The sequence below is a fragment of the Oryzias latipes genome, chromosome 10, assembly GCF_002234675.1.
Source record: "Oryzias latipes chromosome 10, ASM223467v1".
NCBI classification, from domain to species: domain Eukaryota; kingdom Metazoa; phylum Chordata; class Actinopteri; order Beloniformes; family Adrianichthyidae; genus Oryzias; species Oryzias latipes.
Window position 1 is genome coordinate 26,969,304 of NC_019868.2, and position 134,769 is coordinate 27,104,072.

At 42.6% G+C, this 134,769-nt stretch overlaps 7 protein-coding genes and 1 long non-coding RNA gene across 14 annotated transcripts; 5 read left to right on the top strand and 3 right to left on the bottom strand.

Annotated features, from left to right (window-relative positions):
* The first annotated feature begins 8,286 nt into the window (after nucleotides 1-8,286).
* Nucleotides 8,287-31,872, top strand: lpar4 (lysophosphatidic acid receptor 4). 4 transcript variants are annotated; one of them, XR_002873931.1, is made up of 6 exons: nucleotides 8,287-8,605; nucleotides 14,656-15,421; nucleotides 15,503-20,622; nucleotides 20,722-20,874; nucleotides 20,965-21,063; nucleotides 30,203-30,231. XR_002873931.1 is itself a non-coding variant. In XM_011480535.3 (6 exons), the coding sequence occupies exons 4-6, from the start codon at nucleotides 30,243-30,245 to the stop codon at nucleotides 31,720-31,722; spliced, it is 1,254 nt and encodes a 417-aa protein (XP_011478837.1). In that variant the 5' UTR covers nucleotides 18,831-20,622; nucleotides 20,705-20,874; nucleotides 20,965-21,063; nucleotides 30,203-30,242; the 3' UTR covers nucleotides 31,723-31,872.
* Nucleotides 31,873-32,396: 524 nt separating this feature from the next.
* Nucleotides 32,397-39,539, top strand: LOC110015816 (probable G-protein coupled receptor 174). 2 transcript variants are annotated; one of them, XM_020706859.2, is made up of 3 exons: nucleotides 32,397-32,583; nucleotides 36,539-36,942; nucleotides 38,440-39,539. In XM_020706859.2, the coding sequence occupies exons 2-3, from the start codon at nucleotides 36,751-36,753 to the stop codon at nucleotides 39,280-39,282; spliced, it is 1,035 nt and encodes a 344-aa protein (XP_020562518.2). In that variant the 5' UTR covers nucleotides 32,397-32,583; nucleotides 36,539-36,750; the 3' UTR covers nucleotides 39,283-39,539. The 2 variants fall into 2 exon arrangements, with proteins under 2 accessions (XP_020562518.2, XP_023815143.1); XM_023959375.1 differs by lacking the exon at nucleotides 32,397-32,583 and adding an exon at nucleotides 32,798-33,215.
* A 1,880-nt stretch (nucleotides 39,540-41,419) lies between these two features.
* Nucleotides 41,420-49,690, bottom strand: LOC101166640 (integral membrane protein 2A). Its single transcript, XM_004073586.4, has 6 exons — nucleotides 49,468-49,690; nucleotides 49,114-49,251; nucleotides 44,525-44,704; nucleotides 44,346-44,456; nucleotides 43,391-43,535; nucleotides 41,420-42,715 (listed from the first exon to the last, which is right to left on the bottom strand). The coding sequence occupies exons 1-6, from the start codon at nucleotides 49,537-49,539 to the stop codon at nucleotides 42,621-42,623; spliced, it is 741 nt and encodes a 246-aa protein (XP_004073634.1). The 5' UTR covers nucleotides 49,540-49,690; the 3' UTR covers nucleotides 41,420-42,620.
* A 20,945-nt stretch (nucleotides 49,691-70,635) lies between these two features.
* LOC101163668 (T-box transcription factor TBX22) lies at nucleotides 70,636-75,743 on the top strand. The gene is made up of 8 exons (XM_004073654.4): nucleotides 70,636-71,098; nucleotides 71,350-71,584; nucleotides 72,167-72,268; nucleotides 72,356-72,530; nucleotides 74,031-74,195; nucleotides 74,559-74,623; nucleotides 74,827-74,912; nucleotides 74,984-75,743. Exons 1-8 carry the CDS (start codon nucleotides 70,783-70,785, stop codon nucleotides 75,454-75,456), a joined length of 1,617 nt encoding a protein of 538 aa, XP_004073702.2. The 5' UTR covers nucleotides 70,636-70,782; the 3' UTR covers nucleotides 75,457-75,743.
* Nucleotides 75,744-86,239: 10,496 nt separating this feature from the next.
* LOC105354976 lies at nucleotides 86,240-90,897 on the bottom strand. Of its 2 annotated transcripts, none has more exons than XR_002291051.2 (3): nucleotides 90,760-90,897; nucleotides 88,757-89,063; nucleotides 86,240-87,640 (listed from the first exon to the last, which is right to left on the bottom strand). It is a non-coding gene; the product is annotated as an uncharacterized LOC105354976 (long non-coding RNA). The 2 variants fall into 2 exon arrangements; XR_002291052.2 differs by having other exon boundaries at nucleotides 86,393-86,709; nucleotides 90,760-90,885.
* Nucleotides 90,898-91,553: 656 nt separating this feature from the next.
* On the top strand, nucleotides 91,554-99,496 carry LOC101163909 (histone-lysine N-methyltransferase SETD1B). The gene is made up of 3 exons (XM_023959376.1): nucleotides 91,554-91,885; nucleotides 93,376-93,690; nucleotides 94,881-99,496. Exons 1-3 carry the CDS (start codon nucleotides 91,871-91,873, stop codon nucleotides 98,055-98,057), a joined length of 3,507 nt encoding a protein of 1,168 aa, XP_023815144.1. The 5' UTR covers nucleotides 91,554-91,870; the 3' UTR covers nucleotides 98,058-99,496.
* Nucleotides 99,497-115,669: 16,173 nt separating this feature from the next.
* On the bottom strand, nucleotides 115,670-118,492 carry LOC101167129 (non-histone chromosomal protein HMG-14A). Its single transcript, XM_004073587.4, has 6 exons — nucleotides 118,346-118,492; nucleotides 117,353-117,385; nucleotides 117,176-117,205; nucleotides 116,870-116,917; nucleotides 116,679-116,798; nucleotides 115,670-116,596 (listed from the first exon to the last, which is right to left on the bottom strand). The coding sequence occupies exons 1-6, from the start codon at nucleotides 118,358-118,360 to the stop codon at nucleotides 116,549-116,551; spliced, it is 294 nt and encodes a 97-aa protein (XP_004073635.1). The 5' UTR covers nucleotides 118,361-118,492; the 3' UTR covers nucleotides 115,670-116,548.
* Nucleotides 117,703-132,550, top strand: sh3bgrl (SH3 domain binding glutamate rich protein like). 2 transcript variants are annotated; one of them, XM_004073588.4, is made up of 5 exons: nucleotides 117,703-117,999; nucleotides 119,495-119,584; nucleotides 126,619-126,804; nucleotides 129,132-129,212; nucleotides 131,936-132,550. In XM_004073588.4, exons 2-5 carry the CDS (start codon nucleotides 119,540-119,542, stop codon nucleotides 131,969-131,971), a joined length of 348 nt encoding a protein of 115 aa, XP_004073636.1. In that variant the 5' UTR covers nucleotides 117,703-117,999; nucleotides 119,495-119,539; the 3' UTR covers nucleotides 131,972-132,550. The 2 variants fall into 2 exon arrangements, with proteins under 2 accessions (XP_004073636.1, XP_023815145.1); XM_023959377.1 differs by lacking the exon at nucleotides 117,703-117,999 and having other exon boundaries at nucleotides 119,302-119,584.
* The last annotated feature ends 2,219 nt before the right edge of the window (nucleotides 132,551-134,769 follow it).

Genomic DNA, 134,769 nt, shown 5'->3' on the forward strand with positions numbered 1-134,769 from the left:
TCAATTATGCATCAGGGTCGTGATGCATTGTAGATTCATACATTTTTATTTTGTTTCTACATGTTTGATATTTTGTTATAAAATATAAAAACAGCTTTGATACAATTTTCTGTGATTATTACAGTAAAAATTTACCCCACAGAATTGGGTTTTTGAGACAGTTTGGGGTTGATTATTGTGTAACATAATAAATAACATACAGTATCTTTTTTTAAAAAGAAGCTGGGCTCGTGCTAAAGTGATGGATGTCAAGCATTGCAGTTAAAAGCAGATTAATACGTTAATCGAGTAAATTGCAAAGTGCAAATGAAAAAACACTCTGGACTGCTAAGGTTATGATTATGGGAGGAGTTTACATCTTTTGTAATTTTCCACCTGTTAAAAATACAGTTTTGTAAAGGATTTTTATTGGGGGTGGACCACAGAAGAGGCCCGCTTGAGGCACACAAATTGTTTCGACAATAGTAGAACTGTTTGCATTTTAACTCACATTTGTGCTTTTAAGAATTGTACACATTTTTTTTACTAAATTTTTAGGCGGAGGTCATTGTTGATAAAATCTCACAAAGTGTTTTTCGTCGTTTTCTTCTTGTTTTGGAAAATTCGTCATGAGTGGAGACAGCTACAATCCGGTCCATATTGTGTCTGTGGTTAGATGGGCTGTACTCTGACTCAGACCTTTTGTTTTATATGAAGTCTTTCTATCTGAAATACATGAGACATGCGTCTAGCGTTATAAATATGAGGATTAAAAGGAAGACTCATCTGGGGCATACACCAGTGCTTGAGCACTCGCCAACCAGGGTCCCCTGTCAGCTCAATCGTGCCAGGAAAGCAGATTAGAAGTGAACTAAATGAAATTATCCCTCTGTGTTTGCCAATTTACCCCTCAAGAGGCCACACTAGCAAAAGGAATTGATGAAATCTTTGACAGTTGGCTTAAGGGGCAGCCTGAGACGAGGGAAATCGTCTCATTATATCACAGAGACCGACAGCTCTGTCTGCACAGGCCGAGGTCAGTCTGGTCAGCTCGTCTGCCTCGCCTCTCAGTCTGCAGGGCGAGCACTCACGCATGCCGGCCTCACGCTGAACCTCTTGGGGTTGGGTTCAAACGGCCTCCGCTCCGTCTCCGGTTATTCCTGCAGAGCTTCTCCCGGCGTGCTCCATTTCTACCAAGGCTAGGGGATGAACGCTGCTTCCAAAGGGCAAAGGTCAGATCCAGACTTCCACATTAAAAACACCCGTCTGCACTCGTGTTAATATCAGGCCGCAAAGCCTGAAAAGCCCAAGACTCCCGTGTTCCTTTGCCGCCTTTGTCCGGCGCTGTTGTCAGGGCAGAGGTATGTATGGCACGACGGGGCGGCCCTTAAAAACCCTCTGGAGCTGGCAAATGTGAGGATGGACCGACGCGAGCAGAGGACGGCAAGGAAATACAGTCATCATCGCATCAAAGGGAAGGAGGCCGGGTGAGGAGAAGAGAGGAGGTTAAAGGAAGGAGGAGGTCGGTGCAGTAACGGCGTCTTTGTTCTGGTTGGCGGGACTCTCAGAGCTTTAGCCGGGGCATCTGGGCTCGGGCCTGTTACCAAACTCTTGGAAAGAGGTGGGAGGAGTGGGAGGATGCTTCTGCACGGCAGCCTAACCTTCAACGTGTTTGGGCTGATCCAATTATTAAATGCCAGCAGACGCTTGGATGGGCCGCCTTAGATGTTTGCAATATATTTTTTTATTTTTTTGTGTGTGTGTGTGGGGGGGGGGAGTCGTTTTGTCAAACTTTGCTTCCACAAAATGACTAAAAACTATCCGCAGAAGTTTCATCTTCTCAACCAAACCAAAGCAGCTTGGATCTTTAAAGACAAAATACCTAGTTAGTTAAAAAATAACATGCATATTTCTAATTGGTACATTCACATCTGGATTTTAATTTAGCAAACAAGTGAAGCAGCTGGCGTTTCTAGATGAAAGCTCACTTGTTTTGGAGCTGGCCGCAAACATCTGAAAATTGTGGTTTTTAACAAATTCTTGTGCCGTTTTTCAGACGATGGAGAACATGTATTAAGAAAATTAAGCTTAAATTTGCATTTCTGAACACTACTTTACTGAAATCATTGTGAATCTGAAAACAAAAAGTTTGTATTTGTGATGTAAAAAATACGCTAACTCCCTTCACCAAGCTCTCAGCACCGGGGAGGGGCAAGGGGGCAGTTTCGCCCACAACTCAGGGGCGAATTTCTAAAGAGCTGCCGCTCTGCAGGAACTATAACCTAGAAAACGACACAGCTTTATTGATTTTGGCTGAAATCAGGAAAATAATAATTAAAAGACCACTGGGACGCTTTGGAAATACATTAAAAGATGATCAGAGTGGGACGTCAAGAGAAGACCTTCTTCTGTACTAGATTCTATTTGGAAAACAAATTAAAAACATACCTATAGCTTTGTTCTATGTAGAAGAGTAATACTAAAGAATCAAAATCTGAACTTTATTGGCACTGATAAGCTTCCTTGTCTCCTTCACAGCAGCTTGAAAATCTTGAAAATGTATAAAAATCTCACTTTGTGTTGATAATCTGAACTAAATTTGTTTTGGCCTGGATGCATTTTCTGCAGTTTTGACTTCTGCATCTACCTGATAAAAATGGACGACCTATTAAGGATTTTGCTATTTAAATCCCTTTGCAGAAAACAACGTTGATTCAGATTTGATTAGGATTTTTTTGAGGCTGCTATAAATCCAGAAGAGAACAAACTTCATACTTTTCTAGTTAGTAAAGAGCCGCATGTTGCACTGCATGAGTCAGTTTTACAAATCATTAGATGTGTGGTGTACGGTGGCCCTGATGTGCAAAAACATATCAGAGATCACAACAATAATTAAAAAAAAGCAAAACAAATTTGAAAAAAAACAGTCAAAAGTAAAAACAATGTTCCAGAAACCAAAATATATTAAAAAACAAACAGAAACGAGAACCTAATTCTAAAAACAATGGTGTTTTCAAAAAGCAGTGAAAAAGAGAACATCAGTCAGAAATCCTGGAACCAATTCGGTTAAATGAGATAAGATAAAAATGACAGCCAGATAAATTAAATTGGTGAGTCTTTTTTTTATTTTATTTTTTTAGAAAAAAAAAAAGATGTATAGTACATTCTAAAATGAAAAGAGACCTTGGTTGGGTCCAAATGTACGGAGCCCGTGTCCTGACATTAAGATATAAAAATATATCTTGTTCCCACAGATTAATATCTTGTTCCCACAGGTTATTATGTCGTTCGCACGAAATACTATTCCGTTCCCACAAGATACTATTCCGTTCCCACAAGATACTATTCCGTTCCCACAAGATACTATTGCGTTCCCTCAAAATACTATTCCGTTCCCTTCCGTTGCCAATCACTGGCCAATTATTGGTCTTGTTGTTAGACCTTGGTCACAGGGACACGGTGATTGGCTAGTGATTGGCAGCAAAGCACTCTGGGAAACGGGACGTACTGCTATTGTTGTTATGCTACAAGCTAAAGGTAAGTGCTTTAGGCGAAGCATCCAGCTTAATATGATATTTTTCAGATTTTCATCGAGAAAATAACAGATCGACTATTCTTGCTTTTATTTTTACCCCTATTGAATGCTCACAGAGACACGGAAGTAGCGGCAGGAAGCGGCTTTTGCAGCAAGATGACTGAGGGCGTACCAGATGATGTGAACGTGAATACGATGGATGCTTTTGTGCTTTTTGAAATAAATAAATCTGTTTTCTAAACATCCTCCGTGTCTTCAATGCAATGTAATGAGACACACACAGACAGAAATGTGAAGGTATCTGCTGTAAATCTATGACGTAAATTAATAACAGGAAATGATCGGCTAGTCAGTTAGCATGTAGCCTAATAGCCTTCGAATGTAAAGATACTGACTGCTAAAGTTAATAAAAGACAAGTCCTGAATATTATTATTCCTATTCGACCCTAAACTACAATATCAGCTGTCTGACAACAGACCAGCCAGTTGCCCAAATGCCGGCATATATGATCAGAGAGCTCTGCGGCGGAGCTAGTAGTAGCCTAGCAGGAGCTATCGTATGACAAAACAGCCTAGTTATCATAAATCTTTTGATATTTTTCTTATATTCATTGAGACGGTAATAAAGTGATCATTTTTGTTTTTCATGTTCCTTTTTTGAACGAATATGGGTCACAGAGACACGGAAGTTACCGCTGAAAGCGGCTTTTGCCGGCATACAGAGAGCATATCCGCGTGAATGACTTATGACGTGAATAATTATTGCGTTCGAACGGATTAATTATTGCGTTCGAACGACATAATTATTGCGTTCGCACGAGTTAATCATTTCGAGGGAACGGAATAGTATTTTGAGGGAACGCAATAGTATCTTGTGGGAACGGAATAGTATCTTGTGGGAACGGAATAGTATTTTGTGCGAACGACATAATAACCTGTGGGAACAAGATATATTTTTATATCTTAATGTCAGGACACGGGCTCCGTACAAATGTGTTCACTACTCACTACTTAGAGCAAAATATGTGTGCTTGACCTTTTGTAGGGCCGTTTGAATCTACATTTCCAAAATCCAGAACGCTGGAAATTTCCCAGAAGTCTCTGCGAAAAGTCAGTGTGAATTGAATCTCTCTAGATTTTTTCTATGTAAAAAAAATGTAATTTCATTTTTTTCATAAAACCATCATAATTTTACTCACACACACACAAAGTGGATTCATAAATACATTTTGTAAAAATTAAGTTTTGACTTTGGAAAATCAGTGATGTCACATTTGCTGTTAAAAAACAAAAACAATGCGGGGCACTAGATAGTCCCGCACTCTATTTTTTTAGTAGTTAGGGGGTAGTTGGGGAGTTTGGACGTAGCCTGTGTATCTGATGGTTTGAGGGGGGCATTAGTGTCTGAACCATCAGGTTGCACACCTGGAAATGGAGCAGATATTTTGCAGCAACAAATCTTACACACTTTTTTTTTCATGAAAATTCCTCTTGAAATCTGTTCCAAAATACTTTTTTTCTGTTGTTATCAGAACTGCAGGGAGGGTGGGGGGTGTTTGTGCTCATCCAGCTGTGCAAAGCTGAACATCCACTGGACAAGCCTCCAAGGATTCTGTTATGAAACGTCATGAGGGAAACATGCTTGTTTTTCTGCAGTGTGTGTGCGCTCACACAGCCGACGTTCCTCAACGCCGACACTGATGGCGCTTGAGCACATCTACTGGTGTTCGCGGCGTTGTGTTTCTCTCCAGCAGCAAGCAGGATGTCCTGTCCTCGCTGCGGCTATTGTGAGGTGGTCAGCCTGCCAGACGCTACTCGCAAACACTTCCCCTCTGTCAAGTGCCTGGATCTCTCAGTCTGACTCACTTACACACACACACAAAAACACAGTGATAGCTCAATGCCAGCCTGAAAACAATGGGAACCTGTCCAACACCGCCCCGTCACCTGCTTAAAAATAACCCATCCAGTGCCCTCAGACGTGGTGATTGTCCTGCAACAATGGTGGGGCAGCGCTTTGATCAGCTAAAATAGAACTCTGCTGTTATTCTGAGATCTCATCACATCACTTAATGGTTTATTTGACCTGTGAGAAAATTAAAAGGTTTTACTCCCCCCTCTGGGATTAATAATGCATTGTTGAATTCAAGAGCACTCCACTGACTTTGGAGCTGTAAATACTCCCTTTTCCCTGCAGGCTTGTTTGCCAATTTGAAGGTTGCCACTTGCAAGGACACTTCTCGTCTGGGACAGGCGATAAACAACTCAAGTTCTTTGTGCTCCTTCTGAAAAAATGTTGTCTTTTTTGTGTGTTTCTTTTAGTTCTTGTTAAAGACAAACACGTTTGCACAAATACACTTTTATATTATTAATAAATTAGCATTAGTATTATTATTATTCAGTAGCCAATACCATTTTTCTTTGAGTTGTTAGTTTGGAACAGGCCTGCACCACATTTAAAGGGGGTTTCTATCCACCCGCCACTTATTCTTGGTTCAGCTCCTTTCACTTTGTCTCACATGCACACACTATCATGCATACTCTTTGCTTTGCTCCTGATAGATGGGTGGTTATTTTGTTGAACCACCGACTCCTCCTGCTCTCTGTGGAGTGAGGTTGTCATCACCCACAAGTCTGATCACAATGGAAACTAAAAGCCTTATTGTTTAGTCTCAAGGATTTCTTTTTATTTATATATATATATATATATATATATATATATATATATATATATATATATATATATATATATATATATATATATATATATATATATATATATATATATATATATATGTTTTCCATTGACAGTGAAACAAAAAAAAGTACAGAATGTAATCAGATGTTTAACTTCCTGTCATGTTGTTTTTATAGCTGTGATACCTACAAATTTAAGCAAAACGAACATTAAAAAGTCACTTTTGCTTCATTTAAAGTCCCACTCTGATAACATTTGTGGTTTTTTTGTGGTTTAACATGTTTTTGTAGTATTTTTTTCCTCACAGAGGACATCTATAAAGAAATTTAAGAATAAACTTGCATTTTTGAGCATTTCTTTGTTCAAATTGTGGTGGACAAAAGGTGTCTCTCGAAAAAGCCTGTAGTTGTTACGGACAAACTACAATCGGTGGGCTACAAGCTCCCTGCGCCACTCCATTCTGATGCATCCACTTGCAGACAAATAGATCCATATTTGTCTTTGTTTTTCTCGTCTGACTTGGCGCCTGACTCAAAACTGTAAGGCTGGATATCGCCATTATTGCTCGCCATTTTGATTGCACCATCAATGTTAGGTTGAAGTTGTGAGGGGCTGTAAGCTAGAAGGAGAGAGTTTAAGCAAGGGGCTGATGGGAAATGAGCGCAGGCTTACTCTTTGCCAATGCTCCAACCCAAAACTAATAGGCGAGCTTTTAGCCATCTCCTGCTGCTATGCAGAAACTATGTCCAAGAAAAAGACACAGGTTTTTTTTTTTTTTCATTTAGGATAAACATAACTAAAAGACCACTGGGAATGCTTTTACAATAGATCAAACGATGATTGAAGTGGGGCTTTACATTTATTCTCAGTGGCCTTGCTGCATTTCTCTCAATATATTAAACTTTGCACAACAGTTTGCCCAACCTCCACAACACGGTTGGGCACTGTCGCTTTCGTGGAAGCAACTGAATTGGAGAGTAAGCCACCTTTGATGTCCCGGGCCAACAGGAGGGAATATTACGGTACAATGTGTGATGCAATCTCAAAGAATTGCATTCACCCACATATTGCCCATGTTGGTCCAAACAAAACACAAGACCTTTGTGTGTTGACTTTTTTAGATTGTCTTTACAGGGACATAATCCCTGAGAATGAAAGGGATTAGCCTGTCGACAATCTGACAAAATGTGTAGTAGTTCGGGATAATGCAAGCTTCCACCACTCTGCTCTGAAGGTGGTTGGCAGAATAAGACAGGTTACTTGTGGAGCCTTTTCCTTCAAATGCACCATTCCTAAATCCAATTTAAGGAGTTTTTCTCTTCCTGGAGGAGGAAGGTATATCACTAATGTCCACATTCACAAATAACCCTATGGCAGCCATGGATGCAAGCTCTGTGATGACATCACAGACAAGAGCTTGGATTTGAACACTCAAGAATGTAGTTCAATGTAGTTGCAAAAACATGCGGCCAGGGAGACGAGAGCACGATCCATGATTGATTTGCAGCACAGAGTTTATTAGTTCAAAAACTACTGCCGTACGGTTTACTGAGCCAAAGGAAGATTATAGTTGTTGTAAATGTGTGTTTTCCCCCCAGGTACACAATGCTGTGAACAGTTGCAATGTACAGTTTAAAGTGCGTGTTCCGTGTCTGGATTTTTCTTTGATTAATTTTCAAAATGTCGTGCATGGTGTATAATGCTGTCACTTTACACACCATTGGGAAGCACTTCATTTGTCACATTCAAAAGATGCTGCAGTCACAACTTGTCATTTTGACGACACTGACACTTTCATAGACATAAAAATGCCAATGAAGATCAAACGATAGATAGATAGATAGATAGATAGATAGATAGATAGATAGATAGATAGATAGATAGATAGATAGATAGATAGATAGATAGATAGATAGATAGATAGATAGATAGATAGATAGATAGATAGATAGATAGATAGATAGATAGATAGATAGATAGATAGATGTGTTTTTCCAGCCTTCCCTCTCGTAAGAGGTATTCCCGCCCCCGTCGTGATGCTTTTGTCTCGTTTCCTTTCCATGCACGCGCGCTCTGCGCGCACTAACCCCCTGCGCAATGACCAACACTCCGTCCGGCTGAGCACTGCAGGCGCGGACTGTGATGCGGTCAGCCTGGAGGAGCGAGTCTCTGTGATTAACGGGAAAAGTCGGCGTAGCTTAGTAGAACCGGGTCGTTCTTCAGTAGGTAGTTTGGCTCGTGGGGTGGGGGTGGGGGGAGCTCGGGACTCCAGATGGTCCCGTTTGGAGGCTGAGGAGCTGCGACGCGTTCAGGTGAAGCGGTCTGGAGTTAGTTTCTTGACAGCTGCGCCTCGGGCAAACATCAGCGGGCTGTCACCATCCGTTCAGCTGCCCGTGAGTGTCCTTTCTATTTCGAATTGATGCTTTAAGCACGCATGAGATCAGCGAAAGTTATTTGTGGCTCTCAAGATGTTATTATACAAACTTTAGCAATATCTACAGAACCCCAACAGCATTTAGTTACTTTCTGATTCTATAAAAGAGCTAAATGTAAAACTTTTTAAATGAAAATAAAAAATAGATCAGTATGGGGACAACAAATAGGTTGGTTAAAGTAAATTATTATTGTGGCAAATTACATTTACAAATCCATTCTATTAGTGGTATTTCTCTACAGTGTGGTGTTAAAACAGTCAATTTTGTATTTATACAAAATGAATTGGTTTTTTAAATAATTCATCAACCTCTACTGTGACATTAAAGAATAATGATTCTTTAATGCCAATGATTTTAAAGCTTTTGACACATTTTTTAAGAACATGAATGAAGTCAATGCTTTGGGGAAAACAGCTACATACATTTAAAACATTTCCTAAAGGGAAAAAAGCAGGTGAAATGTTTTCAATCTTCAAAATATTGTTGCACAAATAGAATTTTTTTTTTTTTTTGCAGGTTTGAGATTTCCTTAAAGTGCTTTTGTTTCTGAGCAAAGTGTCACATTCCAGACAAACGTTCCTGTTTGTTTGCCCGTTTCCTCTCTAATAACAGTTTGGTAGACGCTCTTTGAAGAGCGTCCATGTGCTTTCCATCCTCACCGTCTCTCCGTCTTCCTCCTCCTGACGCTTGAGAGAAAGGAACAGCTGGATGGGAGCTCAGCTCGGGTTTGATCTGTTCATATCAGCGGGTCCTGGAGGCCCCCTTCTGTCACTGCCAGTGGGTGGGTGGGGAGGGACCCTGTAACTTTGCAGCTGTCCGCAGCACAGCCGAAATCCACACACACAGACAGACACACTGAGGGCTAAAACCCCTCTGCGGGACTCCTGGTAATCCACGAAGTGCTTACCTCTGCTCCAGATCTGCAGCAGAGGGTGACGCTCCTCTTAGTTTGGGACAAAGACCCCGAACCCGTCTGTGGTTTTTGGAGCCCAGGCTCCATGAGCAGAAGATAAAGCTGGTGCTTCGGCAGGACTGACAAACTTTAATGTCACATTTTAAAGTAAAACAAAGAGTTTATGATGTTTTTCTTTTACAAAAAGAACACTTTGGGCTGTTATTTTAAGAAAGTGACAGCAAGTGTGCCTTTGGCCCAGATGGGTACAGTGAGGGCATTGTGAGAGCTGGGAAAAGCCTCGCAGGAGGCGTGTGAAATCGCAGTAAAGATGTCACATTGCAGCTGGCACCGGACGAGACCATTGCTTTTGAGCTCCAGTGTGCACAACGTGGAGTGCATGTGCCAGAGAGGGACCACCTCGCCGCTGGGTGAGCTCTGTTGCGTAACAAAGATAAGGCCACTTTAGCTTATTAAACGGGGGGGTTCTGCTGTAATTTAGACTTGCTCTCCCATGAAGCTGGAGGACTTTAGATGAAAATCAGAAAAGTTTTTATTCAATTAATTCTGAATTAAAGTTTTGGAGAAAAAAACATGACAAATCAGCTTCATGCCACACTCCCGTGTTTAACCCGATGGATCACCGTGGCAATGCTCCAGAAGCCAAATTTGACAGGAAAACTCCTTAAAAAGTCATTTAAATGTTCTACGCTTAAGCTGAATGCTATTTTTTAGGTCAGTGTGTGCTCGTGGTTAGGAGTTTATTTGCTGATAAGACTTCAGAAGACTACAGTTTGTCACTAAATTGAAAAATTTGCCTTTTTCTGCTGTTGTGGCACCGCTAGATAACTTCTGAGCTAAAAGCAAACATATTGGGTTTCTCTTTCTGATTGCATCACTAACTCCAAGTCAAGAGCTTTTATTTGTCTTTTTTTTTTAACTATTATTAATAGGTTAAAAAATAGATAAACAATAAGCAGTTGCTTCAGTCTTGGGATATATATATATATATATATATATATATATATATATATATATATATATATATATATATATATATATATATATATATAAAATAATAAAAAATAAGGTAAATACTTATAAACTTTAGGCTTTTTTGGCTATATTTGCTTGCTTTTCATGCTAGTTACATAACATACTACGTAACATACTAGTTAGAAATAACCCAAGAAATAACCCAAATTAGGTTGTTTTTTCACCAACTCTGAGGTTAAAGAGGGAATAATATTTTGCTGGGTTATTTTAACTATAAGGGGAAAAAAACTCAGGAAAAACAACTACAAATAGGTTAAAATGAAATCCCTATAACTGCCAAAAAAAAAAATAGTATTTTTTCAGAAAGTAACCCAAAATATGAACATGAATAACCTAAGAATTGGATAAAAAAATTATATTCTAAGTGTTTTAAGACTGTGTTTGGCCTTTTTTTGATTTGTTTTGTTTAAGTTAAATGTAAATAATCCACATTTGTTTGAGGTGAAATACTAAAACTGTTCATGTACAATGAGAAACTCCCTTAAAAGAGTATCTACACAATGATTAGCATGAACAACACTCCAAGTTCTGAGAAAAACAGGATGTGTTTGTAAGCAGACTGATTCTAATCAAACTATCAGACTCTTCAATAATAAGTCACTTAGTGAAATTGAATTAGTCGTAATAGAAACAGTGATAACGCGAAGAGAGACGAGTTAAGTGGTTTCCCTCCTAAAGCAGCGCGTCAGCGAAGAAGCTGAGCTGTCCAAGCTCCTCACATTCCTCACACATTTCTAGTTCCTGCTCTGACATCACACGTTCAAGTTCAGCTTTAGGTAAACAAGCTGTGAGTGCATTGTCTTTCCCCGCCTTGTTTGTTTATGCAATAAGAGCTATTGTGTTTTGTAATAATGAGAGCTGCTCCTCGCTGGACTTCCTCCATGCAGAGTTATTTTGTTTTGTGCTTCTGTGGTGGGAAGTGAAATTTCGGCCAAGAACTTTAACACTGGATTGTGAAGGAAAGTAGATCTGCAGCCGTGGAAACTTCTGCTGGAGTGCAATGAGTTTCACTGTCATGTGGGCTAAAGCGAGACTTGCACCGTGTTGTGTGTTGATTCCAAATATGTGTGCTTCTTGTGTTAGTGTTGTAGTTGGTTCAAGTTCAGCTTGGAGAGCTTATGTCGTGTTGTTTTTCCACTTGGTAATCTTTAAAACCCACTCAAAGGCTACGTTCACACTGCAGGCTGAAACCACCCAATTCCGATTTTTTTTGCCCCTATCCGACCTGTATCTGATCTTTTTGTGACAGTCTGAACGACACAGATCCGATCTTTTCAAATGCGACCCAGGCCACTTGGGTATGTGGTCCTGAAACCGATACGTATCCCATCTTTTGAAATGCGACCTCCGTCTGAACGGCCAGGCCACATGTATCCGACCCATACGTCATCGACACGCTACAAACGTCATAATTCTGCGTTGAAATAGGCGAACGAGAACATAAACATCAACCACGGTGCTGCTGAGACCAGTCAGTGGAAGGGAAGCGAGGTCACCGATTGGATTAATATTCAGGCCAAACTCAAGGGCTCTCATCGCACCCGGGCGGTTTTTGAAAAGATTTCCGGCGAAATGGCCGAGCGTGGTGTTGAACCTTTCCGGGATGACTTTTTTTTCCCCCTTTCAGACCGTGGTCAGAAGCGCGGGGGACCCAAGGCGGATCCTCCTCCGGGGTTCACTTCCCCGTTCGGACCCTCAGATTCTCCATGATTCTCCAGAACGGGTTAAAAAAGAGTCCATAGCATTTATTCTGGGGGAAACCTTTTATTACCGTTCTCCTACCTCCGTAACACACAACATGAATGCGCGCCCCCACTGCCCCTCAGAAAGGAGACAGAGCGTGCAGCGCAGAAGAGCGCTGCACGCTCTCTCTCCTCTCTCTTATACACACACGCGCGCGCGCGTTGCCCCAGCACACACACATCCCCATTTCCCAACAGATCCCGGCTCCAATGCCTTCTTAAAATGAAAAGATTGTAATTGTGCTGCTCCTTTGGGAAAATAAATGTAATAACACAAAAAGAGCTCCGCTGTTGACAACACTGTTGTTGACATCCATTGTTAACGTTGGCTACTTCAACAGACAACGCGTGACGTCGTTCACAGTTGCGTACTCTTTTTCAAAAAATCGGAATTGAGCATTAAGCCCTGCAGTGTGAACGTAGCCTTTGTGGTCCCACTCATCTTTTAATGATGATTATGCAGTTTTTTTAGCCCCCTCCCAAAAAGAAAACAAACGTTTTTTTGTTTTCTAAGACATAGTCTCTGCAGAGCGACGGAATTTACAGGAATTTACCTCCAAGTTGTGGGTGGAACTGTTGGTGCGGAACTCATTTCCCATCACCCATCACAACCCCAACCTATCATTACCGGTGCAACATAAATGGCGAACAGCATTGGAGCTTTCCAGCCGTGGAGTTTTGAGCCAGATGCCAGCTCGGGCGAGGAAGTCAAAGACTTATACTGTATAGATCTTTTAGTCTGCATCAGAAAGGAGTGGAGCAGGGAGGTTTTAGCCTGTTAAGTGTAGCTTCTATGTAACAGCTACATGCTTTTTCAAACAGCCTTTTCCCCGTCTGCTCCTTACTCGCCACAATTTTAATCAAGAAATAATCAGAAACGCAAATTTAATCTTAATTTTCTTTATAAATGTCCTCCGATATCAGAAAAATGCCACCAGGACATTTTAAAACCGCCATTTTCATCTGAGCGGGTCTTTAAAACAAGCAATTTCCAGTAATGCCCTGCCTGCATTGAGGCAAGGCCTCTCTTGATTAATTATAAGCAGAATTGCTGAACTCTCTTTAAAGCCAGTGTTTTCATACATAAAGACAGATCAAACACAACTGGTCCAGTGAATTTATCACACTCTCTATTCCCAAAACCGTCTCCGTCTTTGGCCGTGATGCTTTCTGCTGCAAACACATCTCCAACTGTATTCAGACTTTCATTATAAACACGCATGTCTTTGTTAAGAGACTCCATCAGGCCATTGTTGAAACTTGCTCCAGCTACAGAAGATAACAGTGCTGTGAATGTATTTCTGTAGAACCGTTATGTGAATGCACTGGGATTCATGCTTTCAATAATACGAGCACTTGGTCAGGTCATGTTTGGAAATAAGAACTTGTTCTTAAAGACCCACTCTAATGAAAATTGTGTTTTTGATGTTTTTTTTAACAGGGTCTTGTAGCATTTTACTGATGATGGAAGACATATAGTAAGAAAACTAATCTTAAAGTCTCAGTTTTTTTTTTTAAATCAGAATGGAAAAAAAGAATCTGACCACAGCACAAACAACAGAGAGCTACAAGTTACAGAACTGAAAAGAAACTCAAAACTAAAACAGAGACACTTAAGTACTGTTCAAACAAATTGATGTAAAGTGCAGGCAGCTGTGTCCATGGAGAAGCACAGGTGTGTGGGCGGGGCCACAGCTAACCTGCACAAAAACCATATGAGTGATGGCTAAACATTACGAAAACTGATAGACTGTGTCATTGCTTGGAATATTTATTTAGTTTTATGTTTTTTGGGGGGGAATGTAAAACCAGTCTGCTGCCTTTATGCACCAAAATGTAGAGTCTTTTAATACATCCAATTGGTGGTTGTAATTATGACTTCGTCTGCGCATATATATATATATATATATATGTGTGTGTGCTAAATAAAAAAAATATTGGTAAAAATTTCCACCTGATATTTGGCTGCCTGTCAAAGTGAACTGACAGAATTCTGGGTGCTGAAACACAGAACAGACTGGTTAGCATGGATCAACAATTCCACATTAGCATGTTGAAACACTCCTCTGAGGCTCCTCATACAGTGTCCCTCTGTCTCCGCGCCCACATCTTCGTGTTGTCAGAATTGCAGATATAGAATTACGCTTTGAGGAATATTTATGAAAGCAGCACAGAATTCCTTTTTGTCATCAGTTGCATTGAAATGTGTTGTGTTAAGTTTGTTCAGTGCTCTGCATTCACAAGCTTTGTCCTGGAGGCCTGAAATGTTTTGTTGCTTACAGTGAGGAAGTCACTCTTTTTTTCTTTTCTCTCTGCAGGAGGACGAAGCAGCTGCACAGGCTTTTATCCTGACTGGCCTCATTTTAGTGTCCGATGGTGCAGGATGACTTGGAGGGGGCTTGACTTCACAGGTCCCCAATAAACCTTGGTTTCCAAGATATTGTCCCTCCTTTCAGACGGCTTGTGCTTTTGTTCTGTGGAGACTCACCCTTCGTTAGAGCTGCCGCCATGGCTAGCCTGGTGATCAATGAGACTGGAATGGAGAACTGTGGGATTGATGATTCCTTTAAGTATGACCTGTACTCTGCGGTGTACAGTGTCGTTTTCATTCTAGGTCTGATAACCAACTGCGCCGCCCTTTTTGTCTTCTGCTTCCGAATGAACATCCGCAACGAAACCACCCTGTTCATGACAAACTTGGCGTTTTCGGATTTAGTGTTTGTTTTCACGCTGCCCTTCAAGGTCTACTACAATGTCAACCGCAACTGGCCTTTTGGAGATGGCTTGTGCAAGGTTTCAGGGACCGCCTTCATCACCAACATCTACGGCAGCATGCTTTTCCTCACCTGCATCAGCGTGGACCGCTTCTTGGCTATAGTGTACCCGTTCCGTTCCCGCTCCATCCGGACGCGCAGGAATGCGGCGCTCATGTGTGCGGCCGTGTGGTTGACTATCGTAGGTGGAGGAATCTCTGTGACATTCTTCTCCACCATAAACAGCAAACACTCAGCTACCACATGCTTCGAGGGCTTCTCCAAGAACACCTGGAAGACCTACCTGTCTAAAATTACTATCTTCATTGAGGTGAATAGACGCACGCTGTGTTCCTATAAATGCACACCAGTTAGACTCAATATTTTTTTCGTGTTTTTGTTGTTCTTACAGATTGTTGGCTTCCTCTTACCACTCTTGGCCAATTTGGTGTGTTCCTCGATGGTCCTGCGAACGCTCCGCCGCCCAGTGACCGTCGCTCATGGCTGTGACAGCAAGAAACGTGTCCTGAGAATGATCGTGGTCCATCTTGGCATCTTCATCATCTGCTTCGTTCCTTATAACTCCATCCTTTTTGTGTATGCGCTGGTGCGGACCCAAGCGCTAGCGAACTGCACGGTGGAGCGCTTTGCGCGGACACTCTACCCCATTACCCTGTGCCTGGCCAGTCTCAACTGCTGTCTGGATCCTGTGGTCTATTACTTCACCTCAGAGAGCTTCCAGAAGAGCTTCGTTTTGGGAAGCAAAGGAAGCGGCTCTCGCCCCGGGAGCATTCCCCGCAGTGACGCCGAGGCTAAAGACATGCCCCACAGTCTCCCCACGGACACGCACACTGTGGCCAGCAACGGAAAAGAGACAGTGATGTCTGACAGTCAGTTGTGACTCAACGTTTCTTTCTTTTTTTTTTTTTTGCTTACTAGAAACTGCAATTAGCTGTTTGATTCTGGAAGTGGCAAACAAATAGCTTAGCAGATTAGTTAAATCCTGAGGGTAAGTCCTGAGGTATGGCCTGGGATTTTCGGATTAATCCATAACTGTTGATCTGAGGAACACTTTTTCTTTCTTGGGAGGGAACACTCAACGGAACTCAGTTCCAGCCATACGGAGAAAAACTGTTTGTTCAGGGACCCTCCAGCTCATCATCACTCAGGCTTATCGCACACTCAGTCCCGAAGATGCACTGGATTGTGCATAAGGTGTAAACTTCGGAGTAAAACATAATAAGTACTTTTGTAACACAGGTTATTTGAAAGTAAGGACTTTCTCATGGTTTTATGTCATGTTAAGGCCATGTCAGACAGCCACTACATGCACTTTGCACATTTTCCTCATATAAAACACTCTTTTGTGATACATACCATCTGTCAAGGGTTTTGGCCGACGGGTCTTCACGTGAATCTGGTTTTGAGCTGTTAAAAATTTTTGGTCGGTTAAGAATTACGGAGTTTGTGCATATTTTAAGTGTTTTATATTCAATTATTGAGTAAATCTTACGCAAGTGTGCGTGATTTTTGAGAGATGTGTACTCAAACTCATGACTGTCCACGACCGTTCTACGTACACGTATACGGAGATCATATCACGTTAAAATTACACAACTGACGCACAAATCACTAATGAATTGCAAACAGCAATAATCACACATGTTCTACGTTGATTTACGTGTTCTTTGTGTGGTTTATTTGTCTTCTTTGGTGGATTTCAGAATCAGCTTTATTGGCCAAATACGCTGCATGTACAAGGAATTTGGCTTCGGTGTCTTTAATGTGGTTCATTCATGAAACATCTGTGAAAATTATACATAGACCACAACTTTTCTTACTTTTTTCACGTATGTTCATGTATGACCAATTGTGTGCAATATGCGCAAAATGTGCGTGTTGGCTGTGTGACATGGGCTCTAGACATGAGCGCCTGAATGGTGTGTTGATAATGCTGGTATGTCCCGGCCTTGAACTGACAAAGTTTCATGTTGTTAAAAGTTTTATTTCCCTCATCAAAGCTCCTCTGTCAGCTTGAACCCAAACATGAACTTGCAGAGGAGTTTGTCTTTCTCTTGTGTTTCTGTTGTGCAAGTCTTCCTCACTGAGCAGGGCAGCCCTGATTCAGTGGAGGACCTTGGTCTGCATGCCGTGTCGCAGGCCAAATGCTTATTATGGCTGAACCAATGGACCATTGTTTTCCCCTGAATGAGTGCTCTCTGTCTTAATCTGGCCTTAGACTGCAGATCTGCTCACAGTCTTTTACAGGCAACAAACATGTTCACATTCCAAAGTACGGTTGAACAGTCGTGACTGTTTATCCACAAAGTTGCCTTCTTACACAACGCAGTAATGAGTGAAGAGATCCTCAAGTGTGAGAACTGCTGAATTTGCATGCAGGTTTTTTTTTAATACGTCTGTCAGAAATGTCTTCAGTCTGATGCCTTTATAATGCAGTCCTAACAGGATGTAAGACCTGCCAAAATAAACATTTTCAGAGGATAATTTTGTTAAACATGTTGTGCATTGAGGTTCAGACTAAAGACTAAAATTTCACCTCCGACTATAAAACTGGGTTTTATCATTTGTAACCATTGAAATGTTTGCCTTTCTGAAAATGGATATGTAGCTATTAAAGTCAAACTCTGATCATCTTTTAACTATTTTCAAAGTGTTCCCAGAGGTCTTTTAATCCCGATAATGACATTTTTAGAATTCACCTCTGATTTGTAGGCTGGATTGTTGGTGTGGGGTAAGCCCACCCCCACATCCCATCATCCATTTGTTTACCTGCTTTTACACTAGCTTACAACCCCTCAAAACCCCAACTAAACATTATCAGTGCAACAAAAATGGTGAGGAATATCAGAGCCATATAGTTTTTAACCAGATGCCAGCTCGGAGAGGAAAACAAAAAAATGTACATGGATCTAATCGTTTATAAGTGGATGCCGCTTAGCAGGAAGCTTCTGGCTTGGCGTTGAAGGTCCCACGTCCCAACTACGAGCATTTTCCAACCGCATTTTGTGTCTGCTCCTGATTTACAACAATTTGAATAAAGAAACATTCAGAAATGCAATTTGAAGCTTACCTTTCTCTATAGATGTCTTCCATCACCAGCTAAATGCGACAAGAACATGTTGGAGTGGTTCTTTAATAACAAACATTTGAACACATCCTAAAGCTGAAAATATGATGGCAAAATAAATTCCATTTCCGATTTAAACATCTGTGTCAACAGCAAGGGACGTCTGATCTCTGAAAATGACAAAGCATGTTTAATCCCTAAATGAAGTAATGAAGACCCAAATCGTTGCTAACACTTCTGCTAATTTCTTCCTCCTTTGTTATTTTGGGAGGTTGACCATGGCCTAAGAGCTGAGGAAAGCTTGATATTGCAAAAGGACGACATTAAATGCAAAGACTGGTGCAGAAAAAAAAGCTAAATTGTGAATCATGGAAACAACTTGCAGTGTAAAGTAGCGGGAGAAAATCTTGATATGATTAAAAATGACAGAAAAGGCCAAAAAGTATCTAGTTGCTAAAGGCGTAATACTGAATTCTAATGTGAACCAACTGTGAAATGTTGTGTTGAAGAACCAATGACTGTATAGGAGAACTGGACTGAGTGACTTCTCCCCCCTGGTGTTTCAAACAGGAAGTACCCGCTGGACCCGCAGTGATTATATTTGTCAAAAAAACATTCTTGCTTTGTTACCTTTTTAACATGTTCTCGATCATTTTATTTTCATTATATTATTCCTTTAGTCCAAGAAATTAAAGTTATAAACTGGCCAATCGGATGCCCCAATAAAAGTAGGTGGTCTCCCCTCAAACATTCAAATGTTGGCACAGACCAATTTGGACCAATCGCTACTTACTAATGATTTCTGGTTCCAATATGGCGGCGACCTTATTGCAAAATACTGGCGACTGAATTGAGTTCTTGTTGTTGGAACTGGAAGCAAGTCATTTTTCTATGGGCGACGTCACACTCACTGAGTCCATTTCTCATATGCAATAATTGGTACGTAGTAATTCGCTACCAGCTGTTCCCTAATTCATGCAAACCAGGAAGTACTGAAGGTTGCAGTTCCTCAAAAGACCATAGGAGGCCGCTGTCAGAAAAGAGCAATTTTCCACTGAATCCCATGTTAAAAGGCAGATTTTAAACCAAAAGTGAATGCATGTGTACAGCTTGTTGTCAAACACTTTTATTTTTGTTCATTTCTCTGTTTCCATATTTTAGAATCAATTGTTGTGATTATGTTAGAAGTTAAATGTGTGTATATTTTAAAGCCTGTTTTTTTAATGGCAGCTGCTCGGTTCAATGTGCACCTCCCACCTCTTACAGAATTTTTTACAGTGCAGAAACCTGTGGCTGACATTGAAAATTATCCACCCAGAGTAGCTATCTCTATTGTAGTAGTCAATTGGGAAATATTAAAGGAAATTCCAGTGCAAGATGGAAGTCTACAGAGTGTAGTTTGGCTAAAACTCAAGGTTCAGTGAGTCTGTCCGCTCTTCAGATTGTTATCCTGATAAACCGCTGTGGAAGAGTCAGAAAGCTGCAGATATTCTCCACTAAAAGTCTTTTTTTTTGTGCAACTTGTTCTTTTGTAGTGACGTTTTAAAGGCCCATTCCCAGGCCTTAACCTGTAGAAACTGCATTTTAAACAGATAGGTGAAGCTCCAGTAACCGCACTAAGCCTCTTTTTTGTCCAGGAATATTGCAGTGTGTTATTCAGAGTCACTGATAACAGTCAATGGACTCTGGAATTTGAGGTCAAGAGTAGCAGAGAGGAGGATGACAGTGCTGCAGAGGAACAAAGGGGTAGGAAATAGGAGGAGTGTAAAAGCAGGCTGGAGCTCCTCTCAGTGCTTTATTGTCGAGATCATTGTTCCAGCTCTTCAAGAGAAACAGCTCGAGTGTTTACAGGCGACCTGTTTTTGTTATGGCAGCAGGAGAACAGGAGGAACTCAGTGTTGGCTGACTCTGACACCTAGTGGACACAAGTAGGAACAGTTAAAAACTGCTATATGAACTCCAAGAACCGCTGATGTGTAGACACTGATCTGAGAAGATCCCTAAATAGCATCGCTGTGAGATTTGTGTGTGTGTGTGTGTGTGTGTGTGTGTGTGTGTGTGTGTGTGTGTGTTAATCGAAGCACAGGCATGTTTGCTTTTTTCTGAGTTCTGCATTCTTGTTCATGTTAGGTCATAGGGGTTTGTGGAGACGCGCTTAAACATGTTTGAAACTACACCATGGCTGCAGATTTTCAAGTTTAGGTTTATAAAAAAAAAAAAAAAGATTTAGAAGAAGTAAAAACTCTTCTGGCAACACTTTCCGAAATGATTGTTACGATAAACTGTAATTTAAATAACAAGGAAGTAAATTTTCTGATTGAGGAAGCAGATAAAACAGTTCAGAGTGCTTCTAAACTTCGCTCAGATGTTCCCTTAACCATTTTTGAGGGTCTGGGTTTCTCCTCCGTGGGCATCTACTGGAAGAATCTTCCGTCTTTTTAAGGGTGAGGACCACAGTTTCTTTAAATCCACCCCTTCTTGCTTGTCTTTTACCAAACGTGTGCCCAACCAGGTGTGTTTTTATAGTTCTGCTGTGTTGCTAGGGAGTCTGTGACGCATCAAACGGCAGGAAAAGGTCCTTCTGCAGACTGAGAGGGCAGAGCTTCCCCTTCGTGCACACGAATCTGAAAATCAGCTTGACAGCAGACGACAGCAGGCTTCGGCTCATCATGCAACTAAACCGCAACTGTGGCACGGTAAAGCTCACATCACATGCACCCCCCAGCTATTCGTTTGCAGAAGTTTGTCGTGGGAGCTCGATGTTGACATTGTTTCCATCCGTGCAGCTTCTGGACGAGCCTGCGTTTGTGAAACTGCTGCAGCATGTGGTCATCTCTGGATCTGGGCTCTTTGTTTTCAGACTGACAGTGACGGAAGTGGCTACGGTACTGAAACGTTTAATTTATCTCAACGCTTTCAACGGTTTTTATTTCATAATTGACCTTTTGCTAAATGTGCATGATTGAAAACAGTGCAAGTTTGAAGTGAAAGAATAGAAGTGAAACCTTTGAGCAAATTGATATAATTTACGCCTTAACTGTGAAGTTTTTTATTATTATTTTTTTATTTTTTTAATGGATCCGTGTATTTTTAAAGTCACACATTATCCTTAAATATTTAACCTCTGTGGTCTAAAGTCAAGTGTGAGTATTGCAAAATGTTTCAGGTTGTGTTGCTGCCTGTGGTGAAACTGCTCCACCAACTGCCCATAAGGCTGCAGCGTAAATCATGTCGTGGTACCAACTGAAAAAACAGCTTTTTGTTCCTCTTGTAAGGTTTCCATAGGAAGGGCGAGGACCTTTCTTGATGGTAGAAGGAAGAGAGATCTTTCTATGATAATCAGAGTTAACGCTCAGCTGTGCTTCTATTTCCTGATGAAACCGTTAGCATTTTTCGTATGTGCCTCAGTTTCTGGTGGCACGGTAAGTCCCTGCTTGATCTGTCGCTCGTATGTTCTATCTATGCAGAGCCTATCATGTGAAAAAGAGGGCTTTCGCTTTTATGAAACGTGACATTTCAATGGATGTGGTTTCTGCCAAATTTATGAGCCTAGGTCAATAAATTAGCAGAAAAAAATATACAAAAAATAAGGACCTTCCTCCACTGTGGAGGTATTTAAGAAAAAAAAAATCATCTTTTTAGTAAAGCCTTTATGCAGTTTTTACTTGTCCACATGTCTGTGACAGACTGGCGACCTGTCTAGGGTGTTCCCTGCCTTCGCCCACAAGTGGCCAGGATAGGCTCCAGCAGCCCCGTGACCCCGAAAGGGAAAAACGGACTAAAGATGAATTAATGAATGTTTTAATTTAATTTTGTTCCATTTAACTTAAAAGTACTTGTGGGATGTGTATGTGTTAGGTTTTTACACGTCTTTATTTATTTAATGTTAGTTTATTATTATTATTTTCTATGTTTACTATTTTTTTACTTTCAATTATCTATTTTATTATGGGAAGCACTTTGAGATGCTTTGTAGCAGGAAAAGTTCCATACAAATAAAGTTGAATTTGAATTTATTGTTTAGGGAAAGAAATCTGTTTAATATATTGTGGTTTAAAACATAAAACTTGATGCATTCTTGTTTTTAGCTCGTTTTTTCCAGTTATGAGCAGCTTTGAACGGGAATTTTTTGTCAATAGGTATCAAGATCTGCTTCATTAAAGGCCTGAACATCAAAGGAGAATTGAAATCAGAGTTCTTCTTGTTCATTTGTTTGTTTGTTTTTTTAATTATGAGCATGCAAATAAAATCGGATACGAGTTGCGGAAAATAAAAATATGTATTTTTGCATTGAATCATAACATTCTGTTTTAATTGAAATAGTTTGGCTGAAATTATCGTAAATCAATGAACACCGATTATTTTAGCCACAAAGCCTGACTCAAAATGAAATAGGCACAAAAAGTAGGAAGATATATTAACACAAAAGGTTGTATTTACTCCTTAAAGTACAAAATAAATAAATAAGTGATATGTATGTTTGTTTTCTAAATATTGGTTGCATGGAGGTTTATCGGTTAGCACCTTTGCCTCACAGTGTGAACATTCTGGTTTAAGCCTTTCTGTGTGGGGTTTGCATGTTCTCCTGAATATGTTTGTGCAGCATTTAATAGTCTATGCAGGAAAAAAAAAGTTCTGTTATCAGAAACGTTTACTATCATATCATCTGCAACATCTCATTTTTGGATTCTCCTAGAAAAGTTCAATTTTTTTTCATTTTCTCTAGGTAATGGGAAAGTATGTTGATTGTCCCGAAATAAACGGTATACAATTTTAAACATTTTTTTTAGCAAAACGTTTACCACTTAATGTTCTCTGAGACCTTGGTTTGAATGAGTCATGTTAGAAAAACTGTGTTCTTAACATGTTCTTGTGGCATTTTTCCAATGAAAGATGATAATATGTTGAGAAAATGTAGCTCAAAATGATTATTTCTTTATTCAAATCGTAAATCAGGAGCAGACGAAAAAACGCCATTGGAAAAAGAGATTATTTGTGACGTCGAAAATACACCAGGCGTGCCACAAGTTCCTGGCTCCGCCCTTTTTTTGATGCATCCGCTTGTAGACGGCCAGATCCACGTACGTCTTTGTTTTCCTCATCTGAGCTGGAATCTGGATCTAAACTGTACGGCTGGAAGGTTCCAATGTTGCTAGCCGTTTTTGCAGGAGAGCGTGTAAACAGAGAGCTCTCAGCAACGAGGAGGGGGAGGGGGACCGGGGCTGCTCTGTATCAACGGAAAACGATCTTCAGAAAAAGATCTTCATCAACCTCAAGTGCTACAGGAAGATTGTTTCTTTGCAACCCTTTCAAGTTAAACCTACGTGTTTAGGTTTTATTTTAGGATTTTATTTTATTTTTTACTTTATTTACCATGTTGTTTTTAGGAAGAAAAGAGGAGAAGGGGCAAACACTTTTCTACCTATTTTGGACGTTTGTCACACGTTGAAATGTTGTAGATGGTCAAATTGTGATATTACACAAAGATTGCTTCAGCGAGTTAAAACAATTTTTCAACATATCAGTTTTCTAGGGGGAAATGACCACTCGGCTAAAAATAAAGTGTCATTTTCTCCTAATTTAGTTTCCTTCCTTTTTTTATATTTTCAATTGAGTGGCACTCCTGGTCTATAAATAGGAAGTCAAGTCACAAAACCCATAGCTAAGAATTAAATCTATTCATAACACAAGATAATGCACAATAATTATATTACTGTTATTGCACAGCTGGGATCTTAAGCCTGAACCTTCATGGTTTTCTAGAACCAAAGTTAGCAATTATGCCTAAGTTTTTTTTATGAAGAATTAATGCTGATCCCTTGTTTTAATGTTTAATGTATAAAGATTTCACCTGAAATCTACTATTTTCTTCTCCTCGTGTGTTTATTGAAGCTTATGGATTCAAACATTATCCAACATGACAAACAAGAAAAAATGAGAGAGGTGGATTCCCAGGCCAAAGCGTTCACTTCATAGATTATTGTAAAAAAAATAACAATAAAAGGTAACCCTGAAGGACAGCAAAGAGTCTTATTTTTGCCAACTCAGCTGAAATTACACAAGTTGAGGCCCAGCAGGGAACTTGTTTCTTCTCACACAGCAAGTTGGGGTGTAACTCCGTTTGACTCACCGTGGTGAAAAGGTGATAATCTGAGAGGTATTTTCTCCTTCACCAGATTCACCTCAGTGAAAGCAGCTGGACAAAGTTCAGCAAGTATAAAAAAAAAAAAAATCTATTTATTTGGAGCGATAGTGAAACTCGGCAGGACTGAGTTGCTGACTCATCCAGGAAGTTATCAAAAAAAAAAAAATAGTATGTAAAGAACTGCAGGCCTCACTATTGACTTTTTTGTCAATAAATTTTACCAATTAAAAAATAAATAAATAAGTAAAAACAATGATCAACAAGATGAAGAAGCAATGACTCTGCCGATTAAAAGGATCACAAAATCTAGATTATTCCTGAGGTTGCAGGACACAATAGTTTGTGAATGTTGTTCTGTGGATGAGGTAGAAGTTAAAAAAATAAATAAAAAAAATGAAGTCAACTTTTGCTGTTTGCATTAAGCGTCTCATTAATTCCCAGGAGGAAATCGCAGTCACAGTCGCTCACAGGGGACGCGTTCAGGGACGCTTTCTACCTGAAATTTCCAAAGACGAACTTCACCGTCAATTAGTCATGCTGGAATGCAGTTGCCTTAAACCAGGGATTTTTAACATTTTTTCGAGCCACAGAGCGGTTCAATGATTTATATTTATGAGGCCGAAGAGGGGGTGCGATTTTTTATTTAAACTTCCAGTTTCGTCTTAACTCTTGAGGGTAAAGTTTGTCTTCATCCTCTGTAAAAAAATCTCTGTAGCTGCTTTAAACCTCACCTGTACACTAGATTTTGTGTAGGAACCGTCAACATTTTACCGTCAAAGTGGAAGCCAATAAATAAATAAATAAATGAAACCTCGTCTGACTTCCCACTAGACAAAGGTAAGCAATTGACTGGGCCCCTGACACCTGAACACTTGAAAAATTATTTCCATGCCCATCATTATTTGACTCTGTCAAAAAATAAAATAAAATGAAAACTACAATGTGAAAGTGTTTTGTCTCTCCCCGTCTGCCTCCAGAAATGGAATATTCCAAAAATAGAATAACAGCAAGTGAGCGAACAGAAAGAGACTCATTAAAGGGATTTTTTTTTAAACATGGTAAGATGAGGCATGGGTGAAAATGATCACTTTAGTGTTGATGCCATAAAAGAAAACAATCTCACTCAAAAGACTAACAATGTAAGTTAAACAGCAACAAAACTGATGTGCAGGAAGAAAGACAGAACAGGAAAAAGAAGAAGAGAACAGGGAAAGATTAAAAAAAATGATGCATTCAACCTATGTGGAAGGCCCCCATGCCAATGTCCACCTGGGGCCCACCGATCTGTTAAGTCCGGCCCTGCTTTTAAGCTGTGTCAGATACATAGAAGAAGAAAAAACTGTGACTAAAACTGGAATTTTCTAAATATTAAACATGAATAACCAGTTTGAGCAGCATTATTAGATACGTCTTTTTAACATTAATCACATGCTTGACTATTATGGTGTGTGGGAACAACTGTGGCAATAAATCTAAATTTGGGGTAAAGACTCCTGTCTGTTAAATGCACTTTACTTTTATTTACTTCTTATTAAGTCAAAGGCTCTTCTGTTTCCTCACTGGCTCTTTTATTGTGAAAAGAAACTTTCCGAATGTGTTTTTTTTTTTTCTGTTAACTTTGTTACCTTGGGGGTTTCATCGTAAGGGTTGGCGCAGTCGCTTTGAGAAAGTAGAAGCTGTATTTTCGACACGTGACAAGCCACTTGATGTGTGTCAAGAATGACTTGGATGTTGGAGAGAAAATCCAGTCGTTTTTTTTTTTTAAATAAAACCGAATCCGATTATACATAAAATGGAAAAAATATAGGTTGTGTTTTAATTCTCCCCCTCCAATTACAGACACAATAATCAATAATCTTATCTCTTCTTTTAATCTTGATTTTATGTTTTTAACTGAAACATGGCTTGACAAAAACACAGGAAACATAGTTCTAGTCGAATCAACTCCCCCCAACTACAAACATGAATCGGAAATACGAGAAAATAAAAAGGGTGGAGGCGTTTCTGCACTGTTTAGAGATAATATTGCAACCCGCAGACTATCATTTGGTGTGTTTTCATCATTTGAGTATGTGTCCTTTAAGATTGAGTTAAAACAAACTCCTCCCTTACTCTGCATAGTTATGTACAAACCTCCTCAGCACAGCCAAAGTTTTATTGATGATTTCACTGAAATGCTCTCAGTTGTGTGCACAGACTTTGATGGTCTAGTCATTACAGGTGATTTTAATGTTCATGTTGATAATGTCAATGACAGAAATGCAAAAGAGCTCAATGCTGTCCTTGAAACCTTTGGTCTAATTCAGCATGTGAGTTGCCCCACCCACAGCAGAGGGCACACTCTGGACCTGCTCATCACAAGGGGGATTACTATTTACAATGTCAGTGTGGTTGATGTCGCCCTCTCTGATCATTTCTGTGTATTCTTTGACCTGTCTGTTGCTCCCAAACCACCGCCTGGCCCTGCAGTTGTCCAAAGGAGACAAATAAATGAGAGCACTAGGGCACAGTTTGTAGAAATGATAAACCCTGAAAACGTCTCTGGTGCCAATGTTGATGAAATGCTGAATTCTGTTACTTCTAGCATCTTGAATGTTCTGGATGCCATTGCCCCTATGAAAGTTCAATTGAGAAAACATAGACAGAAAGCTCCCTGGAGGAATGATGATCTAGTCAGGGCACAGAAACAACAGTGCCGCAGAGCCGAGCGAAAGTGGCGCAAGTCAAAACTCCAGGTTCATTATGGAATATATAAGGCGGAGTTGTACGCTTATAACCAGATCTTATGCAGAACAAGGGAAAGGTACTTCTCTGAAATAATTGGAAGTTGCAGCAGCAACTCTCGTATCCTGTTCACAACAGTTAACAGATTAACTAACCCTCCAACCCAGCTACCAATAGAATTGGTTTGTACACCTAAATGTAATGAGTTTGCTGTATTTTTCAATGACAAGGTTCAGGGCATTAAAAAAGCCATCAACTCCACAACACATATAACTATCGAACGGCCACCTACTCACTCTAAGCTGACTCACTTTATACCTGTCACTGACCAAACTGTCCAAGAGACCATCACCCGTCTGAACTCGTCTACATGCTGCCTTGATGTGTTACCCACTAGATTTCTAAAGTCTGTCTTGAACAGTGTGTTGCCATCAATTACTCAAATAGTTAACATGTCTCTTCAATCTGGAATATTTCCAGAGGCCTTAAAAACTGCAGTCATTAAACCCCTCCTGAAAAAGAGCGGTCTTGATCCCACTTTACTGAATAATTACAGACCTATCTCTAATCTGCCATTTTTAGGAAAAGTCCTTGAAAAAGTTGTCTACCAACAGCTCACTGACTTTCTCTTATTAAACAATTCGTTTGATGTTTTCCAGTCAGGTTTTAGACCCCATCATAGCACAGAAAGTGCTCTTATCAAGGTAACCAACGACATCCGCCTGAACACTGATGATGGCAAAGTCACTGTCTTAATCCTGCTAGACCTGAGCGCTGCCTTTGATACTGTTGACCATGGGATCCTTTTGCACAGACTCCAAGACTGGGTTGGCATCTCTGGATCTGCCCTAAGTTGGCTCAAGTCTTATCTAGAAGACAGGAAATATTTTGTTGAAATTGGGAGTTGTGTCTCAGACTACATGGGCTTGAATTGTGGTGTGCCCCAGGGATCGATCCTGGGACCCCTTCTGTTCAACCTCTACATGCTGCCACTAGGGCAGTTAATACGCAGTAATAACATATCTTATCACAACTATGCAGATGATACTCAGATCTATGTGTCACTGACAACAGGTGAATATGGGCCGGTGGATTCTCTCAACCACTGCCTCCAACAGATCAGTGCGTGGATGCAGAACAACTTTCTCCAGCTAAACTCAGACAAGACCGAAGTTATTGTTTTTGGCCCACAGAAACAAAGAGAAATTGTCAGCAGCTACCTTCATTCTCTGTCTCTCAAACCCTCAAATCAAGTCAGAAATCTAGGGGTAATCATGGACTCTGACCTGAACTTTAACAGCCATATCAAGTCAGTAACATCAGCGGCATTTTACCACCTGAAAAACATTGCCAAAATCAAAAACATAATCTCAAAGCGAGACCTGGAGATACTTATCCATGCATTTGTCTCCAGTAGGTTAGACTACTGTAACGGCCTGCTCACCGGCCTGTCCAAACGAGCTGTAAAACAGCTTCAGTACATCCAGAATGCTGCTGCTCGAGTCCTGACCAAAACCAGGAAGTATGATCACATTAGTCCTGTGCTCAGGTCTTTGCACTGGCTCCCTGTACCTCAAAGAATAGACTTCAAAGCAGCTCTGCTTGTGTACAAGTCTCTCCATGGCCACGCACCAAAGTACATCTCTGACATGTTAGTGCCATATGAACCATCTCGTACTCTGAGGACCTCAGGGACCGGCCTCCTGTTGATTCCCAGAGTCAGAACTAAACGAGGGGAATCAGCGTTTCAATATTCTGCAGCTAAAATCTGGAACAGCCTCCCTGAAGGCGTAAGACAGGCCTCTTCTGTGTTCATGTTCAAATCTAGACTTAAAACATTTCTGTTTAGCCGTGTATATGACTGAAAGGTCCTATCTGCACCTTTCTTTCCTTCCTTTCTTTTTAAATCTTTTTTTTTTTTTTTTTTTTTTTTCTTCCTTTTCTTTTAAAATAAATTTTATGTTGATTATTTCTATGATGTATTGTGATTTTAATGCACTTTTCTGTTTTGTGAAGCACCTTGAATTACTTTGTGTACGAATTGTGCTATACAAATAAACTTGCCTTGCCTTGCCCTTGCCAGAGGCTGGTCAGTTACGGCACTTTCTAGTTTAGGAAGCAGCCTCCTTGAAGCAGTGATAACAAATTAAACCATCATAGATGCATGTCTGTCCATGACAAACTGCATCCACTGCGGACCGGTGCAAATATCCTTTTAGAATCAGGAACGATGAACAACTCTGCCGTCTTTTGTAGCTTAAAAAAGACACAGCTCTGACGTCTTCTTTTTTAACCAGAACATCTTTCAAAATAAACCAGATTAATGCTGAGACAGCAGACCAACCCTCATCACATTCCGGAATTTCCTGACATAAATTTCCTTTAAAATAAACATCGTTTCAGGGAGGGAGCAAAACAGAATCAACTAAGATCTGACCTAAACTTTTGTAAATATGTGACATCAGGGTAAAAGCTCTAAGTATACTTTTACTGGGAGATCCTCCATCGTGGTACAGCTGAGGTTTTTCCTCATTTTTAAACAAATTGACAAAAACATGCTGAGTAGAACTATAATAAGCGGTTGATGAATTAGTCACTTAAATTCACATGGATGCTCTTTGTCCTTATGATGTTTACATCATGTCACACTTGATTTGTCGAGTTCTTCTTGTCATGCACTGCATAAAAACATCCTTCTTAAAATACGGGTTTAGAAAAAATAGATGTTTTTATCTTTTTATAGGTGAAAAAATCTGCCAATAGATCTAGAATTTGTCTGGGTTAGATTTAATCAAAAAAAATGTTAAGTGCCCTTTTAAGACTAAATTTAATCTTGAAATTGGCTACAAACATTTATCTTTTAGTATATTGCTCTGATAATTGAAAATATTATGTCCTAATGTAAGCATTCATTGATAAAAAAAAGGTTTATATCTTCAATGTACAGGTAAATTTACATACATGCTAATACTTTTCCCCCAGAATGTCTTATTTTGTACACTACAACACTCCAACGTTCCCAATTTCCAGACCAAATAAAAGAAGACAAGAACTGCACATTTTATTTAAAATCTTGTTTTTTTATAGAAACAAATGACATTTTTTTTACATTTGGAAGAGTTGAACTCAACTATTCTGTGCTCTATTTCTTTCAGAAATGAACGAACAGGAGAAGCAACCAGCATAAAAGAAAAAATGACCTTGAACACGAGTGGATTTCTGAACGACTCCGCCTTATGCAACGACAACCTGACCAGCTTCAACCAGATGATGGACAGGATGTACACCTATTTCTACCTGCTGCTCTTCATCCCCGGCCTGATCCTCAACACCATTGCCCTGTGGGTCCTCTGCAGACATATCAGGTGCCCGACCGCACAGACGCTGAACGTTTTAGCTTCCACCTTGCAGGACTGAACTCTACTTTGCTTTGCTCCGACAGCAAAAGGACGAAGGCGGTGATCTTCATGATAAACCTGGCTTTGGCGGACCTGGTGCACGTCCTCTCCCTGCCTCTCAGGATTTATTATTACTTCACGCACACATGGCCTTTCGGACGCAGCATCTGCTTGTTCTGCTTCTACTTGAAGTTCTTCAACATGTACGCCTCCATCATTTTCCTGGTAAGAGGGCCAAACATTTGGATGAAACTAATTGGAGGAACAAGGAAATTCAAATAGGATTATGGGAGCGCAGGTGGCTAAAATAGCACAGAGAGCTGAACAGGAGGTCTGTCTTTCATGAAGAGCTTTTTGTTGCCTGACTCTTTCAGGTCTGCATTAGCATGCAAAGGTGCGCCTTCTTGCTCAACCCGTTCAGCGCTCGTCGCTGGAGGCGCCGTTACGACCTGGTCATCGCTGTAACCACGTGGGTCGTGGTTGGCGTGGCGTGTTCCCCCTTCATCCTGATGAGAAACGACAGCAACCCGTCGACATCAGAAGTCGCCTCCACCCAAAAACCTTCAGGATCCACGCCGTTTGCAGCCCAAAACCAGAGTACGCCTTTCATCCAAGAGTCCAGCTGTTTTAAAGACCTACCCATACGGCAGGTGTCCCAGTCTGTGGGAATCACCATGATCACTTTGTGCGAGCTGTTCGGCTTTCTGATCCCCCTCGCCCTCATCGGCTACAGCTCCTTCCGTACTGTGATGTCCCTCAGGCACAAGGAGACGCGTGATCAGAAGAGCTCGACAGTGAGTTCCTTAGCACGCAACCGCCTCCAGTCTGTCACCTCCAACTCAGACAAATATCGCGAAAAGCAGATCCGCGGTGAGAAGCAGCGCGCTCTGCAGATGGTGCTGGGTTGTTCGGCCCTCTTTCTGCTCTGCTTCGCCCCTTATCACATCAACTTCCTGCTCTACTTACTGGTTTCTCAAAACCTTATGACCCACTGTGCCACCAGGCTGGCGGTGAAGCAGTTTCACCCCATCTCCCTGTGCATGGCGAGCCTGAGCTGCTGCCTCAACCCGCTCCTTTATTACTTTCTCACCGCTGAGTTCAGGATGCACCTGGCCAGACGCACCTCTTCCTTCTCCTCGTCCATCCTGTCCTCACCGGTCACCTCCCCGACAGAGGGTCCAGCGCAGAGCAGGTTACTGAGGGGGGAGAGCACCTCCTCAAAGTGGGAGAAGCAGGAACCAGATACTTTTCTGGGAAAAAACGGATCTGGACATTAAAAGACTGTGGTCAATTTAGATTTGACTCAGAAGTTAAACTTTCCTTCACCAGAATTGATCCATCCTGAAAGCACCAAATGTTTGGTTTGGTTTCGCTTCATCTCAGAGACTGTAGTTTATTGTAAATAAAAGGCTGAACTTTGTAACCTCTCCGTTTCGCTCGTTTTTTCCTCTGCGTCTCTCGGCTCACACCGAGGTTTCCTCTTAACAAAGGGTGTTGCACACAAAATACAGGCGTGTGACGTGTTTTCGCTGCACTTTCTAAATCAACAAGTAAAGATGGTTGGCAGCTGTTTTTGCACCTCTGAGAATCAAATCTATGTCAGGGTCTGCAGTTGGTGACCTTAAAAAAAGACAACAGACATCTGCCAAACCCAGCTCCAACAGCAATTTTCAAATAAAATGACCCCCTTTTTTGTCATTTCTTCTTTACAAAACCTCCCATATGAGCTCTTATTTTTATTTTTATGCACGCCACAGAACCTAGTGGGAGATAAACCCATCTGCGTTTGCATTTCTGCTTTTTTTAACTTTATGTGGTTTTTTTTTGTCGTGCGGTTTCAGCTTACACTAAAAGAAAAATGTGTAAGAGGAATAGCAGAAGTATAGGTAAAGTCTTGAAAACCACACCCCCTTCCTTTTCACAGGAAGCCCTGTGTGTGTGAGTCAAAACCTCCAGTACAGCTCAGTTTCACACTAGGAGTGGGACAACAGACTTAAGACACATTTTAGGAGACAAACTGCATGGAAACATAGATCAATTCCTGACACTAAAAGGGATTTTAAAAGAGTGGATGAAGAGGAGGAAACAAGAGTCTCAAGGTTCTGCTTTTGTGAAGCCGAAACCCTCAAAACACAGAGGTGAGAGTTTATGACCCCGGCTGATTCGAATGGAAACATGTTTTGGTTTTCTGTCACTGTGGAGCCTCATTTTCATGGAGGATCTGAGATGTTCCATCGGTGTGAGGAATGTGTGTCATGCTGAGGGTGTGTGTCTTAGTTTCTCCTTCGTGCCTCCATGTGGATTGTGCTTGTTTCTGAGCAACTCACAAGTGGAGGGACCAGGGCCGTCACTGGTTAGACGTCCCGTCAGAGCAGAAAAACCCCAAACCCTGCACTTAAGCGGAAGAACTTTAGACGTTAGGCTAAGGTTAAGGGCTATAGACCACACATGTGTTGTGAAGAGTTTATCACTGACAGCATATGGGAGGAAAAGAGAACTACAAGCTGGTAAGTCAGCGTCAGAGTCAGTAGTCTGTTCACGTTGCAGAGAAAGGCTGGAAGTCCTTATCGGACGGTCCATGCTGGGATTGATAAATGGAGAATCAGTAACAGGGTTCAGGGGTCGGTGCGGAGGAACAAAGTTTACCGGAGAAGCTCCGTTGAGGTTCCGCGTACACAATCTCTTCAAGACCCACCATCAGGACTTTTTATGGTCTGCTTAGGTGCATTTTAAAATGAAGCTCTACATTTTTCTGCTGGGCTGCATTTAGGTAAGTTCCTGCAAAAAACTACATGTTCAATAAAAGAATCAGGCTCATAAATGCTTCATTGGCTTGTAAAGACACATTTGATCCTCTTACCTCCTTGATTCTCAGAGTAAAAGTTGGGTTTATTTGTGTGCAATATTGAATTAAAAGACTCAGAAGTATAGAGATAAAGGATGAGTTTCACTCAGTGCAACTGGTATTAGTGTAAATTCAAAACCAGGCTGTTTGTTTAGACGTAGTGTTAAAAATATACTACTACTACGACTACTGATAATTATGATAGTGAGAATTCACTTCATGACATAACGCCTTTTCAGTCTCTCAGAGCAACTTTCCAAACTGGTTGAAAAAACTGTGACAGTGACTAAGACATGTAGGCAGATTTAGAACACGTGGGCTTTGAGTCAAAGTGAATGTGAAAAGTCCCTCTTATGAATGGCTTTTTGGTTAAACATTTAATGGCTTTAATGAGTTTTGTTTTCAAACAAGCTTTAATTCACAAGTCAAAGGCTAAATCTTTGGGGCGAAAGGCTACGGAAACGAATAAGTCCTTACATTTTTGGTGGTTAGGCTCTAGGTCAAAGTCGTCTTGTGTGCTGGCCAACTCTGGTCCTCAAGAGCCACATCCCTGCCTGATTTCCAGCTTTCTGTTGTTGAGCTGTCTGAAGTGATTCCACATCCTGACTGACTGAACACCTGATTTGAGGTCGTCAGCTTCCAACAGTCCAGGGAGAGCTGGAAAACAGGCAGGGAAGCAGGTTGGCCAACCCTGGCAGACCGAAGGTGAATACATTCCAGAGCTGAGATGCTGCTGGTGGTGGTTTAGTACCATCCCAAAGCATCATTCCAGGTGGAAAACGGGGGCCAGCGAAGCCGTCTGGAATGCGGAGAGTTCAACATCCATGAATTTAAAGGCCAATACAGTGTTCCCTCACTATATCACGTTCCATCTTTTGCTGTCTCAACGTTTGCAGATTTCTTTCTGTGAAATTTTGCGTGCTTTTTAACAGCACACTGTGTACTGATTAATCTCCTCAATGCTGTGTCTGTTATTCAGAGTGCATTCAATTTGCCAGATCTACATAAACATTTGATCGCAATCAGATCCTTGTTTTCATTCTATACTTATTTTTCTGCAAATATTTCGACTTTGAAAAAGTGTGAACATTTTCAGGTCTCTCTGAAGTTTTACAACCTTAAAACTTATATCATGCTTCTAATGCTGCTTATTCGTAGACCGTAACTCCTGCAATAAACAAGAGGACATTGTATATGACTGTGATTGGCTAGGAGGAAAGACGGGCGATTCGCCTATCGGTTCAGAATGAAGACATAAAGATGTACTGACAGAGAAGTAACACCAGCCCCAAGTTCCTGGAAGTGACCTCCTTTTTTCGTTTTGAAATTGCGCCAAAGCCACTGAGGCGGAAAAAAATGTCCTGTTACATGTTGCGTTCATCATACCTTTAAAAAAGACACTCACTTCCTTGATCTTTCTTTCAGTAATCAAATGTGAGCATTCTAACTTTGCATTTTGAACACGTTTGTTCATTTAAAACAGTATTTTCTTGGTTTCATGGCTGGTATCTTTTACTTCCTTTTGTTTTTACATGTTACCCTGCAGAAGTAACCCAAAGGCTGATCAGTCAAGGCTGAAAAAAATAGAATAATTCCTGACCTAAAAACAATAAGTTCTGTGTTTATTCTTACAGAGCCTGTCTCCCTTATTAGTGCTTAACTGATAAAATTGTGGTTATAATGAAAGAATAGGGCAAAAGGTTGGAATTGAGACCATTTGTGCTGTATAAGTTGAGGAATTCCTAACCCAACTCGGACACCCAGCAGTTGTCAAACTGGCCCTGGTCTGTAAGACGACCCAACAAACTAAAGAAAAGCTTCTTCTCCTTTGCACGCATTTCGCCTAATCAAACGTCAGCCCCTGTCAACTCCTACAAGGAAAGATGAAACTTTAAATGAAGAAGATAAAGAAGACTTAATTCTTTACATTCTTTTAACATATTTCATGGTGATGGAAACTCAAACCAGCTGTGCAGTCCAGCTGTGGAGCATGCGGGTTAAGCACACGTAGCGGTAGTTATTACTCCTTCATTGCTCACGTTTTGCACAAATCTTTGAGAACTTTGCAAAAATCGTGGGGCAAAGGTAAAGCGGTCAATCTCTGGAGGATCACGGGTTTGGTTCCCGCTTTGCCTGCTTATGCACATTGCTCCTGGTGGTTGTAGGTTGCAGCCGGTGTCAGACAGCTGCGCTACCATCAGTGTGTGCATGGGGGATTGTGACTGTAACGCGCTTTGGGCCTTCATCAAGGTAGAAGCACATGTTCTGCAACTCATGTTCACTAAATGCCAGAACAGTAAGTTTTCAGTCTAAACTGAAGCGCGCAAACATCCCAAACAGGTCGCACTCTGCCATTGGTTACTGATTTCAGAGCCATGAAAAATCATTTTCTATGCATTAGCCAGATAAAAAGGTTAAAAAAAGTCCTAAAGCTAATGAATGAGTGTTGTGAACCACCTTTCTCTATGCTTTTGGCACTCCCCTTTCAGTGATCCTAATCAGAAAAAGCAAAAGAGGTATACTGTTACAGGCATGATATGTAAAACATTCAGATGTTTTTTTAAACATCCCAATTTCCTGTTTGCACGCTTGAAAAATATCATTGCACAGTGATGGCTTGTAGTGAGCTCTAGGTAGAAAAAAGGGACTTCTAAGGATGACTAATTCCAGCTCTTTGCTGCTTGAACGCCCACTGATGTTTACAGTTGTGGGTGAAGCAGAGTTTCCATCAGATTTTAAACACCAGTATCTGTAGAAGATTTATTGTGTAGGACATACCAAGAGTCGCAAGCTGCTCTGTGAGTTTCCTGTTTTAGAAAGTCTCCATACAGTACGCTTACTGAGATATAATGCTTCTTTGGCATTGTTGACATGGTCCAATTTGCCTAATGGGACCATCAAGGCTAGTTTCACCCACGGTTGTTGGCAATGTGAGAGAATACAGCCATGTGTGGCAAACAGGGAAACAATGTGATCAGTGTTACACAGCAGGTAAGTGTCTTTTATTAAAACATGATGTGTATCTGCCCATGCAACAAGCAAATGATGTGGATGCTCATGTGGAGCTATCCAAGTTTCCCCTATCCCAGCATGCACCTGGGAAGAGGTTGATCCAGTTTGTTCTGGGCAGAAGAGCAGCTGTGTTTCCTCTTCAGCATTTAAACGAGGAAGCTCAGGCAGAGAGGAAACAGGTTCCTGCACATAGTTGTGATCATTCTCCTGAGATGCACGTTATTTTCTTTCTGCAGAGCCTAAACCCTGACCGCTTGTCAGTGCGAAACAACCGCCTGCACCTCCAAAAGACTACCCAGAGAGACAGCAGGATGAACCCCTCCTCGCCATGATGGACAGCGCAGAAGCTCCTACCTGAACGCCAGCGAGCTTCAAACAACTTCCTCTTCTACTTCTTTTCTGCGAATTGGCTAGAGAACCTTTCGACATTTGAAGTTCTTGGCTTAAGATGAATGAAACCTGCGATGATTCGAGTTTGAAGGATTACCAGCACAAAGTGTATGCAGTGGTCTACAGCGTGATCTTAGCGCCCGGTCTGATCTTCAACATCCTGGCACTCTGGGTGTTCAAGATCTACATCAAGGAGACCAAGAAGGCTGTTTTGTTCATGATGAACCTGGCTTTGTCTGACCTGCTGCAGGTACTTCAACAATCTCCACAAGACTTTTGTTTTTTCTGCCATCTTCTATAATCAGTACAAGAAGAAAAATGTTAGTCAGAAATGAGATGGAGAAAAATGCAGTTCATTTTATTAACTCAGGAAATTATTTTTAAAAGATCGTGTTATCTGTAGCAAACCCAGAAATGTTGTGAGAAAAGGTTGAAAAAATGTTATAAATATGATTCATCTGTCTGAAGCATGGAAGTGGAGCTGTCATGCTATGGGCTTGCAGTTAGAGTTTTTAAAGGCAACTGTTTTAACTTCCATCAAATACCAGCAATGTTGGGGAAGTTTTTAAAACATCCCCAAAATAGCAATTACTCATAATGAAGTATTTTAGTCCTGCCTAAGTATAGTTTGACTTTCCCAACGTAAAAACTTGAATTGAAAGTTGGAGGTTTTCCATTAATCTAACAGTTTTCTTACATGATAATGCAATTTTTTTTAAATCTTTTTTTTTTACGGTGGGCAAAAAATAAATCATAAAAACCAGACATTTATATTGCTATCAATATGAGAGCAAGGGGCTGAAGGAGACAGGAGAAGAGCTAAGGTTCTAGGCCACTCAGTAATTGAAGAATAAATCTAGAAAAGAAGAGGCATGTTTCAGTTTGCACTTTGGTTCTGGACGATGCACTTTCTCAACTTAGCAGAGATAATAGTAGAAAGCCTCGCTGGCAGCAGCATAAAATGCATAACAAGACCAGCCATAAAGCTATAAAACAAAGGAGCCCTTTTTCAAGGTGATAAAGAATAATGAAACGGCTTTGACTTAAAAGAAAAAGTCTCAGATAAAAGAAGATTTGAATGCTCCTGAAGTGCTCTTACATAAGCAAAAAGTGGCACAAACTCTTTTATATAGTATAGTAAATAATACCATAATACTAGTAAAACAGAGTTCATAAACCTCTCTTTGCTCTTAGTAAAATGTAAATAATCATAGCCTACCTTTGGCTACGTATCAATGTAATGTTTACATCAGTGATAGAAAAAGCTGAGTGTCATCAGCATAGCAGTGAAACTTGATCACGTTTCCTTTACTGGCAACATGTGCAGGAAGAACAAAATGGGACCAGGAAAAGAGGCTTGTGGAATGCCAAAGTTAACTGATGAAGAAGAGAAAAAGAGCGGAGATACTGAACATTAAACACATGTTTTAAAGTTGTGAGACTGATTTTTTTCCTCCAAAACTCTCAAGATAGTAAAATACTCAAAGTTGTATGTGATATTTGCAGCCTTTCAGAATTACAAGGGAAACATTTTTAAACAAAAACCTACATTGATAAATGGAGCAAAGCATTTTTGCCTTTTTTTTGGGGGGGGGAGTCTACAACACCCCCCACAACACAACAAAACATGTATAAATGATACACAAAAGCCATTTAAGATCATCTTAAACATGTCCAATTATGCTGATTAACCTGTGGTTTTTCTTGTTTGAACATCTTAATGAGACACTTGTGCACCTCTCCCCAGGTTCTATCCTTGCCTCTACGGATCTACTACTACCTGAACAGGACCTGGCCTTTTGGACATTTTCTCTGCATGGCCTGTTTCTATGTCAAGTACGTCAACATGTACGCGTCCATCTTCTTCCTGACGTGCATCAGCGTTCGCCGCTGCCAGCTGATCAAATGCCCACTGATTTATAACTCATCCAAGAAGAAGGGAGATCTTCTCGTTTGTGGACTTGGCTGGTTGGTCATCTCACTTTTCTGCCTGGCTTTCCCTTTGCTGAGGTACCCCAGCTCGGATTCTGGCAGCAATCAGTCCATGAGTTGCTTTTCAGAGCTTCCCATGAAGAACATCAGTGCCCCGACAGTTGGGGTTCTACTAGTCCTGGCAGAATTAGGGGGTTTTATTATCCCTTTGATTGTGGTGCTGGTTTGTGCATGTTACACTGCCGGGAGCCTCCGGGAGACGACAGCGGAAGCGATTCGTGACAAAGGGGAAAAGAAAAGGGCCTTAAGAATGGTGCTGAGCTGTACCATTGTTTTCTTGGTGTGCTTTGCCCCTTATCACGTGACCTTGCCCCTCGATTTCCTGGCCAAATCCAACAGCCTGGGCAACTGCTCTGTCATGAACTTCATTAAGCGTTGTCACACACTGACCCTCTGCCTGGCCAGCTTGAACTGTAGCCTGGATCCACTCATGTACTATTTCACCACTTATGAATTCTGGAGACGACTAAGGACTACTAACGTTTCAGAGAGCAATACTTTACACCGGCAAACGTCCTGCATAAGTGGAGGAGATTTTGAAAGTATAAATGTAGATCTTCTGTTATCCCCAATGCAGACAGTGACTCCCTCACCCTGAGAAGAGGGATACAAATTTACCAAAGTATGTGAAAATCTGTAGATTAGTTTGTGTTGTGACATGTTATTTTTGTCATTAAAAACCTGTTTTTCTATCTTTTTTTTGCACCATTGTCCTATTAAACGAGAATTTAACAAACCAGTCATGATCACAGAGTACACAAAAAGTAGAACATTTTTGTATTCTCATCTTATCCGTTGGATAGCTTGTTCGAAATTCTGATTAACTGTCAGACAAATAAACCACTCAATTGCCAATTGGTCTCCTGTATTTAAATACATATTTACAACCAGAACAAGCTTTAAACAAGATTTAAAACTCTAAAGATTTAAACCTATAAACTCAGCTCTTCAATCAATCCTAACGTGTGTTTCTTGTCAATAGGCCACTAAATAAAATAGTAAAATGAAGGTCTATGGTCACCAGAACAGAGAGGAAAAGGGTTGCTGGATAGGCTCCAGCAACCCTTTTCCTCTGAAAGGGATTCAGTCAGAAAAGTGTATAGATTGGTGTAGGATTTTGGTCAGAAACCTAATATTTTACGACGCAGTCATGCAAAAGGTAATTTTTAAATTTCTTTATTTAATACGCAAAGCGAACAATTACAACATAATCGACAGTAGGACAACTCACTTTAGTTCTTCGTAGACACTCCCTTTGCAGTTTTCAATTCAGAAAATCCTTTCAGCTTTGAACTGATGAGCTTCGTCAACTTGTTTTTAATTCTCTTCAAACCGCAAAGCTTCTTTTTTGAAGGCCCAGATCAACAGGGGCAAGAATCTGTTGATTCTTTTCTCTCTTTCTTTGAATTGTACTATAATTCTCTTAACAGTGGAATTTGAAGATCTTCTGCAATTTTTCACTAAGACCAGACTCATTACCCAACAACGTGACCTTTGAAAATCTGATATTCAGCTGAATTACCTGAGCGTGGAATAGTTGCTTTTCACAAATTAACCTGAAATCAAAATCATGAGTTCTATCTATCCATCTTCTTCCACTCATCCAGGACCAGGTCAGAGAGGCAGCAGTCTAAGCAAAGATACCCAGACTTCCCTCGCCCCGGCCACTTCCTCCAGCTCCTCCAGGGGGACCCGGAGAAGTTCCTAGGTCAGCTGAGAGACGTAGTCTGTCCAGCGTGTCCTGGGTCTTAACGGGGCCTCCGCCCAGCGGGACATGCCTGGAATACCTCCACAGGGAGGCATCCAAGAGGCATCCAGGCTAAGCCACCTCAACTGGCTCCTCTGGATGTTCTAATCTGAGCTCTCTGCTGATGACTGAGCTTCTCGCCGTATCTCTAAGGGAGCGCCCAGCCACCCTACGGAGGAAGCTCATCTCGGTCGCTTGTATGCGGGACCTGGTTCTTTCGGTCATGACCCGGAGCTCATGTACATAAGTGAGAATTGTAACGCAGATCGACTGGTAAAGTGAGAGCTTTGCTTTCTGGCTAAGCTCTCTCTTCACCACGACGGACCGATACAGCGACCGCAAAACTACGGACGCTGCCCCGATCCGCCTGTCAATCTCACGCTCTGGTCTTCCCTCCCTTCCCTCATTTAAACTCCTCCACCTGGGACAAGGACACTCCACCCACAGAGAGATGGCAAACTACCTTTCTCCGGTTTAGACCCATGGCCTCAGATTTAACAGTGCCGGCCCTCGTCATCTCTCTGCTCCGCTACATTCTGGTGCGTCCACCTGCAGACAGATAGATCCATGTACAGCTGGATAGCCCCAATTCTGCTCGCTATTTTAGCTGCACTTGTAATGTTAGGTTGGGGGTATGAGGGGCTGTAAGCTTACTGTAAAGAGTGTAAACAGAGAGCTCTCAGTACTCATGACTAGAGGTGAATTTCTAATGAACTACTGCAGCTCTACAGAAATGTCATAGAAAACAGGTGTTTTGATTTTCGCTAAAGACAGCATAACCATAGTTAAAAGACCACAGGGAACACTTTAAAATACCAAAAAGGAGCATCGGAGTGGGTCTTTCAATGAAAAACATCAGTTTGTTGCAAAAAAGAAGCCAAAAAGAGGTTTATAGTTATTTTCTGTGGTTTTTGTTTTTTCCCTGGAACAGCTTTTAGAGAAAGAAAAAGTGTATTTTAATGCACGACAAAGACAAACAAGGCAACGCTTTCGGTAGGTAAAGAAAAGAAACTTTATTCAACAACCAGGTTCAGCTCGGTTTAGTAGTGTACACACATTTCATTCAAATCTTGAAGCGTTCTTTTACAAAAGTAGTCCAAAGCCAACTTTAACTTCTCACTGATTGTCTCCCAGAACCAACTAAAATGACTCAAGTTATTCAACACAAGGTTTTTTTCTTTTTCTAATTTAATAACATTTTTATTGCTCACACTTTTATTAAATTGTATCTATCAATTATTTTTCTGCAAAGCACTTTGAATTGCTTTACAAACAAACCGACGTAAAAGTTAATCACTTCAAACAAATCCAAGCAGCTAAGCTGTTCTGGTAAAACTAAAACAAAAATTCTTACAGCAGTCTCCAAGAACAATAAATCAGGAACTCTCAAATTTTAAAATCAGACTTCAAATTAGAAAAATGATGCTTTCGGCTTGTGAAATTTCCCTTTTTCCTCATCCGGTCTTCAAACTGGAATCTTTCGGTTTCAGTGTGCAATTTCTTTCATTTTTCAAACACAATACCTGCATGTCGACGGTGCCAGAGTGCTTACGATTGGTTACGCTAATACACAACACAAACAGAAGAGGTCTGGGGTAATAGAAGTATCTACAGAACCGGTCGTGTGCATCTCGGATCGTCGATAAAAAGGAATGAAAAGGACTCCTACGTGTGTAATGTACTTGCGCTTGCCCGGAAACATCAATGCTATTACTCCTATAGTAGTATATACGGACACATCTGTTTTTAGGTTACTGGCATGAGTAGGATCACACAAGACATGTCTGACATGAAGGATTTCACTTTTCAGCAGAACGACTAACAATTCCAATCATAAGGTGTTAGAACACAGTAACAGCAATAAAATGTGTTTGCAGAAAGCTACAGCAACAAAACCATCGTCAACGGAAACTCAACTTGGGTTAATTGCAACACATAAGCTAGAGAATATTGAGCAAAACAGCTAAGACGTCTGCATGTTTGGGGCAGAGGAGAGGCTTATAGGTTCAAATGCGGGAACTTAAATCGACTCGACACTAGCTGAAAAAGCAAGAGGCAAACACCGGAGTTTTTGTACAAAAGTAGCTCTCTTCTGCAGTCGGTTTCATCACCTCCCACCAACTCTTTTCCGTTCCCTCTGTGACTCACACTCTGCCGCTCAACCACCCTTTTTTGCTTGTGCTTTCCCATCAGGCCTTGCAGATCCGGGTCTCCGTCACAAACTTGTTCTCAAAGTGATGGATGGTGAAGCAGTCCTCGGCCGAACGCTTCTCGATGCCTCCGCCTAGAAATACACACAATGTTGTTTTTTTCTCTACGTTAATTGTCGGCCTAGACTTTGATTGTGACTTTTTATGGAAAAAAAAAGATTTGTGTGTAACTTTGGATTTGTGTGTGCCTAACTCTTGATTGCTAACTTGTGTCTGCCTGTGTGTGTGTGTGTGTGTAATTTTGGATTTGTGTGTGTGTCTTTAGATTGGTAACTTGTGTCTGCCTGTGTGTGTGTAATATTGGATTTGTGTGTAACTTTTGATTGGTAACTTGTGTCTGCCTGTGTGTGTGTAACATTGGATGTGCGTAACTCTTGATTTTTAACTGATACATTTTGTGTGTAACTGTGTTCACTTGTAAAAACAGTTTCTTGTGTGTGTGTGTGTATATGAGGCGATTGCTGCGTACCATTTAAAGATCTGCATGAGTAGGAGTCGTTTTGAATTCGTAGTAAGTTTTAAGCTGCTGTAATTTTAAGTTGTGCGTGTGTAAATTGTATTTTTTTAAGTATTTTCAGGCGATCACATTGGGGGTGGGTCCATCCCCTTTTCCCGTCAATGTCCGGCCTTGCACATTATGTTCGTGTTTCTACATCACTGCTTCATGAAAAGCTGCTCGTCCGCTGAGCGCAGAAGTAACATTAAAGACACAAAAGCTGCGACACATTCATTGCGTGACTCGCCCGAACCTGGCAGGCTGGAACGGCGTTGCATCCTGTAGGTTTCCTTTCCGTCACACAGTCGGCGAATGTAGAAGCCCAGAGGCTTGACGTCGTCGATGCGCTCAGTCACCACCAGGTCCTCGTGCACCAGATAGCTGCGGTACGAGTCGGACTGAAGGCCGAAACAAAACGAAATCTGTATTACATCTAAACATGACCATAATGATTCTAAACAACTAGTTGCTTTATGCTGCTTCATATTTTTACCCCCCCCCCCCCCCCTTCACTGACATCCATCTCTCTCTTCTTCCCTCCTTTCCTTTTCTCCAACAAAAAACTGTTACAAATATGATTAAGATGAATAAAGTTTAGGCTAAATTACAAAAGGGGTTTATTCAAATATACCTCTGGTTTGTCAGAAGATCCATAAACCCCTGTTGTAACAGTAAAATATGTCCAACACAAGAGGCCTTCAGCTCTCATCTGTTTGCTCAGCTGTTGGACAGGACAGGTTAAAAAACAGCAGTAGGGCGGTCGACCTCAAAAGGTTGCAGGTTTGATTCCCGCCCTTGCGTGGAAGTGTCCTTGGGCAAGACGCTGAGCCCCACCTTGCCTCTGGTGGAAGGTTGGCACCAGTGTTTGGCAGATCACATAAAAAAATGTGCTTTTTTTATGTTGGGGCAAAAAAAAAACGCCTCTAGGGAAGAGAGCATGTCCACTCATGCCTTATTGGTGATTGGAGATGGAAAAATTATGTTTTAATTCTGCCAAAGCACGCAAGTTTCACCACAGAGAAAGGCGTACTAATATTTACTCTATTTTTCTTATTAATGAAATATTTTGTGATAGCGACTGAAGCTTTTCACCTCACTTTTTTTATCTTTGTGAAATGAGAAAATGTTATCAGTGAAACCTTTTATTTTGAAAATAACTTTTTGGTGGAGGGAAATACACAGCAGGAAACCAAAAAGAAAGGCCTCACCATCAGCTGCGAGAAGAGGTCAATGAGGTCCTGAGGGGGGAGCACCACCGAGGTGTTGAGGGGGATCACGAAGCAGGTCCTCAGAGTCAGGTCCAGGTACGCCGTCAGCTTCTGCTCACAGAGATCAAAGGCGTCAAGGCCCCGCCTCCTCCTGAGAACCGAATACTGCCCAACTTTACCCTGTGGAAGTCATGCAGGATGTACGCGGGGTCTCCTGGCCTAAAGCGAGGCGGGGGCACGCTGATGACCGCCATGTTGTCGGAGATTTCCACCTCCTCCTCCACCCGTGGCAGGTAGTACGGCTGGCTCTCCTCGGGGGTTAACACGTCGCTGAACTGCATGGCGCCGTGGTACAGCCTCTGATGGGAGAGCGAGATGCAACAACAGGAAGTGAAAACACAACTTGAACTAAATCACCAAAAAGAAAAACAGAACTTTCGGAACCCGAGACTGCCAGGTTAAACCGTTTTAGTTGAAAAAGTCAGACAATATTTTTTCCAGAGACGGGAGGAAGAGGAGGCCGATACTTTTTTAAGCTTCCGGTGTCTTGAATATTTATCTTTCAAATTAAAATGCTAATAGATGAAATTTAGTTTGAGAAAGGTAATGTGTAGATATTTCATAGATGATGAAGATTCAATGAAACAAAGTTGTTTCTTATTTGTACAAATGTAATAAAAGGCAAGATTTCAGCTCGTTTTCCATGAACACGGATATCTCAATTCAAGCATTTCTCTTTGACAGAGGAGTATTTTCTGCCTAATTTAGCTTTGCTGTAGGAAAAATCTTAAATGTCCCTTTTACACGTTTCCATGACTCAGCAATTTTATTTGATTCAATTGTAGCAATGAATTCATATTTTAAAGAAAAACTCCTGGTTTTGTCTGTTAAATGCAGCTTTTCTTTTTTCTGTGAAGTTGGTAGGCTCTTTTGTTTCCTCACTGGCTCTTTTCTCCCCGAAGAAACTTTCAAAATTCTTTTTTTTTTTATTTAAATTTGTTACCTTGGGGCTTTTATTTTGGTAGTTGGAGCAGCCGCTTTAAACAAGGTAGTAAGGAGACGAGGCAAAAAACTACCGCTAGATGTACATGGTGGACAGAATATGTTAGTTTTTCAAAATAAAACTTCCTTCAATTAAAAAACAAAAAACATAAATATTGTAAGTTACAGAATGTTTTTTTGGTCAAGTAAAAATAATCCTACTTTTATGTTGCACAAAACAGATAAAAATAACAGTTTTTCTGCCCAAAATTCAGCTTCTAGCCACAGAGGTTCAACACAAAGCAGCTCTCAAGCTGCTCCTGGTTGGATGCAGAAATGTCCAACACTATGCAAAGTTTTCAAAATACATTTAAAAACTTTGAGGCATCAGTTTCGCATCAGAGATAAGGGTTTGTTCTCCAGATCACAGGCAAAACCAATCCAACAAAGACACAGTTTTCATGATTTTAGAATTTGCATGGAAGCCATCCATCCGCACAGGTGTTTACCATCAGCTCCACCTGCTGAACAGACGGTTATTAAGCAGAATAGTGACTTGCTTCTCTTACATAAACCTCGTTCTGATCGCCTGCTCTCACGAGAACCCTTTAATTAAAGTGGTTGCTAGGCAACAAATGTTCTGCTGTCCTGTTAATGGCCTTCAGAGGAGGCCTTGTTTTTTTTTTTTTTATTCCCCTTATGGCAATTCTTTTTAATAAAATAGTTCTCCATGGTGTTTTAATTATGATTATGAGGTTTTGAACCAAAATCCCACAACCTAAATGTCCTTAAAAAAAAGAAATATTTAATGTTTATCTGAAGCCTCTGGTTGTTGGTGCTGAGTTCAGAGGCCCCGCCCTCAACCCCCCCCCCTTTCGGCAAGCTGCTTCATGCATGAGTGAAGAGCTTAACACAGGGGGGGGGGCACAAACGACACCGACTGACAGTCTCTATTCTCAAAAGTTTATGTTAAAGAATAAAGAAACGGGGAAAAGTGACCTATTTTTGGTTCCAAATCCACACTTATTGGACAATGTGTCAAGTCTTACATTTTCTTCAAAATGCACGGAGCGCCCTATGCTGCGGTGCGCCTAATGGGTTTTTGCGTGACTTCGGTAAAGAGTGGAGGAAGCTGGAAAACAAACCACGACAAGTCAAGAAGACCCGCGCGGCTGAGTTTCCGCGGAAACAAGGCGAGGCGCCCCGAGTTGGAAGACCGACTCGACATCTCACAGCCGCTGTCGTTCCAGGAGGCTTGACGAAGGAGCTCCAACCGCTGGACATCGGTGTGAACAGGGCGTCCAAAGTTAGGTTGGGAACGGCGTGGGAGCGGTGGATGACGCATGGCGAACACTGTTTTACTAAGACTGGGAGGCGGCGCCGGGCGAGTTACGCCACAGTCTGTGAATGGACTGTAAGACGCTTGGGGGGGCATGAGGAGCCGCACGGCAACAAGATAGTCTCTGACGATGACGAAAGGGAAAAACCTGCCGTGTTTGAAAGAAATTTAGCCCAGCTGTTCATTTCAGATGAGGACTTTGATGGATTTTTGGATGCTGACTGAAAAAATAAAGAACCAAGTTTTGCTCCTGCTGCCTTTTTATTTTTTTTTATTTTTTTTAAACACACGTGCATGCATGTTTCACCGGTTTGTGTTAACATGCCCCCATCTTAAAACCCAGTGTGCCTTTTGTATGCGTTAAATACAGAAAAAGCCCTCATAAACCCTATAATCCAGTGTGCCCTATGGCGTCCTGAACATACGGTAGATCGCACTGACCCAGAAGAAGGGTTAAATTTAGGATTTCAGGTAACGGTTAACGCCATCCGCCAGCAGAGGCAGCCAGTTTCAATGTTATATCAATGCTACAAACGCGATCTGAGGTCCTCCGGCGCAATTCTCTAAACCAGGGTGTGCCCGCCTTTGCCCAAAAGCAGCTGCTTTTGGGCAAAGGCGGGCACACCCTGGACAGTCTGGCACAGGACTGATGGAGCTGGAGTGATCCCGATATGTCGGCTTCCGGGAGGCGAGCTGGCGAACCAAACACTGACCCGCTGGTCCCCTGACTCTATTCTTGTTTTTATTTTTACCGTCGCTGGTTAATGCAGGACAGCAAGCCTTCAAATGAAGTCAGAGAGAGAGAGAACACAAATGTTGGAACTTTATTTTTTGAATATAAATTTTTAATTTTAAAAATAAAATCCATTCTTGGACGCACTTAAATGTGGGCAGATCACATGCGCTCCTGGGCCGCTGTGACATCACAACGGCTTATTAATTTAGTTTGATTGACAGGAGATAAGGAGAAATACTCAGAAATGCAAAAACGAAATGACTTTTTTATTACATTAAATTAAAAAATTGCCATGTCAAAAACTCAAAACAAAATCCAGATTTTCATCAGAGGGGGACTTTAAAGATAATCTGTCCCAAAAATAAAAACAACGGATTGAGATGCAGGGATGCTTCCTGATGTTACATAACCCTCCACTTCCTCCTGAGACTGCAGTTTTTTCCCTTAATAATTAGTTTCACTTTATTTAAAAGTAGCAGGACAGTTTTTTTTTACTGTTTTCTATGAGTCTGATGACAGATAATCTGGATGGAGACTATCTGATTTTTTCATTTTTAGGGAGGTGTCTATGCGCAGCACTTCCGGCGGATATTCCTCCCACAACAGCGCCGATTTGACCTGCGCGCGCGCGGCAGCGACGAGTCTCTCTTCTAACAAAAATTGCTTTCTCGGTAAGTTGCGTAAAGTCGGGCAAATCTGGTAAAAACATAGTCGATATACTTGTCTTTGACCTGTTTCTCTCTTTTTTTTTTAATCCGTGCATATAACTAACTAACTAAGTTATAACTAACTCACAAAACCGCTTGCAAAAAATTTAACGTGATTAGGTAGTTGTCTAATTATTTAAAGGGCTCAAAATACTCTTTCGTAATTCTGTTATTATCTATAATCATCATGTAAAATCAGCTCGAAATGACTTTTAAGACTTATTTTTATGAATCAATAACAGTTAAATGTTATTTGATCATCGGACTACTGAGAATTATGGGGCACATGTAACTGAGTATATGCTTATTGGACGTTGTATTCTTATGTATTTGTTTTTCATAAAATTAAAAAGAATCAAGAACTTTAACAAATATTTAATTGTATTTTACCCATTATCTTTACATTTCTTCAGACTGTAAACACTATTTATTTAGTTTTTACTCAATTTTTCATGTGTCACGTTTGATTTCTGTTTAAATTGGATCTGCCACTTGGTTATTCATATTTTATATTTATATATATATATCTATTCCTCTTGATTCAAGATACTGTGATCCTCACTGAACTTGATTTAGGTCAAGCTGAAGCTTTACTGAGCCCCGAAACATCTGTTTAATTCTGTCTCGATTCTGGTCATAAGTCATGTTTATTTGATCATATGGAAATAAATATAGATTTTCCTGTAGTTCTTTTCACTAGCTTTGTAATGATGCCTTTCTTTCCTGAATCGGACAAAGAATAAGAAGGTTATGATGTCCTTGTTTTGGGTCTCAGAAATTGTACAACTTTGCTTTTTATTTGTGGAAGAAGAATCTGACAGAAATTTATGACTAAAAGTGGCCCAACTTTCTCATTCTTTGAGCTATCTGGATGATCTTTATGTAATTGGAAAGCTCTTTAAGCCCTTTCCAATGACATAAGGGTTTGAAATTTTAGGTACGTCCCCATTTCTTCTCTGCTGACATGCAGATGAGTTGGAAATAGAAAATGAGTTTGAAATTTACCTTTGGGGTGAAATACCGGTACAGACATGCCGCCCCCACGATGAGCCCACTCAGGATGAAGGCTATGCCCAGCAGGGTGAGCAGGCAGCGACCCGTTGATCCCTCTGCAACCACGGGGACAGAGGCCGCTTCAGGATCCTGAACGCAACACAACAGATGGGGGACACCAGGAATGTCGGTGGTGCAAATAACGTGCAGCCTCGTTTGAGTGATGTGCAGATCAGCTGTGCGGCCAAACAAAACGTCTGCAGGAATTGTGCAAATCCCACGGCCCGAGCAGGATGCACTCAGACTCAGAGCGTCCGGCGCGGGCCTGCTGCTTACGGTCACGCGCGGGCCCCCGTGTCAGCTCACCTTGGCAGCGGCCGCAGCCTCTTTGCTGAGCGGCTTGTGCGCCAGAGCCGAGTTGAAGGCGATCTTCACCATGATGCTGCCGCGCGGACGGAGGCTCGGGTTTCTGCGACGCGGGGCGTGCTGTTCGGCGATGCAGCCGCGGGTTGAGGTTCTCTGCTGTCTTCCTCTGCGGCTCAGCTGTGTGACGCACTTTGCTTCCACCGCTCTGCCGAGCGCTTCCGGTGGGGAGGGGGAGGGGGGGTGGGAAATGCATTGATGACGCGTCAGACGTCCTCGCGCTCTTGCAACGGGATCTGCTGGGGGGAATGTAAGACATTTTTAAAGTCCGACTTTCCAAGCGCATCCAGATGTTTTTGAATAACGGTTAACGGAAAACAACAAGGTTTTTTGCGCCCCGAGGTTCTTCTCACTCAATGCGGCAACTCTGTCGCCATCTAGTGGCCACTCATTGAAACTACATATATTATGATTACATCTAAATATGAATTGTTATCGCATTTTATGTTATAGTTGTATAATATTGTATTATAATAGGGGTGTAGCAATCAATTAATTATTCATTTAATCTATTTCTATTCATACAATCCAACCAGATCAATCTGCCTGAGGCAAGCTCCTAATCCAATTGACCTATGCCATTATACATTGTTTCAAAATGAGATAAATCTATTTTAGTTTATTTTACTATGAAGTATCATCACACACGTGACAGCAGCAAAAAAAACGATCCACCATCATTACAGTCCAGTGTGTGTCTGGATTGAACATAAAGGTGAATGAATTAGCCGTTAATTCTTGTTTACTTGTTTGTACAAATTAAATCTATACTTGATTGCCTTTCTAGAATTACAAGGAATCTGGAAAACTTGACTGTTCAGTGCCAGATATTTATGTCTGAGTCACACTGGTTGATGTTTTGGCTATATAGCCCAATATTAAAACAAAGTTGTCACAACGGGCTTCACTAATTGTACAAAACATAAAATCAGTTATAAAAATATAATAGCTGGTTGCTAAACTAAACTAAACTGGGCGTCCCTGCCCTCAGACCCTCCTCAATGAGGCAAAACCCATAAGAAAAAACAAAGAAGAAACGTCAGATACGTCCACATAAAGGAGGGATCCTCTCCCAGGACGGACAAGTGATGTACCAGAACTGTTAAAGAAGAATTAGCTTATCGAACTGTACAACTCTCCCCCGTGAACCGCCACCTTAACGTGGTGGGGGAGTTTGAGAGCTCGGGTGATCCCAGGAGCTAAGCTGTCTGGGGCTTAAGCCCCTGGTAGGGTCTCCCATGGCAGACAGGTCCTGGGTGACGAGCCAGACAAAGAGCGGTTCAGAAACCCCTGATGAAAAGAAACAACGAGGACCCGATTACGTCGCCCGGATTGGCGTCACCGGGGCCCCACTCTGGAGCCAGGCCCAGGGTCGGGGCTCGGAGGCGAGCGCCTGGTGGCCGGGGCTCTTCCCACGGGTCCCGGTCGGGCACAGCCCGAAGGAGCGACGTGGGACCACTCTCCCATGGGCCCACCACCCGTAGGAGACCTCAAAAGGGGCCGGTGCAATGTGGTTTGGGTGGCAGTCGAGGGCGGGTGCCTCGGCGGCCCAAACCCCGATCATGGAACCTGGCTTTTGGGACATGGAATGTCACCTCTCTGGGAGGGAAGGAGCCTGAGCTGGTGCGAGAGGTTGAGAGATACCGTCTAGATATAGTCGGGCTCATCTCCACACATAGCCTGGGCTCTGAAACTCAGTCCTTAGAGAGGGGTTGGACTCTCTACCACTCTGGAGTTGCCCAAGGTGAGAGACGGCGGGCTGGCGTAGGCTTACTCGTGAGCCCCCAGCTCAGCCGCCAAGTGTTGGAGTTCACCCCGGTGGACGAGAGGGTCATGTCCCTCCGCCTCCGGGTGGGGGACAGGTCTCTAACTGTGGTTTCGGCTTACGGGCCGAACAGCAGTTCGGAGTACCAGGCCTTCTTGGTGTCTCTCGAAGGGGTACTGGAAAGTGCCCCAACGGGGGACTCCATTGTCTTCCTGGGGGACTTCAATGCCCACGTGGGCAATGACAGTGGCACCTGGAGGGGTGTGATTGGTAGGAACGCCCCCCCTGATCTGAACCCGAGTGGTGTTTTGTTATTGGACTTCTGTGCTCGTCATAGTTTGTCCATAACGAACACCATGTTCGAGCACAAGGGTGTCCATCAGTACACCTGGCATCAGGACGCCCTAGGCAGGAGGTCAATGATCGACTTTGTAGTTGTTTCAGGTGACCTTCGGCCCTGTGTCTTGGACACTCGGGTGAAGAGAGGGGCGGAGCTGTCCACCGATCACTACCTGGTGGTGAGTTGGATTCGCTGGCGGGGAAGGAGGCCGGAAAGACTTGGAAGACCCAAACGTACTGTGAGGGTCTGCTGGGAACGTCTGGCTGAGCCCTCCGTCAGGGAAGTCTTTAACTCCCACATCCGGGAGAACTTCAAACAGGTACCGGGGGAGGTTGGGGACATTGAGTCCGAGTGGACCATGTTTTCCACCTCCATTGTCTCTGCTGCTGCTCGGAGCTGTGGTCGCAAGGTCTCTGGTGCCTGTCGCGGCGGTAACCCCAGAACCCGGTGGTGGACACCGGAAGTAAGGGATGCCGTCAAGCTGAAGAAGGAGTCCTACCAGGCCTGGCTGGCCTGCGGGACTCCAGAGGCAGCTGACAGGTACCGGCAGTCTAAGCGAGCTGCGGCCCGGACTGTTGCGGAGGCGAAAACTCGGTCCTGGGAGGAGTTCGGTGAGGCCATGGAGAAGGACTATCGGTTGGCCTCGAAGAAATTCTGGCAAACCATCCAACGACTCAGGAGGGGAAAGCAGTTCTCCACAGGCACCGTTTTCAGTGCAGGTGGGGAGCTGTTGACTTCGACTGGGGACATTGTCGGGCGGTGGAAGGAGTACTTCGAGGATCTCCTCAATCCCACTGACACGCCTTCTTTTGAAGAAGTGGAGAATGAGGATTTTGGGGTGGGGCTGTCCATTACCCGGGCTGAAGTCACTGAGGTAGTCAACTAGCTCCTCGGTGGCAAGGCCCCGGGGGTGGATGAAGTCCGCCCTGAGCACCTCAAGTCTCTGGATGCTGTGGGAGTGTCTTGGCTGACACGTCTCTGCAGCATCGCGTGGCGGTCGGGAACTGTACCACTGGACTGTCAGACAGGGGTGGTGGTTCCCCTCTTTAAGAAGGGGGACCGGAGGGTGTGTTCCAACCATAGGGGAATTACACTCCTCAGCCTCCCTGGGAAAGTCTATGCCAGGGTACTGGAGAGGAGAGTCCGTCCGATAGTCGAACCTCGGATTCAGGAACAACAGTGCGGTTTCCGTCCTGGTCGTGGAACAGTGGACCAGCTCTACACCCTATCTAGGGTGCTGGAGGGTTTGTGGGAGTTCGCCCATCCAGTCCATATGTGTTTTGTGGATTTGGAGAAGGCGTTCGACCGCGTCCCCCGTGGCATCCTGTGGGGGGTGCTCTGGGAGTATGGGGTCCGGGGAGCCTTACTGAGGGCTGTCCGGTCTCTGTATGACCGGAGTAGGAGCTTGGTCCGCATAGCCGGCAGTAAGTCAGACCTGTTCCCGGTCCACGTTGGACTCCGGCAGGGCTGCCCTCTATCACCGGTTCTGTTCATAGTTTTTATGGACAGAATTTCTAGGCGCAGCCAGGGGCCGGAAGGGATCTGGTTTGGGGACCACAGGATTTCCTCTCTGCTTTTTGCAGATGATGTTGTCCTGTTGGCTTCATCGAACCGGGACCTCCAGCGTGCATTGGGGCGGTTTGCGGCCAATGTGAAGCGGCTGGGATGAGGGTCAGCACCGCTAAATCTGAGGCCATGGTCCTTGACCGGAGAAAGGTAGTTTGCCATCTCTCGGTCGGTGGAGTGTCCTTGCCCCAGGTGGAGGAGTTTAAATATCTTGGGGTCTTGTTCACGAGTGAGGGAAAATCGGAGCGTGAGATTGACAGGCGGATCGGAGCAGCGTCCGTAGTTATGCGGTCGCTCTATCGGTCCGTCGTGGTGAAGAAAGAGCTGAGCCGAAAAGCAAAGCTCTCAATTTACCGGTCGATCTACGTTCCAGTACTCACCTATGGTCATGAGCTATGGGTCATGACCGAAAGAACGAGGTCCCGAATACAAGCGGCTGAAATGAGCTTCCTCCGCAGGGTGGCTGGGCGCTCCCTTAGAGATAGGGTGAGAAGCTCGGTCACCCGCGGAGAGCTCGGAGTAGAACCGCTTCTCCTCCACATCGAAAGGAGCCAGTTGAGGTGGCTCGGGCATCTAGTTCGGATGCCTCCTGGACGCCTCCCTGGAGAGGTGTTCCGGGCATGTCCCACTGGGCGGAGGCCCCGGGGAAGACCCAGGACACGCTGGAGAGACTACGTCTCTCGGCTGGCCTGGGAACGTCTCGAGGTCCCCCCAGAGGAGCTGGAGGAAGTGGCTGGGGTGAGGGAAGTCTGGGCATCTCTGCTCAGTCTGCTGCCCCCGCAACCCGGTCCCGGATAAGCGGAGGAAGATGGATGGATGGATGGAACTGTACAACTACGTTTGAATAGTCCAGCAGATGGGCTTCATCCAGATGGAACTGGGGGTGCGAGACGAGGGTCCACAGCCAGAGGAGAGTGAGAAAGAGGGACAACAAGTGTTGCTCTGCAGCAAACAGAGGCATGGAGGACTGAAGGATAAATAAATTATCATGAATAGAGGAGAGCAGAAGTAAATGAGATTAGGGCACATAACCCCAGTGAACCATACTTTCCCCAGCTTCTAACTTCTAGCAGCCTACTAGCAACTAATTGTTATTACTATTGAAATTTAATTCAAACATGTTAATAGTAAGTTGCATGGTGGATGGTAATAATAAAAACAATAATAGAAAGTCTAGATTTTAAAAAATAAATATTGATAATATATAGTAGTAATCCTGGCAATTTATGAAACAATCTTCCCTCTGCTTACATCTAAAACAAATCAGTAAATGTTAATATTTTATTGAAAAATGTAAAAGAAAATTTGGGAACAATCGACAATTTTTATGGTGGCTGTGGTGCAGAGGTATATCCTCCTGGAGGATTGCAGGTTTGGTTCCCCGTCTTGCTCACCCTCGTGTCAAAAGTGTCCTTGGGCGGGACACAGAACCCCTCATAGGTCCTGGTGGTTTGGGATGCGCAGAAGACTTGGTTGCCAAGGAGACCGCCAATTGCTGAAGCAACTTTTGTAGAACCAGTAGCAAGGCAGACACTAACAATTGAGTCAAAATAAGCACTTTATGGACACTCTAAAAGCCTAATCGAAGGCCTTCAACAATTTGACTGAATTTGAGAACTGGACTGAGTGACTCCTCCCCCCTGGTAATCCAAACAGGAAGTACCCGCTGGTTCCAAGAAGTCTAAATCCTGTAGACTTCTATTGAGAAATAAACAGCTATTACTAAGTCATTCTATTTGCCAGAATAACCATTCTAAACTGGCCAATCAGAAGCCTCAATAAAGTACAGGGTGTCATGCCCTCTTTCAAGTGGTAGGGGTGTGGACTTCCAACAAGCCCACTTCTAATTGGATAGAGTGGTTGCCACGAATCATGATGTCTGTCTCCAACATGACGTGTCCGTGTGTCGAAATCAATGGCGACTGAATTGACTTCCTTTCATTGAAGTGAGCTGTTTTCTGTTGGAGACGAACTCTGTCCAGTTCTCATAATCATTCAATGCTTCGACACTATTTGTGAGGAGATGACGGCCAACATGCTCTATGGCTTTTGAAGCCGTCAGGACTTCTGCAGCCTCTGCTACAGTCACCACCCAGTTGTTACCTTGTAGCTTCTGGCTTCATAAGGCGGTCGGAAACCGCCATTGTCGCCGATCCAGTTTAAGTGGTAACAGAAAAAAATGGGACAGGGTTTTTCGTGAACAGGCTGCATCACAAATGGTGCATACAGCCCAGCAATCCTCTTCTACACACTTAAGATTGACAGAACGCTTGTTTTTTTTCCCCCCAGACACGGACTCCTTGTCTTCATACGTCATCACCAGACGCACGTAGCAACACTTGCTTCTGTTGCTGCGTCGTATCCATGGCAACTCCAGCTCCTCACAATAAAGATGAAACCTAATCCGCTGACACAGTCCTGGCTCCCTGAGACCTTTTTCGGGGTCCACTCTTCGGTGAGTAGAAGGAGTAGATGGTTGCTCTGGCAGACAAACCGATGCCTTCCTGCTTCCACGCACACACATTGACACACAGATGATTCAGCTTTCGTCCACTATGTGGAAACATAGGCCACTGCCAAAGCAATACAGTGTGTCCAACACGTTCCCTCAGCCGTCTCTGGTCTGTGGTGGTCCTCTGCTTCCTCTGTTTTCATTCTCCTCAGTTAGGGTTGCACGTATGAGTAAATAAACACTTAACTGCTACACCAGAGCTCTAATTACACGCAAACCCACTGGCATGTCTCCAGCACTCTGCGCTTGCAACTGTACCATATGAAGCTCGGAGTCTCACATAAACACACGTGAGCATGAATCTGCTCTGTGCAAAGCTGCGAACGTTCCTCCGTTAAACAGACAGATTGGACCGGTAATCACCACTGAAAGGTACATAAACAGAGCAGCTGATTTCTGTGGCCCACTCCCCCTCTATGCGCTCCTCAGCACTGACTGACTGAAACCCCTAAGTGGTCCTGAAGGCTTGTTTATGGGTTCATCTTACACTGTGTTTGATCCAAGGGCTTGCCCACAAACGCACACCAAGTGCACCAGCACACACACAGTCTGCACTTTATGTACAGGGGAGCCTCATTAGGCGATATATGAAAAGCTAAAAACTTCTTTTTAATCTGGAGATCCTCTCAAACACTACAAAGGAAGACGAGCAGAGAGCAAAAATGCTCTCTTGCTTTAGGAAACAAGTTTGTTGGGTGGGTGGGCTTTAAGGTGGGTGAGGAGGTGATATGCTGTGATGACTGGTGCAGAAAAATGAAAAAACATTCAGGAAATTGCAGGAAGATCCAAAGTAATCTGCAGCGTTTGATGCTCAACGGCGTTTTCCAAAGAGTTCTAACAGGCCTACTAACACAATGCTGCCTTTGGAACTGAAAACAGAGCAGCACAGACATGGACTGTCACACAGAAGCTTTATGGTGGATGAAAAGGAATGCCAATATTTTTAAATGTGTGATGTAAAGTGATCAATAAAGACAACCTCTGATGAAAATCAGTTTTTTGCTGTTTTTAACATGTTCTTGTGGCATTTCTCTGATAATAGGGGATGTAAATTAAGAAGATTAAGCTTAAAATTGTAATTTTTGGTATTTCTTTTTTTTTTTATCTTTGTGAATCAGGAGCAGAGGAAAAATATGCCATATGAAAAGTTGTTTGTTGGTGATGTCGAAAAAATACGCCAGGCTTGTTTTTCCCTGCCCAACTCCTTTCTGATGCATCCACGTGTTGACGACTAGATCCATGGACTGTATTTTTTGGAGTATAAGTCTTTGGTTTTTGCATAGTTTGGCCAGTGGTGGGACATATATGAAGGAGCAACTTACAGTATATCCATCCATCTTCCTCCGGGTCGCGGGGGCAGCAGTCTAAGCAAAGATGCGCAGACTTCCCTCTCTCCGGCCACTTCCTCCAGCTCCTCTGGGGCCAGCCGAGAGACGTAGTCTCTCCGGTGTCCTGGGTCTTCCCCGGGGCCTCCACCCAGTGGGACATGCCGGGAACACCTCCCCAGGGAGGCGTCCAGAAGGCATCCGGACTTGATGCCACCTCAACTGGCTCCTCTCGATGTGGAGGAGAAGCGGTTCTACTCCGAGCTGTCTGCTTATATGTGATTTTAAAAAAATATTGCCTCCTATGTATTTTATTCAGACGCAGCTCCTGCAGTAGAAGGAGAAAATCTAGATCTACATATAAAAAAACAACAACTCTGAATGACCTTGTTAACCCAGACATGAACTCTTCAAAATAAATGAATAGGATCTCTCAAAATCACCCAGTAACTGCTTCCATGTAGCAAAAAAAAAAACTTAACGGTAGCTTCTCCCACACGCCACATGGAAAAAAAAGGTAACGTGAGAATTGTGTTTGGTGTGAACTTAGCATCACACGGGGCTTGGCGTATTTGTTTAGGAGCCCAAAAGTGCAACTTATTCTCTGGAGTGATAAAAATATGTTCTTTTTTCTTCTTTATTATGCATTTTTTGGCTGCTGCGACTTATATTCGGGTGCGACTTATGCTTTGGAAAATACGATGCATCTTTGGATTTCCATGGCTCAAAACTGCATGGATAGCTCCAATGTTGCTCGCCATTTTTGCTGTGGCAGTAATGTTGGGTTAAGGGCATGAGGGGCTGTAAGCTAGTGGGAGAACGTGTAAACAGGGAGCTCTCAGCAATGCAAGCAAGCAAAGCAAATTTCTCATGATCTACTGGCGCTCTGCAGAAACGACGTCCTAGAAAACAACACAGTTTTTTTATTTATTTTTTTGGTCAAACACAGCATAATTATCATAAAAAAATACCACTGGGGACGCTTTTACAATAGACCAATAGGTTATTGGAGTGGGACTTTCAGTAAAAGCAATAAAATTGCAGAGGCAGCTCTGGCCCCAGCAAGTGTGGCCAAAAGAAACCTTCATGCATGACATCATTAACTCACAAGCCAACGAATATGAACGCAAACACAGGCACATAACTCACACATTTGTCATCAGCTTCAATACCAGACAAGTGAAACCACTGGTGACAAATGACTTTGTCCCCAGTGCTGCTCCGCAACTGTAACTCCAACACACACACGCACACACACTGTTATGGTTACAGCCGGCCACAGCGCTGAAGTGAACCAAGAAGTCAGACGCCGCCCCGCTCTTCATAACGTCCCTGACGTGTCGTCATGTGGATTCGCCATGATCACCATGTGGCTCAACTGAAAAAACCTTCAGTGGTGGAACCCAGAGAGAAAAAAAGAAAACCCTGTAGAGCACATCTTCTGAGCAGAGCTGTTCATGGGAAGGGAGAAGTGATGATTCTTCAAAGATCCCCCCCCCCCCCCTTCATTGCCTAAAAATCAGCGTTCATCACTCGGCTATGATCCTTCCTCCATCACATGGACACTTTTAGCAATCGCATATGGCTTGGAGACAAGGGTGACAAATGAGAGCTTCCCATGAGTATCAGCTTCCAGCCGATTCCTTTGTTCCTCATCCTCTCAGCTTTGGTCATCTTCGTCAAGCGCAATAATTTCATGCGGATGGAGGTCTGAGAGGAGGATTCAGGAAAATTAGGGCTTAAACCACAACAGATATTCTTGAGTTTGTGTTTCAAGCCAGATGTACAGAATTGTTTTTCGGGTTTTTCTGGGGGGGGGGGGGGGGGGGGGGGGGCCCAAAAGCCAATTTGAGGACCTTTATAGACATGTGACTAAAAAAAAAAGGCCTCAACAAGGAGCAGTACATGTTGATTAAACAGTCAATCAACATTTTAATGAAGTCATTTCTTCTGTATGGGATGATAAATGTAGTCTGCAAGTAATTGCTTAATTCTTTTAGTTGTGAAAGAAATAATAAAGTTGACTTATCTGATCTTTTCTTTGTCCAATTGTTTTGAGAATGGCCACAGCAAAAATCATATTATAAGCATCAAGAAATCTGGCTAGCATGAAAATAAAAAAATAAAACTTTGTCTCTTTTAAAAAATATATTATTAACTTTTAACAATGCTGTTAAACGTTGATTGGTAAAGAAATAGTGTTGATTGTTGGCCTTTTTAAAAGTTTTGTTTATTTTCCATTTATTTATTGATCTATATATAATTTTTTTTTAACTTAACTATCTTATCATTTTCATCTTATTGATCTCTTATTTATCCCATTTATTTATCTTATTTTTTTAATTTTCTTTCCAGCAGTTGTTACCGTTACGGTTGTGAATATTCAGAAATATGATATATATACATATTTGCATAAATAAAAAAGAAAAATGAACAATTAAAAAATTCAGTTTGATCAGAATCTATCAATTAATACAGGTATTTTTAAGCCCAAAATGATGTTGATTTAACACATTTTCATAGTGAAAGACTCTGTGTAGCTATATATTTATTGCAGCTGCACTGTTCAGCATTATAAGTGTATTTGAATTGTTTTCTATTTCTCACAATAGTGAGGAAAGTTGTTTTTCCAAATTCAAGTACGTGTGCAAACTAGCTAGTATAATGTTTCCCAGCCCTGGTCCTCGGGGAGCCCTGTCCGGCATTTTTTCAGTCTTCCCCTGTTCAAACACACCTGCCTTTAATGGCTGCCACAATCAGTTCTGCAGAACTCGATGATGAGCTGAATCAGGTCTGGTAAATGGAGCAACATGGTAAACCTGCAGGACAGGAAACACTGAGCTAGTAGACTAGCAGTGTTAACCTGCTTTGCTACAACAACTCAACTTTTAGCATGAAGTTTGATAAAGTTGCCTCCTATCTGAATCAATTTTGTCTGTAAGTTGCATGAAATTGACGTGTTCCAAGAGTAATCGGTCTACCAAAGAGATCATCTGAATATTAGGCTGTATTTGAGTTCAATGATTCAGATCAGCCAGTTTATAGTAATTCAAAACTCCACTCAGTAACAGGTCCTGTCAAAGATGAAATCTTCTAAAACCCCTGATGTGTGTTCGCTCAAAAGAGACAGAACGAAGATGATGGTATGAAAGAGTCAAAGAAAGGACAGAAAAGATGGCTGGTGAGTACTTGGCACAAACGGGGAGAAAAAAGCAAATCAAACATAATGAAGGGGCAGAGAAAAAAACTGTGGCATGGTCACGGATAAACGTCTGCTGCGCTTCCCAGGGCTGAACTTCAGGGGAATTACCTCACAGACATGCTGCTCCAGAGGACTGCAGCCCTGTTGAGTTTGCATCGACGGAGAACGCACACACGTTCGTGCACTCAGCCTTCGCTGAACTGCGGCCAACGGCATCACGGCCTGGATGAATCATTTCCAGACTCAGTGATGTCAGCTCTGTCAGGTTCACATGGAGCCCACAGCGCAAACACGCCGCGCACCTTTCCCACCGGAGGGCAACCCGCCCATCTGTATTTTTCTTCAATTAGGACCCAGAGACGGCGGTGAGGATTTTGATTTCAGATTCCTCCGTGAACTCAGACAGAAACTATCTGCTCGTCATGCTGTGGGTGCAGCTCACAACTGACAGACTTAAACTCCCTGTTGGACTTTAAAGATGGACCGATTCTGGGTATAGTATCCTTCTGAGGTTACAGAGGAGGTCACTGGGAGGTCATTTACCAACATGTCAGGAAATGCAACACCTACACATTTCCAGGCCTACACTGTTGTCTGTCGAAAATCTGGGGAAAAAGGATAAAACAACACGTTTTTCTTCTTCCCTTTAACTCTGTTTCCAGCCATGTCAAAGTTCGCCACACTGAGACTGTGATGTGATATCCTGAGGATGAAAGCAATAGCCCGCGTTTGTGCGTCTGGAAGGACTTTCCAGCGTTTCAGAAGGCTAAGCCGCGGACAGGACGTAGTTATGAAGCGCTAATTTGAGAGCTGTCTGATTGCAGGCTTTCTGCAGGCCCCCTAAACGGCACACACAGCCACACACACTTTTTTTTTTAACAGCCATTCATCTATCAGGTGTCATTAGGATGAGCTGATTGGAACCAGAGGGAGACAGAATGATGTCAGGCGAGCCCTCTTTACTGCCAGAGCTCCCATCCATCTCCACATCTCTTTCATCCTCATCCTCACCGCATCAACTGCGACTCCAGACTGATAAAAGTGCTGACACTGGCCTGCTAAAGCAACAGCCTTCTTTCTTTTTTTTCCCTTCAGTCTCAATTTGAGTCACGGAGAAGCAGCTCGGTCCGAAGACACAAAGAGCTGTCAGCACAACAATAACAGGAAAGCAGTTGGTTTTCTTCTGTAGATAAATGGGCCGACGCGTCATAAAATAATTTGAAGAACAAAGGAACACACATCTTTGCAGGGCAGGCAAGCTGATGTTCAGCAGTGGCAGTAATTCCTAAAAAGGGGGCACCGTGCTTTCACACTGAGAATAGATCTTTATATTAACACTGACGGAGAATCATTATCTGTAAATACAGGCGGGAGCCACTAATAAATCATTTTTCGGGGCCCCGACCACGAAGCGTTAAGGCATCGTGACAGCAAACCACACAGTGGCGGGTCTGCACTGCGTGCATGTCTGTGTTGCACCAGGCTTTGGCAGGCAGAATGATGGGGCAAGACGCAGCTTTTGATTGAAATAGCACACTGGCTTTTCAGCTCTCAGTTTGGTAGGGTTTAAATTATAGTCTGTGCGGGGCTGCAGAAGGCCTCTACGGATGGAAATAAAATCAAATGGTTGTTTTTTTTTCTGTGGACACAGGAGGGCGTGTAAAAACGCTCTGGAGTTTTATTGCTGCTACCAAATGATGATTGGAGTTCTTCGGCTTCAATATCAGAGTAAAGTACTCATTTTACATTTTAGGTATATTTTTCATCGATTAGGGACATACTATTTGTTGTCTGGTTAGCCCAGAACAATTGTACATTTACCTTAATAACTTATCAAATGATTAAAAGATGCAGATTTGAGTTAAAGGTGAGCAAACATAATGTTTTACTAATTTGTTCAATATTACAAGGAAAAACTGTCCAAAAGTTTCAAGAACTTGCCTCCAAAACCAATTTCCGCAGACTGGCCAAAGGGGGGCAGCACAGATGCATGTAGCAGGGTGAGTTGTCTCAGCACTCACCTGGTGAAATCAGTAAGTGTATCTGGTGTACTGCTTCACAAGAGTACGTTTGTGACTCATTGGATTTATCAAAATACTGAAGAAGAGTACACCTGTACTCCTGTCTCCAAATGTTTTTATTTTGTAAATTTACATTCGTTGTTTTTTTTTGTCTGTGGTTTCTGAGCTCTTGTGATAAACTCATGCTCTGCTCATGTATTGGCTCAAACTGAGCCTCTTGAGGCAGCGTTGCAAAGAAAGAAAGTGGAGCTGGAAGAAGACAAGAGCATAGACTCAAAATATACTAGCTACTCCTTTTAGACCCATTGATAAAATAATGTTTTTGGTGTTTTTCACCTGCTCTTGTGGCATTTTTCTGATGGTGGAGGACGTATTTACGAAGAATTTAACTCAAAATTGCATTTCAGAGTTTTTCTTTAATGAACAGATGAAAAAATGACGTTCTGATGCATCCACGTGCAGACAAATAGATCTGTGTATATCTTGGTTTTCCTCGTCAGACCTAGCATCTGGATCAGAATTGTACGGCTTGACAGCTGCAGTATTGCTCGCCATTTTTGTTGCACCAGTCATGTTAGGTTGGGGGTGCGAGGGGTTATTAGCTAGCAGGAGAGCGTGTAAAACACAAAGCTCTCAATCCCACCAACAGCTCAGACGCAAATTTTTTAATGAAGTACTGCCGCTCTGCAGAAACTATGTCCTGTGCGTCGAAAACATTCCCATTAAGTGGCTCGAATAAGATCTCCGAGACTCATAATTTGGGGTTTTCATTTACATAATCCTCAACATTACAAGAAATTATGGATTTTAAAATGTCAACCTGTGTGCAATGATTGAATACAATGCACAAGGTACATTTTCTAAAATGACTGACAAAAAAAATGATGCAATTATTTGGTGACAGACCAGTAGAGTGGAATTAACCCCTGTGCTTTCCTATGACCGCACCCTTACATTGACGTGTTCTCCCTACCATGACAAAGGTGGATAAAGGTGGAAAGATTTCATGTAATCCATGGACACCAGTGAAGATCACAAATCATTGAAGAAAAAAGGTTCAGAGCACTGTCTAGTGGGTCTAGATGACCCCACTCCCAATGTTAAAGTGCCTAGGATAGCACAAGGGTTAGAGCCTAAAGGTGCGAACAGTTGGCTTGTTGCAGTTGGACTGTTGTGCAGTTAATTTTATTCTGCAACAGACGTTGCTGCACAAAAGTCTTCGGCTTCATTCTGATTGACTAAGGAATCCGGTTGATCCAGTCAAGCCGTATGTCACTCATCCACAACGTACCCATAAATCCAGGATTCCACGCATCCCCTGGAATGGAAAAAAACCTTTCCTTTTTTTATATAGTGGGAAATAAAGTTAAGTACGAAGGCGTCAAGTGTTTGCTCCTTATGTGCCAATGATGATGATGTTCAGATTTGGTCGACAACGTCTCAAACTGTTTGTCTGAGCTCAGTTTTCTCCTAGAAAAAAAAAACACAAACAAAAATATCTGACAGCAAGAATGTTAGTTGAGCATTTTTAATCGGTCGTTTTTGGCCTGAATAGAGAGGATTCTCATGAGATGAACAGTGTTTCCTCTCTTCGAGTCAGTCCAGACCTGCCACTCTCTGACAGTTTGACCCTCTTCAGGGGTCACTATGACCCTTTCAGCCGCTCCAACCCTCGCTTCCTCCAGCCTTCCTGCTGCAGCCAATCACGTCCCAATCCGGGCTCATTTGGGATGTGATGTGGGAATGAAAGGTCCGATTAGGGACTCCTGGAAGTACTCACTCCCCCGTTTCTCACCAGCGCCTCTCCCCCCTCAGCGCCAGCCTGTTCGGAGCTGTGATTGGCATGTGAATTGCAGCATGCGGTGATGATAATAAGAGCGCTAACCAGGGCCAGGCCTTCCTGCAAGCAGCCAATCCCAGCTGGCAGAGACTGAAAAGACGACCGCTGCCACCATCTGAAGGGGCAAATAAAAATGACAAGCTAACTGTTAAAGAACTGCTGATTTTTCACTTGTTTTATAAAGCGTTTGAGGCTTTGCCAGATTCCTTTCTCCAACCCCCCTTTTTCTTCTTTTCCCCCTTCCCCTGCCGAAACCACATCCAGATATACGAAACCCTTCATTTATTGGGAGAAAGCTAAAAATAATTCCCCTCTGCTGTGGTGCTGCTCTGATTGATTGTGTTCTGTAGGACAAAAACCCATGCGGACGTGTGATCGAAGGTTTGTCTCGACAGCCTTCTGCCACATGCCAACAGAAAAAGGGAAATTCAACACACTTGCTTGCTAGTGCTAGTTAAAAACATGCAAGTATATTAGAGCTTTGCACTTTTGTGCATCAGTGTATTCAAATTATTTAAAACCAAAAAAAAAAGTCTTTCTTTGCCTGCAAATTAATATTCTAAACTTTGATTTCTTTTTATTTAAGTCCCACTCCAATCATATTTGGACCTCTTGTAAAAGCAGTTGTGGGTGTGAGCAAGCCTGCCTTTGCTTCCCGACATCCTTCTGTTTACTCCCGCTGGCTTACAGCTCCTCACAACCCCAACCTAAAAATAAAAATGGCAATTGATATTTCAGCTATCCAGCCATACAGTTTTGAGCCAAATGCCAGCTCAGACGAGGAAAACGAAGACGTACATGGATCTAGTCATTTACAAGTGGATGGACTGGAATAGAGCGGAGCACGGAGCTTGTGGCTCGCCGGTTGAAGCTCCTAAGTCACTGCTACAGGCCTTATTCCAAAGGCAGGTTTTATCTGCTCCTGATTCACAACAGTTTTAATAAAGAAATACTCAGAAATGCAATTTTAAGCTTAAATGCTTTATATGTGTCCTCCATTATCAGAAAAATGCCACAATAAAATGTAACAAACACCATTTTCATCAGAGTGGGGCTTTAAACAGATTTTCCCCAGAACTCCACCATGAATGCTGGAGGCTGCTCAGTTCAGTTTGATGAGCAGAGCGACCTTTCTGAGCCGCGTGACTCAGAAAAACGGCGCTCAGCTGGGAACCCCACAGTCTGACTCTCATTACCAATTACGTCTGTTTTGGTTTCTTCTTACCGCAACCGTTGACCGCACGGTTACTGGAAGTCGGAGACGCGGAAGGAGAGAAAAGGCAATTTTCATCAAAAAGAATTAGCTAAACAAACATGTGAGATGGACGTTCCCTCGACCCGGATCCACAGATCCTAAAGCAGTTTGGACAAATGAAGATCTACGTGTGTTTAATGAGAGGAGAGAAGGGAGGGATCACCTGAGGTCTATAGGGGGAGAGGCGCATGAGGCTAAAGATAAATGTCAACACACTTGTGGTGAGAGGAAGAGACAGCATCTTGGCAGAGACGTCTCTCACGGCTCCTGTTTTCTTGACACTCTCATCCCTTGTTACCCAAAAAGAGCAAACGGAGGCTGAGGGAGCCGGGGAGGGCTTGATGCCAGGGCACATGAGCCATAAAACCATCCTTCGCAGGCGGCTCCAAGAGGAGAAGAGTAGATTTAATTCTGTTAGAGGAGGAGAGAGAAAATAGCAGGAACAGTTATCACCATAGACATACAGTATATTACAGTTATGACCCTATACTGAAGCTTTTGAATTTACTCTTTTCTGCTTCATCTACCTCGGCTACAATAAATATAAGGACTCCTTAAGTCAAACACTGGAAATATAACATGAAACAACACGTTTTATCTCTCTTTTTGGCTCGACTTCTGTCAAACTCACCAATTGCACTGTAAAAACTGAACGCTAAAGTGAAAAGAGCATTGTTTCAAGAAAAAAAGTGTTGTTTTTCTGTCTTAAAGAAAAATAAACTTATCAGGAAAGTTTTCAGACTCCCACTCCAATCATCGTTTGATCTATTGTAAAGTCACTCCCAGTAGTGTTTTTAGTATGATTACAACTTTTTAAGACAAAAAAAATCTGTGTCGTTTTCTAAGACATAGTTTCAGCAGAGCAGCACAAATGCAAATTTGAGATTAGTTTTCTTTATAAATGCAAATAGCTAAATAATCTTGGTTTAAGAAAATGTGTCTTAGTGATTAGAATTTTTTTACTTCATGTCAGAATCCTTGGTAAATCATTTTTCCCACCCCACTGAGAGACTTTTTTGGTTTACTTAACACATTTCTAGTGCAGATTTTCTTTGCAGTGTGTGCTCTTTCTGTATATTTTTTAACACACACACAAACAATCAAAGTTACCTAATAAGAGAAAAGAAACCTTAAAAATTGGTATTGTTTCCCTGGATCTCAGGTGCAAATTGAACTTTTTTGGTGTGATCCAGGCAGCGTTTGGTTTGAAGTCTGGAGTTTGCTGTAAGACAGAGGTGAGATATTCAAGCTGGAGGTGGGACTGCACCAAAGATCAGGGGTGGGCAAACTGACAGACCAGAACCTCTGGACCATGATGTTTGCAGATGACATTGTGATCTATTGTGAGAGCAGGGAGTAGGTGGAGGAACACCTAGACGGCTCCAGCAAGACAGAGAATCTGACTGTAAATGAGAGCAATTCAAGAGGAACGGTGAGGTTAGAGGGAGCAGAGGTGAAGAAGGTGGAGGACTTTGGAGTACTTAGTGGCAACTGAGTGTGGGAAAGAGGTGACGCGGCGGTGAACGGGTGAAGGAAGGTTTCGGGTGTGATGTGTGACTAAAATGTGTCAGCAAGAATGAAGGGAAAAGTGTAGAAGACTGTAGTAAGAGCAGCTGTGCTGTTGTTTAGAGACTGAGAAGAAGACAGGAGGCAGAGCTGGAGGTAGCAGAAATGAAGATGCTGAAGTTCTCTTTGGAAGAGAGACTGAGAAGAAGACAGGAGGCAGAGCTGGAGGTAGCAGAAATGAAGATGCTGAAGTTCTCTTTGGAAGAGAGACTGAGAAGAAGACAGGAGGCAGAGCTGGAGGTAGCAGAAATGAAGATGCTGTAGTTCTCTTTGGAAGAGTCATGAATTAAGCCCCTAGTGGTTAATTGCTGAACTGCGTCTGATTCCACTTGTTATTTATTAAAAGAAGCTTCAACCTGGAAGTCAGCAGTATATCAACGATGCAAAACAACAAAGGAAGTGTATGAATTAAGCGTTACACACTTCTTTTCGGTACAATACCCGATGAGTACAAGTACTTTAAAAACGTTCTTTCAAACATTTTCAATTTCACAGCTTCCAGTACGGCTGTAAAAATCTTTGGACTGAACTAACTTACATAAAACTTTAGTTAGCAGTGAGATAACTCGGTATGTTGAGTTCACAAAAGGCTTTTTTGGCATTTCATCCTCACATAGTCCTCCCAGTTGTCAAGGACTTTTTGTCAGAATAAATCCACATTGCTTGAACTTTAATTTTATTGAGTTATCATAAAAATGTATCAAACTAAATATTACAATTCTTGACCACAAAATAAAAAGGAAAATTTGGGGGAAAATATTGGTTTTTAATCGTTATTCCTCCATAATTACCGGCATAAATTGAAAATAAAAATTCTTCAGATGGTAGTTTTTCAAATTAAAAGTATTATTCCTGTGTCAAACAGGTGGGGTTTTCTTTAAGGTCACCTCCGTTTGACAGCTTAAGTCTTAAGTCTACCTCAAACATAGTTGATTAGCAAGAGAAAATCAGCTTTTAACAGTAAATGAAGTGGTGAGATGGTTAGTGTTTGCAGACGCGGTCCATTAGCTCTTTGAGGCAACAAATGACCCGATTCCTTCCCCACTGAGTTTCCATTTCGAGACTCCAAGAGAGCAAAAAATAGACTTAATTCTGGTTCCTTCAAGACGGCAACGATTTGATGGAACTCTGACAGTTTAGCATTTATAGAAAGAGGAAAAAATTGAGCCTACGTTCACACTGCCCTCTGCAATCCATTTTCCAATGAAAAAGTCTACGCAAACACGTTTCGGGCTTCCACGTTCACAACTTTCGCGAAGCTATGAAAGATTTTATGACGGTTTTTTTATGCGTGGTCACTAAACGCGTGTTGCAAGTTAAACAAGGTCAAACTTTGACCAATCAGGGATCCGACTTCTGTTTTGAAACATGGGTTTGTTTTATCAGATGAACCCAGAAATGGCGACGAACCTGACGACGTCTGCGTTTGTGTTTCAAATAAAGATAAACCAAAGGCCACTCTCCTGACATTAGGGTAATCCGCCATTGCGAAGACGCTAGCATTGAACCAAACTGTTTCTGTTTCGTGCCCAAATTGCAAGTTCTGCACCGCTTCCATATTCCGCACCAAGCCTCTTCCAACTGTAGGTGGTGGACATGAAAACATTATGAAAAGAAAAAGAAGAAGAAGCCCCTCCCTGCTTGTCCAATGTGAACACCAGGGGCTACATTCAATCAAGTTTAGCGTGTTCTTGAACTCGTTCAAGTGCCCGTTGTGTACATAGGTCAAACACTGATTTGAAGGATGTTATGACCTTATTCCTGTCCTCACAGATCTTTTTTTAACCATGTTTCCAAAGAAATATCAGTACCTTGAAAGAATTTCCCAAACATCCTCTTTTCAGAAACATTGATTTAAGGAAAGCAATCTTTAAAAAGGATTTGAATTTCTTTGTCTCACCTCCATCACAGACGACTCACATCCCATTAGCCTCGCACCGCAAAGTTTACAGCGTTCCACATTCAAACACTCCCTGAATTTCACAGCAGAAGGGTGGTGGAAATTTGACATTTGGCAGCAAGCGGGCATTCACTCAAACACGGAACACACTCAGAAACTGCTCGGCATCCGGATCCAACTTAAAACAAACCATCAGGCGGCCTGTCACGTCCGCTCAGCGCGGGGAAACAGACAGGCCCGCTCATAAACACACAAACACAGAGAGTGCACAGATACTGTACAGGCAGACGCTCAACAACTGCTCATGATTACTGCCTGCATGGGCTCCGGCCTTCAGCTGCAAACACTGCAGCCTCAAACCAAATGACAGGGGATGAACAAAGAATTTCAGTTAAGAAAACCATCACATGTTTTTTAGGAGCTGAACCGCTAAGACCTAAGTTGGTGCTCACATGTAGACCTATTGGAGATCATTATTACTTTGGTAAGGGATATCAACAGAGCCCAAAGTGATGTGAAAGTGCAGCTAGTCATCAAACTTCCGGGTGAATGGAAACCTGAGGCCTCTGCCAAATTGGATTGGAGTCTCTTGTTTCCGCTTGTTTTGTGCTCAATAAGAGAAAACACGTGCGTCAAATATGCCAGATTTGAACTGGATTAAGAATCAGAAAGCAACGAGGAGAATTTCCTGTTCACTTCATGCAGGGAAAACGCACGTGCGCCAGCCGAGCTCGCGCTGACATCCCAAAAAAGAAGATCCATGAGCTGACTACAGAAACCAAATAATTTTTAACTTAAAAAAAAAAAAAAGAATAAATAAACACAAATCTCATCATCCAAAAAACGGGTTCTAGTGACTTATAACGCATGTGATTTCAGTTGGTCATAGCTCTCGGATTCCCGGCTGTTATTGTCAGAGATTTCCATCTGCAGCCAAACCGGCCGTTCCGTAAACACAGACTCCATTTGTTTTCTCCTCGCAGTAATTACAGCATGTGATTAAAACGGCATTTAAAACAGAAACTTCGCTGACTTGTATTTGTGTAAAGCGGATCTATTTCATGTCGAGCAGTAATGTAATAATACCGAGCTGTCAATACAGACCCGGATCTCACGCGTGTGCGCAAAACTCCAACTGATCGGCGCGCTTATGTGAACCAGACACGCGCGCGCCCGCGCGCGCAAGCAGGACTTTCACTTCATTTAGAAGAAACGATAAAGCCATTCAAGAAAATTCGTAGGAAATTTTAAGTTCAGCAGCCAATCAACGAGCTTCGGGGAGACATTTTAGAAGCAGAAGGACCGAATTAAAATAATTAAATATTTGGACGCTGAAACCCGCCGCTCCAAAAGTGAATTTAAGGTTTTTGAAGAACTTTTTGTCCACTAAAACTGCCGGTGAAAAGAACCTTCAACTAAAGTGAAATGACTCCTCCTAGGTTTATGTTTTGCTTTGTGCCTTTGGAATAAGTTTAATTGGCATCAGATGCGCGTTAAGATGCTGTAATGAGTGTCGTTCTTTGCCCAGAGGTGCTCATAATGCGCACTGTGATTAAACAGATAATAAAAACGACACAATAAATGACCACATTTTCATTAAAGTCCTCCAACTAAAAGCTGAATTATGTCCCATACCACTTTGTTGTCCAACAACAAACAATGAAATAAAAATATGAAGGAAAAATGGAAAGTTAGTTGCCAGATATGGACAATTTACTATCCTCCCCCTGGTATTTCTTTATAGTTTAGTTTGGGGTTGTTGTTTCAGCTCAGACAAAACTTTGTTTGGCGCGGGCCCGTCTCCTCCCCTTTCCCACATGGAGATCCGTCCACGCTTTCTGTGGGGCAGAGAGCAAAGGAGACACGCTGAAGCGGATGAAAGGGGGAGTGAGAGAAACATTGCGGCGAGGAGGAGAGGCGTGCCAACAATCAAATATTTTGGACGGGAGCACGTCTCGGAGAGCACATGGCAACGCATCAATTACGCAGCGTCACAGAGCCGCTGGGAGAGAATAGGGCCTCCCTGAGGTGTTGCCAACCATTGCTGCTGGTTATTCAGCCCGGATTTATGCAGACTGAGCGGGGAGTCTCGCGCAAGGACAAGGTCCGGACGGACACGCGGCTCGTGCGCCCGGCCACTCGCTGCAGAATGCAGGGATTGAGCTCCAGGGCGCACGCCTTCTCCGTGGAGGCGCTGGTTGGGAAACCCTGCAAGAGGATGAAAGTGTCAGAGAGGCTCGGATCAAGTTCAGATGGAGGCGCCGATGGTACCGTCTGCACCGGTGAGGCACGAGGACGCAAGGACACTTTGGAAAAACAACATAAAATTACCTTTTTATATATATTTTTCTGAATTAAAAGTTTAAACAACTTTTGTTCAGTTTCTTTCAATGTTTATTTTAGGATTTAGAAAACTCTCAGCTCAATATAAAGTGTATGCTGCTAACAAACTTTTCAATTCAATATTTTTAAATTAAACTTTCGCTCAAACTTTTTGAGGAACTTTTGTCAAGTCTAGTTTCATCCCTTTAAGGCCAACGTTCCACCAACCAGGCTCAGCAGGCGGGTTCAGCCCTCAGGAGGCCTGAGGACACTTCCAGTGAGCCGCCCGGACAGACTGACAGACCCGCGTCGGAGGACTCTGAACCGGCCTGCGAGGACAGCGACTGCCGGTCAGACGGAGAGGCCCGGGTGGAGCTGCAGGGCTCCGAACTGTGGAAGAGATTCTACGAGATCGGAACCGAGATGATCATCACTAAAGCTGGCAGGTAGGTTGGAACAGTGTGTGAGATCTGACGTCTGAAGGCATTATATTACATATATTTTGGTGTTTGGAGTCAGTTAGTGAACTATAATAGATAGATCATTATCTGTTTTTTTATGTAACTTAGCAGCTTGTGGTCGCAGGTACAAAAAGCCCCTAAGCACTGCAGCCAATCAGAAATAATCAGAGAAAGTGTCAGTTTGCAGTTATCAGATGAGAAGCACCGCGGAGGCAAACGGCACTGATGTCCTGTTTCACTTTTACGCGCAACACGTCACGCGTTTTGATGTTTGACTCGTTTGAACCTGAAACATAACAGTTGTGGGGGGTTTTGTTTCCTTTACATAAAACATTCTGTTTGTGGATTAAGGTTATTTTGTGTTTTTATTAAAGTAAATTGGTTTGCGCTTACGTGGACCATCAAAGGAGTTATCGAGAAAATCCTTTAAACTGTTTGTTTTCTTCTTTTATATCTAAAGTTATTTTCTTTTAACTGTCACCTATGTCTTCAATGTTTCACATGTAAAGCATTTTAATAATCTGATTTGATAAATATGTGCGTAATTTTTCTCTTGGCTGCCATCAGGAGAATGTTCCCATCCGTGCGCGTCAAAGTGCGCAATCTGGAGCCTTGCCAGCAGTACTACATCGCCATGGACGTGATGCCCGTGGACTCCAAACGCTACAGGTGTGAATCCATTCAGTAATTCTCCAGATGTTCCCTCCTCCCACCTGCTGACCGGCCGCTGCTGCCCCCCCCCCCCCCCCCTCTCAGGTATGTGTACCACAGCTCGCAGTGGATGGTGGCTGGAAACACGGACCACTCCTGTATTTCTCCACGGCTCTACGTGCACCCGGACTCGCCGTGCACAGGAGAGACGTGGATGCGTCAGGTCATCAGCTTTGACCGGGTCAAACTCACCAACAACGAGATGGATGATAAGGGGCATGTAAGTGACCACAAGGTGCTCCTTATCTGCTGCAGATTCACCTCCAAAGTGCGCGTTTTATTTAGTCATAATGACTTAAATGAGGACCTCATGTTGTGGTTGAGGAGGCTCGAGGAAGCGGCGGAAGGCTTTAGTTTTAAATTTCTCAGCACTGAAGACGAGAAACAAGAAGACACACTTTGCCTCCAAATGTCTTCAAAAGTTAAAAATAAAACACTGTAAACAGTTTTGCAGCCACAAATTCAACATTTTTTAAAGTAATTTACTTTAAAAAAACACTCATGTTTAATATTATCCTGCAGGGAAAAAAATTGAGAAAACAGTACAGAGAAATAAAAAAATGAATTTACATTTTACACAGTGAACTAATGTGAATTTTATTTACACACGATAACCTTTTTTAAAATAAATAAAAAATGTATTCACTTTTTCATTACAATTTCTTGATGAAAGTGTTCATATCATCAATAAGAATCTGCTGAAGTTTCTAAAGCAATGACTAAAAAAGAGCTCTCTCTAAAATAATGAAATCAGTAAAATATTTTATTTAAAAAATGATATAAATGAATGTCAGCCCTTTTTTACTATATTTTAAATTTAAAGGATTTGACTCAACGACATTATATGTCAATGCACCAAATGTGTAGACAGTAAAAGCTGGCATCAGTCAAAAAAGGAGCAAATATTTGGGCTTCATTCCAAATTTTACGCTAAAAGGCTGTTTTTTTGTTTTTTTGTTTATTGGGTGCTTGGAAACCAAACTCCTGAAGTTCATGACTAAACATGAAACCACATCATGACCTGAACAAAAACAGCTGCAACTGTCAGAAATCAGGATTTTACCAGGTAAATAAAGGGGAACGTTTCTGCAGTAAAGATGTGGAAGTGAAGAAGAAAAACAGAATATTATTCTGTTTAAAAGAAATAAATCCCATTGAAAGTTTTCCATCTGTTTTTATAAAGCCCGTTTTTGAGGATATTGATTATTGAATCTGTTTTTCAGTTATGGCAAGAAAAGCTAGAATTTTCAAAAATATAGAAAAACAACAGAAACTTTTTTGTTTTTTAAATCTAAGCTCTGATATGTTTTTTTATTAGATAAATTATTAGAATTTATTAGAACTTAGTTGTGATCTATTTATTAAGATCTCGTTGTGCTTTGGACATATTTTTTCCCCCTCTTGATTGGAAAAAACCAAAGTAAAATTAAAATGAATTGTGAAAAAATGATAGACAAAACAAAGGATTGTGTAGTTTTTTAAGTAAATCATTCCTGCTTTTTTATGTTTTAAATAAAAAATCAAGTGTACAGATATGACATTTTCATAATTGCAGCAGAAATCAGTTGCTGTGCAGTTTTCTGAATTCAGGATGAACTTTAAGGACACACAGAGCCCTGCGTTGTTTGGCCTGAACTCTGCTGATGTTGTCAAACGGTTGAGGCATAAGATGATTTTGTGATGCTTGAAGTGGGTCTGACGCAGACACCTCCATCTGTAGATCATTCTGCAGTCGATGCACAAGTACAAACCACGTGTGCACGTCATCCGGCACGACCCGCGGATGGACCTGTCTCAGATCCGCTCTCTGCCTGCTGAAGGGGTGCACAGCTTCTCCTTCCTGGAAACTGAGTTCACCACAGTGACAGCCTACCAGAACCAGCAGGTAACCCTCAGGAGACCTTCTGGCCAGGCGTCACCCTCTCTGATTTGCAGGGGACGGCCTGCAGCTCAGGTTGTTTGACCTCAGGCGTAAATCATGAAGCCGCTTCCCTGCAGTGTCCTTTCTGCCAGCGCAAAGCAGAGCAGCGGCTGCCAGCTCTCTTCATCAGCAAACGTATTATTATAGAAACTCCATCGAGAGCTCACAGCCCGTTAAAGCGTGAAATAACACACAGCAAACTCCAGAGCTCTCTTCCAACAAGACTGCTTGACATGAGGGCTGCTGGGAGACGCTGTCCCTGAGGGCGGTGGGGTGAAGAATGCCGTTTTCCGCCTCCATGCTGACCTTCTGTGTTCCTCTCTCTAGATCACAAAACTGAAGATCGACAGGAACCCCTTCGCCAAGGGCTTCAGAGATCCAGGAAGGAACAGGTAAAAAAAAAAAACACACTAAAGTCCCCCGCTGAAGGACCTGGGACTGAGTTTGGGTTCAGCCACTGAAATGTGAAGCCGTGTAAAACCTTCACATAAAACCAGCCTGAGCAGTGCAGGATTTCACACCTCTCAGAGCCATCATTTGAATCCCTGAAATAACATTTTTGGGCTGCTTTTACAGTGTGTGTTTGTGGATGCAGGGGGGTTCTGGATGGCCTGCTGGAGTCCTACCCCTGGAGAGGCCCTCTCAGCTTGGACTTGAAGCCTTTCGCGCTCCAGCTCCAAGGTACTTTGCCAGACTGGTTCGAAGTTTTGTGAGTTTTTTTTGTGTTGGTCCTGACTCACGTCTGTCGACAGGCAGTTCGGGTTCGGGCAGCATGAAGAGCCTTTTCCCTCTTCCCTCATCTCCGGCCCTCCTCCCACACTTTGGTTTCTCCTGCCAGGACGCTGCCCTTCACACCCTCGCTCTTCCGCTCTACGGCAAAGCTTCTGCCACCGGCGTTTCCACACCAGGCGGCGAGGCCTTCCTCCTAAACGGAGAGAAACAGAGGAGCTTTCCCCCGCTGCCTCCTCTCTCAGACCTCCCGCTCCTCTCGACGCTCCAGGGGAGGAAACCTCGTCTTCACAGGCCTCTGGGGAGCCTTCCCCCTCTTTACAGCTCCCACTTCCTCCCTGATCTCGCTGAAGCTTCAGGCCCCTGCTGCCTTTACCGCTACAGCCTCCCCCTGAGCTCCCAACTCATTTCCCGGCACCCCAAACTAGCCGAGGACACCTCAGACTCTCTGCTGCGCCAGTTTCCATGGCAGCTAACCGCCAACCACTGCCTCTGACAGCTGGACCACACTCACAGGCAGAACAAGCCAGCAAAACATGCTCATGCAAAGGAGAAATGAGACTGTGGGAAGGATTTTTTTTATATATATGTATATTTAAAAAGGGGGGGTTGGATTTACCAGCACAAAAAAAACTGAGCTAAAAAGAAAATCATTTTAAAGCAGTTTTGATTTGGACTAAATGATTTTTTTAAAGTCAGCAGTAAAACCAAAGGTATGTAGCATGGTAAACTGTTAAAACAAACCTCACAAGTGCCTATTAAAGTATTTTCACGTTCTTGGTAAAACAAAACACGTTGGAAAAATGCTTTTTTCTTTTTACATCCATGCACCCATCTGTTTGAGCATTTTCCAGATTTGTTTTTGTGACAAAGCAAGTTACAGCTGCAGAAATAAGTATATCAATAATTTAGATAAATATTTTAGTCTCCGAGACATTTTTCACCAAAACTAAGATTATTTTGCTGTTGAAAAGCTTTCTTGATAAGCTTGTTTTTCTTGAAACAAGCCATTTTTATAGAAGCGAGGGTCTTTTTCCTTTCTGAAAATTCCGTTTTTGCAATGCAGGCCAAACTTTACGGCATGAATCCTTTGTTTTTAAGTAAAAACGGGGATAGAAGTGTGTTTTTGGTTTACTTGGAGGATCCAGGATCAGGGTTGACTTCCTCTGACCAAAACCATGAGCTCATCAGAGCCACTCTGTGATTTTAGAGGAAGAGCAACACCTGCCTCAACTCAGGCCGCCAGTTTCCTGTCCTGTATTTTATTACCAATAACAGGACTAATCAGAGACGGATGGGGAGAAAAACTCTCTTTGTCATGTGGTTCTTGTGCAGCACAAAACTTGATAATCTGGTGCAACTATACATATATATATATATAAAAATATCAATAAAACATATGTTTTTAATAACTTTTACTTCATTAAGTGTTGTTGTGGCATAAATTAAGAAAATATTGACATAAATTAAAAAACACAACAAACCCTAATGAATAGTTTTGAAATTTGTTCCCTATTTTTAATACTGATGGACAGAAATACATTTCTCACTATCAAACATTGTGGTTTTGTTGTACTTTTTGTGGTTACATATTGAATAATGCACAACTTCATATTCTCAGCTTTACTAATGTATCACAAAATGGGATGCATATATCCAACATAAGAGCAATACTCAAAAAGCAGGCACAGGAAGACAAAAAAGTAATAAGAATACGATAAATCAGTTAAAACTCTGAAAACAAGACGATAAAGCAAAAAAAGAGCAGATTAGCTGGAGCAAAAATATGACGTTTTTAAATAAGATATCGAATGGACGCCTTATAAAGAGTTACCTCAACCTCAATCCCCTCTGAGCTTCCTCTTGGACCTTAGAGAGCCGTATGGTTGAGGTCGTTTAAAGATTTGAAAGCAAATGAAATAATCTCATAATGTAAACTCCAAAATGCACTGGCAGAGATTAGCAGCAGCGGCGGCGACTGAATGACACCAACACTAAGTGAGACCTGACAATCCAGCCGAGACGTGACAAGGGAGCAGATTACTCTGAATGTGGTGTTGGGATGGTATCTGCTTCACCTTTGCTTGATGCTTAAAGGAAAACTTTTTACCGCTGAGTTGATCCAGGAGGCAAGTTTCATGGAATTAATCCTCCTGCTGGTATATATTTATTTTGCAAAGCCAAATAATCCACGTTATTTGGTGAGGAATAACAGAAGCAGCTTGGAACAAATGGCACCTCAACCAGTTTTCACATTTTTTTTGTTGCTCAAAAAAATCTCCTTGATGATTGATGATGACATTTTTCTTCTCCTCTCTCCGTTGTAAACTAGACATTTTCATCCGTCTATTTTCTAGTCAAGGGGTTTCTGGAGCCTATCCCACCTACTATTGGGCAAAGGCGGGGTACACCCTGAAAAAGGCCGGTGCACCGAACAATCACACACCCAGGAGTTTAGAGTAACCAATAAACCTGTGAGGCATGAAAGAAACCAGAGTGTCACGCATTCAGAGGGAGACATGAACTCCACACAGAAAGGTTCAAGCTGGGTTTTGAACCATGGTGACAGATGATGGTGCTAACCACTACCCCACCGTGCGGCCATGCAACTGGAGATATCTCTGGCAGAATTTAAAACTGGTTAAAACCCTACCTCTTTGTGAAAACGCAGAACATTTTGGTCGCCCAGCTTTCACTGCCTCTGGTGTGCCTCAGGGCTCTGTTCTAAGACCACTTTTCCTTTCACCCTATGACACATCTCTAAGATTCCGTATTCACGGATACCTTTTTTCTCGCCATTTCATGGCTGATGACACTCAGTTCATGAAGACAAAACATCTCACAAAGACAGAAGTTTTGTTTTTCTTAATCAACGCTTGTGTGCAGCAACAGTTTTAGCATCTGGTTCTGGTCCTGAATGACGACTCCTGGAAATTCTTCAAGATCATGGGAGGTGACGCATTATGACTTCCTGGGCATGCAGATTTGTCCTCTACGACGTCAAGAAGATTAGAACCATTCTGCCTTTTTGCTCACCCAAGTCCTTCAGCATGCAGTTGTCATCTCTTGGTTTGACTACAGATTTCTTATGAGGCGGCTGTGGGGCAGCGGTAGGGCAGCCGATCGGAAGATTGCCGGCTCAATCCGTGTGGGAAAGGCAAGTTATTTTGAAGGAAAAAGATCAGAAAAAAAATACGTAAAACGTTAATGTGTTCATAGAATCTTGGCAATCCTCCGGTGGTTATAGGTTGGCAGCAGAGTGAATAGTTGAATGTGACTGTAAAGCACCATGGGCCCTTGAGCAAGGTAGAAGAGCACCATCCGAGTATACAGCATTAGCTCTATCAGGCTGCAGAATTAAGCCTATGCAGATAATCCACAATACAGCTGTAAATATATGTGACAACCTACCCAAACAGACGTCAAACTACTGTTCAGATCTCTCCACCGGTTTTCTGTAGCTTTCCTGAAACCCACAGAGTAAATCCAACAGCATCTTCTTACCTGAAAACCTTAATCTGGGTCTTCCAACCATCCCGTTCTGATGCTCTGCCAACAAACTGCGTCTGATGGTCCATGGACCTGGACCTCTGTAATACTATTTTGGACAAATTAGTTCTTCTGTAGCTTCCTGAGGCACTTGAAGAGACCCAGCATGGTGACACTGGCGTTTCTAACGTGTTCTTGTGGCATTTTTCTGATGACGGGGGGGGGGGGGGGGGGGGGCATATTTTAAGAATATTAAGCTTAAAATTGAGTTTCTGGTATTTCCTTATTGAAATAGTTGTAAATCAGGACCAGACAAAAAAAATGCCATTGGAAAAAAAAGCTTATTTGAGAAGTAGAAAATATAATGGGATGGTCACAAGCCCCCTCCTTCAGGCTTCTAGGGGACAGGAATGGGGGCGGGGTTGCTCCAAGTTTCAAATAAAATAGTGCTGCTCTGCAGGAACTATGTCATAAAGTTAAAGTCCCACTGTCTGTCACACTCCTAGGTGTGCGAAAGTTGTTATCCGCATTTGACCCATCCACTGGGGGAGCGGTGAGCTGCAGACACAGCCGCGCTCGGGAACCATTTGGTGGTTTAACCCCCCCAATCCAACCCCTTAATGCTGAATGTCAAGCAGGGAGGCATGGGATTCCATTTTTAAAGTCTTTGGTATGACTCGGCCTGGGTTTGAACCCACGACCTTCCAGTTAGATTGAAAAAGAAGATCTTTTTGAATTCAGCCCTTAGCATCTCTGTCTCAGTGTTTGCGTTTTTTCCTCCTCTATTATACATGTTGTTTTGAAGGAAAAAGATGAGAAAAATGCATAAACGGTTAATGTTTTTAATCAAAACTTGACAAGCCTTCGCTGTTTGACTTCAACAGCTTCCTCCTAAAGAGTCGTCATTGTTTTGATTTTGTCTCCATGTCGCTGCAGGAAAAGCAGTAAAACCAGCACTTTGTTTTCACTTTCCTTTTTTTTTTGTCAGTCGTGCACCTTCCAGAGGGCTAAATTCATGGGAAAACAGATGTAAAACCTCTCACTGCTGTGTTTTCTTGCGTAGTCCACAGGGGGACACACCCATTCAGCCACTGATGTGATAATTTCTGCCTTCAGTCCAGGCTCTAAACGCAGAAACCGCCCCCTCCTCTCAGCAGTGGAGCGGTTTAGGAAAAGCTCGAGGGGAAACAGCCTGTCCCCCCCCATATATATATATATATTTAAAAAAAACGGTCATAACCAAATAGCAATTAAGCTGTCATAGCCAGGCAGAGCGGAGGGGTAACAAGGAAATAGCAGGAAGGAGTTAATTCAGGAGCGTCAGGTGCAGCACTATCGCACAGCCGAGCCTTTGTGTGCTGGCAGACATCATCTGTGCTGTTACCTGATACTGTCTGTCATTTCCATGATTGTCTACGTGGGACAATCAGTTTGAAATAACTCCTGATCTTTCAATTAGACAAATTGCTTTCATGCCGGGAGAGCTTTAACTCTGCACCTGCCGCTTTAACGCACAAGGAAGGAGTAAAGCGGGCCTGTATTGCAGGTTTTAGTCGTGCAAAAACATGAGGCACCTGTCATAATTGATGCCAGTGCTTTCTGTGTGGCTGTTTAAGATGCTCATTTGGTTAAAAAAAAAACATATTTTAGGATTTTCATTTTAAGTAAATTAACATCCTGCACAATGGTATGCATTTTTATAAATAAAAGCCTCTCAGACATTTCTAGTATAATAGGCATGTTCAAAAAACGGCTGTGAAAAAGGTGGAGGACTCTGGATATCAGTATTTCTTGTGTTCCTGATCAAACGCACTGTTTTGTGCGTGCATTATCTGTGAAAACAACCCAGTGGAGGTCAAGCGGAGTCTGTTTCTTGACAGCAGGCAAAGTTGACCAAAGATGTCTGCCGGGTTGGCCGTTTATCAGCTTGTAGATGATGAACGTCCACCGCCGGCGTAGTCGAACATGCCGGCGTAATCCTCATGCAGACGGTGGCTGAAATAACACGGAAACTGAGTCAATTCAAGTTTGTTATAACACAAGGAGAGGCCTTTCTGGGCCACTCTGATTGACAGGTAGCAAAGGGAGAAAAATTTGACCTCCAAGTCGTTTGTTTCCAATCATCTGAAATAGCATCCCCGAAACGGGGAGGGGGGAAGCCCGACAGAGAGCGTGGACATGTAAATATACTCATTTGCCTTTTATTAGATTAACACACAACACAAACACGCAGATGTCAGTTATCTCCTAATGATAGTCTCCACAGACCTCCTTGAGATGCTTTGAACCGCCGTCAGCTTTGTGCCCCCGCAGCTTCGCTCATGCTTGGACTTTTCGCCCAAGTTTATACTATTTTCTTTCCAAACCCACTAAAAGCTGGTTATTTATTAGGTCAGATGAAGGGACACGGCCGAGCCCTTTTGTGAAGTTGAAACCAGCTGTGGCTGAAAGGGAATTATGCCGTGGTGGTTTAACAGCTATCGAGCACCACACACCGTAGAGCTACTCAGTTACAGTGCAGGAGCTTTTCTCCCAGCATTCCTTCTGTTCCATCATCAGTAACACCTATATGATTTTAAGTTTTAGTACTCAACATGACAGCAGGACCATGAGCTCTGTGAATTTTTTTTCTCTTTGCTTTTACGTTTCTTTTGCAGAAAACCGTCCCTTGTGTCTGACGGCAGTACAGATCGCGTTACTTTCCCCCCGCTAAAGGACTTTTTGGTTCACAGTGATTGGGTTGTCCAGTTTGGCCTAATGCTGTGTTTACACCGAGGTTAGTCGATGTAAATGCACGCATATGCGATTTTTGGCCTTCCATGTTCAAAACTCACGCATTCACACGCAGCAATGCAGGTTTTTGAGTCCATTTTCTCGCTCTTCGCACAAAACGTTTTGAGCGCACATCAAAGATTTAAAGTACTTGAGCTTTGACCAATCAGAGACTTGGATTTTGTAGCGATGTATGGAGAGTGTCCCTAACTGTCCGGTCCTTCTGAAGTCTGCAGAAGGACCAAAGGCTTGTCCGTAGCATGACTGTGAAAGAAAGAAATCCGCATGAGCTAGTATCTATTATGTTAACATCTTTTTTTTTCTCTTTTTTCTCAAATAAGCTACGTAATTTTTTATTTTGCTTCTTTACACTTTATTTCTCAACACACACCAAAGATAACATTCATTTGATGCATTCAAATATATGGGAAAGGTTACCAACTATAAAGTAATTAGCTAAAATCACTGCTTTTGTTGCTTCTGAGCTACGTAGAAATTACTGGGGGCTTGTCCGGGATCGTCAAGTTAAATTATTTCTGTCACATTTGAGCTCTTTCTCTGGCAATCTAATGGGTTTATGAAGTAAAAGCCAAAAATTGATTTCATAATTAAATGAGTAGTGAGCTCAGCTTTAGGATTTTGATCTATACAACTTTGAATCACAACACAAAGCAGCAAAAAATGTTTGTACAAAAATTCAGAGTTTGAGAAATCCAGGTAATGATGCATTTATTAGCCCAAAAGTCAGCAATAAATGCATTTCACATGTGTATTTATTCCCACAATGTTTCATTTTCAAATATTGTGTCTAAATGAGAACATCCAAAAAAGAAAAAACTGTTTTAACCCAGATTCCACTGTGAGTTTCATGATGAAAGAAGCAGCTCATCTCAATGCAAGGGTGACTGGAAGAGGGCTGTCGCCACTCAGGCTCTGACCAAGAAACACGCACGCCCTGACCTGTGGTGTCCATCGCCAGCAGCCATCCTTTCTCTGAGAGGAAGTGTGTCCTCAATTCTTCCTCTTTTTTTCTTCTGTAAACGGGGCTTTTCTTTAATACCCGCATTGGATTTGTTTTGTACGAAACATAAATCAACTCTTTTGGAACAAGAGATGTGAGATATTCTTTTTCTTTCTGGCTGTATCTCCGACACCGGGATGGATTATTCTTGCCTCTTTTTTTCTTTTTGCTTCCTGTATATGACAGGTTATCCCTCTTGAGACAGATACTCCAAGAGAAGCGAGGATAAGAAAGAGGCGGGGATGATTGAGTGAGAATGATGCTCCGTGGCTGATGTATCGGATGGCGGACCGAGGGCTTGGGTTAAGGGCTACGGTGGTGATTTAACACTGGTTTGCACTCTGCTTTACTCTTTATACCTACCTTGCTTCTTTCATGTTTCAACCCAGGGTCAGGTCTGCCCGCTGCCCCAGCTGGTGCTGTCTGTCTGGGCTGCCCTCTACAGGATGTGGCCCTCCAGCAGACCTGTGCTATGTTTAATTGATTTCAGGGGTATGTTGGGGGGGGGCTTCTTTCTTTTCTGTTTCCTTCACACACACGGACAGCCTGCCAACAGCTAGTGCGCCCGGCGCGGACACGCATACACGCGGCCGGCGCTGTGCGCTGTCAACGCTAATTCAATTTGAGACGCGGGAGTGTGACTAACAGCAGACCTGCAGAGTGTTTTACCATATGCACCGCCACACACACTCCCAGCAAAACACTCCCCATTCCTCCACCCACTTAAAACAGCACCAGAGGTTTAAATCCTATTAGAGCTTCCACTCTACCTGCTTCTTTTCACTGGAGACCACTAATATGACAACCAAGACCTTGTTTTTTTGCATTAATACTAACCTTAAAAGGTTAAGAGGGGCGCCTTTTCTCAGTTCCGGGTTTGTTTTTGATGCAGAAAACCACGGTGGAAGGGCAAATCCCACCAACAAATCCACGCAAAAGCACATTAAAGATCCCAACGACAATTCAAACAGCTGAACCCATAAAAGCAAAACATCCCATTTTAGAAATACAAACAAATTTCCAGAAACCAAACTATACAAAAATTAAAATGAAACGCTTCAGAAAGTAATTTCCAGCAAACAAAATGAAAATAAAACAATAAAAAAATGGAAAATGTAGATACCATGAGACATCGCTAACCGGTGGATGATGTTTGATTTTTGACGTTTCTTGCATCTTCAATGTCTGTACAATAATGACTAGTAATAATGAATAATAATAATAATAGTAATAATGAATAGTACCTGCATTTTCCGTTTCCCTATTGGGTTTTGTTTTTTAACGTTTCATTTTTAATTTGGAAATGACTTGTTTTCCGAAACATTTTCTGTCTTTTTGTATGTGTGTATGTGTGTGTGGGAGGGGGGGGGGGGTAAACTGCAAACAGTGCAGCCAGATTTAAAATAAAAGGATGGCTGTAAAAGGAAAAGAAAAACCTCGAGTTTAGCGTCTGTCTATCACTTTAATTTGTTTATTTGCATTTTTCCATCTTTTATTTCGATATTTTGCTTTGAAATTGGCTTTTTTTTAGGTATAATGACTAAAAATAAGAATTGTTGCTGGGAGACATTTCTTCTGATCTGATAGTTGAACGTCTCGTCAGCATGGCTCCTGAATGTTGGCACAAAAAGCTAGAAAAAATGATAAAGAATCAAGTTGTCTCTGTTCCAATATGTTGGATTTGGACTAAAGAAACATTTGTGAGGTGCTAAATCCATATAACTGGAGGAAAAACACACGAGTTTAATGTGGTAAAGTGCATTTACACGCAGACCAAGAAGTGCTTTTTTTGTGCTTTTTTTGACTGTGAACCAAAATTAAACGAAAATAATTTATTTTATTTCCTTTCAAGTAATAAAAAAAAGACCTTTAGGGCCGGTGGGTCCATACAAAAGATATCATTTGGTGAGGAGAAGCTTCTGTTGAGAGCGATTGGTCGGACCCTAATGAAGCATTTTGTGAGCAGCGATGGATGGATGGGGCCACATGCCTCATGTGCACGTGCGCATACGAGCGTGCACGGCAGCAAACAGTAAAACTGATTAAAGGCAGCATTAACACGTCTGCCAGAGCGCAGTGGTCAAGAGGTGAGTGGAAACTGAGGGGACACCTTTGGTCTGGAACAATTGGACACAGGCGTGCACGTGTGCACACACACGCACATACACAGATCCACACAGACACGCTCATGCAGCAGCAGATGGAGACTGGGGAAAGCCCTGAGCAGCAGTGATTGGTCACACATGCCCATCGATATCTGAGCAGAACCAATCATCTGGGCTTCCTGTGTTTGACCTGACCCTTCATGGACGGTAATTGAATATTTCAAACGGGAAGCTGAGAGGCAGCAGGAAGACGAGCACACAAAAAAAAAGACTGCGTGAAACCTTTCCACGTGAGATTCACCTTTAAAAATACAGCATGTTTCACAACTACTGGGAAAGAAACTTTCATAGAAATGGGGGGGGGGAATCATCATAAAAATATGCCAAAAAACGACCAAAGAAATGTGCAAATATAAACGCAAAGGGAACATTTTGCCTTAGAAAACATAAAATGTAGCAAAAAATGTCTAGGTTTGTGTCAAGTAAAGAGGATTCAGTATTTTCTGCGTGAATTCTTGACAAACATTCAGGAGGATATGAGTGAGTCTTTCCTTCTTTGAGTCCAACACGCATTCTTAATGTGGTTTCAAGCAACTGAGAGAAAAATTGACCAGGTCGCCCTGACTTTACGTTTCGATGAAAGAGGCCAAAAGGGGCTTTGAATCTTTAGAAAATGCTGTGTTTCAGAAAGATTTCTTTCTTCATCCTGCAGGAACAAAGCGGCAAAAAAAACACTGAGAAGGTTAAAGAACCTTTGAAATGAATTTACATACTGTTTTATTACTGACGCTTCATTAAAATTTCTAGTCTGATGCATTGATTCAAAGCTTTTAGTGATCCCTAATTCACTTAAGGACAGGATTTGAAATAAATATGAATATTTAACATCAGAGTTTGATTGTTAAACTAATGCTGCTTTCTATTCTGCTGCTTTAATGCTTTTGATGGCATCTTTCACAACACTGTGTGCACTTTTCTCCTCTTATTTCTCTCCGTTATTCGTGTTTTTTTTTTCATTTCTAGCTTTTTATTTGTGCTGTTTTTGCTCACTGTGGATGGGTTCATTGTATCGAAGCCATTATTCCACCCTGTGTGCTTCAAAAAAGCAAAAAAAAAAGTAAAATATTTCAAGACAAGAAAAATTGAATTTGCTCAATAATATACTTTATATAATACAGTTATAATAAATGTTTAGAATGGATGGACATTTTTTCTTTTTAAATTATTTTTCAAGGCACTTTTTTGGTAACATCTAAATCCAAAATCAAGACCATTGTTCCCAAATAATCTGCATATATTCAGATCTATTATATACTTTTTATCTTAAAAAAATCTAATTAATGTTCATTCATTGATTTTTAAATGAAAATACAGCCTTTCATGATTGTGTTTTCTGACATTTAAAGCTCAAGGATGTGTTGTGGAGGACGTGTCAAACGTTTAGGGTGATCATATAGATCTTCAGTTAACCCACCCACTCAGAATTAGGCTGTTAAACCAAAGAAACTGACATGTGACCCTGTGGTGGTGTATATTTAGGTATCAACACCTTATTGAACCCAGGTTTCCACTTGCAATGAAAGCATCCACGCACACACCACACGCTTCCACGACAGCTTCTTCCCAACAGCAATCAGAATGCTGGCAAAGGACATCAGAGAGGGAAGACTTGACTAAATTACTAAGTGCAATAAACAATAATATGTGCAATAATTCTATGTGCAATAATGCTTCTGTACAAATTGGGTCTCTGCAATATTCATTATCATATTTTACTGATATTCATATTTTTTTATACACCATGTAAATTTGTTGTCTAATTTTGACTTTTAACTTAATTCTATTTATTTTTATTTTCTTTATTATTTCTTCTTCAAATTTTTCTTTTGTCCTTTTTTAACCTACCCTGACATGAGAGATGCCAAAGACAAATTCCGATGTACCGCATGTGCAAACGGCAATAAAAAACTTGAATCTTGAGCAATTGCTCTTAAAGGAGTTTTAAGTGCTGGGATAAAAAAATAAAATAAAAACATAAATCCAAATACTATTGTTAGGTTTTACTTTACTGGTTGAAAACAGAAATGACTGTCGGCTGCTGGTCAGAAAAATCCCCGACGAAGACTCTTGGAGACGCTTCAGCGTTTGAAACTGGGCTCTGATGATGAAGATGATGATGGGGAAGGACACAGGAAGGGGTCAGAGGTGCGCATGTGCGGATGGCACCTGTAATGGCTCCCAGCTGAGACACGTCTGCTGCTCTAGAACATGTGTGTGTGTGTAAAATGGGGCATTGGCATTCCGGCAGCAGAAGAACCACTTCCTCCACAGGTGACACCTTTGACCCCTCATCTGCTCCCTGCTGGAGGAGAGATAAAAAAGGGGCAGGAGGACAAATGGAGAGTGTGTTTGAGTGTTTTCATCAAGAAAAACCATAAAATCTGCTAAATTAGAAAGAAAAGTGTTCAATGATGCTTTTGCATTTACGTAGTGGGTCCCTGATGATGCTAAGCTGCCTTGTCTACAGCGACTTTACATGTTTTTTTTTTTTTATCAGCCCTCTTGCGGGATTAAAGAAAACAGTTTAAAAATTTCATTTCCCAGGGGAGTTTTTTTCTTGTCCTCACAACAAAAACACTGGGGAGACCATGCTTTTTATGCGGCTGCCCCCATAAATATATGGTCCTCCGGAACTGATCTAAATACTTTTAGACCTTTTTAAAATGGCTTTTAATACTCAGTAGTTGCTGGCATCTTTTTTTCTTTTACTCGCTTCATTGAATTCTTTCCTGTCTTTTATTTATTTGTTTTGCCTTTTGTAATTTTATATTTTTTTTGTTCTAAATTTTCTCAAATAATTTTTTAGAACCTTTTCTTTAATTGCAAAGAACTGTGACACCCTAATGAAGTGCTAATAAAGTTCCATTCATTCAAAATACTTCTTGAAACATTTGTTATTGCTGAAAAATTAAAGATAAAACGGTTTAACCGGCAAAAAAAAAGGAGGTAGTGAGCAGCTATAAGCTCAACTTTCTTTAAATAAATTTCATTTTATTTAAATAAATAAAGAATTAACATGAATTTGCTGGTGAAGCATTCAGACACAAGATCCTCTCTTAACGCTGTTTCCCGCTCTTTTTGGTCCCACAGCTTTTGCAAAGACTGAGCTAATCCTGAGTGCAAAAAAGAAAGGTTGAGGAGGAGAAAACTTGAATAAAAATAAAACCAAGAAACCAGAGAGTGAATCAGAGGAAACATACCTGTTAAATCTGTCAGCGTAGGATTTCCAGTTTCTGAAAGATTAAAGACTGTTAACCGGAAAAATTACACAAAATCCTGATGGGATTAACAAATGTCTTAGACCGGCTTATCTATAAAAACCCTCTTTTTTCACAGGTTCATGAACTAAAAAGGTCTTTTTTTGGATGCATTGTGTATTTATTTGCAATTAAAAAGTAAAAGTGCTGCAGGAACGTCTTTTGTTTACTAATATTTTAGCTCCTAAAGTTGCCGGAGAAAACAAAACTTGTTGTTTCCTGTTGTGGGTCTGCACAAAATGTGTCCATCTAAGGCAGTCAGATTTAAATGAACCGCAAAAACGTATCAGTCCAGTTATCCTTTTAATGTAAAAATTGGCTTAAATTGACTTATATGTTGTTTTTGAATTCATCAGAGTTCATGCAAGAGTCTGGAATCGAATTTATCTAAGACACTAAATGATGTTTAAACATTCAAATCTTATTTATTTTCAGTTTAAAACTGACAGCAAAATAATTCATAGTTACAAAACTCAATTTTGATTCAATTTCAATTCGTTAGCAAGATTTGTGTCAAATATATCCCCTAATTTGTGTGATTTCTGCAGAAATCAGCCATGAAAAAACCACATCCTTCAGGACAAAAAAACTATAGACATTTTATTCATGTTCAGGGGCGGGGTAAGTGAGCAGATGCTTCAAAGCGTGACACCCCCAGAGCATGAAAGAGGCCAAAGCGGGTCGTTCCTTCCTCCAGCCTTCAGACCCTGCAACATGTTGGTTCAGTGGTTATCTCATAAACCCACTTTATGTTAAAAGCTTGTCACTAATTCCTTTCCTTTCTGTGATCCAAATATGATATAATTAAGCTTATATTTTCACTTTTATGTTTTTTTATTCTACTCCTACTTTCTTGTTATACTAAATTCTATTGCATACTGTAGAGCTTTTCTCTTTATGACTGTAGAATTTCCGTTTTAGGCCGTAATCTTTTCCGTCTCTTATCTTTTGTGGCAGAAACTGTATATTAAAAACAACGGAAAAAACATTTGGGTTTGAGAGGCAGCAGATTTAGAGCAGGATGTGACATGCAAAATGTATACAAATCTCTTTGGTTGCATGTAAACACAGGAAGAAAACAGTGAGCCTTACATGAAGTTCCTGCATCTGCTGGTCCTGATGCTGAACCCGGTGAGGTCGATGGATGTATTTTCCTCCACAAATAATGCTTTAGAAGCTAAATTAGTGAAGTTTCATCTACCATCTCACCCAGTCCACTTCACTCTAGATCACAACTTCAACTGTTTCCCAGGTTGAAAATTGCAGGAATCATTTACCACGGTTGGAGTCGCCGTTCCTGGTCACTTGGGTGTGGTCAGAGCGGCGGTGCTCCCCATCGTGTGTTCGACTGGAGCTGTTTGCTCACAGAGAATCTCAAACTGGCTTAAAACGTCTCCATCTGTGTGCAGAAAAAACACAAAAATGCCTACACCAACTTGATGCTCTTCAGTCTAGCATCTGTAGATCTGACCACCATAGATATAGATATAGAAAAAAATAAGCAGAGGCCCCTGCAGACTGCATTAGACCACAAAATGAAGCATGTTGTGACCTAGTCCTGCCACTAGGTGTCACTTTAACTCTTTAAGCTTCATGGTTTACCTGATAAGACTTCTGCTAAAAGCTTCCTTAGTCAATGATTAAAGGTTCATTTAGTCAAAACTGACCATATATTACTGAATTAGCAACGGTGACTGTCTTAGTGTTTCATGCGGCTGCATTCACGTTTCACACTTCACGGTGTGAAAAGGTGGTTTTATTTTATTTTTACAGCTTTGCACGGCTTTTCTGCAGACAGACAGTAAGCTCAGTTTCTTCTCCGTAGAAGACTTTGAGTAAATGGGAGGCGGTTCTCTGAGCTGTGACTTCGAGAGGGGGACATTTGTTTGTTTGCCACGCAGTTTTGCTTTTACATGAGGCCTGGTTCATGATGGCAGTCTGCACCCTTGGGTGGTGTTTTCTAACTGCCTTCATGTTTAAATCAGCCACAAGTTAATAAACATGTTTACTTTAGCTTTTTCAGTCTTTTACTCTTATTTTTTAAATGAAATAAAACTACTAAGGTAGAAACTACTATTTAATCATTGCTATAATACTGAAAAACAGCAGACAGTTAACACATAACACTAAAATACCCTTAAAAAATAACAATAACAGCAATTATTGGCTACAGTCTATTAGCTGACAGGAAGAATAATCTGCATTGCAGCTCCTCGGTTGCAAATCTGCGGTTAGCTAGGTGTTCCAGTGATTCTAGTCAAGGAATTGTGGAAGGTTTCCAGTTCGCCACGCTACAGCATGATGATGCGTTCACGGACGTGCCCCGAAGCACACGGCTAATGGAGGCCACGTCAGTGCAGATAAGGAAAACGCAGTTCCACCACCAACCGAGTCAAACATTAACCAGGATCATAAAAAAAATAAAAGGCGGTTGAGCCGCACAGCTGTCGCTGTTTTCCACCTTCAGTTCGATGACGACGCTTGGAGTTAACGAGCACGTCAACGTCGTTACGTTAGCCAAACAGAGGACCGCTTGACTTAAACAACACAGGAAAGGATGTTGTCCTATAATATACTCGATGCGATGGACGTGTTTTTCAGGCAAAAGTTTGTCTGATTTCAAACCAAAAATCTGAAATGGGAACAAAAAAGGTGCCTAGTTTTTGTTTGATTTGGTTCGCTTTCCTGGGAATCGACGACACTAAAGGGTTAAAGATGGTTCTCCGTGACGTACTTCCGCATTAGTTTCGGTCGCAAAATCGCAGCTTATTTTTTCCTCTTGTACACAGAAAAAATAGTATTTTAATTGTTATGGTATAATTTCATTATCGTATTTACATTTTTTAGTGTATATAATTATGAGAATTAAAAAAAACTTTGAGGAGCTTTAATGTGCGCACGCGCGAAAATCTTGCCTCGAAAAAAGAAACAAAAATGGTTAAAAAATATTCATATTGTCTTACTTTTTTTTATAAAATATGCATATACATCTATAATACATAACTACGTTGAAATAGTAATAACAATAAAGAATAAGAAAAGAGGAGAGTTCCATCTCAACTCTTTTTTTTATCTTTGATAAAAACCGCTGGTACCTCTCATCTCCGTCGTCACGATTCACCGAGCTCGCGCCGTCTACGTCACGACTGCCTTGTGGACAGGCGCGCGTGTCCAGTGCAGACAAGTTACAGCGGGGCTATAAATAGTTTGTACCCGGTATCGGTGGGCTGGGGAACAAGTGACGCAATCGATGCTTTTTATGTGAGGGAGTAAATTGACCTTTTCTACAAAGCTGCGCTCCGTTTGTGTGTCTCTGGGTTTCCACTCGGCGTTTTGTTCACTTTTCCATTTGCAAACATGTGTTTTTATTATTATTGTTATTATTTTCTTTCTGTGGGTGCCAACAAACCTGATCAGTTCCAGAAACGCATTAATGAACGTGGGTGTCGGTGTGCTTCAGTGAGAAAACACAAATACTGCACCACATAGAGTGGATCAGGGTCCAGATAGAAGGTGGCTTCAGTGCGCACCGGCCGAATCAAGGTCTGGGGGAGGGGGAAGAGTGGATGACTCATTCTGTATCTGCTGGACACTCTAAAGACGCAGGATAAGATACAATGATGTTTCCTTCAGGGAAAAAGGAAAACTTTTTTTGGGGGGAAACACCCCAGAGGAGCACTCTTCTAACACATTTTCTTCATAGATCGGTTTTGAATGTATGACACACTGAAGTAAAAAGTAATAAGCTTTATTTAATAAAAATAACTCCACGTATTTCCAGTAAACAGCCTTTATTTGTGTCTATTTTACGCAAACCATGAGTTTCACTGACAGATCATCCCTGCCACTATGTTGACGCCCTCTTTCCCACCATTGTTGTGAGCATAGACTCGTTTACACACATGCACACGCTCCCCCAGTCATGACTGAGTGACGGCAGGTTGCTATGGAAACTGCGTTACGCTCCGGGCAGCGGAGGGAGAAAACAAGAACGCGAGGACTCGTTTCACTCCTCATTTCAGCACCGCGCTCCCGGACAGCGCCCGCATGAACGCCGGCGACGCGCAGCCGGATGAGTCTGCCCAGACTTGGCGTAGAGACCCGACAGGCGAAACGCGCATCGTCCCCGCGACGCAACCGCTTCGGCTCGGTGGAACCTCGAGGTTCAGTCCCGCTTTCACGCGCAGGAGCCAGACGCTCCCTTAAATGCCACAGCAACAGGTAAAAACCCCTTAAACTCCGGGAAGTTTTGGGTTGTGGGAGAAAGTCCACTACGCTGCTTCTGGTGTATCAAGTGTAAAAAAAAAATACTCTAGAGCCCAAAGGTAGTCATGACTTGATTTGTAACTATCACTCCTTTAATTGGTTTAATTTTATTAGATTTTTTAAAATGTAAAACGTCTTTAATACTATTTAGTCAACTGTAAAATGGAAAGTGTGTAAATGTTTTAGCTTTGGTCCATAAATGTTAATTTACACACTAAATTATTGATAAAACATAAAAGTTTATGACATAATAACAAAAATAAATCCTCAAGTTTTCCACGTTGTGTTGTTTGCTTACTTGTTCACAGATTGTGATACACCAAGCAAAGTTAATGGAGCCTTGTGTGTATTTTTTGTCACGTTAGTGCGCACTCGCTTCAGAGGCTTTGTTAGTGGGTTTTTTTTTCTCAGAGACCGTGGATTATATGCGAGTTGAGCCAACACGCCGGGATGAGTCACTCAGCCTTCAAGTTTGCAGAAGAGTGCGAAATGGGAAGGAGGGAGGGGAGCATTCAGGGAGGGGGGCAGCTGTTTGAAATAGTCCCGCAGTGCCTCTTGTGTTTCCTCCACACATTTGTTTCCTTGTGTACATGATCAGTGACAACACGTGGAGCTGTATTTGCTGCCTGCAGTTGTGTTGCAGGAGCCTTTTTTTAAATAAATTAGATTTATTTTTAAGTTTAAAGATGACCACAATGTGCAAGGTGAGATGTTGGAACATTTTTTTTTGTAACAGGCTCCAGCCCTCCGATGAGTGAGGAAACTGGGAACAGAAAGCATCCCATTAGTCCTCATTAGTCTCCCAGTGTTTACCCTGACAGATCGTAGCAATCAGCGGCAATCGGCTCCGGCGCTGAGTGACAACCATTGATTAAAGCAAACAAAAGATCGTAATGGACTGGCGTGAACCTCAGCCGCTCACTTTCCTCCACACATGGACTCGCGGGACTCGGTTGGGCACAAAAGACGCGCTGCGCTCCCCTCCTCTCCCGGGAGGTGCGCGCGTCCAAGCGCCACGAGGACTGCGCACGTGAAAGCGCGGTCGTTTTCCCGAGACGCGTTAACACAAAAACAGATGTGCGTCTTTAATTAGTGACGTTGGTGTGATTAATGCAGATGATGACTCATTCGGCTTAACCGTTGCACCTCTGGTGGACAAAAGGGTGAATTTTACCTTCAGAAGTTTGGCTTTTGGAGGCAAAATAACCCCAGCGGAACTGAGGCAGGAGGGGTAATTATGCTGAACCCATTTATGCGACGTCTTCCATGTGTCAGCCCATAGGCACAGCAGTTCCATTGTGGAGAAACTGTCAGCCAAGCTGTGATCTGAAGACAGCAGACTGTCAAATGAGTCTGGCTTGTTTGTCAAACAGAAAATGGAGCTGCAATAAAACGATCCTGCCCCCCCTCCCCCTCTTCCTCCTCCTCCCCCTCTTCCTCTTCAGGACAGCAGCATGTCTGAAAGGAAACCCGGCCAGCGGTTTCACAGCTTGAACGCTGAGCAGGTGGAGGTCCTTCATCAGGTTCTGTCGGAGGTGGTCCCAATCCACGGCCGCGGGAACTTTCCCACGCTGGAGCTGCGTCCTCGTGACATCATCATCGCCGTGCGGGCCAGGCTGCAGAGGCAGGGCATCACGGTCCGTGATGTCCGCCTGAACGGCTCCACAGCCAGCCACGTGCTTGTCAGAGACAACGGAACCAGCTACAAAGACCTGGACATCATCTTTGGAGTCGAGCTGCCCAGTCAGGAGGAGTTCCAGGTAGGACCTCTTTAAGTTTTTTGTTTTTTTTTTCTGATCTGTTGAACACAAAATTGATTTATTTCCCTGTGAAGAGAATAGTCCTTCAATTTCGTCTGTTATAGAATTAAAAGTTTATAGGGTCGGAGGTAAATCCTTCCTGCATATTTTATGCAGGTTTTATAATGAAACACTGAAAGTGTGCAAAAGTTGAGACAACGCACGAAAGAAATGCCTTAAATAGAAATAAACATTTTAGAGTCTCACTCCGATTGTCTTAATCTACTGTAAAATCAACCCCAGTGGCTTTTTTTCTTTCTCAAAATAAAAAAAACTGGTGTCGTTTTCTATGACATAGATTCTGTAGAGTAGCAAAATTTCGCCTCTGAGCTGCAGGCGAGACTGTGGAGCAACCTCACCCCCCCCCCCCCCCCCCTTCCCCTCCCCATTGCTGAGAGCTCTCTGTTTACAGCTCTCCGCCTACCTTACACCCCCCCACAACCCCAACATAACGTCATCGGTGCAACAAAAATGGTGAGCAATATTGGAGCTATGAAATCGTACAGTTTTGAGCCAGATTTCAGCTCAGACGTGGAAAACTGCGTCTACGTCTACGTTTTTTCAAGCGCCGTTCCTTCGTCTGCTCCTGATTAATGATTTGAATAAATGATCAGGAATGCAATTCTAAGCCTAATTTTCTTTAAATATGTCCCCCATCATCAGAAAATGTCACAAGAACATGTTTAAAACACCAAAAATATCCATATTATTGATCACAGTGGGTCTTCAATGGTTGTGAACACAACTGAAAAGCAAACGTATTAGAAATAACGCAGACTTATTTTTGAAGCTTAAATTGATGATTCAGTTTAATACGACAATGCAAATGTGGAAAAAAGTTTAAATGCCATTTTTATAAAAAAAAAAAAAAAAATCATGTTTTATGTGACATTTAATTTTTCCCTAAATGATCTAGACAACTAAATCCATTTATACCACATCTGGAATAACAGCTATTTATTTTATTCAGTGATATTCCCCCAAAGAACATAAATATAGATTTGAAAATAGTTTACTTTATTTAAAGGCTTCTAAAGGCCGTATTATAATAGTTAAAAAAAAAGTTCCAAAGGAGAGGCAAAAACATGAGAAATAAACAACTACCTGGTAATAATTGTTGCCATCGTCTCGACGACTTCTTGTCCCCCCAGGTAATCAAAGAGTCAGTGCTTGGCTGTCTGCTAGACTGCCTGCCTGCCGCCGTCAACAGAGAGCGGATAAGCAACGCCACCATGAAGGAGGCCTACGTCCAGAAAATGGTCAAAGTCTTCAACGAGCACGACCGCTGGAGCCTCATCTCCCTGTCCAACAACTCTGGCAAAAACCTTGAGCTCAAATTTGTGAGCGCTTTGAGGCGGCAGTTTGAGTTCAGCGTGGACTCCTTCCAGATCATTCTGGACCGTCTGCTGGAGTCCTACATGCAGCAGGACCTGCAGCACAAAATGAACGCTTTCAACTTCAGGGACCGGCCGGAAGAGGGCCAAAAGAAGGAGCCCTCCTCCGTTGTCAGTGGGGCCGCCGCTCCGGATTCAGAGACGTCCACGGGTAGAAGCGGGTCTCAAATCAGCAGGTCGCAGAAAAAAGATGACGTGCGCGAAAAGGAGTCTCAGACAGAATCCCTTCAGGCGGAACATCTTAACCAGACCAAACCCTCCACAGACGAAAAACCATCTGCAGAACCAGAGGAAGGGTCTGAAATCCTTAAAGAAAACCTTTTGCCAGAAAAGAAACCAAAGTCTGGAGAACCCAAGCAAATGGCTCCAGAGGAACTCAAGCACAGGCTTGAGCTCGTAGACAAGACTCAATCATCGACGGTAACGGGACATTTTGAGCAAACGAGTCCCAAAGAAGGCCCCAAACCGCCGGACGAAAATCACCAGAACTTCTCTGCCGAAAGCAAAGCGGCGATCCCCACCAAAGCGTCCGGCGAACAGAAAGAAGTAACAGGGCAGATGGGATGCACTGATATGCCCAGTAGCTCGAAGAAAATCCCCGCAGATAGTCCAAACTTTCCGGAGGAGCCTGATAGCGTAGACAAATCTGATCAAACAAAGTGTTTCAGAGAGGAGCCGAGGAGTAATGAGGCAGATAAAACCCAACACGCGTCTTCTCCAGACGATGGCGCGTCTTCACGTGCCGAGATAGAGACTCGCCTCGCAGATGAACGGAGAATGGAAGCAGAGAGCGACGAGGAAACGGAGGGGAAAACTCCAGAGGAGACTTCAGCTTCAAAGGAAAGACAGACAGAAGACACGCAAAGCATCGACTGCACCTCCTCCACCTCTCTTCCGCATGGCATAAGTGACACAGAGGAGATCAGCAGCACCCAACACACAGATAACTCAGAGAAAAGCGCAGAGCCGCTCGACGCCGTCGCCCCTTCAGATACTCAGGATGTTTCACCCGCACCGCCTGGCCTTGTTTCTGACAAAAAAACCTCGTCTTCTCCCTCGGGTAAGGTCTCAGACAGACTGTCGCATATGGTGGTCCTCAAACACTCATCACCCAAACCCCCTCGTAGGATGTGTCGAAAGGCTCCACCCAACCCGAACCTTACTCTTGAAGGTGAATTCCTGGATTTGCCCATCCCAAATTCAAATCCTCATTCCACGTCTGAGGTGAACCCGAGGATTTTAGACCCTCCAGACACACCAGCAGATGTTATCTCTCCTGAGGCTGATTCAGACATGACTCCTAATCCTTCCAATAAGCTGTCATCAAACTCTGGCCTTTCCTCACCCGCTGGTCCGGACTCTGAAATAGTTTCCATCGCGACTCTGGATCCCACGTCTTTGTTACCTCAAGAGGCGTCCTCTTCTCCTCAGATAATCACAGGAGGTGGAGATCTTAAAGAGACACTCGACACTGCCACTGATGAGTTGAGCCATTCTTTCCCTCCAGAAATCCCCTCTGATCTTCAACAGCCGGAGCTCCTTAAGTCGTTGAGAGCATCGATTTGCCTGTTCGACCCGCTGAGCCCCAACAGTCAGGAACCTGCATGCGACCCTGACGAAGCTGAGGCTCCCGCAGAACAGACCCCAAACACAGACCTCAATCCCGCCGGTCCACAAGACATCACACCCACTTTACCTCTTTCTCCCATTTGTCTCCCCCCTCCTGTGGTTAGCCTCACCCCCTTGCCCCCCAGCCTCAGCCCTCCGCCGTGTCTGACGCCTCCGTCGCCGATGCTCAGCGCTGTAAGCCCTGCGACCAGCTTCAGCTCCCCACCTCTCAGTTTCAGCCCAGCGTCGTCCTGCCTCAGCTCGCCTCCTTACCTCACCCCCCCCATGCTCAGCCTCAGCCCCCCTCCACTCTGTCTCACCCCACCCTCCCCCTGCCTCACCCCTCCCCTCCTCTGCCTCACTCCTCCTGTGGAGTCCGAGGAGCTCACGCGTCAGCTGTCCTCAGACATGGAGCCTTTGATCCTGAACGCCGATGGAGCCGAGCAGGCCCTGCAGCCCCCTCCTCAGTTAGGAGTCCCCCTCCTGGAGGAAAAAATGGATATCACTCCAGCAGAGCCTCAGGCTGCCGAGCCCGTCTCGTTTCCAATCACCATTCCAAGCTCCACCTCACACGTCCAGCCTCGCTCTTCATCAGCAGGCCCGGCAGATCCCGCCCCTCCCAAACCCATTCAGGCGCCGGCCCCCATCACTGAGACAAGAGAGGCTCCCGAGATAACCACCGATGTTTCTGAGCAGGGCAAGGCGTCGCACATGTCTGACTCGGCCCCTGACGTGGAGGTCCTGGCAGAGAGCATGTACGGCGACTTTGAGGCTGCCATGGACCACCTGCGCTATCGCCTGATCGCCACCAGAAATCCAGAGGAGATCCGAGGCGGCGGCTTGTTGAAGTACAGCAACCTGTTGGTGAGAGACTACAGGCCCGCCAGCGAGACTCAGATAAAGACCCTGGAGCGCTACATGTGCTCGCGCTTTTTCATCGACTTCCCCGACGTGCAGGAGCAGCAGAGGAAGATCCTGTCCTACTTGAAGAACCACTTCATCGGCGAGGAGAGAAGCAAGTACCAGTACCTGATGACGCTGCGTCGCGTGATAGACGACAGCACCGTGTGCCTGATGGGCCACGAGAGGCGTCAGACCCTGAACATGATCACCGTGTTGGCACTGAAGGTCCTCGGAGAGCAGAATATAATACCCAACACTGACCACGTGACCTGCTTTTACCAGCCCGCCCCATACCTTGCCGAGCACAGCTCTCCTTATCTAGCAGAACCCAGCTACTGCAGTTACTACATACCGCAAGGGGGGTCGACTCTACTCTACCAGCCATACCCCTTACACCTGCATCCCCAGACCGGGCTGGTCTGAGACCTCCAAGAAAAAACTGCACACAAAACACACTACTGAGCATTGGTCTGACCACACGGGAGCAGCCGGAGAGCATAACGCAGGGATTACCTGCTTGGTCTATAATAGACTGTGGGGGTGGGCTTGAGTGGGTTTATTACCGCAAAACTCCCTCTGTAAGGTTCTAACGTGTAATTACCTGGGCTTTTGTGGGAAAATAACAATAAGTCTAACAATTCTTCCGATATTGTTTGGGTTGCAGAAAAACGCTTCATGCACTGCATGAGTCGTTGGGGGGGGGGGCTCTTTGGTCTCCCTTGGAAACCAACCGTTGACATTTACACACTTGCACAGACACAGACACACAAACACACTTCCAGGTTCTTAAACTCTTGTACACTTTTTTTTCTATGTTCTTACTGTGTCGTTCTCAATGGGATCGTTCAGAATGTGGACTTTGCCTGTGGTTGATATCGTGCATGGATACGTTAGGACTGTTTTTCTCACTGCCAAATACTGTGTGGAATGGATACTATGCTTCTCAAACGATTCCTTGTGACTTTGTAATTCCTCCAGAGAGAAAAAAAAAAGGGGAAACTATAGCGAGAGGAGACAAGTCTGCTCGTGTCACGCGGTATTCTCATCTCAAACAACACGCCGCATGCACAACACATTCTACACGCACGCAACCAAACATCCAATACTGTGTGCACATGAAGTGAGACGATGCATGAGTAGCTAAATAGATCACATCTGAAGTCGAAATAAAGCTTTTCAATGATTAGAAATTGATCTATTTTTGCAAGAATTTCCCAGATTCTAAAGACTGGTTAGTTCCTTAAGAAAAAAAAAGAAGCCAACGATAAATGCCTTTGGTGTAGACTGTATAGCATATTGTTTACAGTATACTGTGTGCAAATACAATGTATTGTTTTTCAGGTAAATTGTGTTGAAACGTAGTGCTTGGTTCCTTTCTCGCGTGGAGTCCATTCTGTAACCGTGTGACAGTATCGTATCATCTGGTGTGGATTTGATGCAGACGTTTAATTCCGTTGTTAAGGTGGTCAGATCCTTCATGCATCTTTGGGTCATCCCTGAACACGGCAGATGCAGAATCTGCGAGGGCGGGAACTCGCGTCGACTCACCTTTCGATTCGAACCGAGAAAACGGACAACGTGTTCAGATTTAAACGCCAACGACAGCAAACTTTGACCAAAGATGATGGTTCAGTTGGGAAATCAAGTGCCTCAATGTTGAGACATCGTCGGCATGTCTTTTATTTTCCTCTGCACTGTGGGTGTTGAATGGGGATTGGGGGGGGTAGGTCCAGGGCTGGGTGGGTTTATGTTCAGCTGTTTGACCCCTGTTACTGCTGCTCGTTTTGATGTCCTCTTTAATGTAGTCTTTTGTTGTTATTTATTCATGTACATTTTGATAAAAAAATAAAAGAGAAATAATGCAGGCGCGTGAAAGAGAGAGTTTTATTTCATCCTTTCCCCGGATGCTCATCTTCCAAAACCCTCCTTCTTCCCCCAACATCCGCACAATTCCCCCCAAAAAACGACGCGCTGCACAACTCACCCATCCTTCCAGTGATTGCGCTCGGCACAGATCCACTTAAGCATGACAGTCAAATCATGCCGGGGCGCCCAGGAGAGCGAACCAAAGCTGTGAAATTCCGTCTGTGTGCGGCTCCTTCTCACAAATCACCTGTCCTTCAGATGTGAATGTACCAAGGTGACGCACAGGCTACACGCAACATAGCAACAATGTGTAAATGTGAAGGGGAATGTGGTTGGTGAGGTGTGAAGCAGAAAGGAGAGGCGGTGGAGGGGAGGAGAGCATGTTTGTGGATGGCAACATCTATCCATGCAGAGGCGGCATCAGGTGCTCCATCTCCACCGCTGGTAATTAAGTTGCCATCAAACAATAGACGAAAATTTGCCTCTTTTTAAAAAAAAATTAATCTTTTTTATTCTGTTTTTTTCCCTCCGCCGGTGGAAGAAAGGTTGCATGCATACGTCTCATTTTGTAAGACAAAAGATGTGATCTGGTGGGGGTCTCTATCAGTCTCCGACAGACCTCTAAGGCACTGTTGTCCACTCTGGGTTTCCATAGAGACACAGACAGGGAGCACTGTGGGCGCAGAGAGCATGACAGAAGACAGGGAAGACCCACACACCAAATGAGGAGGAGTGAGACAAACGCAGAGCTCAGAGAATGGAGAGCTGGATGGAGAACAGAGAGACGGAGGGATGAGAAAATTAGAGGATGAGACAGGAGGAGGTGAGGGGACGGATAAAGCCGGGAGCAGGGGGAGTTGATGGGGAGCGCGTGGGAGGTTGTCAGGCCTTCAGTCACAGGGGAGTCACTGAGAGACGGCTGCAGTGACGGCAGCAGTGATGTCAGAGCGCCACACATGTTTACACACACACACCACATCAATTTGGCTAATGGCCTGCCCACCCATCCACCCTCGACAAATTTTTCAAAACTCACCGAGGCAAATAAGAGATCATCTCCCACACATCTGCCTCTGAAACGCTCCGGACCCCCTATGAAATCCCAGTTCGCCCATGTTTCCTGCTTTTTTATGATCCTTTTCCAACATTGACGGGGAGATTTAAGTGGAGCATTCTGTTTGAAGTGTGATCCCACATATAATTATGACTGCTGGCCAATTTATTTCTCCTAATCCCTTGATCATAATTCTGAAATTTAATCAAGTCTTTCTGTTCCCTCAGCGGCTTATTTCAGATCCCGCACTTCAGGTGGAACAATTCTTCAGCTGAGCATTAGAACAGCTTCATTCATAACTTTTTTTTCCTTCTTCTTCTTTCACTACCATCCTCCTGCCCACATCCTCCGCCCTTCTCCTCACTCGTTCCCCACCAAGCAGCTCTGCTTCCTTTCCTGCTGTGACTCAGTGTTCTTTCAGCAGAGGATACATGAAGATAAATAAAAAAAATCTTGTTTTTAGCTCAAAGAAGTGGAGCGATTGCAAAGCAGTTCCCTTTGCTCGGGCTCACACGAGCACAGATGCCTCCCCCACTGGAACCACCTCTTTATCTGCTAATTCATCCTTTAAAAGCAAAATTGTGAAAGGCAGTTGAGGAGGGTTTCAAAAATAGATCTTCATTTCTCTAGACAGAAGTCTGTGTCGTCACGACTCGGTGACATGGATGAATGATTCCTCAAAGGCAAGCTCGCCAAATGCGTACCTTACGTGGGACCGGAATCAGAAGACCTTGAGGAATCACTGCTGTCAATCAAACAAAACCCATCTTTCTTTTTTTTTGTTTCTCTCTCAGACTTTTAGGGCCTCATCTATCTCACACACAAATCCGAGCCATCTGCCTCCCTGTTTTTCTCCAAGCTGAATTTTAGAGCTTCTGGGTCACTGAGACTTTGCTTTCGTTAAGTATGCAAACCCAATGCAGCGACATGATAGACCCTAATGTCAGTGTGATAAAGTTTGCATAACTAGTGATCAAAAGAGCGTCCCGCTTCTAACAGAGCGAGGCACAGCTGGACATGCAGCTGGCTGGAACTTGCCTTACAAAGAAATTCACTTCCCAGAGCAGCAACAGGTGCCACTGGGAGAAACGTGTACATTATTCCGACTAGAAAAAAAGCCTTCGCACCAGAGGGCAGCTTTGCCAGATGTGAAGTCGCGACAAATGTTGCTGCACATGTTTGTGTTCCAGTAAGGTCACGGCGACTTCCATTTTGGCTTGTGATGGCGAGGATCCGGCCTTTGATTCATCCATCTTCTCCCGCTTCTAAGTGGCCAAAGTTGTGGGGTTAAGCAGCAGCTTAAGCAGAGATCTCCACAGAGACGTCCTCCAGATCTGCCAGTGGAACCACAAGGAGCTACCAACTCAGCAGGTGGCACTCCTGGACCTTCTCTGGGGCGTTCTCCCACCCAAAACACCTCCCCAGAGAGAGAGATGTCCCGGAGGAGGAGATGACCGAGCCTCCTTGATTTTCATTTCTCGATGTGAAGGACCACGGACTACACTCCAAGCTCCTCCCGGGTGACAGACCTCATCATAGTTGGACGCCATGGGTTGTGTCCGAATTCCTTCCCTACTTACTTTAATAGTGCGTTCGCCATTTTCTAGTGCTGTCTGAATCTACAATTCCAAAATCCAGTGCCCTGGAAATTACCCAGAAGTCTTTTTCAAAAACCAGTGTGCATCAATGCTCACTAGATCGGTGAATATAGACCACAATGCATTGCATCGGAACAATTTTTGCACAAAAAAAAAGTATTTAAATGTAGTTTTTAAAAAACCATCAACGTTCTTATCTTCAGACGACAGTGGATACGTAAATAATAATTGCAAAATGCTCAAATCAATGAGATTTTAACTTCATAACATTTATTTTGGTAGTTAGGGATTACCGGTAATTGTAAAGAAAATATAAAATCAAAAGGATCATGAATAAACAGAAATTCAATAGGAGAATACTAAACCAAATTAGGCGGCCATTTAAAAATGTCATTTCTGAATACGTTTTCCTTTTTTTTTTACTTGTCCTGTCCAACACCTAAGCAAACAAATGATTTTACTTTAACAACAGGGGTTATGAATCTTCTGACAAACCAGAGGTATGTCTGAATAAACCCCTTTTGTAATCGAGGCCAAACTTATTCATTTTAAATCATATCTGAAAATCTTTTGTGTTGGACTGGACAGGAAAGGAAAGGAGGGAGGAAGAAAGAGGGATATTAGAGAGGGGGGGGATAGGAGGGTGATTATAGAAGGGGGGTAAAACCATGAAGCAGCATAAAGCAACAAGTTTCTGGATGGTTATACTTATTACAGTGAGTTTCAGATGTAATACAAGTATAAAGGGCGGGGCCTGTCCACACACACACTCAGATGTTATAAACATACCTGTTTGCCCCAAAAATGTTCACATGTCAACATGTACACAATACAAATATAGTTCACACACGCATACTTATGCCTTTAAACCAACTAGTGTGAAATATTTCATTCAATCACACAAAGTATTTGTGCAAAGGTGAGCTAACACCTGTGCTCAAGTGAGTGTTTATGTTCTTCTAAAATGGATGATGGAATGTAAAAAGAAAGAGGGAGAGTTCCCAGCCATCCCCAAAGACCCCAACCGCATAGACCCCATAGACCTCCCATAGACCCCCACCGCAGCAGTGGCAGCTAGAACCCCCCCAACACCCGCATGGTAGCAGATAGAGATCAACCGCCCCCCGGGCGATCACAGCCGCCACCCAGGCCAGGGCCAGCAGGACCGCCACGGGGCCCCCAGAGCCAGAGAGCAGGGAGGCATGGGGGGGACAGAGAGTGCAAGCTCCAGCCCAACCAGGAGAGCAGCCCCCTTGCTGCGCCGGCGAGGGCCCACTGCGGGATCCCGCCCCAGAAGAGCGCCCACAGCCCCAGACCAGCACCCCACCACCATCCTGAAGTTCTGGGCATCCCCTTACCCCAACACCAGGTACGAGCCAGGACCCCCCAAAGGGACCCGCCCCAAGCTCCAGGCAGCCACCCACCTGGCCCACGTTATGTCTTTATTCAAATCATTGGGAATCACAGAAAAATGTAATTTGGAAAAAATATGTATTTGTTAAAAGGAAAATATGCTGCAGACCACAAGGTTCCTGCTCCACTCTATTCTGATGCATCTACCTGCAGTGGAATAGATCCACGTACATCTTTGTTTTCCTCATCTGAGCTGCAATCTGGATCAAAACTGAACGGCTCCAAATCTGCTCCCCATTTTTTATTGCATCGGTAATGACAGGTTTGGGGTTTATGGGGCTGTAAGCTAGCAGGAGAGAGAGAGAGAGACAGGGGGCGGGGCTGCTCCATGCCAAATTCTAATGAGCTCCTGCCACTCTGCAGAAACTATGTCTTGGATTTAGATTTTGGCTAAAACAGCAACTTCTTTGAAGCTGAACATGTGTTAAAGGGAGAAATACGCAGCAACTCTTCTAACATTCTGTTTAATGTCAAAAATGACCAAAGCCCCGAAATAACGCAACTTTACTCAATTTTTGATTTAAAATCTATATAACAGTATAAAAGGTTTACAATGTTAAGATAACGGATGATCGTCTTTTTGTATTTGGTTTTCTTTTATACAGAAAGTGTGTGTGTCTGTGTGTAGGTCTGTGTTTATGCGTAGGTATGTTTGTTTGTGAATTAGAGAGTTTGTTTTGGGTCAATGAACTTATGGTGTTCAAATGCTTTCATAATTTAAGGCACAAGCAGCAAAACCCATGAGACAATGTTGGTACTGTAGTGGCAGGTCCACAGCCCTGCTGTGGGGTGCAGGTAGAATATCAGAAAGGGTCAAGTGTGGGTGTGCTGAGAGTCCCTCCGAGCCCCTGAAATGCTTAAAACACCATCATATGGTATATATCTATTGAATATGTCTTACAAGTTTTCTGTTGAATGCTTTTCCTGACACTTTCCACTGCATTTACCGGACTAGGGACAGGCACAAGCAGGACACTGGTCTGAGCCCTGTTGAAGCTGCATTTATCTTTTATTTTTTTGTATTATATTAACTTTTTGTTTGTGGCGCTTTTTGTGTGTTTCTGGCTTTTTTGTGATTTTGATCTCTTTAGTTAGTTGGGAATTTTTGCGGGCCATCACATTTGGGGGGGGGGGGGGGGGTGCAGAGAGGGCACCCCCCCCCCCACTCCCCCCTTTGCCCATGCACTCATCCAGCCTTGTCCACTGCTGTACAGCCCAGATGTAAACAAGAACAAAAAACAAAGGTAGGAGTTTCTTATCGAAAGGTGGAGCACCTTTAAGAAAGGTGATAAAGTTTCAGTTGGGTACTTTATCTATAAATGAACGTCACTTTTGCGCTCTCATCTAACGGCTGCTCTGCTTGTGACTTCATGACACGTTTACAGAACAGATGAAGGCTGGTGACGCATTCTTTAAAATCCCGCTCTGGTTCTCCATTTACGTCATTCTTTTCATACTTGTATGAACGTTTTATTTTTATTTTTAAATCTTTTATTTGTTTTGTGTTTATAGTGGCAAATGGACTTTGAGTCGGTAATAAAGCTTCTTCTTTGGTCTATTTTCAAAGCATTCCCAGTGGGTTTTTTTTTTAATTCTGATGATGTCGTTTTTTTAAAACTGGTGTCGTTTTCAAGAAAGTTTCTGCAGAGGGGTCGGAGTTCATTAGAAACTTGCGTTAAGTAAGTCCGCCCCTGCTTCCCGACATTTTTTTGTTTACAATTTCTCCCGCTAGCTTACAGCCCCCCTTTCAATGGAAATGTTTTTGTCTCCATCTGATTCACAGCGATTTCAATTAATGAATTAACTCAGAAATGCTTAATGTCCTTTCTATATGTCCTCTATCATGACAAAAACACCAAAAACGTTATTTTCATCGAGTGGGTCTTTGAAACCTTCATCCTGATTGTGATGGCCGCCCTCTTCTTTCAACTTTGAAAAGTTAGCAGCCCATTCGCATGAGCCACTGAAAGTCTTGACAGAAAAGCCTGTTTTGTGTGAATAAAAAGGGAAATGTGTGGAGGATGAATCAGAATAGATCCATAGACGGTGTCCTTCTTCCACTCCGTTTATGATAGATGTTTTAAAATAGCTCAGAGTGATGAGCAGATCTCTCACCTTTCACCTTAAATATGGCGCAGCTCAGAAAAAAAAAGCACCTTTTCTGTCTGGATGAATAACCCAAATCAAGTTGGGATGAAACTCCGAAGCGCGCGCCTGGAGTGTGCCCGTGTTGGGTGGAGGGGCTGTTGGGGGGGGGGGGGGGGGGGGGCAGATGTTTAAGCATGGATGAGGTTGGAGGAGAAGAAGAGGAGTGTCTCGCTGCATGTGTCTACGCTGATTGACGTCACAGACGCCCACTCATTTCCATCTCGTCTGCGTGCGCGGAGAGAATAGACTCCCATCATCCGCATCCATCTCCTCTCCTCTGCACGCGGCGCTCTTTCTTTGCCCCCCCCCCCTCCCCCCCCTCTCCTTCCTTCCCCTCTCCGTCACCTCCCGGTCCTCTTTCTCTCTGTCGTCCTGCCTCTTCCTCCCATCCACTCGTGTTCTTCCCACCCCCGTAGAGAGCAACGGATAAACACAAACAGTTTAAGACAGCCAGACAGCGACGTCCTCGCGGAGCGGCGTAAGTTATTATTAGAAACTTGCCAGAAAACATCTGCTCATTTCGAGCCCCACCAAAGTCCGCGCGGGTCTCTTTGACTCGGGATTTCTCACCAGGAACGCGCCCGTGTGTACCTGTTGGCACGTTGGCGTGTGTGCGTGTTTCCCGGCGCGCGCGCGTCTTTTGTCCTTTTCGCTTTTTACGCATGAGCGAAAGGAGCCCGTGACGTTCTTTCCACAACAATTGCCCATCCACATTCACACGGCGACATCTCCGCTGACGACAGGACGTGATTAAAATCGTTTCCTCGTGAAAGGTCATCTTCATTCGTTTGTCAGAGATGATCCCACCCCAACACAAACACGCACATACGCACACACACACACACTCCCACATCTGAAGAGAAACAAACTAACAAAGCAAAACAAAAAGCAGGTATGTGCAAACATGGTCCTTGACCAGAATGATTTGGACAGAAGAGCACCCACGGCGTTAAAAGTTATATTCCAACAAAACATGCAACCATGAGTCTCATAGTCGCTTTAGGCCCCAACAGGCAACTGTGTCTGCGTCCATGTGATCCTTGCAAAGATTCAAAACCCTATTTTTAGATGTTCGAGATGATTTTTTTTTACCAGTTTTCAAGTTGCTTTAACTTCTCTTTGCTCCACACCTTTCCAAACTTTTCTTTCAATCTGTACAGCCAAGAATATTTGTCTCCTCAAGATCTAACAAAAAAAGGAAATTATTGTTATTAAAATGAGTCAAAATCCTTTTGCTCCAGTCTTGACAATAGAAAAACTTGAGTTCAGACTAAAAAGAACTCAAATTTCTCAGTAATCTATAGTTTAAAATATGGATGCCATTTTACAGTTCAATAAAAGTTAGACTGGCATTGATTGTCATTATTTTTGGAATCAAAAATCTACAGTCAGGTCCATAAATACTGGGACAGCAACACAATTCCAACATTTTTGGCTCTATACACCACCACAATGGATTTGAAATGAAACGAACAAGATGTGCGTCAACGGCAGACTGTCAGCTTTATTTTCAGGGGAATTTACGTCCAGATCAAGGGAGCGGTGTAGAAATCACAACAGTTTGCATATCTGCTTCCCGCTTGCTAAGGAACCGAAAGTTATTGGGACAGAACATAAATCAAACATTCACTTTTTAATACTTGGTTGCAAATCCTTTGCAGTCAACTACAGCCTGAAGTCTGAAACGCATAGACATCAGCAGACGCCGGGTTTCATCCCTGAATAATGCCAGGCCTTCAGTTCCTGCTTGTTCTTGGGGCCTTTTCCCTTCAGTTTTGTCTTCACCAAGTGAAACGCATTTTCAATTGGATTCAGGTCAGGTGATTGACTTGGCCATTGCATATCATTCCATTTCAGTCCCTTAAGAAGTCCTTGGTTGCTTATGCAGTATGCTTTGGGTCATTGTCCATCTGCACCGTGAAGCGCCGTCCAACGAGTGCTGAAGCCTTTGGCTGAATATGAACCAGAAACATTTCCGAATTCATCCTACTGCTTTTGTCATTCACATCAATAAATACAGGAGAACCAGTTTCATTAGCAGCCATACATGCCCACGCCATGACATTACCACCCCCATGCTTCACTGATGAGTTGCTACTGTGTGCTTAGGACCAGTTCATTTCCTTCTCTTCCATCCCTCTGGTACAAGTTGGTCTCATCTGCCCGTAGGACATTTTGCCAGAACAGTGAAGACTGTTTTAGACGTCGTTTGGCAAACTCTTCCTGTTTTTGAGGCTCACCAATGGTTTCCATCTTGTGGTCAACCCTCTGTATTCTGGTGAAGTCTTCTGTTGATTGTCGACTTCGACACACACACACACACACCTACCTCCTGGAGGGTGTTCTTGTTTGGACCAACTTTTGTGACGGGCGTTCTCCTCACTGGGGACAGAATACTTCGGTCAGTTGTTTTCCGTGGTCTTTATCAGCCCAATGATGGCCTGCTTCACTGATACTGACAGCTCTTTGGATCTCATCTTGAGAGGTGACAGCAGCAGATTCCAAATGCATACAGCACACCTTAAAAATTCTGGACCTTTTATCTGCTCATTGTAATTGGAATGCTGAGGGAATAACACACACCTGGCCGTGGAACAGCTGAGAGGCCAATTGGCCCATTACTTTTGGTTCCTTAACAAGTGAGAGGCACAGATGCAAACTGTTCCTGCACCGCCCACCTGATCTGGATGTAAATACCCTCAAATTAAAGCTGACAGTCTGTAGTTAACGCACACTTTGTTCGCTTCATTTCAAATCCATTGTGGTGAGCCAAAAATGTTGGAATTATGTCCCTGTCCCAACATTTATGGACCTGACTGTAGATTTATACTCTTAAAAATAAGGGCCGGTGCCAGGTGTGGAGGGCTGGGGACCTTGAAGGACCCAAAACGCAGAGATGGGAGGCACATGGTTCCAGGGCAACGGGTTTATTCACAAACAAAAGGCGCTGCTAAGCAGGGAAACAAAACTAAAACTCACTGCTGGCATAGCATGAACACAAGGTATGAAGGGAGTCAGGGAAGAGACGTTAATGGACCAGCACGAGAGGACGGCAGAGACAAGACTTAAATACAAACAGGAATGACAAGACACAGGTGAACAAGATCAGGAGAGATTGGGACTATGGGAATAAAACTCAAAAGCATGACAAAAGAGGAAACCTTTCAAAATAAAACAGGAAACAGAACTCAAACATGACAGAACAAGATAGAAAGCAAAAACCAATACAAAGAAACCCAAACCATGACAGCTGATTTACTATGATGAGCCAACTTATACTAGGATAGTATCCTCATTTTGTTCATACTTTGTTCTAAAATGAGTCACTTTCTCATATTACACCAGGTTTTTGTCATTGTAATCAAAATGAACTATGGGTACATAAAAACTCCAAAAATACAAGAGCTAGCAAAAAGTACTACTATGTTAAGTACCAGTTATTTTTTAGCTTATTTTTTCTCTTGTGTGGGACTCTTTGTTTCTAGATTTTGATATCTTATAAGTTTTCTGGTTAAGTTAAAAAAACCTGCTGCATGTACAGATCCTTTGACTACCTTCTTGTGATTTTCCTCTTTAGTTTAGAGCTCTTTTCATTTTTTCAACTACACTGAAAAGATTTACTTAAGAAAATCCTTGTAACAATTTGCACTAACAATGAAGTACATTTTACTGCATTTATGAACATGAAAGCTTCCAAAAACAATCTAAGATTTACTCACTTCCACAAGTCACATTATGATACTATCTTAGGTAAAAATTACTTAGTGATTTTTCTATTTCATGGCCCATTTACTTAATAATATTAAATAAAACATGACTTCATGTTCTTCATGATTTCATGTTGTTTTACAACTACCGGTGTAAGTGTGGCTCTGTCTAATGTCTGAAGTTACACTTAAGCTATAGTGTCAGAGCTTTTAGTTGACGCGTCCTTCTTAAATGAACTTCCACAGTTCAAATTATTAGTTTTTTAGATGTTTAATTCCAGAAAAGGTCGTTACAAAAAATGTAAATACAAAAACATACCGTATAAACATAAGAACTTTAAAGTACGGTCAAAAACTAGTGCCGTCTAGGCTCTGCAGCTTCACAAAACTAACGAAATCTGGCTACATCTTACATCTCAGCCAATGGAACTGCTGGGCTCCTAGGTTGACCTAGTCTTTTGCAAATCCAGTAAAAAAAAACGTTGTAGGCTGTTCAACCCTTGTCCTATCCAAGGCTTTTTAACATTGGGATTTGGGTCATCTAGACCAGTGTTTTTCAACCAGTGTGCACACTAGTGTGCCGTGGGAAATTGCCCTCATTAACTGATCTAAAAACATTTTCCATCTCCAGGATTTCAGTTCTGTGTTCATCCAAACAGGTCCTGATAAAACACTGAGGAGTTACGAATATAAAAGATCATAAAATACTTTTTCTTTGCGTTTATTTTATTTTATTTAAGACATTTTGATGTCTTTATGTCTTAATTCAGCTGCACCTTCGGCTGTATTTTGGAAAAGTCCCGTCCCTTTAACTGTCTCCACCAATCATCCCTGGGGGCTTAATCACATGTCATCGGTCTGACCAATCAGAAGTGGTTAAAGTCTTCACTTCCTTGTCCCGATTTAGCTCGTAAAGTCGCTCAGTTCTAACAAAAATACCAGCTAAAGCTCGTCTTTAGCGGTGTAGCTTTCCACAGAATCCGGTATCAGACCGTGGAACAAGTGAACAAAACAATGAAGCTCCGAAAAGCGATCTTTTGCCGTTTTATGCACTACATCTCCCATGATGCATTGGGTTGTGAGAGTGACAGCGCACAAGGAGATCTGTTGTTAAACGTCTTGAAACCAACGAACACACAACAAACTGTTTTTAAATCTTCTAACTTAACTTTTATTGCATCTTTTAGAAAAAAAACAGCTGCAGTTTCCAGCTTTTTCTGTAACGATTATCTCAAAAATGCATGTGAGATTGTGGAGGGGCTGTAGATCAATACAGACCATGAGTTTCTCCTTGTTTTTTTTTAATTTTTGGATGCTGGTGTGCCGCGGGATTTTTTTTAAGGTTAAAGTGTGCCGTGGCTCAGAAAAGGTTGAAAAACACTGATCTAGACCCACTACACAGAGCTCTAAACCTTTTTTCTTCAATGATTTGTGATCTTCACTGGTGTCCATGGATTACATGAAATCTTTCCACCTTTATCCACCTTTGTCATGGTAGGGAGAACACGTCATTGTAAGGGGGGGGGGGGTCATCTAAGACAGCACAAGGGTTAAATGGCTCTAACAACCGGTATGAAGCTCATTGAGACAACTGTTGTTGTAATACTGGGCTAAAATAAGTCAAATAAATTATTCAGTTCAATTTTATATAAATAGAATTGAATTAAAATGTATAATACTTTACTAAAGAAGGAATTGAAAATATTAAATTTACACTGAGCTATTGCTGTAACTATGACATGTACTTTCTTATTAACCTTTTTTTGCCACAAATTGAGTAAATTTAACTGATTTTCAAATATATTTTCCCCAACCCCATCTCCACAATAAATAAAACAAAAACCATATAATTTAATCGTTTTAGATTTACTCCAACACAACACCATTAAACAAACTTATGCTAGCGGCTTCGTTTTCAATACTTGTGTTTTAGGGAGAGAATAGTTGAATCAAGTACCACTAAAAGTTTGTGAAAAACTTCAAATGTGTAGCGAAGTCTTCAAGGGTATTCCAAGTTCAGCCCACAAATCAAATCGAATCAAATCAAATCAAATCAAATCAAATCCAACTTTATTTATATAGCACTTTTCATTTGGAACACAACACAAAGTGCACCCCATGAGCCGAGCCCAGGCTTCTGCAGTATCTAGACAATGGGAATGGATCTCTTTTCCCTTAAGAACAATTTAAACATTTTTTAACTGGATCTTTTTCAGTAGAATGGACAACCAAGGTTTTCATGATGTCCGCATCCTTCTGTAACAAAAAGAATTTGACAATTACATTAAAAGGCAGGGGATGATGTGAGAATCTATGGTGTAAAATCTCCTTATGCAATTTCTCCTGACAAATGTATACGTATAAAGTACAAGGCTGGAACAACAGCAGACATTCATGAGACACTAAATATTTGTTGCAGGCAAGGTCGTCTTAAAGGCCGGTTTGATGCAAGATTCCCTTTTTGGAAGCTTCTATTTTGTTCTAATGTCATTCCTTCATCAAAAACGTGCCTGGAACGGTTTTGCTAATTCAACATGTCATTTTAGAACAATTTACAATTTCTCCTGACAAGAATTCATTCTGGCCGAGAATCTAAAATTGGATTCCTGCATCAGAACTCTTGTACGTACGCATGTGCCAAATGCGTCTATACTTCCTTTCCAAAAGATTTTACTTTTACCGCTCAAGGATGTCCTTTCAGATGTTAACCACAATTATTATTTCTAAAAATATTTTAAAAAATGACAAAGTTTATGTTCAAGACGACAAAAACAAACTAAAAAGTGATACTTTGGTGGAAAGGGAAATGACGGAGGATCTGCACCTCTCATAACAGTCGTGTCTGGGAAAGCTTGGAAACAAGTCGTTTCTTTTCAAACATCCACCTGCTACACCACGATAGACCACATCCCAGAATTGATCGACGAAGAAAATTGTCCGGACCAAAATAATCCAAGTGTGAAAGTGCACTTAAAGTGTTTTGAACCGCTGTCTGCGCATTGAAGACTCCATATTTTAAATCCAACCCAAGTTGGACCAAACTTCAAGGTTAAAAAAGGACTAACTTTTAAATGAAACCAACATAACCCCCAAAATTCGTAGTGTAGTGCTCTGAAAAGTACCCCCCCCCAAAAAAAAGATGCCCCTACATTAAAAATCCCATGAAGAAATAATCCAAGTGTGTTGGCTTATGATATAAAATGTATAGTTGGATTGTCTCCTCTTGTTATTTTTGCAAAATAGTGTGAGATCTGTGTGACAATTTTATTTTTACTGTAAGTGCCACCCAGCTTTTTATTTTTTTAATTGAAAGACTCTGAAGTTATTCTCTTGGGTTATTTCCATTCAATCCTTGGTAATTCATGGGATGTATTTTTGGGTCACTTTTTGGGTCATTTTGACCCAATGTATGTTTTTTCTTGAGTTTTTTAAAACAACAAAAAGTTAGTTTCCTTTTTAACGTCGGCGCTCGGTTAACCCTTGTGCTATCTTAGATGACCCCACCCTTACTTTGACGTGTTCTCCCTACCATGACAAAGGTGGATAAAGGTGGAAAGATTTCATGTCATCCATGGACACCAGTGAAGATCACAAATCATTGAAGAAAAAAGGTTCAGAGCACTGTCTAGTGGGTCTAGATGACCCAACTCCCAATGTTAAAGTGTCTAGGATAGCACAAGGGTTAAAGACAACCCAACTTGAGTGTAATTATGGAGGTTTTAGTGTGTAGTCGCTGTATGGCTGAGGTTAGACATTAAACAATGCATTTAAAGACAATTAAAACAATATTGATTGAAAATAGATTATATAATATACCTACTGTTGGTGACATCATCTCTTTTCATGCATTACATGGCCTCCTCAGAAACAGTGCTTCAAAGTTCCAATCATCTTTTCTTGTGTGGTAAAAGTGTTTGCAGTTGTCTTTTAATTATGATTTTTGCGGGGTGTTGTTATTTTTTTTGCGAGAATCAAAAAACATGTTGTTTTCTAGGACATAGTTTCTGCAGAGTGGCAGTAGTTCAACAGAAATTTCCCTCTCAGCTGTGGGTGAGCTGGTGTACAATGATCCATCTCTCATTTCCCATCATCCCTCTGTTTTTTACACTCTTTTTTTTAGCTTACAGCACCTCACACCCCCAAGCTAAAAAAAAAGGCATTTTGCAACCTGTCGTAGATATGTAGCCGTATACTTTTGAGCCAGATGCCACCTCGGGCGAGGAAAACAAAGACATTCATGGATCTAGTCGTCCACAAGTGGACATACCAGAATGGATCTTGTAGCCCGCCGACTGTAGCCCCCCTTTATGCAGCGCCATCTTTTCATCTGCTCCTGATTCACAGCGATTTGGGAAAAGGAATACTCAGAAATGCAGTTTTAAGCCCAATTTTAATAATACATGTCCTCAATCACGAGCGAACCAAAACCAGCAGTTTTCATAGGGATGAGTAGTTCCAAACACACACTGAAAGGTGTGAGAAAATAAAGTATGATGTGAAAATTTGGTGGTATTATTATTATTTATTTTTGTCTCCTTTGAGAAGTTTTCTTACTGCTGCGGGTCACAGGAGCCAAAGACAGTAAAGGACGAGCAGACAGACTGGCAGATGGTCAGATAGACAGATAAGCAGGCAGGCGAACCTTCAGTTCAGACATGAAATAATGCTGCGGGCTGATTAGCGCGCTGATGCCCGATATAGGAGAGAGCGGTGCGTCTGCGTCTTAGTGGCCTATCAAAGCCGTTAATGAGTCTGAGGGCAGATCACAGGAGAGGGGATAAATGGACGGATCAGTAAAAGGTGTAGCAGCTGAGCACTATCACAAGGACAGATGATGAAAGGAGGTTGTGCACAGGAGATCCAAAATAATAATAATAAAACTTTGAGCCGGATCAATATCATTGTGGCGCATCAAATATATCAGTCTTATCAATTTCTCAGCTGGATTTCTCACCTGCTTCTATAACCAAATGAGTAATAAAAAGTACTAAACAGATGTTTCCTGAGGCCAGAAAGCATGAAGGAGGAGCAGGAGGACTTAAAAAAACAACCTTTGAAGCCAATTTTCATTGAGAAATGTGTGACTCATCCCTTATCGTTTATCAGTGATTCATACGCGCCTAATGTATGCCTCGGGAAAAATAGTAACATCTTTAATGCGCCAGTTAATAAAATGTGGGCTTAATAAAAGCTCCACCGCATGGAGGATGGGAGGGGGAAGGCTGAGAGTATGCGAGCGCTTCCGCGTGGCAATGCCGCCATCTAGTGGCGCCGTGCGTAATGACGCGTTTCACAACAGAAGGAAACGTTTTAGACAAAATGGAGCCCGGCGCTCGGCCATGACAATGCAGGTCAGAGTGGCTGCAAGTGCGCAACGCATCCGCAGAAGATGCATGAGAATGGAGAAAAATAACCAGTGAAGGCAGAATTAGTCTAAAAAACAAAAAACTGAACGAATGGTTTGCGTTTGAACAGGAACTGGAGGTGGGCCTGCTGCAGGCAGCAAGGGGCTGCACACAAATGCCCTCTGCAAGAAGGGGACCGCGCTCCACTTTCGCTTTATGTGCCCTCACAGAGGAATGCAACTCGCAAAATATGCAATAAGAATTTTGGCAGTTGCAGGAAATAATGCAAGACCCCCCCACCCCCATGCTGTCAGCACCGGAAGCTAATGCAGAGCATTGAAAAGCCCAGAAAGAGCAGTGTGTTTGCCCAGTCGACTGCATTCAATGTCTCAGCCCTTCAGCTGCATGTCGTCTGTGCAGCTTTGTGTGTCTGCTCTCCATAGGGATGTCACAGGATGAGACAGAGGCCCACCGGTGGATGCTTGAGGTGAATGTGGGTCACTGGGGTCCAGGAGCAGCTTGAAGGGGCTGCAGCCTGCTGCTGGCTCAGGTGCATGGAGAGGCTGCTAAGCCTTTCAAGAAATGTATTTTTATAGTCTTATCTTTACTTATTTAGAGTACAAAAAGTGGGACAAGCAAAAAAGGATTCTGATCAGAGAAAAGATTGAATTACAGACGACAAAAATGTTCATTTTAACCCTCTAAGGTCAGGAAAAGAGGCCTGTCCAGCGGATATTTCAAAATTTGTAGCGGCAGCTCATCACGCTGGCGTTTTGAAGCTCATCATAAGCCCTTTGTTGTACTTGTGAGGATTACATTTGCTGCCAGAGATGCTTACAAGGTACTTTTCCGTCCTAAACCCGTCACCGCTTCCGTGTCCAAAGAACAAAACCACAGACGATGATTCGAGGAAAATTCCCAGGACTTCTTTTTATTAAGAGAACTTCAGAACATAAGAGAGGGACCAGACACCTGCATTTGTCAGATAAAAGATTTCCAAATCCAATCTTTTAACAAAAAAGAAAGAAAAGAAAAAGAAAAGAAAGAAAGAGTGTTTAGAAAAGCTGACATGACAGCCTGGATGGAGCAGGAGCTGTTTATCGTCTAGGAGACAGGTCAGAGGCAATCGCTGTTCCCGGAATGTTTCACATGTTCATCTTCCTCTTTCTTTTTGGACAAAACACACGTTTAATGTTTGCAATATCAATGGAAAAAAAAAAAATGGAGGGGAAACGAGACCATGAGACGGAAGCGAAGGGAAGAAGTCACTGCACATTTAGAGGTCTAAAAGAATCACATTAACATGGCTGAACCGTTAATAAAACATGGAGAAAAGCTGAGCTGTATGGGGGGGGGGGTCTAATCTGTGGAGGATGAAGGACAGAGCGGGGGGGGGGTAGGTAGGGCGGGGGGCAAAAAACACAGTAATACACAACTCACGACATGGCCAATCCGACAGGGGGATAACGCGTCTTTTTTTTTTCCTACACCAAAACGAGCCTTCAATCATAAAATGCCTTTTAAAAAAGATTTTAGTGTGTTTCTCTTGCAGACACTTTGATATGATCACTGCAAATCTGCAAGGCGCTCCATGTTCAGCTTTTTTTTTGTGCTAAAAATCTGTACGGATACTTATAAAATCATTGATAAAAATATTCCTCTGTTAACAATACGCCTTGGAGGGAAACCGTGTGAGACTTGAGGAGGGCAGGGAGGACCGGCTGGCTGGCTGGGTGTGTGGGGAGGTGGGCCGTCGAGGAGGGGGAACAGTTGGGCAGTGGTGCTACTCGGACTTGGCCTCCTCCTTGGCCTCCTCGGGGGCTGCTTCCACCTGGGAAAGGACGAAGAGGAAGAAGAAGTCAAGCCTTTTGGTTTTTGGCGCGTCGGGTCGGCTCCCGCCCGCCGGCGCTCACCTCGTTGGTCTTGGCCTCTCCGTTCTCAGAGTGGTTCTCCTCGTTGGCCTCTGCCTCGGCGTTCTCCTTTGCCTTCTTGGTCTTCTTGTCCTCCTTCTTGTCATTCACAGCCTTTTCTTTCTGTTAAAAGAGAGGCGGCCGTTTTAGTTCTGAGAACTTTGCTCTTCACCTGGTTTCTCGACGTCCTTCACCTTTGCTGCCTTCTTGGCCTTTGGCTCCGGCTTAGGTGGGGCCGGTTTCTGTGGGGGGGAGAAAAAAATTCCTTAATTTTCACATCAAATTTGTATTTAACACATTTATCATTTCCTAAATCTTTTTTATTGTCGTGTGGAACCTTTACATCTCATTTTTAAGTGAAAATAACTGCCTTCAAATTATTTTTTCTTCTTCATAGCAAATAATATACAAATCTCCTTGTTTTTACAGACAATTGAATGCTTTTCATTCATTTTTAATTCTGTCTTTTGAAAGTAAACACAACGAGCGCGTTTCCTTACCGCCGATAACCGGGCCGATCTCCTCTGGGGCTGAAAAATATCAAAGATGATTAACGGAGCCGCTTTACTCAGATTGAGACTTTAAACAAAATGCGTTTAAAAATGTGCACAAACAATACTTATTTATTAGATTTAATAAAAATATATAAAATATATGTGGAGTTAAAAACGACTTACCTCTTCCTTCTCTCCTGCTTCTGTTCCTTGTGCCTGAGAAACGCACAAAAAAACAGACTAATATGAGAATAAATGACCAAATTAACAATAATGTGTTTTTATTTTGATGCAAAGGGCTGAAAAGTGGTTTTTGCACGTTTTTAGGCCCATTTAATTTTGCTCCAGAAAACTTCTCAGATTCAGGTGGAAACTGACAAATAATTGTAAACCAGGTGAATTTTCTTGCCCAAAGGGCCTAAATTGTTGCTTTCATGCGAGGATTGGAACGTGGGCCACGTTAGCCGAGCCATGTGGACCCGTGGAGCCATAAGTTGAGGGCCTGGGCCCTGTTTTTTCCCTCTCACTCCCCCATTTCTTTCTCTCATTCAATGCATGGAGCTCAGATTTGAAAGCTGGCGCGGGAGTCTTTCAGAAAAGGGGGAGGGACCTTTTTTCGCGCTCTCGGCTGCCCCCTGGCGGTAGAGGCGGGTCATCGCAGCCATTTGGGACCGCGAACAAAGAGAGAAAATACGTAATTTTATCGAAACGCGCGCGCGAATGCCATCGTTTTTCAGTCAAAATGACAAGGAGAGGCACTGGAGGAATTTTGGGCGGCACTTCCGGGCGGTTTGGTGGCGAAATGGCGATAAACAGAGCGTTTGTTCTCGGTAGGTCGGGCAACGAAGGTGGACAAGAGCTGCAAAGCATGGCTGCTGCTTGTGCTTTAACTGCATGGAGACCGAGACTTCTGACTCCCCCCCCAAAAAAAGGACAGCGGCGCTCGCAGTCAAACGCGTTTCTACGGTCGCACTCGAACAGGAAAATATTCGTTTTGACACACAAAAAATGCACATTATGTCTAGAAAATTTAGGGGGAATTAGCGGCGGCGAACAACTGACGGACGTTGCGTTATAATTAAGTAATGTCTCGGAGGGATGTCTCCACAATCATTTGCATCGCGTTAATAGCCGATATCCGCCTCGAAATATTTTTATCGCCTCACGAATACGTACCTTTCTCTTGGGCATGGTGAATTCTTTGAGGTTTTCTCACAAACACAACTAAAGCGGCTTTTATTCGCGGGTTCAGTGCATGTGAAGACGAGTGTCTCCCTAATGCTCGGCAGTGTAGTAAACACACTGGAACAGAGAAGCGAGTGGTTGAATGGGGGGAGGGGTGCGGCTAAAGGCATGATTGATAGGCTCTGGACCAATCAGATGACGCCATTCGGGCCCCGCAGAACACTTGGAATTTTTTGGAGCCGGTGGTGTTCTAGGGGGTCTGCGCGAATGGCTCCTTCTTCGGTGGGAGAGGAAGCCTGCGAGAAATGGAAGGGGGGAGTCTCCCGTTCGAGGACATGTTTGATTTCACACGCGCGTGAGATGTCACCGCGATAGCGGAGGGCCTAACGGCGGAGGGCTCGCCTGCGTGCTTAGGCCTCCGCCGCGGGGATAAGCCCCCTGCTTTTTTTTTTTTTTTCCGGGCTCGCGTGTCAAAAAAAGCGCGAGCTCGCGTGTTTAAAAGTTTAAAAATTCACACCGTTGTTGTTTGAGCCCAATATGGCGCCTACACCTCTTCCGACATATTTTTTTTTGTTTGTTTTGTCGGTCGGCTTTGCTACATTCGTCTGCCGCCGCGTGCCATAAACGCCTGCAGGGGGCTCACAAAGCCCGTTTAATGAAAGTAGCTGCTTAACAGCCGTGCTGTTGCACAAAACCCCTAAAAATGAGAGAGGGGGGGGGGTGTCATAGCTGCAAATGTTTTCTGTTCAATTTGCAATAAATTCGAACAGAAAACACTTTAGATTCGTGTACGAGCGGGTGGCAGACAATAGGAGGGGGGGGTCAAAGCTGAAAGATTCACACAGTAAAAAGCCTCGACGTGTTGCCATCTTGGAACGGGAGCCTTCTCGCGTCGGTGTGCGCGCGCGCGCTAGCTTCCTCGCGGAGGGTAGGGGAGGGGGGAGTCTGGAAGGGGCGTGGAGGCGGAGGAGGAATGTGAAGCTCCATCCACAGAGCTGAGAACCGGAGCATTTGCGCAGATAGTCTGCGCTGCGAACATCTGAACGCTGCTTCTTTTTGGTTTTCGAAGTTTGTTGTAGTTTTTTTCCGTTGTTGTGTCCTTTTGTTGTTGTTATTTCACGTCATCCTTCCTGCACGAAGCCGAGCAAAGCAGCTGCTGGAACGGAGAGCATCAAGAGGAAGAAGATGGTGATCAAAGTGTACATAGCATCGTCCTCAGGATCCACCTCGGTAAGACCTGAAACAATGGAGAGGCTGTTTTTTTAAATTTTTGCTGGGTTTGATTAAAGCATCCAGGGTTGATTAGAAATGGATTAACTTTAATCGAACTGATCAGGTTTAGACTGTCATCCTCATCCTGGAGGAAGCTTGCAGCTCTGCTCCCATCAGGACTTTGAACACAGCTGGAGTTTCTCAGTTATGCATTTTTTTTCTAACTTTCCCTGCAACTTTATCAGAGGAGAAAGACCCAGAGGACCCGAGGCAGACTGTAATGAAAGCTCTCTGAGCTGTGGTTTTTGTCACATTGCTTCTTCTTCCTGAAGTTTTTCTTTATTTTTCTCTCTTTTTTTTTTTAGTTGCAAAACAAGCTGCAGAAATGCAGGGACGATAATGTTCCGAGAGATGTTCCACCTGATGCCATGGCAGGATAAGAACACTCAGAATCTGACTGAACGTGCGCTTTCACTTGGTCTTTGTGTGTTCTTGTTGATCGTTGCTGCACTTTCTCTTCAGATGCAACTCCACAGGGAGCTCCTGCAGACTAAGTGCCACTTTTTAGGACTTTAGGAAGGTCTGGATCAAGCTTGTGTCTTGATGCATATGCGTCTTGAACAACACAGTTGTTATCTGGATCAGTGATCTGCTTTGCTGCACAAACTGAAGACAAAGCCACCATACATTTAAACTAAACATCTATTTTTTGCAATTATGTCTGAAAAGTCAGACGGGAGGAAGTCGAATGCTTTTCATTGATCCGTTTCCTTCCTGTACAGCCCATTTAGAATGAATAGATGAGCTTCTGCAGCCAAAGCACTTCCTGATATTTATGTTTAATGTTAATGTTTAGCGATCGGCTGTAAAACTGCTTCTTTATGACGCTTATCGGGGCCTCTGCTGTTATATTTTGCTTTTGATGTTTACGGTCGTGTTGCTTGTTTGTAAACCAACACTCGATCTAGGATTTTAGGCTGTTGCAACCTTCTCAAAATATATATTTTTACCCAGAATCCTATGTGCTAGACGGTGTTGGTGCATTCCGCCAGTGTCTACTCCTGACCAAGCTGCCAAGAACCAGCGGTATGAGTGGGAGGGTTTCCAAAATATATTAAAAGCTTTTACTCGACCGAGGAGAAAAACACAGATGGTGTGCCGAGCCAGAGGAATTCAACCAGGAATTTAGCTATTTGCTGGTTTAATCAGAACGATTCTGGACTTAGAACCTCGATTATGTGATACGTGGAGGGACTGAACCAGAAGAAGTAGTAATGCTGATGATGAGGAAGTAGAGCAGAAGCACGATGGTGATGCTTTGCTGAGGGGTTAGAAAAGGACGAGAACCAATTTGGATAATTCAGAGAGTGGGTCAAACATCTTTTGCTTTGGTCTCACCCAGCAAAACCCAGATTTTTCCTGATTATTGATCTGATATCACCTACTTCTTTATGGTGATCTACACGTCCATGTGCTGAGATACGAACGTATAATGTGTACATTTCCACCCCAAGTTTGAGGTTGAAGCCACACGAAACGCGATTCTTTCTCCTGACCAAATCATTTAATACTTATGACCTTCTAAAAATGAGATCATAACGTCTTGAAGGCACCGTCGAGCTCGTCCAAAACTAGTCGTGGTGTTTTGTTACTTACACCAAGGAAATACTACCAGCTTCATTTCCATCAGGTCTTTGTGTCCCAATAGGCAAACAAACGAGACACGTTTTCCCTAAAAGCACTCATGCAAATGTCACGGAGACCTGCACCACTCAGCAACAAGTGGAACTCAAAAGTTGCACGGTTGGAACGAGGCAAAGCGTTAGTGTTCGTGCTTTTCCTCTTGATGTCACTGCATGCACTGTTGCACAACGTCCTTGTAGCCACAATACATGTCTCCCATTCAGTGTGTTTCACTATTTTCAGTGTTTAAATTGCTTATATCCCCACTTTGACTATTGATAGAAACACGGCTCGATTGTTTTTACAGCTGCTCCTGTATGTCACACTTCTTTTTTTCCCTCTTTTTCTGCTTTTCTTGTGGTTTGTTTCCTGTTTAGCGAGCCAAAATAGAGTGTAGCCAAAGTTGCATTGTGCAGCTCTTTTATATCATGTAGACAGAGCTGAGGCTTGGGTGGAGGCTAATGCTGCTGTTAACATTCCAGCAAGAAACTGTTTGGGGCAGAAATCAGACCTGATCTAATCACGACAGGCCTTTATCCTTCACAAACACACGGCTGGAGAGAGATCATGTTTCTTGTGGCTCAGAGTGGATTCAAAAGTTTGGCCTCCGCTGCATCAGAAAGGTCACGGAGTATCCTGGACCGTTTTAGTTCTCCCTTTTCTCTCTCTCCATTAAACTGGATATGATAGTCTCCAATCAGTCACGGCTTTATTGGTCTGATTTGACGTTGTGGCCGCCGTCCATCCAATAAACGTGTAGCATTGTCTCAGAGCTTTTAGCACCAGAGCTCTGACCTTTATCTGGGATTGATCAGGTCTGCAGCCGATGTCACGTGATGATGAGGAGTGTCAACTGCTTTGGGGTTGATGAAGAATCTTTGTTTTACAGAAAATCTAAGATCTATTTTGAGAATTTAGAGGAAATGTGGTTACTTTGTTTTTTAAAGGACTAACCCTTGTGCTATCCAAGGCACTCTAACATTGGGAGTTGGGTCATCTAGACCCACTAGACAGTGCGCTGAACCTTTTTTTCTTCAATGATTTGTGATCTTCACTGGTGTCCATGGATTACATGAAATCTTTCCACCTTTATCCTCCTTTGTCATGGTCGGGAGAACACGTCAATGTAAGGGTGGGGTCATCTAGACCCCATAAGATAGCACAAGGAAATGCACCTAGAATAGGAGTTTCTTTATCCGTCCTTCCATCCATCCATAGTCACTGGGTCTTTGAGCAGAAGTTATCCTGACCCTGGATACGTTTTATTACAGGGCAAGTTAGATGGATATTGAGCCTTAAAATGTTTGGAACCCAGTTGCTTTTCATGCACAATACACAATATTCCACCGAGTAACTTTCACCAGGTGACCTCTTCAACTGTTGGAAGGATTTCTAAGACATTTTTCATCAAAACAAATTCAGAGCTACTTCTGAACTGTATGGAAAGACCTTTAAATGTGCGTCTTGATGGGAGTAAATGGTCAAATATTTTCTCCAAACTGTAAAATTACGCTGAGATTCTAAAGCTAAAGCTAAGATAGCTAAAGTTTGTTCCATTCAGTTCAGCAACAATCCTGATGTAAAATAATTGTACTGGGTTGTTTTTGGAGGAACTCTTGGTGAGACGATCCATCAGTGATTTACCAACGTGAATTTTTTTCGCTGGCTAATAATTGCTAGTAGTAACAGAAATAGTGGATTTCCTGCTTAGAAATGTTCAAATGAAAACCGGGTTGGTTGATGTTTTGAGGAAGACTTCCAAACGTCTCTTTGTTTGCTGTCGTTTCAAGGAGATGAAAAACATTGCTGATTGGTTTCATTTTAGCTTTGGAAGACAAAAAAAAGACAAGAGTCATGAAAAATAACGCAGTTCTTTGTCTGAGTTTTATATAATGAGGATTTCTGTTGGTTCATATCGATCCCTTTTAAGATCAAAATCAGCGTATTATCTAACCGTTCTTCAAACTACCATAGTTTCTTCCTTTTGGTTTGTTGGGATGTCATGTTAGGATCGTTTTGCACTTTCTAGTGAAACTTTGCAGTGAAAAAAACGTAACTAAAGCAGTTATCCAAATAATACGACAACAAATTGAGGCCTGAACTGGTGCGGCCATATTGGCTTTTGCCTACTCTGTCGTTCCACAAATAGACGACTGAGCCAGACTAGTTATTGTTTTGTACCGTTCTCCAACTTGCCTAGAAAACTTTCTTATCTTAAAAAAAGATACAAATTTGGGTTCTACTACAACCAGCTGATTTTAAAAAAAAAAAGGGGTTAGATTTGTGTTCTATAAAACTCTTAGGCACATGTGTCAAAATCTGGCCCGGGGGCCAAATTTGGCCTGTAGTGTAATTATATTTGGCCCGCAAATGTGCATTAGAGCTGGCCCCCGGTATATACTGTACTGCTAACACTACAAATCCCACAATGCTTTGCTAGTACGTTGGCGCTCTTTTTCTGTTGACAGTCACTGACAGACATGCTCCCGTCACATCGGACAAATTCATGTCACCCTCCACAAAAATGGCCAAACGAAAGACGGACAACAGGAGCTTTCAAGACAGGCCTGCTAAAACACGAGGTTTTCCCCGGCTCAGAGCCCGACCCCAGACTTTGATGAACTTGCATCTAAGAAAAGATGCCAGATGTCCGGCTTAGACCAATGTGCTAAAGGTTGTTTCCATACGAAAAGGTTAAACATTACATATCAGTTGCAGTTAATTTTTCTGTAAATATTGAGTTTGGCCTGTGACTTTACTTCACTGCCTAATTTTGGCCCGCAGTAAATTTGAGTCTGACAGCCCTGCTCTTAGGGGTGATCCAAATCCTGAAGGGAACCATTTGTTTTTGCACTACTAGTAATCCATGGTACTTATGTCATTATTTGCTTTAGTTTTCCCCCTTTGGTCCATCTGAAGTCTATAGATTCACACCAACGTGAAACGCAGTTGGGTTCACGTCAAAAGATCCGATACCCACGTTCTTGTGCAGATCCGGCGTTGCTGTCTTGGTTCATGGCAGAGTTCTGATGATCTTTTTTAACAGGCAAATAAAGCAGAATATCCAAGGCAACACATTCAACAACAAGGTGCCGATGTGACCTAAAGAATAACGAGGATGTGTATCCCTAAAGGTGCGGAGAATAGAATAAAATTAGGAGATAATAGGCCTGGACAATATGTCGAAAATTTGTCTTTATCAAAAGCTGTGCAATACGCATATCGCAAAAGACGGCGAAAATCGCAATAAAAGGTTACCTTAAATGTGCCAAAACAATCTTATGGCAGCTTGAAGTATTTAACGAACCAAATAAATGCATTTGACCAATCAGATGGACGCCTTCACGTTGTTGACCAATCGGGCGGAGCTCTTTTGTTAGATGTTGGCCTCCTATGTTGACGAGGGTTAAATCTTATTTAAGTTAAACTGTTGCAGTGAAATGGAAATTATGTTTTTGGTTGTTTTGCAGTTTGTTCATCGCAAATGGCAAATTCTTCTCAGCCCTATGCGATAATTATAAAAAGTCTGGATCATGCCCCTCTTTTTTGACAAATATTCTGCAGTTTCAGTGAAAAGGCTCAACATAAATGTCTCCAAAGCTGAAGGAGAGGTACATAAGACGGTCAAAGCTGTTGGACAAGCCAGACATTGTCGTTTGAAGCTCCACGCACTATAAACAAAACAGGGAAACATTTCCCTTTTCTAGATTTGCATTATGTTTGTAATCTCAGTGGCTATTTGCATAAAAGGCACATTGTGTAGGGCTGAGAACATCAGACAGGCAAAGCTGGAGTCATGGAAATCGATCTTTCACGGTTTGTCTTTGCAGCAAACTGGCTGCACATTTTAAAAGGTTCAAACATCTTTTGCTTTTTCACTACAATTTAAGTTAGTCTAATTCCAAGAACTAGATAAGGAATCAATTGCTCAAGGCAGCAATGTGCAAAAGATCAAATCCTGTCTATTACGACACCAAAGGCAAAGTCTTCAGTGTCAGAAACGCCAGGCGCTCGATTCCTAACCAGAAGCGTTTTAAGTTGGGAGCTCCAGTGTGCGGTTGGACTTGGGGGCAGATGGCAGGAGGCCACTTTGTCCCACAAATTAATTTTGCTTGGCAACTGGACAATGCAGGGTTGTTGCAGTAGTGCTGACAGTGCACCAAACTGAAAGGACGACAAGAAAACTTGTGTCGAATCTGAATTTTCAAGCTGTTTTGTCTGTCGTGTTAACGCGGGCGAGTCATCGAGATGAGGTGTTGTGCATTCCAGAGGGGCGTTGGACATTTGCCCGAGCAGGTGGAGCTGGTTTTTAGGGTTTTACCCCCTTTTTAATTCAAATGGTCCCTGCAGACCCAAGCCAGTTTAGCTCATGCTGGTTTGCGGCGCCTTCCATCCGTGAAACCAGGGTTCGACTCCAGGCTGCTCCCTGTTCCCTTCTCTACCTCTGCCGGTTCCAAGCCCGGTTTGAGAAGGTTGCGTCAGGAAGGGCATCCGGCGTAAAACATTGCCAAATTTACCATGCGACTTGTTCGCTGTGGCGACCCCTGATGGGAGAAGCCGAAAGTGGAAGAAAGAAGAGGTCCCTGCAGACCCAAGCCCCCTGTTTCACACACCCAAGTTTTGTTTCAGCAGACGACTCTTTGGTCGTCCACCAGCCTCCTCTGCATAGCAAAAACTTGGGAGGAGCCCCGACAAGATGCCGTCAGAGCTGGAGGGAAGCAGATGAATCGCTCCTGGTGGTTTTTTTTTTTTTTTTGGTGATAAACCTGGTTTACTTTGGCTTAAGGTGCATGGCTTTGCAGAGTCTGGATGTGTGTGCATCTCCATGAAGCAGGCCTTATTTGGCTCGTGTTTGACCAGTTACCTCCCCTCGAGTCCCAGAGGGGCTCTTGTTTCCGTCTGGCCTTCTAGGGCCATCCTCCTCCTGGCTCACACTCACTGAGAGCTCATTGGAAGAGAATTTCTCACACTGAAGCACACATACAGACTCACATGGGATGAGTCAGAAGAACAACTCTGCTGCTTTTCTGTGTTAATACCCTTCAAAAGGGTTGCAGATCTTTAGAGATGTAGCACCTTTGATCTACTTGTGCTTCCTTCAGAATAAAGTTCCTTTCTCTTTTTGCATCTGAGCCAAAAAAAGAATTGATTCAAAGAGATATTTTTTAGGATTTGCAAAACTAGCTAGTGTTTTTTTAAAGTGAAAATGGCAGCAAATGGATCATTTTGATGGGTCAACTTTATTCATTTGCAGCCAGGAACCACGAAGAAGTTAGCAGAACCTTCTGTTTTCTTGCATGTCGTACATCAACATGTGGTTTTAAACGACAACTTCCCCTTTCGCCGTTTGTCTCCCCTCCCATGCGCAGATCAAAAAGCAGCAGCAGGATGTGATGGGCTTCCTGGCAGCCAATAGGATCGAGTTTGAGGAGTGCGACATCGCAGCCAACGAGGCCAACAGGAAGTGGATGCGGGAGAATATACCCGAGGAGTCCAGACCTGCCACTGGGAACCCCCTGCCTCCACAGATATTTAACGAAAGCAAATACTGCGGGGTGAGACGAGCGCTCGCCGAACTGCTGTTCTTCTGCACATTGTGTTACCGTTCATATCAGTTCAACGTCACTCAGCGTGTAAAACTCCGGGAGCGACCCGAAGAAGCTTCTTTTGTTGGAGGCTGTTCAGTTTTCCCCTCTTGTGTTTTGCATTTCATCACAATTCTGATGCTGCAACAGATTACCGATTAGGGCTGAACGATGTGAGGAAAACTTAATGATCAATATTGCGATGACTATATAACTTGCGATACACAAACGAATAGCAAAACAACCAAAAACATAATTTCCATTTCACTGCAACAGTTTAATTTAAAAAAAAAGAGTCAAAATAAACTAAATTATACTCCAAATGACCCTCGTCTAAACAGGACATAAAAGGACTCCGTCTGATTGGTCAGAGGCATAAATGGATTTAGTTGATTCGTTAAATACTTCAAGCTGCCATAAAATTGTTTAAGCACGTTTAAGGTAACCATTTATCCCAGTTAACGCCGTTGTTTGCGACATGCGCCTTGCACAGCTTGACATCGGGATAAATTTGCCATTTATTGTGCAGATTTATCTCACAACTGATAAGACAAAATGCTGGAGACATGTAAAAACTCAGCTTGTAGCTTTTAGATAATAATGCATAAGAAAACCTCCCAAGACTATGTACTTTTAAGGTTACACTCCTACATTTACTCCAAAGATGAGGACAATCAGTGTTGTCTAGCCTAAAATGCTGCTTTATCCTAATTCTGCTTGACCAGGGGGTCACGTCTCACTGACCCAGCAGGAGCCACAAAAAATAACTGTTTTTATGCCACTGTCATGATAAATATAAATGAACCATTATATATTTTGGCATAAATAAAACAAAGAGTAAATTGCAGTTTTGTTTCTCCAAAATATAAAATGGTTTATAACTTTTGACAGGTTCTCACAACTTCCTTTCAAAATAAAAGACATCCTGTGCCACATAGGATTATATGAACGCAGCAAATGTAGTCGTAGGTAGGTAGGTAATGTAAATAAAAATACAGTTATTGACAGTTGTTGATGCATTTCATCCATAAATTCATAATCCTAACTAACTAAAATGAAATCAGAGCTAATTAAGTGACCCTTACCAAACGTTTAGGACCATAAGATGCACTTAACCGTGTTAAATGTTTTCAAAAGTAGAAAATTAGCCTTATAATTGCCTATACATGAATTCTGGTTGTGCCTACTGACCTCAAATAGAGTTTTTGTGGTACGTGGGAATAAAAAAATCAGTCAAAGTGTTTTAATTCAACTTTGCTAAACGGCCGAACTGCTTGACGGATTGTTGGAGCATTATGGGTATTGTAGTCAGGAGTCTGGCAGACTGAAACGCACAGTGCTTCAACTGCTGGTGACTTATCTGTTTGGCACGATGCGCCTTGCAGTCTGAAAAATACATTTCTTATTAAAACGTATAACATTTTATTTTTCCTATAACCAGAGACCCACAACGGAGGGGAAAAAAGCTCTGAAAATATCCAATCAAACCTTTTTGAAGAAGCACTTTTCACATGATTGCATGCCAAACTGCTTTACAAAACAAAAAGCACTTTGCATATTGGCCACACATGTTAAAACGTGCACGTTTGGATCACAGTCTGCAAGTTTTTTGTATTCTTCCTGGGACCTAAAACATTGTTTTTGTTACTCCCAACACTCTTCACGATGTGTTGTTACAGCTAGAAAGTAGAATTTAGATTCACTTTAAATCTGTTTTTCTTTATTTGTTTTCATTTTTAACTTTCCTTTATGATTTATTTATGATTTTAAATTATGATCATTATTTTTTTTAGCACAAATAGGTATTAAATTGTTTATGGCGCGCACGCTGCCAACTGTAATCATGTCTTAGGGTCTGTAACATGTAAACATGAAGTCATGTTAACTTTTACCTTGTATTTCTGTTTTTTTTTTGGTTATTTTTGGGCTTCCTGGTTGGAATTAAAAGGTAAAAACATGAAGTATTTCAGATATTAATTTGTGCAGCTTTAAAATGTGCCCATTTATCTTTTCAAATATCTCCACGCTCTGTTGGGAATTGTTCCTGCAGTCGTGCCCTCATATTGTTGATGGATAAACACAAAGTAGCACATGCAGGATGTGTCGGATCCGGGGAAGTATTGAATGAGAGTACGTTCAAGAGTGTAAGTGACAATGCAGAAAGGGGTCATGTGAGCTTTTCGCTTCGCTTTCAGGGTCTCGGATGGAACCATCCGTGTGACGCAGCGTCACATCTTGGGTGTGCCGGGATAAAGATGGAAGGAAACTAATCGATTTTCAATTATTTTTTCCCCCAGAACTATGAAGCCTTCTTTGATGCCAGAGAGGACAACGCTGTGTATGCTTTTCTGGGTCTGACTGCTCCTCCAGGTTCAAAGGCAAGTTGAAGACCCCCCCCCCCAAAGAAAATGTGTGACAGCCATGTCCTATGAAACAGACTTTTGTGTCCTAATAAATACAGTACAGACCAAAAGTTTGGACACGGCTTCTCATTCAAAGGGTTTTCTTTATTTTCATGACTATGAAAATTTTAGATTCACACTGAAGGCATCAAAACTTTTGATTAAAACATGTGGAATTATATAACAAAAAAGTGTGAAACAACTGAAAATATGTCATATTGTAGGTTCTTCGTAGTTCCTCACCTTTTGCTTTGATTACTGCTTTGCTCACTCTTGGCATTCTCCTGATGAGCTTCCAGAGGTAGTCACCTGAAATGGTCTTCCAACAGACTTGAAGGAGTTCCCAGAATGCTTAGCACTTGTTGGCCCTTTTGCCTTCAGTCTGCGGTCCAGCTCACCCCAAACCATCTGGATTGGGTTCAGGTCCGGTGGTTCGGTGTGGAGACCAGGTCATCTGGCACAGCCATCCATCACTCTCCTCATTGGTCAAATAGCCCTCATCCAGCCTGGAGGTGTGTTTGGGGTCATTGTCCTGTTGAAAAATAAATGATGGTCCAACCAAACCCAAACCGGATGGAATAGCATGGATAGCAGGATGATGTGGTAGCCATGCTGGTTCAGTATGCCTTCAATTTGGAATAAATCCCCAACAGTGTCACCAGCAAAGCACCCCCACACCATCACACCTCCTCCTCCATGCTTCACGGTGGGAACCAGGCATGTAGAGTCCATCCGTTCACCTTTTCTGCGTTGCACAAAGTCACGGTGGTTGGAACCAATAATCTCCAATTTGGACTCATCAGACCAAAGCACAGATTTCCACTGGTCTGATGTCCATTCATTGTGTTCTTTAGTCCAAACAAGTCTCTTCTGCTTGTTGCCTTTCTTTAGCAGTGGTTTCCTAGCAGATATTCTAGCATGAAGGCCTGATTCACACAGTCTCCTTTGAACAGTTGTTGTAGAGATGTGTCTGCTGCTAGAACTCTGTGTGACATTGACCTGCTCTCTAATCTGAGCTGCTGTTAACCTGCCATTTCTGAGGCTGCTGACTCGGATGAACTTATCCTCTGCAGCAGAGGTGACTCTTGGTCTTCCTTTCCTGGGGCGGTTCGCATGTGAGCCAGTTTCTTTGTAGCGCTTTATGGTTTTCGTGACTGCACTTGGGGACACTTTCAAAGTTTTCCCAAATTTTGGGACTGACTGACCTTTATTTCTTAAAGTAATGATGGCCACTCTTTTCTGTACTTAGCTGCTTTTTTCTTGCCATAATACACGTTCGTAGGGATGGCCCGCTTGACAGGACGCTTCGGCGGGCGTTTCACTTCCATGAAACAGAGTGTTTCGGCACGGTGTTTCGACAGTGTCTGTATCAACTATCGTAGATCACGTGGTTGATGATGTATGATGCGCCAAATCCATCGTTTGGTCGAACCACGCTTCAGATGTCACTTGCGTTTCCAACAGTTGGGCGCGCTATTCTCTAGAAATACGAAATGAATCCCGAACGTTTCCCGAATAGTTCTATTGTTTCCCCAAGATTGGAATCAGCGTCAGTTCATTGCACTTTACCATGGTTCCTGGTCAAAAACCTACTGTCGCTCAGGATCGTTTCAACTCGATTTCTCCGAATACAACGATACGCTATGATGACAAGCCGTATTAGTGTCAGTAGAGATAGCTCAGTGGAACAGTCAGTGGGGTTTGCATCCTGAGTTCAAGTCAAGTGTTTTACAATTGTATTTTTTTGCTTTGCGTTTATTTTCTTGATGTGATGTGTATTTTGCTGTGTCAACCACCTCTCACAGAAAACGTAACTCGTTGTGTTATGTTGTTTTTTAGTCTAATTATCATTAACAATATTGTTTTGTTTTACGTTTTTTCATCATCATTTCCACATTGAAGTGTTACAAGGAGCTTAGTTGAAGCATATGTTTACGTCCAGTCCGCCACCAGATGCCGCTGCTCTGTGTTTCAAAGCCCTGAATGAGTGGTTCATTTTTCCGGCGCAATTACATGAAGCCAAAGGGAAGCTTCATGGGGCTTCTATTCCCATCCCTACACATTCTAACAGTCTATTCAGCAGGACTATCAGCTGTGTCTCCACCTGACTTCTGCACAACACAACTGATGGTTCCAACCCCATTTATAAGGCAAGAAATCACACGTATTAAACCTGACAGGACACACCTGTGAGGTGAAAAACATTTCAGGTGACTACCTCTGGAAGCTCCTCAAGAGAATGCCAAGAGTGTGCAAAGCAGTAATCAAAGCAAAAGGTGGCTACTATGAAGAACCTACAATATGACATATTTTCAGTCGTTTCACACTTTTTGTTATGTGTATAAGTCCAAATGTGTTAATTCACAGTTTTGATGCCTTCAGTGTGAATCTACAATTTTCATAGTCATGAAAATAAAGAAAACTCTTTTAATGAGAAGCCGTGTCCATACATTTGGTCTGTACTGTATCTGGTTAGTGATTTCCATGCAGAAGACACACATTAGTGTAATAAAAATGCACATATTTCCCCTTTTGCTTTCCATCCTGCATACTGGCACCTCCTCTCTGTTAAAGCAGGAACTGCAGAAGGTGTGCCAGTTACCGTGGAAACTGTTTTTTTTTTTTATTATTCCTGTCTGTGGCAAGGAAAAGGCAATCTGAATTTCTCATCACCTTTGGTTTCTTTGTTTTTTCACCAGGAGGCCGTAGCTCAAGCAAAGAAAGCCCAGCAGTAGCACCTTTCCACTGGAACCTCTGGCCTTCCCCACATCCACGCCTGGACCCAGACCGACCCAGAACACAGAGAAGAGAGCCTCCACTCTTCAGTCGGCTAATAACTAACAATTCTACTTACTTTGTTGGAACCTTTTTGTATGATTCGTCTTCAGCTGTGCCTTGAGGCCCCCGGACCTCAGAGTGTGAATCCGATGAAATGTTCCGTTCACGGTTAGCGTCTCGTTGTAGCGTCCTCTGCAGGAGCACATCCTCACGAATATTGATCCAATCCAAGCATTCATCAGAACTTTCTGGAAAAGTTGTTGATAAACCTCCATATTCATATTTACATGATTCTGATTTAGTGCCATTTGAATCCCAAACTTTTTTTTAATGATTGTTTTTTACTAAGACTGATAAAAGTTTAGAGACTGAAAGTACATTCCAAAAGGGCCAGAAGAGGGAAGCTTGTTTTGTTTTATTATTGGCCGTCTTTGTTTAAAGGAAGTAGCAGTTTCTCTTCCTTCTGTTGGACGTCCTGTTGATGATCTTGTACAGCCTGGCCTGACGTGAAATAAAGATTTAGGTGGCAAAAATGATCCTGTGTGCTCTCCTTTTGGTGTAAAATACATTAAGGCTGCACCTAAATAAAGGACAGAAAAACTAAACTGCAACTCCAGGGAGTTAGACGAACACAAAAAATGATTTGTCTTTCAAAGAGAACAGTAACTCACAAAGAAAGTAAGACTAGTCTGTTAAACCCAGTTTATTCAAAATATGTGGAAAATAGAGGAGAAAGGGATTTGCCTAAAGCACAAATTGGACCTCAAGCATCTTAAAATATTTTGAATAAACTGGATTATACCAGTAATATTTTGATTTTTGCCGGCTTACGTGGTTTCCTGCTGCAGGATGTGTGTAAAATCTTTAGAAAACCTCAGTCGTGATTCGTCAAAATAAGTCATTTGAAACGGACACTTGGATGCTAAACTGACAAATATATTCTGCTAAAAACAAGGACAGAACAGGTATTTTGTTGGATAGTTTGCAATTCCACCTGGTGTTTGTGCAAATGACCTAAAACTAAGTGCCTTCACATTTTGAATTTGGAGGAACTTCATAATATTAAAGTATTGGGACAGAAGGAGAGGTACATATTCCCCATTTGCATAGCAGTTCAAATAACTAACATGCAAAGTTTTTTTGTCTTAACTCAGTGTTTCCTTCTGGATGGACATTGTTAACTTGAAGTGTTGCAACTCATTACTCAAAATGAAGGAGGGTTTTGAACAACGATGCAAATTAATGCTGAAATACACAAATCAAGTCAGATGAAACTATACCGGGGAGTCTTTTTATTGAACTGTGACAAATATTGCACATATAGAACATCATGCAACACGTGCAAGTCTGTTGAGTGAAGCAGCAACATGGCATTTAACTTGCCAGGAGGTTGACAGACAGAAAGAAGCCATATTACTTAAAAATAAATAAAGATATAACTTATCTAAACTCTTAAATGTGACCAAACTTCAGTTTTAACAGCTTATCCTTTTGTGCTGGAATTAATACTTGTTACACACAAAAAACATAAGCATATTTACACTTATGTATGTGATATTTGGCTGTGCTTTTTTAAAAATAATCTCTATTAAAAATATACAGAATCATACAAAAATAAGCCAACTTTAAAATCCACTGATAGAAAAATGAGTAAAAAAGAAAAGAAAAACATTTTTTGCATTAACAAGAGCATAAAAGCAGTAAATTGTTAATCTGTACATTTAAAAAAAATCCAAGGTGTCAAAAGTTTTACATCTTTGGGGTTAGAGGAAGATTTTGTTTTTTTGTTATATTGGATATTTGGCCGTACTGGTGAACACAGTTCTTCCTGGTTTGTGCATTATGGGTAATTGAGTCCAGAGGAAGAACTTGTTGAATTCATCTCATTATGCAGTTCACTTAGAACATACAAGCAAATGCAATTTATTTCAAAGCTAAAAATAAACCTTTGAAAACCAATCATTTTACAATAAACATTCTGTGTTTACAAAGCTAAAAAGCTAAAAAAAATAATAATTTCTACAGTGTAAATGCGGTTTTACAAGATCTACTACAGCTGCCTAAAATAGTTTAAAGCTTCCACTTTGATTAGTTCCAATCGACTCATGTTTTTTGTGCTTTTGGAGCCTCATATTTTATGGCTGATTGGCCCTAAAATCCAACCCTGGGTGCTGGGAGGGATGCAAGTCATCACAGCTGAGCTGCACAGCGGTGGAAATGTGCTGCGAGGTGACAAATCGCCGCGTTCTGCTGGCAGTCAGACGGAGGGAAATCATCAGCAGGCAGGCTGACCGTGAAAATGGAGCAGCTGTTTGGTGGGGAAGAGGAAAAAGAGAGGGTTTGAGCCTCCTCAGTTCACTCCGTTCCAACACTGTCCAGTAGTTTGCTGTAGGAAATAGAAATGAACAACAGATGCAAACGGATTCGCATCCGTGGCGTTTAGAACTAGAACGGCACACGCAAAGCAATTGCAAATATTTTAAACATGGTCATTACGACGACATTGATTTGCTGCATGGTGGGGGTAGAGGTTAGCACCCTCACCTCTCAGAGAGAAGGCCGCGGTTCGAATCCCGGCTGGGTCCTTTCTGTGTGGAGTTTGCATGTGTGGGTTTTCTCTGGACACTCCAGCTTCCTCCCACAGACCAAAAAACAGGTTCATTGGTCACTTTAACCCTTGTGCTTTCTTATGGGGTCCAGATGACCCCACCCTTAAATTGACGTGTTCTCCCTAACATGACAAAGGTGGATAAAG

Bases quoted from the DNA above. Each gene is read 5' to 3' on its own strand.
- LOC101167129 (XM_004073587.4), bottom strand. The intron at 117,206-117,352 runs GTAAGTCGTTTT...GATATTTTTCAG, and splicing joins AAGCAGGAGAGAAGGAAGAG to CCCCAGAGGAGATCGGCCCG. The intron at 116,799-116,869 runs GTGAAGGACGTC...CTCTTTTAACAG, and splicing joins AGGCCAAGAAGGCAGCAAAG to AAAGAAAAGGCTGTGAATGA.
- LOC101163668 (XM_004073654.4), top strand. From the start codon at position 70,783: ATGGCAACGCATCAATTACGCAGCGTCACAGAGCCGCTGGGAGAGAAT. The intron at 71,099-71,349 runs GTGAGGCACGAG...CATCCCTTTAAG, and splicing joins CGATGGTACCGTCTGCACCG to GCCAACGTTCCACCAACCAG. The intron at 72,269-72,355 runs GTGTGAATCCAT...CCCCCCTCTCAG, and splicing joins GTGGACTCCAAACGCTACAG to GTATGTGTACCACAGCTCGC.
- LOC101163909 (XM_023959376.1), top strand. The intron at 93,691-94,880 runs GTAGGACCTCTT...TTGTCCCCCCAG, and splicing joins CCAGTCAGGAGGAGTTCCAG to GTAATCAAAGAGTCAGTGCT.
- sh3bgrl (XM_004073588.4), top strand. From the start codon at position 119,540: ATGGTGATCAAAGTGTACATAGCATCGTCCTCAGGATCCACCTCG. The intron at 119,585-126,618 runs GTAAGACCTGAA...TCCCATGCGCAG, and splicing joins CGTCCTCAGGATCCACCTCG to ATCAAAAAGCAGCAGCAGGA. The intron at 126,805-129,131 runs GTGAGACGAGCG...TTTTTCCCCCAG, and splicing joins ACGAAAGCAAATACTGCGGG to AACTATGAAGCCTTCTTTGA.
- LOC101166640 (XM_004073586.4), bottom strand. From the start codon at position 49,539: ATGGTGAAGATCGCCTTCAACTCGGCTCTGGCGCACAAGCCGCTCAGC. The intron at 49,252-49,467 runs GTGAGCTGACAC...TGTTGCGTTCAG, and splicing joins AGGCTGCGGCCGCTGCCAAG to GATCCTGAAGCGGCCTCTGT. The intron at 43,536-44,345 runs GTGAGGCCTTTC...TTCGGCCTTCAG, and splicing joins ACCTCTTCTCGCAGCTGATG to TCCGACTCGTACCGCAGCTA.
- LOC110015816 (XM_020706859.2), top strand. From the start codon at position 36,751: ATGAATGAAACCTGCGATGATTCGAGTTTGAAGGATTACCAGCACAAA. The intron at 36,943-38,439 runs GTACTTCAACAA...ACCTCTCCCCAG, and splicing joins CTTTGTCTGACCTGCTGCAG to GTTCTATCCTTGCCTCTACG.
- lpar4 (XM_011480535.3), top strand. From the start codon at position 30,243: ATGACCTTGAACACGAGTGGATTTCTGAACGACTCCGCCTTATGCAAC. The intron at 30,413-30,489 runs GTGCCCGACCGC...TTGCTCCGACAG, and splicing joins GTCCTCTGCAGACATATCAG to CAAAAGGACGAAGGCGGTGA. The intron at 30,671-30,819 runs GTAAGAGGGCCA...TGACTCTTTCAG, and splicing joins ACGCCTCCATCATTTTCCTG to GTCTGCATTAGCATGCAAAG.